We start from the raw sequence: 121,472 nt of genomic DNA, 5'->3' as shown, positions 1-121,472 counted from the left end.
CATATTGTCTTATATTTTGGCATTGCACAAGCTGTTGAAGGTCTTACGTTTTTCAGACTGTTTTGACATCTTTAATCTAAATCTGTTGGATGTGTCAGGACTCATGACTGATATGTATTCTGGGAGAACGTATCATTCAGTGATTTATTATAAGCTTTAATTGCTTTTAGGCTGTAGCATCAAGTAACTCTGAATAATCTTATTTCAGTGCTTTTTGTCAATTGTTTTAATGGTTTCACGCCATTATTCAGACAGCCCATTAGTCCGACATCCCATTGGACCGACAACCCATTAGTCCGACAACCCATTGCTCCGACAGCCCAATACTCCGACAACCCACAAGTCCAACACTTATCAAGTCAAGTACCAGGGTATCAGGGTAAAATAAATTTTGTCTGTCTGTATTATTACGTTTAGATATGTAATAACATATTTTAAGAAATAACTCCGTATATATAACATAAGGTTACGGTTGTTGGAATACTTTCTATATACTCATTATATACTCAATTCGAAATCTGTATATATAGAATAAAACAGAAAATAATATGTCATTTTCCAAATTAAAGGATCTTTAAAGAGCATATATTAATTAAGAACAACCATTGATGGTATTACTAATACGAGCTACTGATGATAACATAACGCCCAAACATTTCGGTAGACAGGAAGTGTTTGAGTTGTGAATCTAAAAAAGCATCACACAGTATTACTGAGAAAACTGTGACGACAATTTTCCGCTTGGCTGTCATGTAATGAGTAATCGGAATTTGAAAACGCATCACACGACATAGCCGACTTCAATAAACCTTTCAGAAATCCTTGTAATGTCGTTCATGAAAATGATGCAAAGAAAATATTTATGGGACGGACGGACGAACTGATGGATGGACGGTTAGACGGACGGACAGACAGAGATAAAACAGTATACCCCCACTTTTTCAAAGCGGCGGTCTAATGATTGGTTCAACATTTGTGACATTAAGACATTATAATACTATGATGATTTTCTTTATAGCCCTATAAGCCTCAGTCACCAAGACAAAATACAAAAAAACCAACTAAAACATTGATATCAATTAACAGTCGGTATCAAGACATGTGCTACATAATTCAAAAGAACTAACAATTTAATCATCATTCCCTTCCCTCCCCCCTAAGTAGTAAAGTTTTTTGTGTTAACATCAAAAATTAATCTTATTTATCTTACTTTTTAAAGTTCTTACATGTGCTCCAAATATGGTGAAAGAGTTCCTCCCTCAAATTATTATGAAGTGAGCATCCTCAACTCTATCAGCTGTACAATACGATTTTATTAGTATCTATCATTTTCAATGAACCACCTTTCTGAAAAATCATTTATGGTTAAATATTTTTCTTCTTCTTGAAAACAATCTTTAAATGAAAAATAAGTGTCAAGTTTCAAACAAAACACATAATGTACTGCGTTTTTAAAATTAGACAATTTGACAAAGACATGCACAAGCAGGACAAAAATGTCACACATTGTCTTAGATTTTTTACTAGTTTGTTATTGGTTTTCATACTGCACTCATTCTATTTGAACAGTCAAAATGCGTTGACTGTATATTTCTGCGACAAAATTAATTTAAATAAAACTCAGATGAGTGATACAAGGAGAGATTGTGTTGCGACCAAAGAGAGCGGGTAGTGTCATCCAACTCCGATACATTTATTCATGTATTTATTAGTGTGGGCGGGGAAACCTCACTCTCCTGATACGCGAAAAGGGGGGACCCGAAGCTCTAGTTTTTTTTATTTGTTGTTAGTGGCTTTGAACTAGCTTTCAGATAACTGCGAGTTCTCGCAATTCTGTTCCTATTGTCTCTTTGTTCACGGGATGTGTAAGGACCCGGCCACGCCCGTGTGTATTTTTGTCAAAGCCTTTTTCAACTGATTTTTATAGTTTGTTCTTGGCCCTTTGTTCTTATGTTGTACTGTTATACCACTGTCGCAGGTTAGGGGAGGGTTGGGATCCCGCTAACATGTTCAACCCCGCCTCATTATTTATGTATGTGACTGTCCCAAGTCTGGGGCCTGTAATTTAGTGGTTGGCGTTTGTTTATGTGTTACATATTTGTTTTTCGTTCATATATTTATACAAAAAAGGCCGTAATATGTGATGTTGGTCTTTTGTGGATAGTTGTGTCATTGGCAATCATACTACATCTTCATTTTAATAAGAAGTTAGGATCAAGACACACATGCAAAAAATAGCGAAAAAGAACAGCACAGACTGATATTGTACACATAAACAACGAAATATAAAGATAGGTAAAGTACCTTGACACGTAAAACGAATATTGGACAAGGGTAAGGACTTATCAGTTGCTAGAGGCATGTGTATCAACTCCAATTTACTGAGACAAATATCCCGCATGAAAAGAATAATTGTTATCAAGATGGACAACCACACATATATAGAACGGAGTTGGTCTTTTTAGAGAAAATTTACACATAAAAAAACCGCATTGTGGGAATAATAGGCTGTCGGAGTAATGGGTGTCGGAATAATGGACTGTCAGAGTAATGGGCTGTCGGAATAGTGGGCTGTCGGACTAATGGGATGTCACCGTTTTAATCTTAGTTAGTTTTTGGGGAAAGACGGCTTCAAGCCGTCAATCCCCTATGGGGTTGACCAGAGTGACACTCCCTCACATCATTCATTTTGTTTTTATACATGTTATAATGTGGAAAAAACCCCAACAAACCTTACTTAGATTGAAGAGAAGGAGACCCAGAAATGAATAGTTTGACTTTAAACACTTTTTTACACATTTCCCTTCTGTTTCTCACGAAACTATCGTATCTTGAACTCTTCTTTACACTATTTACGTTTATTTTACAATCCGGAAAAATTAGTATGACGAGATATTCTAAATATATCCAACCTACATTGTATTTTATAGTGACGTCATTCTTGGAAGAAGCAGGGATATCCTTCACAAGTTCACTGGTTATTTAAATCAATCTTAGAGATCGTGCACTAATAACAAATTGGTATTTGTTAAATCTAAACATAATATTGCTTACTGTAGATGATTTAAACATCAACATGCAATACTTTAATTTGTAGGTCAATAACTTTCAAAATAAACAAAGATCGTGTGGTTACATGAGACAGGGGAAAGAAACGATTTTATTACTTTTTTCGGGTCTCACTAATTAGAGACAAAAAGCGTCAAGAAGCGACAAGAAGCGTCAAAAAGACTATTTAGCGACAAGAAAAAAATATTCTTATTGTCGCTTCTTGTCGCTAATTAGTGAGACCACTTTTTCTGTAAAAATTCTGAGAATCTTCCTCCAATTCAGGAGCACCTCAATTGATGAGTTATCCACTAAAATAAAAGTTAATGTTTTTAAACACTTCAAATGTGACATTTCATTGGATAAGTAGTCTTCTATTAAAACTAAATGTTTGTGTACCTACATAATCATTGTAATGGTAAAAAAATAAATAATAAAAATTAGCATTTTGTAGTTTTAACATATTTATTATTTACAAATATTTCAAAATTAAGATTTGGAAACAAGCTTCACACAGTTTACATCACTCTTAATGTTGTTTTTTTTATTAGTACCTGTTTCCCTGTGATGAGAGTTGTAACTCGGAATTTTAACAATGGAAATTTAAAACTGAATAGATTTTTCAGTCCACACTTTCTAAAGAAAAAACTTAAAAATCCAAGAGTACTGTCACAAAAAATGGAAAATGGCCTTAGCCTGCAGTTCAGTGATACACAATCAAGATTTCAAAAAATATTGTAGTTGTTGTGAAATGACAGAATTCAGTTGAGTTTTAGATAATTAGCTATCAACGTTAATCAAATGTTTAGATTTAGAAGATGCAAATCTCTTTCATTGGTCCAAATTGAATCCTAAACTAAGGAAATGAAATTACATAAACAACAATTGATTTCAATATTGTCAACCTTTCTACATGTTCTAGCTGTTCTATTTTTCATTCTTCATATGAAAACTATCAAAAGATAACCCCCCCCCCCCTCAGAGCTATTCAGCTCTTTGATTGTTCCTCGTACCAATCTTGAGTTAATACCATTGTTACTTATTTTTGCATTTTATTCTTGTGTTGTACTGTTAGTCTGTCAAAAGTCTGGCTAATGCATACTGAACATTTTCATTCTACACTTTACCTTTTAGAAGTAAGAAACTCAAATTATACAATGTCTGTCATGCTTCAGGTGAAAAACAGTATTTTACTCTTGCGATGATTATATTCTTGTCCAATCTTGTTGTTGTCGGAAGCATGTGAGTTTGTTTCAACATGTTGTCCTTAAATGTGATTTCATTGTCGTCCATAATTGTTACATTTCCATGAAAAAGAGGAACAAAAGATATCAAAGGGACAGTCAAACTCGTAAATCTAAAACAAACTGACAACGCCATGGCTAAAAATGAAAAAGACAAACAGAAAAACAATAGTACACATGACACAACATAGAAAACTAAAGAATAAACAACACGAACCCCACCAAAAACTAGGGGTGATCTCAGGTGCTCCGGAAGGGTAAGCAGATCCTGCTCCGCATGCGGCACCTGTCGTGTTGCTTATGTGATTACAAATCCGGTAAAAAGTCTAATTCTGTAGGTTTAATTCATGAAAGGGAAGGGGATTGTAGATACGACGTAAGAAACATATCCGGTATCATTTGTGAAACGGTTATTCCATAACGGTCAACCAACTCGTGATGGCGTACGTAAAATTTATGAAGGGATGATTTCAACTTCACCATTTGGAACTCTTGGTTTAATAGCTTCCTTGTGAGCAGTGACCCTCTATCAAGAAAATCATGATAGGAAATGCAAGCACGGGAATATCACATCAATTGGGAGATATATACCCCGTATGCAGGTGCTGCTGGAATGTAGCTACTTAGAAATGGAAAGTTAACAATTGGAAAGCTGAAATCATGTAACCGTAGCCAGTGCCTTAATATAATGCTACAGTAGAATGAAATATTAGAGATGGAATCTCGCCATTATGTTCAACCTCGCATGCTTCTGTGTGTATGTGCCTGTCCCAAATCAGGAGCATGAAATTTAGTGGTATTGGTTGTTGTTTTTTTACTGTTTATCATATTTGTTTTTTGTTCATTTTTTGGCACATAAATCAGTTAGTTTTCTCGTTTGAATTGTTTTACATATATCACTTCGGCTTTGTTCATTAGTGAATGCCATATCATGACTTTAGTTGGTAATTACAAAGCCATTTGATCACTGATGAATAGTTGTCTCATTGGCATTCATACCACATCTTCTTTTTTGTATATACCATTCTACCAATCTAATAGAGTTAAAACGACCCCATAAACATTATAAGTTTAGTTTGATACAACCATTGTCTTTATCTGGATCATTCAACCTAATATTGAGGTTGGACAATTCTCACACGTGCATACAACAATTGATTTTTCTTTTTTTTCATTAAATTTTAAGTCCACCAGAAAAAACTATAGCACAAGAGCATTCCTAGAATGGTTGGTTTATAACACCTGTTGACTTATTATCAGAGCACTATAGCATTCCATAAAGTTTTTTTTCCATATCATGTGTGAGTAACTCTTACGTACATGATCTATGTGTTAATGCTAAAAAAGGAGAAAAAATATCTTAACACAAATGGTTAACAGTTATTGTTGTCTTTTGTGGATAGTTGTCTCATTGGCAATCATACCACATCTTCTTTTTTATATTTAATGATTATTTAAGTAAGTCTTGACCCTTGTTATTTATATTTAGGAGTAGATATATAACATTATACATGTATAATGGAAAAGAAAGCATGTGTTATTGAATTAATATTTTGATAATACTGATACTAAATGTATCCAAGATTTACTTAGGCAATAACGTTCATCACCAAATTTATGGACTTTTGTTATTGTATGTATTAGGAGTGATCGTGGGGTTGAGACTGTATCTGCTTATATCGAAATACTAAATTGAAAATAAAACTTGAATTGGAAGCTATATGTATGTACTGGAACAAAGATAGGAAACTGGTAATTTATGAATAGCAATCTGATAAAAAAAAAATGTGACCATACTTCACTAATAAGTGTTGTAGTGTTTATATATAACATTCAAAAACTTTGCCAATTATTTTTTTTGGAACAGAAATGGGTCAAAGCAAACACTATTATAACATTTCTTTTTGTTGCATCTTCAATAAGTATGTAAGAAGTTAAATGGTTGGCTTGATGTATGAATCATGTCTCTATATCTAGCTTGATATGTCTTCCTGAAGATTTGTTAACCCAGCATGATGGTCTAGTACAAGGAAGATATTAAATAGACTCATTCCCATGTTAACAACCAGAATATGTGCAGGCTATTTTCCATCCTTTAAAAATCCCAATAATAGATGCAGGCAAATATTTCTGAGTTAACAGTATCTAAATTATACCTTTTATAGGTAAGACCACTTTATTAGATACAGCTCCATTTCAATAGCTTTTCCAAGAAAATAAAGGAATACACAAGATTTGAATGTAAATTTATGAAAGAAATATCATTATAACTGTATAAATTAAGAATAGTTAAGATGCACTGATCTCTTAAATGGCGAATTATCCAATGAAATATACTGGTCACTATCAGTCCTTTCAACCAATCTTCCTCTTTATATCCACTGGCATTCATCTGACATGCAGTCACTGTTCTGTCAACAACATTCATTGTACCGTTACAAGTACACAGATGAAAACATTTAAACTGTTTTGACTTATAAGTGACAAATGATAAAAGCTTTTTAAGCCATTTAAAGACGATATATTTATCCATATTATTCAGCTCTGTCATGATTGTCTTATGTGGTTTTGGCCCGTATTGCAGCTCTCTTTCCTGTGACGGCCTGGAAACCAGATTTGATGCTAGCGACAGAGCATCGAGATCCACATGTTTCACACTGTAGAAAGAAAATTCTAGTATCTTTTTGAAGCAACGTGTCAGGTGACCTACAGGTATGACAGGTAACATACTCTTCTGCAAATAAAAATATAGTATTGTTAAATATAGATCATACTTTTAAATAGGCAAACTTTTTTTAAATACTATGAAAGTACTTTTATTCGTGGGGTATTAATGTTCGTGGTTTTCGTGGATGACTTTATCAACGAATTTAAGTGTCCAACAAAATTAAAACGACCATTGTCCAAATCAAGACATGGAAGGATCCCTATCGGTAGGTTTGAGTACTGATATGAACATATTGAATATAGCGACAAGTCTGAGCATAATTTAATAGCAGTCACAGAACTACAACCGCATGCAGGATTATACCTATTTAATCTTTGAGAACCTAAAATGTACAACTTTTGTTTTTAATTGATGAAAGTCAGATTTGCAGTATTGATATGCTAGTATGATAAAGTGTTCATTTTATATCCTAATAGTTCTCTTTCATATGAAAAATAATAATTTCATGCCGGTCTTGATTTTGATAAGAATTATTTGACAATTACATATACATTTATAGCATTTGTATATGTTACTGTATTCTTTAGGTAACATGTTTATAGCCTAATAAACACATTTGATGGTCTCAAATCTGTTGATCACTTTATCATCGGTTAATTAGTGTTATCACTATGATTTTACACGAGTCAATATTTACTTTGCAATTTCCTTCAATCCAGACTATTTGTAACCTTCGTTTCTAAAGGCTTCAATTTTTCATTTGTTTTTTAGAAAACTTAAATCCACGAATTTAAAAACCCAAGAACATGTAAATATTGCTCAAACCACGAAAATTGATACCCACAAAAATAAAGTACTTTCACAGTATGATAAATAAGCTTTGTCTGTTGATGTAAATATGATTTTAAATGAAACTTTTTTGGAAAAGGTAAAACTCATTTCTATTTTTAACAATATTTCTCCCAATAGAAACAATAACTCTGGATAAACAGAACATGATCAAAGAATGTTGACATCAAAATTGCAAGGGCCTTTGATTTGAAAATTTCAAACATGGTCATTATGTGTAAGAATATACATATATCAGTATGACTAAAGTTGTTGGGCAATTCTTTGTATGCCTGTACTCAAATCAGGAGGTTGTTGTTGGTTTATGTCTGTCATGTTTGTTTATTTCTAAATCGTATTGATATAATTAAGGGCGTTAGTTTTCTTGTTTGAATTGTTTCACATTCTTCATGTCAGGGTCTTTTATAGCTGTTTATACAGTATAGGTTCTTTTTATTGTTAAAGGTTGTATGGTGACCTATAATTACTTATATCCACATCATTTGAACCCTCTGTGAACAATAGTCTCATTGGCATTCAATTCACAACTCCTTATTTATAAGATTAATCTGAAAATGCATTACATTGTATACATTCTATCCCATTCTTTTATTTGATAATTGTGATAATCTATACTTACTAATATATCTTCTAAGGACATTTTCTATCTGTTTCTGGTTATATTTGCCTTTGATAATCAACTGATTATTACCATCAACAGAACCACTGCAAGATAAAATAGTATGTCAATGATGGAAATACTTTAACAGTAGAAAAAGAGACGACAGTTAAATCTTTTGACTGACCATTCACAATGAAGCAATATGTAAATCAATCAGATAGTTTTAACTAGCTGCACATGAAGATTTGAAAGATAATCATTTCTTTTTATGCTATAGTAATATACAATATTGGGAATTGATAATTATCTAAAACCAGAAATTTATTTACCGGTATATTGCATTTGTCTTAAGGCTATTCCAGAAAAAAATGTATTGGGGGGGGGGTTGGAAGGCACGTTGTATTAATAATACATGGGTGATTGGTATCAGAGCAACTTTTCACACTATAATGCACTATAATTCGCAATTACAATTGTCTGGGCGGTGGGTGCTGACAAAAACTGACTTCAAACCCCCCCACTACATTTTTTTCTGGAATAGCCCTTACCAAACTTAAAGTTTTATTGATGTCTAATATATAATCTATGTCAAGGCCTTATCAAGAAAGTTGCTTGAAATCTCCTCTATGGTGTGGTTCTAAGTATTATATATTTCAGAATAGTCATCACATATGGAGCACATGTACATGTCTACAGAAAGCAACCCAACAACTCAAATAATAAAAGACGAAGGGGAATAAAATAATAACATCACTCAACAAAGCCCAAAACAGAAAAATATAGATTGTACTTTAAACTTTTTATAGTTATAACTAGATTGAAAAGCATTTCATGACAAGACATCATTAATAAACACTTCTCACTGGCCTATATTGAAAGTTGTACTATATTACTTGAACATCTTGCCTTTCAAAGACAAAGCAAGCTTGAACACAGATCTTTCCTAACAAATTGTCCTAAATTTTAAGTTGTCAAAATTCCTATTTTTATCAAGAAAGTGATTTTCTAAGAACTGGAAAACAACTTCATGTTAAATACTATCTTACCTTGTTCCCAATTCTGCCAACAGGAAAGCTAACACATGTTTAGGCTGTCGATGTAACCTACAAGATAGACAATAAAATCATAATAATTGTTTTATATACAAATAAAAGGGGAATGAGTCTAAGGGAAACAGAATATGCCCTGCTTGTATATGAAGTTATAAAGGAAAACGACTCAAAACCAGCAACATGCTTGTGAAATTCTACTTGATCTTTTGCTGTGATAAGCCTACAATTTAATAACATTTGGTTGAAGCAAACTAAAGTTAGAGAATGGAAATGAAAAATTTAGCATCTTTTCCATTTGTAAAGGGGCACAACTCTAGAAAGGTGAAAGTGACACAACCCAAATTTGTGAAATTGTCATCAAATATAATCTTCTACGATCTATAAAACATTTATAGCAAGACAAATTTTGATATGTTGTCAAATATATACACTTCAAAAGTTACTGATGATATCGTCCTCAAAAAACTTAAATACCAACCCCCCTGCAAAGTATATTCCTCTTTATCCATGTAATCACAAGAGTGCAAGCACTGAAATGTCTTGCCTTCTTTACTTATCATTGATATAATGTTGATAGACCTAAATATAAAGCTTTATTACAACTCTCATATAAATTCAACATTAACCAAGAAAACAAAACATTGATCAATGAACCATGAAAATGAGGTCAAGGTCAGATGAACCTTGCAAGGGAGACATGTACAGCTAACAATTCTTCAATTCAACAAATATAGGTGACTTATTGCTTATAAATTAAGAAAAATCAGACCAAAACACAAACACTTAACACATAGCAATGGACTGTGAAAATGAGGTCAAGGTCAAATAAAACCTGTGTAACAGATGTATAGATCATAAAATATTTCCATACACCAAATATAGTTGACCTTATTCATAAAGTATTAGAAAAATAGACCAAAACTCAAAAACTTAACTTTGACCACTGAACCATGAAAGTGAGGTCAAGGTCAGATGACACCTGTCAGCTAGACATGTACACCTTACAATCATTCCATAATCCATACACCAAATATAGTGGACCTATTGCATATAGTATAAGAAAAACAGACCAAAACACAAAAACTTAATTATAACCACTGAACCATGAAAATGAGGTCAAGGTCAGATGACTACTGCCAGTTGGACATGTACACCTTACAGTCCTTCCATACACCAAATATAAAAGACCAATTGCTTATAGTATCTGAGATATGGACTTGACCACAAAAACTTAACCTTGGTCACTGATCCATGAAATGTGGTCGAGGTCAAGTGAAAACTGTCTGACGTGCATGAAGACCATGCAAGGTATGCACATACCAAACATGAGGCATCTATATACAAAGTATGAAGCCTCCAAGTCTTCTTTCTCTTTTAAAATATAAGCTTTTAAAAAGTAACACCGCTGCTGCCACCGCCGAATCACTATCCCTATGTCGAGCTTTCTGCAACAAAAGTTGCATGCTCGACAAAAAGAATATTAGATTGACTCCAGATTTATTGAGAAGGACTATGAAACGTATGATAAAGGCAATAATTCATATTCCATTTTACCTTGCACAATTAAGAACAGATAAATCATATGGTTCACAAAACCTAATCTTCTCATGAATGTGCACCTTATGTCAGGTGACATATTGCTTGTTTTACTAAAAGAAGAAAAAATAAACAGCAATTGTATACACTTACAATCTACAAATATCTGCAAAATTTGCAAAAGAAGATTTTCTTGTACCAACTTTTAGCACTTGAGGAGGTCTCATAACAAATTTCTTCTTTTCACCAGTCACCATATCTGGATTTTTCTCTCTAATTATATCAAACACACGAGACAGTAACTGAAAAACATTGAAACACATTTTACTGTACATGTAATTATTCACATATTTTACCTCAAACAATACATTTATGGAAAGTACTGGTACTTGCAATTTGGGAATGAAAAGTATAATTTTCCAAATAAATCTTAAAATGATCTTTTTTTTAAATCAACACATTTGCTAGTGTTTATAGAAAAGTGTAACAAAATAAAACATTTATATAGCTGTCCATCATATTTGTTAACTTTACAATACAGTTTTTTGTTTGTTTGGTACAAACAGAAATCTAACTCAACAATAAAAATTGAGAAAGGAATGGGGAATGTGTCACAATCAAATCATTACAAGAATGCATTTGTCTTGCTTAACATACCAACACACATCATTGAAATTATCAATGAAGTAGTGGTCTAACAGAACTTGAGAGTGCACAGATGATACAACACTAGCAAGCTGCTGACAAAATATGAGATCTTTCTGTTCCAAAGTAGTTGAGAAAAGTTCGGAATTTTTTTATATATCTATTCAACACATTGAATATTAGTCCAGTCAATCTAGCATAAATTTTACTTTAACCCGAAAGTAATTGCAACAGAAGATTTTTAAGTTTTAATCTTTAGCATTATACCCCGAATATACACAGAAAAAAGTCCCATAAAATCTAACTTGGGGAAGACTAAAAAAAATCACCCTTTAAAATTCCTATGGAGATTTGCATTGAAAAGGGAGACAACTTTTGCAAAAAAAAACAGAAATATCAATAAAAATTGATACAAAATTATAACTTCATCAGAGTGTATTGATTCTAGATTTTTTAGTGGTCTTTAAAGTATAACAAACAACTCTAATTTAGCTGTTTTCATATATTTTATCGAGCTATAATCTAGATTTCGTAATTCATTAGTGGACCATTTATTGAATTTTTCAACATGTCAAGGTAGAGAATCTCAAATTTAATAAAAGTAACTAAGCATGTATTCTTCTTTTTGTGGTTTAAAGTTTCTTTAGATAAGTAAGTTGCTGAAAAAATATAATCAAAGAGCTGATAGCTCTGAAGTGGAAGAAGGTGAATAAAAAGTAACTTGAATTACCATAAAAGCAGCCCCACTTACCCAGGCTGCTTTGTTCCGTTATTGTTAAAATGTATTTTTTTCTTCAAACAAGAAAAGGTTATAAGTACATGGATTTCCCATCCGTACAATCATTTTCTATGTTCAGTTGACTATGAAAATTAGGTAAAATCTTTAATTTGGCAGTAAAATTAAGAAGATCATACCAAGAGGAACACATGTGTACTAAGTTTCAAGTTGATTGGATTTCAACTTCATCAAAAACTACCTCGACCATAAACTTTATAACCAGAAGCAGGACGGACGGACAGACTAGAAAACATATTGCCCATAAATGGAGCATAAAAATAGTAAGACTTGTAACATACCCGCCAACTTTTGAAAGTTCCCATATCGGTTTTTACTGCACCACAACAATTTTAAAGGTTACAATTTTAGCGACGAATTTTGCAAGATCTGGTCATTGTCTAGAAAAAGTGTCATATTTGTATGATGAACTTACATGCCTTTTCCTTAAGTCTGTTTGCATGATTCTAGTTACTAGTATATATTAAATCGGTAGAAAATATAAACATGAAGCTAGCAGACCAGGGTTTATTTTCCAGATTAAGAATATTAGATGCTTGTTGAAATTTCCAATTTTGAATAATGCACAAAGATGGACCTTTAACAGGTTGGGAACAACACTCCAAATGAGGGTAACCTAACTGGAAGATCATCACAACCCACTGCAAAAAATGAGCACAAAAAAAAATCATTTATATTCATATTATTTGATGAAACTTTTCCCCAAGAACTATGCATCTATTAAGTACTGAATGGTCAAAACATCATGTGTTTTTATCGACATAAATTTTGTCGTAAATGTAACCAAATGATGTAGAAATTGTGTTTTTTCTTCAAATTTCCATCAAATTGTAATGTTTATAGTTCCCTTATTGCCTCTCTATTTGAATAACATAAAATAATAAGAAGAATCTGTTTCTTGTTTTGTTTTGTTTTTGACAAATGATTGTTCACTGCTTGCAAATGAATCATTATATTTATATATCTTATCTGTATATATTTTTGTTCATGTCTCCATCTCCTTATCATTTGTAAATGTTTAGACAAATAAGAAAGAAATAAGCTCCACATGTATATTTGCAACATCGTAAATTAATTAAAAAAATAACACACTAACATTAGTACTGCATGGATTTTAAGCATTATGAAAGTCATATTTGTAGAAAGCTTAAAAAGACTTAAAAACAGTGTAAAATGTCTTGCTATTTCTTAGCTTACACATTAAAATCTAATATATAAATTTATATACTAACATTTACAAATTTAAATTTCAAGATTTTACTAGGAATTAATCTAACTACTAGACCTTTTATTAGTCTTTTTTTTTTATCTTTATTCAATTCTTCAACATATATATCAGGGACTAAACTTAACTGTTTTTCTCTAGGGGCCAGCTGGGCCCCTAAGATATTTTTTTCAGGGGCCCGCTTAAAATTTTAGGAGCCCACTAATATTTATACTAAAATAAAACAAAACTGAAAATTACTTAGTATATACTTACTAACAGTGTTCCAGCTTAAATCTCAGGGCAGAAGGGTGCTAGTTTTCTGAAAGGGCACTTTAGCGCAATAACCGGGATTGTAAGGATACTTTATATAAATTACCTTGAATATTTCAAGCTATAGGCTCAGCTGGAGAACATTAGTTGTATTTAAACCTTATTCAGAAATTTATATGTTCTTGATGTTGGTTCCAGTCAGATTTTTTTTATCAAATTATCATACCATGAAGCAAAGCAAATCATTTTGATGTTTATGTTAACAAACTTGTACATTTGTTAAGTGCTCCCACGTAAGAAGGATCATTCATACAAGAAGTAAAACAGGAAGAAGTCTTCATATATATATGTTCAAATACAAACTTCTTTGATTCTTCTTTAAATGTATGTTCATGGTATGAAACAAAACAGTCTTTCTTTGGACATTAAATATTATCTCAATCCAAGCCATCCTCTAATAGTGTTGATCAAAATATATTTTTCAATAAGTTTTTAATGAAGATTGGAAATCAAACTAGATTTTGGGATTTTTATTTACAAGATTTTAAATTTCGTTTTTTATTAAATATTTTTGTAAAAAGCGATTCAGGAACAAGTTACCGTCTAACACAGACTTGTAATGACTCACAGGACAATAAGAAAACATCCCTTTCACGATGATTATTGAACAGTAAAATAGAAAACACTGTTCAATAATGAAATTATCGTAGAACTAAGAAAACATGCGGAAAGAAGAAGGTATATATATATGCAACATCGTGACTCCGGATTGAAAACATAGCAATATGAATGGGTTCAGTTATTACAAATAACCTACTGGTTTTCGGAAATACTCATTTCTATATCGCTTTGATAAGACAAACAGGTTTCTTTTTGGGAACAGTCTTTGTTAATATCGCGGGGGAAAGGGTACAAATGGGATTTACTTCAATTTTTTTAGTCGCCAGCTTGGCGACCATGATGACTAAATATATTCGCCAAGCCGAAAATCTGGTCGCCTCGGGCGCCCGGGCGAGCGTTAAGTTTAGTCCCTGTATATACAACAGATATATTACATATTACACACAAATATCACAAGGCAGTGTTTAAAAGTATCAGTCTAGCTGCTCATATTGTATGTTGACTTCTAAACAGTAAGAAACAAATTTATCATATAAACTTCAATGTAATCCTTGAAAGGAGGTCTAGATTGCTTCAATAATTTATAAATTTTAATTTTTTTATTTGTCCAAAATCATTTAAATTCATTTAATCAACATCATTTTATGATTATTTGATTAAAATATTAATCATTTATAGTCTTTTTACAATTTACATTTTTAAAAGCAAAATAACTGAAAACAGGCTAAAACAAAGGGAAGTAACAAAAAAGTATTTCAATATTCCCAATACACATCGTTTTGATAACACAACGGCAGTTAGCCGGAGGTAAACATCGTTGATTACCAGTATGTTTGACACCCAAGCTGTCAAGTGAAGCCATATAATTATACATCTTCTTTGATGTTCAGGTAAAATTTAACACAGGTGTCAATTAAATCCGTGCAGTAGTAAGAAATGATCAAATATGGCGTCTGAAAATTTTCATTCATGAAATATTTCATAAACAGGAGTTTTTTCTCCTAAACGGGAGGACGGGATGAGACCCCTGAAAACGGGAATTTTGTTCTCCCGCCGGGAGGTTCACATGTATGTTACGAAGGGCATCTAATTCACATGACAAAGGAAAACCATGAATAAAGTCAACACTTTATATATCCTTTTTATTTATATAAAAACAAAATCTTCTTGTCTGCAGGATTGCAAATTCGTAACTTCAAGGGCGAACTTGTAAACAGGGCGAGTTGTCCCGATACCAAATTCACGCATGCGTAATACAAATATCTACAGTTAAAACATCCTGTTACAAGTAAACAAATAACGTTCATGTGGATGAGATGAAATCTAATAATTTACATAAATAAAAGGGTCATATTTACGATAGTGATTGTTATACAATCATAATTTACAAATTAAATGATTCAGATGCCTAATCATGTGTAAAAATTGGTGTCAGGTATCTAAGTTGTTTTGAAATTGTAATACACGAAATGAATGCGGCATACGGAGACTCAATGCCAATGGTCAGCCCCTTAAGTCTTCAGAAGACTTGACGTCTTCTTCCACTAATATACAGATATAAACAATACTAAATGTTCACATTATTTTTTCAAAATGGTTACAGAGCTTCAAATTTGCAATTTCTTTAATGAAAAATGCATGAAAAAAAATATAACTACCCATAACACTTCTGTTTTGTGCATTTCATGCACAGATTATATAATTTAGTCATACACAAAATTATAACCCCATCAAAGTATCATACTTAACATAAATTTCAAGAAAAAGAACCAAAAACTGACCAAAAAAGACTTTTTTTACTAGAGTTATCTCCCCTTCCAATGTTAATTTCCATAGGAAATTAAAAATGCTGATTTTTGAGTTTTCCTCAAGTTAGATTTTATAGAACTTTTTTCTGTGTATATAAAGGGCATAATGCTATAGATTAGAAGTAAAACATTTTCTGTTGCAATTAGTTTGAGGTTAAATCTTAGTTTGACTGGACTATATACATGATATAGGAATAAGGTGTCCATCATACAGCAATAAGATGTCTGACCGAACTGTAAAGGGCAAACTCATTACAAAATATCACTCTTAAGATGCTGACCAAATATGAAGTCTTTCTGTTCTAAGTAGTAAATGAGAAAAGTGTGAAGAAGGACACCGAGATAGACTAGGTAAATTCAATATAGACCCCAATGCTAGAGTTGGGGTATAATTTCCCAGAACTACAACTAGAAATATACCTCATCATATGTGTAATCCCTGTCAGAGTCCAACCAAGATTTCCCAGAACTACCTCCTGTTAATCTCTCTTCCTTCTTGGCTTCTTCTGCTTCATCAACTGTTAAATCAAAATGAAAATTGTTGACACAGAGTGAAATTTTGACTGTATGTAATTTTGATAATTTTGATAGTAAAATGAAAGCAAATATTGAAATTGAAATGGCAATACTTTAAAATGTTAACTTTACAAAAATTACCATGACTAAAGGACTTAAACCCAATTATCTCCATGGAAATGAGATTTGCCTTGGTTACATCAGCTGCAAACAAATATCAACATAAGTAAGTGGTTCCCCCTTAAACAGACATAATCAAAATCTTTAACTTATTGTTGACAACATCCCCCTTTCTGCCTTTTCTTTTTCTTGCCAGAGTGCTGTCAGTTTGTTTGACATGCATTTTGATTGTACCTTTGATGTCTTAGCATCTTTTTTAAATATACTTCCAGTCAGAACACGCTGAAAATTAAGTCCAACCATGTGCACCATTCAAAAGTTTTTATCAACAACTGTGCCAGTGAGTATATGGAAATATCTGGATAATATTATTTTGTTATCTATAAGTTCCTAAAATAGTTATTTCTACCTTCATCCATCATTGGTTCCTCTGATTCCAGTGCATCAAAGTCAACCTTCTTCTTCTTTTTCTTTTTCTTTGTTGGAAGAGCTAAATTAAAATCTTCATCTCCTGGGGCTTCATCATCAGCTCCACCATCTTGGTCCTCTGGGGCCTCATTAGATTCTGAAGCTTGTGATTCCTATAAAATACAAGGTTTTTTATGGACAAGTCATAAGAACTAAATAAAATTTTGATGAAACCAATGCTGCAGTTCCAAATAAATTTATAAATAACATCAACATGCTATTCCTACAAATTCTGCCAGGTCTGCTTTGACAAGAATATGTTACATGTACTTAATTTGTTGTCTAGTGTTACTTACAATGCTCCATTTTTTATTTTAATAGCTGTTAAATTTTTCTTAAGGTGGTACCTAACACTTTAACTAAAATTATTTGTGGCTCGTTTAATTTTCTTAAAATTTTGAAAAAGTATTTACTTTGACCCTTTGACAAAAATATAAAAATTTCAAAAAATTTGAACCAACCGTTTAATCAGAAAAATTACACTGGTTATATAGCAGTTTGACAAACACCAATTTTGATCATTGAGAAGCTAAATATTCCCTTATGAACACAACGTCATTAAAACGTTCTGCTGATTTTACAGAGTTATCTCCCTGTACTGTTAGGTACCACTTTAAATCATTTATATGTTGCATTTTTAAAATAATCATGAATTGATTGTTGATTGTTGACTACAGCACTTTGAATGACGGTTGAAACAAGATCTAATCTTTATACTAAATACTTACAGGCAAAGCATCTCCCAGGTCATCAAGTTCAAATGCTTTCTTTTTCTTTTTCTTCTTCTTCATTCCAAGACTAAATTCTAATGACATATCTGAAAATATTCAAACAATTTGTTTTTATACATCACATTGCTGAATCAGAGTGAATCTAAAATAAAATGATAATCTGGGAAATAAACACTTTCTTGTCAATGTATTTAAGAATTGGTAACACAAATGCTCCAGCCTACAGCCTAAATAAATGTACATTTTAGGGAATGTTTATACCATGTATACACAATGGTGAAGTCAAATTAATAGAGTACCAGGGACCAATACAGGGAACATTGTGGTCATTGGTTTACAGTGTGGCTATTATAACTGATTGTGAAATTTGAATTCATTAATTGGAGAAGTCAACCAGATTGACAAATGAGCTGTGTTGGAAAGAAATCGACCTGGTGCATGAATATCAAGAGTCATCTAAATTAGACTTTCTCTTCTCTCTATCCTCAGAAAAAGGTGTCCTATGACCATGATGACTTATACCTTTCTGAGTAGGAAGTCATACTAAATGACTCACTTGACTTAAAGCAGAGTAGTAAGAACCCTTGTTATTATTGCTTTAACAGATGAAATATTCTTTGTATCAACATGATCAATGTAGCTTTGTGTATTCATCTGTTTGTCTTAAGTATATGTTCAGTTTTATTTATCATATGGACATATATAGAATATCAATAATATTTATTGTCTTACGCAGGATGTATTTTATTAACATTTTAAGAACCTTAGTGAGCACGCACACATACCATATGTCCCCACATTGTCACTGGAGAATTAAAATAACTATAAGAAAAAATTGTATAAGAAAACAAATTTGAATAATAATTTCCTGTCAATACACAGGTCTACATAGTATGTCCATATTATCTAAATAGGTTTTCATTAAATTCTGTTGTGTGGTTGGATGGGAGTTGCAATGACAAGAAACAGGACTGACAGGTCAAAAACATTATACCCTCCAAAATTTGTTGCGTGGGGTATAATTAATGACATTTAATATACATGTACATGTAATTTCTGACTGATTTTGTTTGTATTTACATACACCAATGACCATGTTCACTTCACATGTATTTAATAATACACCATGAATGGCCATGTACACTTCACATGTATTTAATAATTATTTCCCCATTATTTATTACCATCGTCTACTTTCTCCCTTTGATTTTCAGATTTGCTTTCCTCTGGTTCCTCTGTGATTTCCGTTGTTTCAGGGGTTGGTGCCCCATCTGTTGCTCCTTCTGGATCCCCCATAGCTGCATCTAAATCAAATGGAACCTTCTTCTTCTTCTTTTTCTTTTTCATCATATTAGGATCAAAGGGTGTCTGTAAAGTTAGATTATATTACTTTATGGAAATAAAGAAAATTACACTCATATTATATACAAAGGAAATGTATGAAAATATTAGTTGACAATCCAGATACATACATGTCATTTTGGTCTCTTGTGGACAGTTGTCTCATTGGCAATCATACCACGTAGATCTTCTTTGTTATATGTAGACATGTCACCCTTTTTATTTAAAATAATATAATATTTTTTCCAGATTAGACCAAATCCTACTCATTTACCTAAATTTCCAAATGACCTGAAATGTGTAAATCTTTCACAATATTCTTTTTAAAGGGATCAATGAATCAAACAACAGGAACATATCTTACTTTACCTGAAAAACTTAATATTGATAAGAAGTTGCATCATCTACACTTAAGTCTCATTTCATGATTAGGTATTTCATCATAAAAATATATAAATCTTATTTTGAATTATGGAACGAAATTAAAACCTGTGTTAGAGATTTTCCTCACTTTTTTTGTACATGTTGTACATTGGTTTACATCTTTGATCAATATTAATTTTCATTGACACTTTAATAAATGTGAATTTTCACAAAATACAAAGTTTCTAGAAACTCACCTTTTCTCTATCATAAACCATAATTTTATTTCTGCAGATCTAGAAAAGCTATGAATTATTGATTTTTTTTCACTACTCCAAACTTATCAAAATATTCTTGAATAGAAGAGGCTTAGAGCTATATCTTTTTTTATATATTTCCTTTGCTATCTAAAAGATAAATGTTTCAATTTATATTGCAGACTTTATTTTATACCAAAACATGTCTGATGCAATAATGATTTGTATAATGTATATTTATAGCCTAGCAGATAAAAGGGAATTTTATCTCTTTATTTTTTTACTTGGTTGGTAGGTTGTTTAATTTATTTTTATAAAGTTTTTATAAATGCAAAAATTCTCAATTCAGAGGGATATAGGATAATTTAAAAAAAAGTTGAAGTACAAGGTACATGTTCCTCACTTAATAAAAAGGGCCTAATAAAAATCCTGTGATCGACACTCTAAACTAAACCCAATCTTGATATCACAGCACTAACATGGGTGTTATCAACACACTGCTTCCAAGTGAAGGTACTTCTTGCAATGCATATACATATATAATTCACAGTCAACATGTTGAGTACACTGATAATTCTTTTTACTTGTCTATTCTAATTTTATTATAAGTTTATATACATGCTATATGTGAAATAATTTATTTGTATGAAAGTGGGGGAAGTCTCTTTGTTTAAATGGTAATAAAATTTATTAGTAAGTGATAAAATTGTCTATATAAATGTGATAAATGATTTAATCTAAAAAGAAGGTACAAAGTACTGTGGACAGTACAATTTCAGAGGGTTGTTTATGGTAACAGTAACAAACTTGTGTTCGTGGTACATTGTAAATGCTGAAAGTGTGTGTCTATTTGGACAAAATTTCAGGGATCTCTCTGCAAATGATGTAGTTTAGTCATAGCCTAGGGATTATCAGCATTTCATGCCAGGTTGTAGTCGAAGTGGGTACCCAAATCAAAACACCAAAAATGATCAGCACGGTTGAACATATATAAATATCAACACAGACATATAAATACATTTAGTATACATGTCTCTGATATAAACGATCGAACCTATCCAGATACAAGATAAGTTATTTCGTGAGATATAGTTTATATGCAGGCCAAATTTGCCAATCTTCTGTAATATATAACAATTTATATTTACAAACGGGCGTTGGAGCGAGAAATAGATGCAAAAATGTGACAATATCATAACCAATATGCTGATCGCGAATAATTTACTACACGTGTGAACTTGGATGGAAGTCGCCATATTTTTCTCATATTCCCGGCTCAAAATATCCTTTCATCATTTATTATTAATCCTCTTACCAACTCGTCGTCCTCCATTCTTGAAATTAAAGATCAACAATAAAGTTGCTGATTTTATCACAGATAAATTAAATAACAGCTCGAGTTTCCTTGATTTTTTCAGTTTTTCATCGTTCAAATTATTGCATCAGTCTGAGAACACTTGAGGTCAAGGACACTGAAAACTTCGGCGTATGGGAGATAATCCGAAAAAAACAAGAGGCCCAGTGTCGTAACAAGTGCTTTGTGGAATCATAAATGATCCCCGGGAAATGATCATAAATCAATGTCACTTTTTTGTTAAGATTATATCAATTTTATTAAACAACTCTGGGCCCCGAGGGTCATAGATATTATACCAAAAAAAATCCATTAAATGACAGAATAAATATCAAATAACAGACACACAAAAAAAAACAATATATCAGAAGTTGATCAGTACTAGTCTAGACTAAACTAGTAATTTATTTCTAAATATATTTACATACATTTTGTAACTGCAGATACATTTTCAGATGTTGCAGCTGGGACTAGTAGCAGTACCAGGTAACAGCAGGGGAAAATACACCAAAAAGAAATTCAGTTCAATATAAATCAAGAAGATTGAGAATGGAAATTGGGAATCTCGGTGTCAAAGAGACAACAACCCGATCATAGAGCAGACAACAAACAAAGGCCACCGATGGGTCTCCAATGCTGCGAGAAGAATATGATATCTATGTATCTATAATACTAAAATTACGACGGGTCCAATTTGTCAGCCGTCATTACGTCAAAAAAGACGAATCAAAGAATTCAACTTTATACATAACTAATATAGTACAAAGGTGTAGATTAAAAATTACACCACTCCAGGCCCTTTTGTTTTCCACGTAATTAATATTGCCAATAATTAAGAAGTTCCGGGTCGAGTTCCATACCGATACCAATAGTATATTCACCTGTTACCTATTACCTTAATTGTCTGTACGTTCCGCATCTGACAGGCACACCACCAAACGGTGTATTCAATATGCTATATACACGAGTCATAATCACGGGGTTGACACTACTAAATTGTCAAATTGTAACCTATTGTAGTATTTTAATCAGTAAGACTTTCTAAGATAACAATACGAATACTAAAAATCTGGACTAAAAAAAAGGCGTATAGGTACAGTTTTCAATTTGTTAGTGGGCATGACGTAAAACAAAGAATCAAAGAATTCAAATTTATTTATAACTAATACTAGGACAATGCTGTTGATTAAAAAAATACTCCATGACAGGACCTTTTGTTTTCCAAATAATTAATATTACCGATTCGACGGGTTAAAACAGAAAGATTTGAAAGCAGAGAAAACTGTGTATCTTATAATCGGCATGACGTATTTATCAGATGACAATACTACATGTTATACTAAAATAAGGCTTGCGCATAGTTATATTTTTTAATTCAGTCACGGACCCGCGATATCACGGTTGTATTCTAGTATATATATATTTATCATATATTTAGTACAAAATACAGCTATTTTGTATATCTAATAAAGGTTCTTTTTTCCAGTCTGTATCACCTACCCTGTATCGCATACCCCGTATCGCATGGCTAAACCCGTATCGCATGGTAAAACCCGTATCGCATACCTTTTTTTTTTTTTTAAGTCAGTTTTTTAGGTTTTTTTTTGCTTAAGATTTTTTTTTCTAAAAATAGGTATTTTTTTGGAATGACGTCATTGTTTGGTATGTAACGTCACGTACATAAAGTTTTCATATTATTTGTGACGTCACGAACATCAAGTTTTTACAACATATCTTTTGGCACACTCAATGCAACTATAAAAATACAAAACACTTAAATATATATAATAAAAAACAAAATATTTTCAAAACAACAGATTGTAAGGTTACCTAGGTGCTTCGTATAAATAATTGAGCAGTTATTTTAAAGCTTTGAAACAAGACAAAAGCAGAACTGAAGGTAACCCAGTGCTATGGATCAGAAAACAGTTCATATACTATAATACTCCTCTGTTGAAATATATGTTAAAGCGTATAATACATGGCAAAATCCGTATCACATGTCGTATCACCCTCGACCAATATCATCCCTCGGGCTGATATTGATGTCTCGGGATGATTCGACATATGAAACGGATTTCGCCATGTATTATTCTCTATGTATACGAGTCTAAATTGAAAACTACGTTTGTCAAATAAAATTGATCACAAGATGTAACAAAATGGATCTTAATATAAATTTAATACGTCACAGAAAAAAAAATTGTTAACTTGTGGACAGGATGTTGTGCCACAAACATTCGGTGTCAATATTTCTTTAGTACACCATATCCGGATTTCGACAATAAATGTCTCTTCAGTGATGTTAGGGATCGAAACGGTATTTGGAAGGCCATATAAAAAGTACCCTCACTTTTAGAGAAAGTACCCTCATTTTTAGATTAACTCTTAAATTCTAAGAGTCAATATATAGGATGAACGGATCATATAAACCGGAGGGAAAATATGATACATGCCCAAACAAAAAATATATTAAACGAGTCTAAATTGAAAACTACGTTCAAACCTATGACTGCGTTGGATAAAAACCGCTATTTTTATACGTGTGCATGTCAAACAAATTTCGTTGTAGAAGGGTCTAAAAACAGCACAAACAACATTTTCCAAAAGACCAAAAGAGTGATACATTGTGATATGTATATTTAAACAAAACGCATTTGACTAACAGGTCGAACAACTGATGTTCTTTAACCCTGCTGACTGCCATTGGCGATTGCCAAATAAAATTGATCACAAGATGTAACAAAATGGATCTTAATATAAATTTAATACGTCACAGAAAAAAAAATTGTTAACTTGTGGTTTGTTCAATTCAATTCAATTCAATTCAATTCAATTCTCAATTCAATTCAATATTGAAAAAGAGCACAATAGAGGCATGATGCAAATACAGACAATAATTAAGGTTTTTTTTAACACATGACAACTTGTCAGTTTTTTGTTTCAAAGCTCTTTGTTAGAAATGACCGCCATTTTATGTTGGATGTGTACGAATTGATAGTTTAGTCTTAGATGCATGATTTATTTATTAGTTGTTAGTGGCTTTGAACTAGCTGTCAGATAACTGCGAGTACTCTCAGATCTGTTCATTGTGTCTTTTTGAGTCGGGATGTATAAGTACCCGGCCACGTCCACTTGTATTTTTGTCCATCTGATGAGTTAAGCCTTTTTCAACTGATTTTTATAGTTCGTCCTTATGTTGTACTGTTATACCACTGTCCCCGGTTAGGGGGATGTTCACCAGTAACGTTGGGATCCCGCTAACATGTTTAACCTCGCCACATTATTTATGTATGTGCCTGTCCCCAATAGGGAGCCTGCAATTTCAGTGGTTGCCGTTTGATTATGTGTTACATATTTGTTTTTCGTTCATTTTTCGTTCATTTTTTTTTACATAAATAAGGCCGTTAGTTTTCTTGTTTGGATTGTTCTACATTGTCTTATCGGGGTCTTCTATAACTGACTATGCGGTATGGGCTTTGCTCATTGATGAAGGCCGTACGGTGACCTATAGTTGTTAATGTCTGTGTCATTTTGGTCTTTTGTGGATAGTTGTCTCATTGGCAATCATACCACATCTTCTTTTTTATAATTTGTTAAAAATGTGTCTATCTTCGCTTGTCATTAACCACAGACAGTTTTCTTTTATATAAATCCGTGCAGACAAATTCTTATAAGACATAATAATTACTTTGAATAATAATTGTCTATCGATGTTATATAAGTTTATTCATTACAGTCTATAGTCTAGTAGTATTATATAAATATCAATTTCCAATGATTAAAAAAAAATAAAAAAAAAATGATTTTTTTTCAACATGTAAATCGTTTAAGTGTGACGGTAACTTTTCATGTCTAGTGCTATATCTGAAGATATCTATATGTCATTTTAATTTATTGTTTCTGAAAAATTCAGGCCTCCGTTTTTTCTCAGTTGAATATTAATGGAATTGATGAACTGTCCCGTCGATGGTCACTTGTTAACATCGGCTTTACGACAGCCATCTGTTATCTTCTTTCTTAATTTATTTTCGGATACTTTTTTCAAGGTATCAATTGCATAGTATTCATGGTAAAAGCAGATACATTATTTGTATTTCATTATACAATGATTGTATTAACATCTGTTACACCATAATACACCCGACGCATGCAGGACATTATCGCAGAATAGATCTTCAAAAAAATGAGTGACACTTTAAAGACAGATCTGTTTTAAAAGAGGGACGAAAGATACCAAAGGGACAGTCAAACTCATAAATCTAAAACAAACTTATTTTAAGTATGTACAAACACATTCCATATAACGTAAAGGACCGAATAAACAAGGAAGTATAAGGTATATGGTCAAAAAGAAATACAGACACAACAGGCTAAACCAAGGATTTATATAGTATTAAAGTCTTACTATACAAATCATTGGATAAACGATTAAAAGTGAACGAATTACAGACAGTCGAAAAAAAAGAGTAAATCGGCACGTCAGGAAAGTAGATACTCTTGCACCGATGATATATACATGAAAGGCCTTGAAACAAAAACCAAGCGATTCTGAAATTAAGTATATAAAATCCAGGAAAACAGCTGATGAGATTCACGGGAGTATCATCTTTTTAAATAATCAAAATGAAGCCATAAGATCAATAGGATACAATACGAAAGTTTTATTTTTGATTCTGTTCAAATATAACTATATATACAAACTATGTGTGTGTCTGTCCCAAGTCGGGAGCCTGTAATTCAGTGGTTGTCGTTTGTTTATGTGTTGCATATTTGTTTTTCGTTCATTTTTCGCTCACATGGCCCGAAGTGCCAAGTGAGCTTTTCTCGTCACTTGGCATGAGTCGTCCGTCGTGCGTCGTGCGTCGTGCGTCGTGCGTCGTCGTCGTCGTTAACATTTAACATTTTGATTTTCTCCTAGAGAACCACTGAATGGAATGAAACCAAACATGGCATGAATGTTCCTTATGAGGTACTGACAATGGTTGTTACTTTCTAGACGATCCATCATCCAAGATGGCCGCTAGCGGGGAACATAGTTTAACATAGAAGACACTATGGGAAATGCATACAAATGACTTCTTTTAGAGAATCACTAAATGGAATGAAACCAAACAGAGCATTAATATTCCTTATGAGGTGCTGACCAAATGTTGTTACTTTGTAGCTGATCTATCATACAAGATGGTCACCAGCGTGGAACTTAGATTAACATAGGACCGGCCTATGGGAAATACATACAAATGTCTTCTTTTAGAGAACCACTGAATGGAATGAAACTAAACAGCATGAATGTTCCTTATGAGGTGCTGACAAAGTGTTGTTACTATGTAGCTGATCTATCATCCAAGATGGCCACCAGCGTACGTGGAACTTAGTTTAACATAGGACCGGCCTATGGAAAATACATTTAAATGACTTCTTTTAGTGAACCACTGAATGGAATGAAACAAAACATAGCATGAATGTTCCTAATGAGATGCTGACCAAGTTTTGGTACTTTGTCGCCGAGCAAACATCCAAGATAGCCGCCAGTGGGGGTACTTAATTTAAGATAGGACCCTATGGGAAATAAATTCAATTTTCTTCTTCAGGAGAACTACTGAATGGAATGAAATCAAACATAGCATAAATGTTTCTTATGAGATGCTGTCCAAGTGTTGTTACTTTGTAGCCGATCCATCGCCAAAGATAGCCGCCAGCGTGGGACTTAGTTTATCATAGGACCCGGCCTATGGGAAATGCATACAAAAGTCTTCTTTTAGAGAACCACTGAATAGAATGAAACCCAACATAGCATGAATGTTTCTTATGAAGCGCTGACCAAGTTTTGTAACTTTGTAGCCAAATTTTAACTTTTTTTATATGATTTTAAAAAAACCCAAGTAGAGTCAGGTAAGCGATACAGGCTCTTGAGAGACTCTAGTTTTACGTATATAAATAAGGCCGTTAGTTTTCTCGTTTGAATTGTTTTACATGGTCATATCGGGGCCTTTTATAGCCGACTATGGGGTATGGGCTTTGCTCATTGTTGAAGGCCGTATGATGACCTATAGTTGTTAAAGTCTGTGTCATTTTGGTCTCTTGTGGTAATTCATCTCATTGGCAATCATACCACATCTTCTTTTTTATATGAAGTTCATCAAAGCTTTTTACCGAATATAAATAACACATACAGAACATTAAAACACAGATCCTATATTACACTCCAATGTAAGTTTAAGTTGCTGTTTGGAATAAATAATTAAAACTTCATTGTATTTTATTCACCAGCACCAGGTCTCGAAAGAAAAAGTGTCCGAGATGAGGGACACGCCAGCAGACGGCATTACATAGACCAGAAATGAGTGACTGCTAGTATTCCCCAGATCACCGAGAGAAGATATTATCCCAGTCTTCCAGATTTTAGAAAGATGTTGAAATCCTAAAATGGAAAAAAGTGAGAAAATTTCCCAAGCGAAAAAAACGTTTTGGAGGGAAAGGGGAGACAACTCGTCAGCGCAGCAATCTCTCCCCCTTTTCCTGCTGATGTTTTAAAATCATGTTGTTTTCTTATTTAGATATTTTTTAAACCCTGCTTTATTTAAAACTCTGTTGTACTTTGTGGTGCGGATAAAGTCAACTTGAATTGTTGTTTTAATTTAAAGAATTCATGAATCTTTTTTTTTAACCCCCATAATTCGAATTCAGGATAATTATGATTATCCATGAATCATTTATGACCTCCTAAAAATCGAATTACCGAAATATTTCAAGAAATCCTTTTGCACTATGTAAAAAACATTCTAGTTCAAACAGAACAGAAAGTTCTTAGGATTTAAAACCTTCAAAAGTTAGGTGGACGGTCAATGTGTATTGACAAAGTACCTGTGTCACGTTTGGTGGACGTCGGACAAGCATATTCCTTCACATTCGTATCGGTCTCAGTTTCCATGCAAATTTTTTAAAGAAAATACAAAGAACATAACATTTACTTTTATCTTAATATTTCTCTTTAAAGATTATGTTTTTTACTGTACATTTTTTTTTTACCATATCGATCTACTTGAAGTTAGGAATACTAGTAGAACAGACTACATTATGCCGCGACTGCCTTATATAACAATTGGCGATATAAGATTGAGTTGAGCACTGAACTTCTTTCTCTGACTTTTTATGACTTCTTTACATGCACTTACTCCATTTGATGTTGGTTGATTGGGTCTCAGGTGCATGATTGTCTTTATTAGTTGTTATTGGCTTGACCTAACTGTCAGTAGTTGTATGTACTGTCAGATCTGTACTAAGTGTCTTTGTGTTGTTAGGATGTAAAAGTACCCATCCCCTTCCACTCTGTGTTTTGTTTATCTGTATCGATTTGATAAGTGAGGCCTTATTCAACTGATTTGTATAGTTTGTTCTTATGTTGTCCTGTTACACCACTGCCCCATGTTAGGTGAGCGTTGGGCGCCCGCTAATATGTTTAACCCCGCCTCATTCTGTATATTCCTGTCCCAAGTCAGCTAGGAGTATGTAATTCAGTGAATGCTACCTTTATTTGTTTTTCGTTCATCATTTTGTACATAAGTCAGGAGTCTGTAATTCAGTGGATGCTACCTTTATTTGTTTTTTGTTCATCATTTTGTACAAAAATCATGCAGGCTGTTAGTTTTCTTTGTGACATACAGTTTTTATTTTCTGTGTCATTTTGTGTTTTTGTGAAGATTTGTCTCATTGGCAATCATACCACATCTTTTTTTATTTGAAGACGAAAAACATAGCAGCACCCACATATATATGTACATTATCATAGTGGACAATTTCATTGAAAGATAATTGTAAATGCTGGCAATAACGCTGCATGCTGAAGCGATGTCTCTTCAGAAGCGGATACTGGGGATGTCCGGGGGTAGGAACCCCCTTTTTTGGACGATCAATGCATTTCAATAGGTACATGTAGTTGAACACCCTTTTTTGTCCTGGCTTCGAACCCCTTTTTAAAATGGCTGGATGCGCCCCAGGCCTGCTCTTAATGGTATTTGGTTTATAGTTTACAGTTTTCCCTTAATTTGCTTGGAATAAAATAGGCGCCACCATGATTTGTTTCTGTTGTTTGTTGAATGATACTCGGTAAAATATCTTTTAACCAAAAACAATAATTTTGCAACATGTCCAGAAGGGTTGCTCCGAAAAAGACTGGATCTGTCTTTAATAGCGATATGTAATATTTGTTTAAAAATGACAACAATTGTCATTGGCAACTCGACGGTTGTTACCCCGGTCCAGTTTTTTGGTGGGGTTCGTGTTGATAGTCTTTAATATTCTATGTTGAGTAATTTGTACTACTGTACCTCTGATATCTTTGGCCCCTCTTGTCACTAACTGAACAAAAATTGCTTCCTTCCACAGTACCAGCTGAGACCACTACCGTTCATAAGTCACATGTTCGTGTTGTTAAGACTTTGTATTAACGTAGTGCTCTGTGAACGATTGTTACTATTTTCGTATTTTTTTTTACATAGCTTTATTCTCACATCAATTACTTTTGATTCGATCCTCCCATTGTATCTTTTTTCTCGATTTTTAATCTTTGTTAGCAGTGTTTCTTGACTGAGGTAGAGCCTGGTGACATTCTTTTTCTAATAATGTGCTTAATATAATGATGATAACCAACTAATCTTCAAATATCCCAGTAACAATAGTCTGATTGATTATGAAGTCAATCATGTTTTGAAAAGTATTTTAATTTATCCACAAAAATTCACGGCAAATGATCAAAGTTATTAACGTCGGTTCAAACATTATGACGTCGCTGATAAGTCCGGGTCAAAGTTATTAAGGCCGGGTCAACGTATTTGACGTCACAAAGACATGATACGGAATAATATTAAGAGCTGAACAGAGTGATATAGACAGATGGACGACCGATAAACAGATTAATTGGTTATCCGTCTGACTAGTCTACTCTAAGGTGAGGGTAGTTTACCTAACTTAACAATGACTTCACGGTTCAGCTAGCAATCAAGCTAACCAAAGAAATGACCATTAGCTACATACTCATTGAAATCGGCTGTAATTAAAAAGAAGCTGTCTGTATTAATTTTTTTTACACTGCCGGACTGATTGATAATTTTATAATTCAATATGAATAAAACATATATATATATATATATAGTCGTACTTTTTTTTGTTATATGATTTTTTTTAATTGTTGACAACCTCTGCGGTCTTTTGGTACTGCGATCGCCTACAACGAGAGAGGTCGTGGTTTCAAACCCCGGACGGGTCAAACCAAAGACCGTTGATGCTTCTCCGCTAGTCAGGTGGTATTTCTTCTGCTTCAAGTTAATTTGTATAAATTTACGGAATGGAAATGGGGAATTTGTCAAGAGAAACAACAAACCGACCAAAGAGTAAAGGCACAGTAAAATACAACAGAAGGCCACCAATTGATCTTCAACACATCGAGAAAATCCAGCATCAAGAGGCGGTTTTTTTTTAATGATAACTGAAGATATGCTGCATCTAAAGGTTTCAACTGAAGTACATCTTTTTGCATCGTATTTTTATTTCCTGCTTATGTCAGAAACATATACCGTTGTATACTATATATACAGACATATACATGTATTCTCTGATTATCATCACAGCTGCATGGCCCGGGAACACTGTATATCTATCAAAATATATGTCCCTGATCACAGGGACTCTAGCTGTGAGCAACGTTTTTTAATTTTTTTTTTTGTATTTCCCGTCTATTTGTATTTCATTATTAGAGATTTTAACGTTGACATATTTTTTTTGTGGGTTTTCCACCAGTGTGCGGTTTAACTTATTCCTTTCCGTATACTGACTTGAAAATAGGATTTAAGTTCAGTTTACGGATATATGGAAAGTAATTAGCCAGGCTGCATCCCTGTGAAGATTGTTTTTGACTTCTTCGTGCTGTAAAAACCCTATAGTCATTGTACAATTTACTGTTTTGTTACCGCTTAAGAATATTGTGGACGCTCTTTCAAAATATCTATTTGGGAGCTTTCATGAGGGAAATCCCCCACAAATAGTGACAGTTGGCAGGCATGTGAATTTAGAAATAATTTCATTATTGTTTATGTTCTGGTAAACTCGCTGGGTGGAAACATATATGCTGGGGTTTTTAATACGGCCTTAAATAAAGATCGTTGTAGTAAGTTGCGTGTCTAATGTAGTTTTCGGTACCGTGATTTATTTCAATTTGGCGCCAAACTTTGTCAACGAAAATGTTGACGTACACTGGTATCCTGCCAAGAGGTCATGCTTCTTTCTCAGCACGATAACAACCATTACCAGTCAAGGTTGTTTTTGAAGAAAAATTACGCTTTTTGGAATTTGTCCTTGGGGTATTATGGAGTCGCCTTCGGAAGAATCAACCGAACTGCCCACACAACAAGATAACACACAAGATTCGAACGGTGATGTCAGAAATAAAAAGACAAAAGTTAAGGTAAACTATAGAAATGAAATGTGATATATGTATATAATACCATATGATCAAAAAAATTGACTTGGTAGATATTATAACCTGCATATAAGAAAAGACTATCTATAGGCTAGCTTAGGAAAGAATTTAGACTGAACATCAATCATTTTAGACCCCAAAAAAATTGCTGCTAAGTTCTATAGTATGCAGCTAATCATCTTATTCTAATATATATGCCATATATATGGAATGGACAGACTATTTATAAATTATTACAATAATTATTTATAAACTCATTTGAAAGTCTGTTAAAATGTTGAGCAACTTTTTATTAAAGGTTTCACTGCAAGAAAGGTTGTAGTAAATAATGACTTTGTTTAAAAAAAGCCAATTTTTGACAGAAAATCCGCAGATGTTATTAGAGAGATTTTTGTGTTAGCATTTTAAACATATCAAACATTAATTACTCGTACATTGTATGTTTGTTCATGTTGTGCTAGCATTTATTTATGATTTACCAAAAGTACTAAACAATATTAACAAGTTATAAAAACTCATGCTGAGTTACTGAAGTCAAGTGCAGTCTAAGAGGTGTGCTTGAATTGTTTGATAATTGTACTTATTTTAACAATTTTTTTTTATTCTAGAACTTGTAATATGGAAATCAGTGTTAGCATCCCCAATATTTTAAATACTCATTTGTTTTTCCCTTATAATTATTTGGAACTGCAGCAGCCATCTTAAGAATTGTTACATCAAATAAGCCAAATTTTAGAGAGCAATGTTAACCAAATTCATATTATTTAGTTTGCTAAAAAATTGAAATGATTGACCACAATATAGGATTTTTACCTATAACATATATATATATATATATATATATACAACTCGTCTACACATCAACCCAACAATGTTAGATCTGTAAATTTGCTTTTGCAAATTTTTGATTTTTCCCTCGCCGGGATTCGAACCCATGCTACTGTGATATCGTGACACCAAATCGCCTGCACTGCAGCCGTCCTGCTAGACCACACGACCACCTGGGCTCTACTTAAAAGAGCTTTCGCTGTCCATGTGTTACCTTTCCACGTCAGTGTTAATCTAGCGACGTACTACAGTACATGATATATAAGGCATGAAGATGTTATTGTTACAGATCACCTTAATTATCTATAGTAAAGGATCCTACAAATTAATGTAAGATACAGTCACAGAAAATAAATATATATATATATATACATAAGTACGTCTGAGTCAGTGACAACTCTACAATATAAGTACGTCTGAGTCAGTGACAACAAACTGACGTGGAAAGGTAAAACATGCCCACCGAAAGCTCTTTTTTTTAAAAGCCCAGGTGGTCATGTGGTCTAGCGGGACGGCAGCAGTTTTTTGGAATTTGTCCTTGGGGTATTATGGAGTCCCCTTCGGAAGAATCAACCGAACTGCCCACACAACAAGATAACACACAAGATTCGAACGGTGATGTCAGAAATAAAAAGACAAAAGTTAAGGTAAACTATAGAAATGAAATGTGATATATGTATATAATACCATATGATTAAAAAAATTGACTTGGTAGATATTATAACCTGCATATAAGAAAAGACTATCTATAGGCTAGCTTAGGAAAGAATTTAGACTGAACATCAATCATTTTAGACCCCAAAAAAATTGCTGCTAAGTTCTATAGTATGCAGCTAATCATCTTATTCTAATATATATGCCATATATATGGAATGGACAGACTATTTATAAATTATTACAATAATTATTTATAAACTCATTTGAAAGTCTGTTAAAATGTTGAGCAACTTTTTATTAAAGGTTTCACTGCAAGAAAGGTTGTAGTAAATAATGACTTTGTTTAAAAAAAGCCAATTTTTGACAGAAAATCCGCAGATGTTATTAGAGAGATTTTTGTGTTAGCATTTTAAACATATCAAACAATAATTACTCGTACATTGTATGTTTGTTCATGTTGTGCTAGCATTTATTTATGATTTACCAAAAGTACTAAACAATATTAACAAGTTATAAAAACTCATGCTGAGTTACTGAAGTCAAGTGCAGTCTAAGAGGTGTGCTTGAATTGTTTGATAATTGTACTTATTTTAACAATTTTTTTTTATTCTAGAACTTGTAATATGGAAATCAGTGTTAGCATCCCCAATATTTTAAATACTCATTTGTTTTTCCCTTATAATTATTTGGAACTGCAGCAGCCATCTTAAGAATTGTTACATCAAATAAGCCAAATTTTAGAGAGCAATGTTAACCAAATTCATATTATTTAGTTTGCTAAAAAATTGAAATGATTGACCACAATATAGGATTTTTACCTATAACATATATATATATATATATACAACTCGTCTACACATCAACCCAACAATGTTAGATCTGTAAATTTGCTTTTGCAAATTTTTGATTTTTCCCTCGCCGGGATTCGAACCCATGCTACTGTGATATCGTGACACCAAATCGCCTGCACTGCAGCCGTCCTGCTAGACCACACGACCACCTGGGCTCTACTTAAAAGAGCTTTCGCTGGCCATGTGTTACCTTTCCACGGCAGTGTTAATCTAGCGACGTACTACAGTACATGATATATAAGGCATGAAGATGTTATTGTTACAGATCACCTTAATTATCTATAGTAAAGGATCCTACAAATTAATGTAAGATACAGTCACAGAAAATAAATATATATATATATATACATAAGTACGTCTGAGTCAGTGACAACTCTACAATATAAGTACGTCTGAGTCAGTGACAACAAACTGACGTGGAAAGGTAACACATGCCCACCGAAAGCTCTTTTTTTTAAAAGCCCAGGTGGTCGTGTGGTCTAGCGGGACGGCAGCAGTGCAGGCGATTTGGTGTCACGATATCACAGAAGCATGGGTTGGAATCCTGGCGAGGGAAGAACCAAAAATTTGTGAAAACAAATTTACAGATCTAACATTGTTGGGTTGATGTTTAGACGAGTTGTATATATATTTTTTGGTTCTTCCCTCGCCGGGATTCGAACCCATGCTACTGTGATATCGTGACATATGTATATATATAATATATTAAGAGGAATGATTTAGGACTATTAAAGTGTTATTTCAACTAACAAAAGCACACATTTTACCTAAAAAAAAATATTTGCAGTAAATAATTCTTGTTATCATCATTCATGTAATTTCTTTTGTAACAATATGGTGGCTGTAATTGTCAGGATCTCTTTGACTCGTATCTAAACTATCAAAAGTAGAACTGAAAGACAAGTTTATTTTGTTATTGTTTTTTTTTTATCTTTATTTATGATAAATTCATTTCAAGAGCAAATATTATCTAAACAATAATTAAAAAGCATGACCCTGTACAACTAGTCCGCAGCCACTCTGTCATTTTGTCTGTCTGACTATTATCACTTCTATGCTTGTCATTGTAGTTGCCTAAAATATATTAATGAGTCAACATTTTTATAAATGCCATTGAACATGTTGAAGGAAGGATTTCTACAAATTCGATACATAAGCAAAAAGAGTATAAAATGCTATTCCAAGTTGATTTTTTATTAAATAAGATATGCAAATGGATGGTGCTTTCAGATAATTATGAGATGAAAAAAAAAGAAAAGAGACTGGGGACTAAAATAAAGCTATTTTAAAAAAAGGAATGGAGAATAATAACATAAAATTGACAAAAATTTAAAGAAGAGAGAAAATTTCAATATGAGCACATATAGTTATGTTTGAGTAACTTCCCTTTAGTCATATATATGAAATGCCATGATCATTGATCTAGTATAATCAATAGTTATTGTACTTAAGACAAAGTTACAGAAAATGACAGCCAAAAATAGCCTTCAGACAATGGCAGAGAGCGTCAAACTCTCCACCATCAGGCAGCAGCTGAACTATGAAGGCCCCACATTAAATGTTTGAAATATTCAATATTTTATCTAGACTACATGTAACTCTCAATGATCTATGGGCAAGTATATATACAAGTTCACATAGATAGACACAGAAAAAAAGCATTCTAGACATTCTGACTTTATGTAGTTGTTTCCATTTTACTTTTCCTTAGTCATGTTAGTATGAGACAACACAGTTGATTTTATGTTCATACATCTATATTTCTTTCTATGGTATTATATTATACATGTATTTACTGTTTCTCATAATTTATATAGATTAGACTGTTGGTTTTCCTACTTACATGTAAATTGTTTCACACTAGTCATAAACATGCAGTTATTAGAAAGATGAAAACATGAAAAAGAAATACTGAAAAAAGACAAAAAATATCTTAGCGAAAACAGTTTAAAAAATATTAGTATTGTACATGTACATAAATATTTGTCTCATACATCATATTTATATTAATGTATTTCTTCAATAGCAAGTCCAAATAGTGTGTGTTAAGGATCGTCAGGTAAGAAAACCAGTCCCTGGTATACAGTATAAACTGCATGCAATACTTGTATTAATAGAGCATGTTTGCACTGCTGATAAAATAATCTGAATTTAAATGATAGACTAATTAAATGAATGAGGATATTCTTTGATGTTTTTCTTGTACATTATGTTTTATACAATTCCTACATAATTCAGGGTTTTCATGAGGGATTTATGTAGACAAGTCAAGGGACTCACCATTTTCAGCTTTGATGAGTCCAACTTTGCATGATTATAACAACAAATTAGGATTAATTTTTGAATTTGGTTTTAAATGTTATTTATCTCGACTCTGCAAATACAGCATACATTCTTGTTACATCTATCATGTCTATGAACTCACCAGTTTAGAAAATGGTGAGTCAAAGTCAAAATTTCTGTAGTTCAGAATTCATGTACATGTATTTATCTAAGTGAGAACCCTCAGATCTCCATAGTCTCTTCAAGTATAATATAGGCCTTGTGTCATGATATAGAAAATCAGAACCAGAATTGAGAGTCTTAATCACTTGATATTCTTTATTCATGAATAACATTAGCTTTTTTATTAAGTTGCATTGGGGTATTTACCCTTTTCACAATACAAATCATATAAACAGATAAATTCATGCAATTCTGGAATCTATTAGAAATTTGTAACAGAACTTAAATTAGTTAAGTTTACAATGTATGAAATTGGGATATATATATATATCTAACAACTATTTTCATGCAACTGAATGCCATATACCTATGTCATGTATGTCAATTTGTTATAATATGTGAGTGGATTTATGGAAATTATATCCCAAATAGGAATTTTTGACAGTGAAAATTACATTGTACGGTAATTTGTACCACACCTAATTGTTTTATTTTTGGCCTCATATTGTGATAATAGTACAACCTGATATAAGTAAGATGATCGCATGACCTTGAAGATGATTGCATGACCTTGCTATGCTTTTGATGTTGTCAAGTAGCAAATTTTCATTAAAGTACATTTTGTCCAGATGTAACACATGCATGTTAATATATATTCATTCTGTAGTATCATGTGCATTGACATCTATATATTGTATGCAAAAAATCGTGCATGATTAAAAATAACAACTCTGCATGCTTTATATAAATAATAAAAATATAGAGTTTATTAATTGATGTCAGTTTGATATTATGAGTTTGTGCTTTGATATACTGTATTCTTATTATTAGTGATTTAAATCTAAATTGTTTCTATTTATATAGATAAAATTTTCATATGTATCTTTCTTCGGGTTTGAAATCCAAAAATTATTTAGGATACATTTATGCCCGCTTACAATGACTTAAGGCATTTTGTTTCTAGGTCTGTGCCGTGTTTGTTCGTCTGTTCATTTGTTTGTCAGTCTGTCCTGCCTCCGGTTAAGTTTTTGGTCAGGATAGTTTTTGATGAAGTTGAACTTATTACACATGTTCTCTATGTGATCTTTCTAAATTTTAATGCCAAATTAGTTTTTACCCAAACTGCACAGTGCAGTCCACTAAACATAGAAAATGATAGTGTAAGTGGAGCATCCATGTACTGGACACATGCTTGTTTGTTAATTGATTCAGTCATACAAGAATATTTTTCAGTCCTTTTAAATTATAACTGAGTGTTTTACCTTTATATTTATTTTGCAGATATCTTTAGAATGTTTCTGCTATAGAGTTAATCTTTTGCTGTATTTGTTACTCAGTGTTTACTAATCTATTTAGAATATTTATGTGAAAAATGTTTTTGTTATAGGATAAACTTTTCGATAGGAATAAACAAGAATCATAAATTTCCCCAATTTCCCCAAGGTGGACGGGTTTAAACAGAAAGATTTTTGAAAGCAGAGAAAACTGTGCATCTTATAAACGGCATGACTTTATCAGATGACAATACCAATACTAAAATAAGGCATACGCATAGTTATACACGGACCCGCGATAATACGGGTGTATTCTAGTTTTTATTAAGATAGAAATAAAATTGATGATGACACTGACTTGCACTTACATTATAAGACTATAATACTACTAAAAGCTTTTTTTTTTAATTTTCAAATTCAGAAGTCTGTCACAAGCAGAAAAAATACTGAAAAAGATTTTTATGACTTAATTATAGAAATGTTATATGTATGGTACATGTATCAAAAATAATTAGCCATCTTAAGTTTAAGGACTATATTAATTGTAAAAAGAAATATTTTAATTTTCTAAAATCTGGCATACATGTATGCATATATATAATAATCTTTTTTGATTAAGAAAAGGACATTTTTGTTTATACATAAAAGATAAACACTTACAAAGTTAATTTCGATAACTCTTGAAAGGAAACCAGTAAATTCTTGGCTTATCAAATGATATCAAAAACTTTATTAGGCGCGAGACCTTTAGAATGTCGCTTTGATATATAGTGAGAAGGTGATAAAATGTATGATAATTTCCCGGGTAAATATACAGTCTGTCATTCGGGACAAAAATTGGCATTTGGAAGTGAGAAAATATAAGATTAATTCTTACTGTTACAAATGGATGGCGCAAAAGTAAGTGAACAAAGTTTTAAATTTTTTATATATTATCCAAACATCGGTGAGAAATTGATCTGTTTTTATGTAGTTAGTTTGAATAAGAAGTTTGTAGGTATCATTTTATTATTCTTTTTAACGTCAGAATTGCCAATAGTATTTGTTTGAAATAAAAAGTAATGATTGATCTATAAGAGCAGTACCCAAGTGTTATACATTGTATTATGTTCCTTCAGTCACAGAAACAATTGAGAGTAAACTTTGAAATAGAACTTACAGAAAAGGTAATGTATTTCAACGCTCAGACTTTATTGTGTGAAAATTGCTAGTGTTCATTATTTAAATGGAAAACAGAATGAATTCTTTGTGTATGGATTTAAGAAAGTGCCAATTAATTGGATAAAGATTGGAGTTTGTTAAAGTTAGGAGGTTGAATTGTTGCTTTATATTGTGATTATGAAAAAGGAAAATATTAAAAAGTATGGAATATTTAAATTTACCATTATTATTTGGAACTAAAGGAGCTGCTTTCAAAAATTTCTAACACAACTCAGTAAAGGATTGAACTTTAAAAGATATATTATGCAAATATAGTATATTGTTTGGCCAATTATATTCTGATCATATTTAATACTATGTTGGGCTACATAATTCTATGTTAGAATAAGAACTTTATACACTGTTGTGCTTGCTGAAAAAAATATTATTGAATTAATTTAACTGTGCTTTATCTTGTAAATAGAACATATATTTGTGGTTTTTTTCAATGCTGATGGAATATTTGAAGGCAAAGATTTCTAATTTGTATTTCATTAAAGATGAAATGATTGAAACATTAGCAATCATTTAAATTTTACAGTACTAACATATGGAAAAGCATTGTAAATTCTTTAAGCTGTGTTTATATTAGAGAAGATAGGCAAATAACAGATATTGTGGAAAAAGTGCAGGTTATTGGATGTGTAAATAAAAACCTTTCTTTTTCCTCTGAAGAAGATTTAGATTTATCTTTAAGGAATATGTGATATGTATGTAAAAACAAAAAGTATAATCTGACATAATGTGCCAGTTTTGATCCATTTGGAAAATTATCAAGATTTAGAATAGAAATTGCAGTATTTGTGCTAAATGATTAAAAATTATAACTTCAATCAAGGATTATATTTGAAACAATTGTATAAACTTATTTAAGATACTGATGAACTTTTCAGAAAAAAATTATAACTTCAATCTAGGATATTGGAAAAAATTGTATAAACTTGTTTAAGATACTGATGAACTTTTCAGAAAAAAAATAATTGCATTGAAGTACAGTGACTTTGGAGGAGGATTGTGGTAAATTGTCATGGATTGTGGTAAATTGTCATGGTATTCATGTGTGTGATGATAGATTGTGTTTAGTAACATGACAAATTGTTTGAATCATGGATTTTAACAAAAATTTTACAAAACTAGTAGAAGAGACTCAATTGGTATGTGTTTTATTTTTTACATAGTAGGACTGTCATTTTTTTCATCAGTATGCCTTTCTTCTTTCTTTTCACCATTCATTTAGTACTTAGTGTAGAAATTTATACACAGAGCTTTAAAGTGTAGACATTTTCTAAAGTAGATAGTTAGGTTTTTATAATAAAAGAGGAATTAAAGCTGGGAAATTTTATGTAAAATAAAGTATTTAACCATTATAAAAATGAAAATGTTATGAGAAAATTGTATTTTTTGTAAGCTAGGTTAGTCTCCCAAGCTTAACTACCACCAAACATGATAACAGTTAGTTATTAATGTTTATACATGTATTAAGTTTAAGAAGAAATATTCCATGGTGTAATTTCATTTGTCTTTTCCTTTGCTTATTTAAACAACTAGCATCCAAATATTATCCTTCATATGGTTTTGATTATTTTATTCTTTCCAAAGTAGCAAATAATTTACTACGGGTACAGATCTACAAAATCCAATTCATATTCAGTTATAAGAAAATATCTCTCTCTCTTCTTGAATAATGAATGAGATATTTGCCACTGAACATCAATGAAGCAGCAATCAGTCTTACTGATTTGTTCTCTTGTAGTAAATATGTATGAAATTTTTGAAATTGAACATTATTTAAGCAATAATCAGTCAGACAAACATATTTGTTTTCTTTTTGAATTATGATGTTCAATGCATGATAAAATTGTCACTTTAATCATTATTAAGCAAAATCAGTTAGTCAAACTTTTCTTCCTGAATATGCATCACATATTTGCCACTGAACATCAATGAAGAAGTCATGATAAATTTAATGAGTCAATTGACAACTGATTCGTTTTCTTTCTTGAGCTTTCTTTTTTTTTGCTATTTGACATTTATGAAGCAGCAATCAGGAAGTCAAGCTGACTTTTTTTCCTCCATGATATGCATGAAATAGTTGCCACTGAACATAAATTAAGCAGCAATTAGTCAGTCAAAAATTGGCCTGTTTTCTTCCTGAATATGCATGAAATATTTGGCACAGGGCATATATCAAACAAGAATCAGGTGGTCAAATTGAATGTTATATTCCTCAATATGCTTGAAATATTTGTGACTGAAGATTAATGAAGCAACAATCAGTCAGTCAATCTGATATGTTTTCTTCCTACATATGCATGTCAGAATTAGTGGAAATTAATGAAACAAAATCACACAGTCAAATTGAGTTGCTTTTTTTCCTAAATAAGCACGAAGTATTTGTTACTGGACATTAATCAAGCAACAATCAGTCAGACTTTGTATGAATTGTCCTCTTTCTTAATATTAATGAGGGATATTTCACTAAATATTGAGCATGCCAAATCAATCAGCCAGACAGATTTGTCTAATAGACATACAATAATGTACTGGAGGGACTGTTTTCAGGTATTTTTCATTTTGAAGGATTGGGCTCATGTAGATCGAGTAATAGGTAATATCAAATTTGAAAGGACAGGAAAAAATTATTGCAAGGGGGTAAAAAATGTGGAATAATGTGTAATAAATTCAGGGCAAATAAGTCCTACCTCTTTGAGATATTCAGAGCAAATAGGACATTGATTGTCCTTAAATGAAACTTTTTATCTCACAAGAAAAAAAGTTTTGTTTGCTTCTTGTAGTACCACATGTTCAAATCAAATCTAAAGATTGATTTGATTGTTGGTTGCTTAAATGTCCAGTGGCAAATTTATCATGCATGTTCAGGACGAGAGTAAGTTAACAATAAAACAATAGATAGGTCTTAACTTATGTGTCATAATAGAGGTCATTCAGTTGGGGAAATTTGGACTGTCACTAGAAAATGAGGTTAAATTGGATAGGGACAGAAATTTTGCCTTGCAACAGGCCATCTACGGACCCCTCAAAGAGTTGTTGCAAGGGTTCTTAATGTGCAAAGAGCGTTGCACTCTCTTTACATGAGGCATCCGATTTAACATCCCCATTCTGACTGGACCTGACTGTGAAATTGATACATCCCGCACAGCCAAATGGACACCCCACTTCGGCAAGCGTTTTACTGCCACCAAGTGACCATATTTTGTTACCCCAGTCACCCTTGGGGAAATCTAAAGGGCAAATTATTAGCATTTCTTTCAAGCTTAAAACAATTTTATGGATCCATGAAATTTAGGTTTCAGGCTGACATTATGTCTTTTTCTAGGCATTTAAGCTGTTCATTATTTTTATATATTTACTTCTATGCTTCCTGTTTGATTTAAGATTTGAATGAAGGTCACAATTCACCAAAATGATGGAATTTAATTGAACCTTCTTCAAGATTAATTAGAAGTTAAATACTAAGCTCAGTTGATTTTAAAAAAAGAGAAAAAATCAACTTCAAAGTTATTTAACAAGGTATTTTAAAGTGAATTACCGGTAACTTATAAGAACATTAACCTTGTCAAACTTGTTTCAGGCAGTTAGATCGGGAGCAAACATTGAATTGTATAAGTTCAGTGACAAAAAAATAAACATTAAAAATGAAAAGTGATGATGTTCATTAGAAACTAAAACCATTGATTGAAATTGATACAGCCAACTGATTTGAAAGTGATGTAGTTATAAAAACAAAACAAAAACACAATACACACCTAGCTCCTTGTTGATCTGTTGTTATAATGTATAAACTAATAAAATATCAACTATGAATAATCTCATTATGTATTAAAAGCTCAAAAGATTAAAATTTATTCACATATTAGGATAAATAATAAACTTTTAATCAGGAGTGCATTTAATAAATAAAGAAAACTTTTTAATTTGTTAAATGACGAAATTGCAACGGAAAAAGGAAGTAACGTTTTGTAGAACAGATTCTAATATTACGGTAGGTTTTAAATAATTCTGTCTTTGACTTGGGAAAAGTTATATAAAGTTCTCAGAGAAATTTTGATACATTTTGTAAAGAAATTATAATAAAATTTTAAGTCCAAATGGACTTGAAAGAATAAAACAAATTAAAAAAACAAGAGGACATATATTTACTTTAAAACAAATATAACAATCCATATTTTGCATGCCTATTGTATTTGATTTTTTGTTTAGAATTTTCTTTTTTTTCTTTAAATTTTTTTTGAATTAAATGTGAATATATGTTTAAGTAGATATAGGAAGATGTGGTAATGAGTGCCGATGAGACAACTCTCCATCCAAATAACAATTTATAAAAGTAAACCATTATAGGTCAATGGACATCTTGCATATATCATCCTTTACTAAAAGATTACATTGCTAAAAGACCAGCCCACACCCTCCTTATTTATCAAAATCTCTCTTTTCGCTGTAAGCATGATACATTGGTCATGTTGGTGTTATAATTAGATATACCCTTTCAGACTAACACCTCATAGATGTATCATATCTTGACAGTATGTAAAAATAAAGCATGTTGAATGAAAGTGTAGAAAGTTGTAGTAACAATGAATTTGTATGCTGATTTGAGATAAAAAGTATGGGAAGTTCATAAGGTGATCGTAGCAATGAAACTGCTGAGTTGGGATGAAAAGTAGAGAATGATCGTAGCATTATGAAAAGTACAGAAAGTTCTAAAGGGGTCGAAACAATAAAAAGTATTACCAATGTTAAAGATCATTTGTTTGACATTTAGATACTGTTAATGTTTCTATATAATATATTTTATTAAACAAGTTATATAGAATATCATGTTAGATAAGGAATATAATCAATAAATAATTAGGCCAGATGATAGGAGTTGGTTAATTTTACATCACAATGTCTCTGGGGCTTTTGTTTTGCTGATTTTATAGTAAACCTTTCTCAGTAAATTGCACACTCATCAATATTTCTGTAAGAATTAGCTTCATTATGTTCTATGGGTATGGGGAAAGGTCTGGATTAATTTGTTTAATTTTGTTAGGAATGCCATGATTTATTTATTTTGCAACATGTGTAGATGTTTTGATGTGTAGATAATTATCTGATTTCTCAAGGTTTAAATTGGTCGAAAACAGCTTCATGCCAAGTAATAGTATCAAATGTAGTCTAATTCAGATAGTTTTAAATTGCATCAAACTGAATTATAAATAGTCTGCTGATTAAAATAAAAAAAGAAATTTATTTATGAAAGAGTGTAATTGAAGTTCGATCAACATGGCGTTTGTTTGAGATAAGATAAATCCCAACATCTATGTTTTTGGTAAAGTATTTTGGTTTTGTTTATAATCTGAACTTTGTTACCATAAACATTAAAATGTATTGTACAAGGCTTTGTGAGCAAGAAGAACTACCGGTAACTGTCCTTCCAAAACCATTCAACAAGAAGATGATTAATGTAACCAGATTAAAAGAGAAGAAATTTGTATAATATGCTTGAATAATATTTTATCAGAAAATGAGAGAAGAGATTTTGTTACTCTACAAAATCCTTATTTTAAATCAAAATAGTAAATAAACAGGGTATAATGTAATCTGAGTTAACTCCCTTATTTAAGCTAAATAATATAAGTTATCTCCCTTGTTAAAGAAAAGTTTTAGAATTTTGGTGTGAACAGGATTTTAAAAGTATTTTGTTAAATAGAATTAGAATAAAGATCACTGTGTAGTTTTATACATTGTCTAGTATGTCTTTTTTTCTAGTAGAAAAATGAGAATGAAGTTTCTTTCATTTTTGGGGCCAATTTTCAAAAATTGAAGGGGGGAAAAATGTGATTCAAAAAGTAAAATTTTTTGCCCAAATTATCTAAATACATTACAGTCTATGTAATGTTTACTTTTTTAAACATTTGAATTTGTGGTTAGATATACATGTACTCTTTGGTCGTGCTTAAAAAAACTAAAAAGATGAAAAGTCAAATATTTGATAAATGAAAATAATTCAGTTGGAAATTATATATTATGGTTGTAATTTTTATTCTATTTATCCTTCTGTTTGTGTGGCATATATACATAAACAGAAGAATAAATAGAATAAAAAATTGGCTTACAAAATCTTAATTTGGGTACAGATTCATGAATGTTGATATCTATAGTGAATGACTGATGACTTATATATAATCAGATATTTGTGTTGTATTTGTTTCTGTGAATGCAGTGAGTGTTAAAACATTGATTTTATTGTAAAGTGTCATTGAATGTAGGCTGCTAATGGTTGTGATTATTTTGTTTGTAGAGCCATTTGTCATTTATGTTTTATCTACAAAGTGCCAAACTTAATGATAATGTTTTTGGTTTTCATTTTTTTAAGCATTTTAAATTAATTTTGTTGTATTTTTTGTACTTATGTATATGAAGTAAGTGTTAAAGATCAATGTCCTTTTTTTCTCTAACTTGAACAGTATACAAATGTTTATAGAATTGGTTAACAATGTTTAATTCAGGGGAATGGTATATATACTATATCACCCTCTCTGATCTATGTTCTATTGATCTGTACATAACAATTGAATGGAGAGCTATTTCGATTTTTTGTTTAAATAAACTTTAACCAAACATATTTTCTGATACCAAATGTTGAAATCTCAATCCTGTGAGATTTTTTTTCTGTCTTAAAAACCATAAAAATAGGAATAAGTTGTTAAAATTGTGATAAATTAGCCTTTATAGCATTATTTTTTATTTATTTCTGTCCATTCCATGAATATTTCCCTTCACATTTTAGCTCACCTGGTCCGAAGGGGCCAAGTGAGCTTTTCTCACCACTTGCCGTCTGGCTACGTCTTCCAGCGTCGTTGTCCGGCGTCGTCGTTAACTTTTTACATTTAGAACTTCTTCTAGAGAACCACTGAGTGGAATGAAACCAAACATGGCATGAATGTTCCCTATGAGGTGCTGACCAAGTGTTGTTACTTTGTAGCTGATCCATCATCCAAGATGGCCGCCAGCGTGGAACTTAGTTTAACATAAGCCCTTAGGGAAATGCATACAAATGACTTCTTTTAGAGAACCACTAAATTGAATGAAACCAAACATGGCATGAATGTTCCCTATGAGGTGCTGACCAAGTGTTGTTACTTTGTAGCCGATCCATCATCCAAGATGGCCGCCAGCAGGGACCTTAGTTTAACATAGGACTCTATATGAAATGCATACAAATGACTTCTTTTAGAGAACCACTGAATGGAATGAAACCAAGCATGGCATGAATGTTCCCTTTGAAGTGCTGACCAAGTGTTGTTACTTTGTAGCCAATCCATCATCCAAGATGGCTGCCAACGGGGAACTTAGTTTAACATAGGATCCTATGGGAAATGCATACAAATGACTTCTTTTAGAGAACCACTGAATGGAATGAAACCAAACATAGCATGAATGTTCCTTATGAAGTGCTGGCCAAGTGTTGTTACTTTGTAGCCGATCCATCATCCAAGATGGCCGCCAGCGGGGGACTTAGTTTAAAATAGGACCCTATGGGAAATGCATACAAATGACTTCTTTTAGAGAACCACAGCATGGAATAAAACCGAACATGGCATGAATGTTCCCTATGAGGTGCTTACCATGGGTTGTTACTTTGTGGCTGATCCATCATCCAAGTTGACCCCCAGCGGGGGACTTTGTTTAACATAGGACCCTATGGGAAATGCATACAAATGACTTCTTTTAGAGAACTGCTGAATGGAATAATACCGAACATGGCATGAATGTTCCCTCTAAGGTGCTAACCATGGGTTGTTACTTTGTGGCTGATCCATCATCCAAGTTGACCCCCAGCGGGGGACTTAGTTTAACATAGGACCCTAAGGGAGATGCATACAAATGACTTCTTTTAGAGAACCACTGAATGGAATAAAACCAAACATGGCATGAATGTTCCCTCTAAGGTGCTAACCATGGGTTGTTACTTTATGGCTGATCCATCATCTAAGTTGACCCCCAGCGGGGGACTTAGTTTAACATAGGACCCTATGGGAGATGCATACAAATGACTTCTTTTAGAGAACCGCTGAATGGAATAAAACCAAACATGGTATGAATGTTCCCTATGAGGTGCTGACCAAGTGTTGTTACTTTGTGGCTGATCCATTATCCAAGATGGGTCAGCAGGGGACTTAGTTTAACATAGGACCCTATGGGAAATGCATACAAATGACTTCTTTTAGAGAACCACTGAATTGAATGAAAGCAAACTTAGCATAAATGTTCCTTTCTTAATGAGGTGCATGCCAAGTGTTGTTACTTTTTATCCAAATTTTATATTTTTATATGATTTCAAAAACCCAAGTAGAATCAGGTGAGTGATACAGGCTCTTGAGAGCCTCTAGTTTTCAGAAACTACAATTCAAGGATTTATGAAATTTGGTTTTAGGGTTTATATAACTTATAAGTCAGCTATTCCTAATGATGTGTTTTCAGGTTCATCACTCAACTACTTCCTGTTTACCGAACACTTGCATCATTTTACATATGAAAGCAAAGGGGTATTTGTTTAGTCATTTTCAATATATACCATACATAACAAGCATGACAAGTACATTCTTTTGTATAAAAAAATTGTCAGAAATACATGCATACAACTTTTTGGTAATGGTAATTTGTAATGGTAATAGGCCAAAATGTTCCTTTTGAAATTGTCATGAGATAATTATGAGGCAGGTTCAAAAGGAAGTCTTTCCAAATTTTCAGGTTGTAAATTGTATGAAGCAAACTCAGTGTTATAGAAAATATTCTAACATATTTCTCAATTTGAAGATTGTCTTTTTGTATACATACATATTAATACTTATAAATAACCTTTTCATGGATTTTATTTTCTAGTTTACAGTGACACCTGTTGCTGATTCCTACCATGACGCTCTCGATGAACTCCCCTGTGATGAAACAACCATTCTACAGTTTGAGAATGAGCTTAAAGGACAAATGGCCGACACAAGTGACACACTTACGCACAACAGTATTACAGCATTATTATCCTCAAAGTTCAGAGTAAGTAGTTATAACTTGGTATATGGGAGATTGGTAGGCTTATCAGCTTATTTAATTATTTATGAAACCAAGAACCAACCTAAAGATTTTTTTATTGTATTTAATTTTTTATAGTGTTTGTTTGATCCTTTCAAATATGAAAATCATTATTTTTGAATGCTTGTAGTAAATATATATTATATTCTGCTGCTCTTTAAATTAATTTTGGGTAAACACTCTTTGTGTCTATCAACAATGAATGTATTTTGGCATACCACTCTCTGCGTTCTTGATCTAGTGGTACCCTAGGCTCGACTTAAGAGTTGGAAATCATTGAGATGGTGGAAAAGTGCATTAAAAAAAGCAAAATTAGTCGGCTGGGAATTGGAATACTGGTAATGTTAGTTTGTGACATGCTTTTCTTGTAGACTGTTACCTTGTCAACTAGCTTGTTCAAAATCCAGCTCATGGTGTTGTTTTGTTGAAAGGAAGGCTTATCCTCATGTCACATTAATTAGTTTTTGACCTGGACATCAATTCACTCCCATAACAAAAGTAGGCAAACATTTTACTTGTAATTGGTGTTATATTACAATGTTAAACTTTATTCTAAATTACCATTAATTATTATTACAGGACATACAAAAAAGACTGAAGCAGTATGGGATTGAAGCACCAAAGTTCAGAAAGAGGCTAGTTTCAAAATGGGAGGTCAGTAAACAGAGATTGGTAGCACATATTAGATTTTGTTCCAAACAAATATTAAATGAATTTCCTTAATTTTTTTTTTTTTTTTAACAACATAAATAAATATTTATTTCAAATATTGGCTTGTTACAATATCATTCAAGAGTCCAAGCTGCTCCTGATGTTCCCTGTTACAATCCACTAATCACTCAGGGTAGTGATTAGTTGCAAAATACATATTACATTTTTTACATCATATATATATATATATATTAGATAATATCGATTAATCACGTAATATGTTTTCTAATAGTTGCTAAAACATTACTTTTAACCTTCAAACATACTCTTCTATTGAACTCATTGCGAAAAATTGAGTAAACATTGACATTTTTTGTCTTTTGATCAGATATGTAGTAGGCTTTATAAATTGAAAAGCCCACAATTGTTAAAAAATAGTTTAAGTCAAAATATTCTTCTTCAGAAGTTTTATATCCAAATACTAAGTGTCTTAGTTTTACTTTAAAAGTTATTTTACTGTTATTTAAAACTTCATTTATTTTATTCCAAAAAAGTTTTAAATACGGACACAGTATAAAGAAGTGATCATAATCTTCTTCTTGTGTACAAAAATTACAAGAACTATTGTTTACAATTTTCCACCTGCATAAAAGTTTCTTTGTAGGTAGAATATGTTGTAGTAATTTCCATCTAAAAATTCTAAGTTTATTTTCTTTTAAATATTTGAATAAAAATTTATATAGATAGTTTTGATATAACACATCATCTATATCAAATATACGCAGCCATTTTTTGGGTGGTTCAATTTTTTTATTTATCAGAGACTTATATACAAGTTTATTTGTTAATGCTTCTAATTTTATAGGTAAACCATTCAATATAAATTGGTTTCTTTTTATATTAACAATACTTTTTATAGAATTTTCCGATTTTAAAATTGCTGCCCAGTCTTTTGGTATAGATTTCTTAACTAAATTAATTTCAGCCATCCAGTTTGATTTATTTTTTAGTTTATTTAAAATTATGTCTTGAGAAATACAACCTTTTTCATCTATGATATCATTTACATAAATAATCCAATATTTTAAAAATATAGCTTTATTTTCAAATTTAATAAATTTATTGTTCCATAATATTTGTTTTCTTATATCTGTAAATGTTTCTGGTTTTTTTGTTAGACCTCCCCCAGTTAATTTCCAACATTTAATAATATCTTTATAAAATTCTGGGATGTTTTCAATGCTTTCGTCTGTCTTATCCCCACTGTTTGTTTGAAACACTAACCAGTTTGACCCAAAATTATAAAAATAGTGTTGAGGTATAATTGTCCAACTTCCTTCACAATCATTTACTAATCTTTTTACCCACATAGCTTTTAGAGCGGTGAAATAACTTCTGATATCTATCATATTCAAACCCCCCTTTTCATATGGACTAATAATTGAATTTCTTTTTACTTTATCTGGTTTATTATCCCAAATAAATTTAAAACAACTTTTTTCTATTTCTTTTAAAAATTTCTCTGGAACTCTGCAAGCAGATCCCACAAAAGTAAAAATGGGCACAATTAATGTTTTAATTATCAAAATTTTTCCAAAAATAGTAAGATTTCTTTTTTGCCAAGAATAAAATAATTTATTCATCTTTTCAATCTTATTTTCCCAATTTAGTTTATCACATTCCTCCGTACAATGCCCAAAGTAAATGCCAAGAGTCTTAACTGGTCCATTGCTCCAGTTGATTCCCTCAATTTTGTCTTTACAAGATTTAAGTTTTCCTACCCATAACCCCTCTGTTTTTGTTTCTATTTAATTTCAGCCCTGAATAAGAACCAAAAATTTCAATTTCATTCATAGCTACTTGAACATCATATTTAGAACAACAAAATAAAGTAGTATCATCTGCCAGTTGCGAAATTTTTATAGTATGATTTTTGCAATCTAATTTGACTCTGATACCTTTAAAATCAGTATTGCTTCTTAATCTGGAAGCCATAATTTCCACAGATAAAACAAATAATAATGCAGATAAAGGACACCCTTGACGTATACCTCTTGTGTTTTTAAAGACCTCAGATATCCAACCATTATTCATTACACATGTTTGAATATCACTATATAAAGTCTTAACCCATCTTATAAAAGATTCATTAAATCCAAAATGTTTTAAAACTGAAAACATAAAATTCCATTCTAGAGAGTCAAATGCTTTAGAAAAATCAACAAAGACTATAGCCCCCTCAATTTTGTATAAATCAGTAAAATCTATAATATCTTGTATCTGTCTAAGATTAAAACCAATAAATCTATTTTTAACATATCCAGTCTGATCTTCTTTAATCAGTTTTGGTAAGATTTTTTTCAATCGTTGTGCTAGAGCGTACGATAGAAGTTTCATGTCAATATTTAAAAGAGAAATAGGACGGTAATTATCTAGTGACAATGGATCACCTTTTTAGCTCACCTGACCTGAAAGGTCAAGTGAGCTTTTCTCATCACTTGGCGTCCGTCGTCCGTCGTCCTGCGTCCGTCGTCCGTCGTCCGTCGTCCGTCGTCCGTAAACTTTTACAAAAATCTTCTCCTCTGAAACTACTGGGCCAAATCTAACCAAACTTGGCCACAATCATCCTTGGGGTATCTAGTTTAAAAAATGTGTCCGGTGACCTCGCCATCCAACCAAGATGGCCGCCATGGCTAAAAATAGAACACAGGGGGAAAATGTATATTTTGGCTTATATCTTTGAAACCATAACATTTAGAGCAAATCTGACATGGGATAAAATTGTTGATCAGGTCAAGATCTATCTGCCCTGAAATTTTCAGATGAATCAGAAAACCTGTTGTTGGGTTGCTGCCCCTGAATTGGATATTTTAAGGAAATTTTGCAGTTTTTGGTTATTATCTTGAATACTATAATAGATAGATATAAACTGTAAACAGCAATAATGTTCAGCAAAGTAAGACCTACAAATAAGTCAACATGACCAAAATTGTCAGTCAACCCCTTAAGGAGTTATTGCCCTTAATAGTCAATTTTTAACAACTTTTCGTCATGTTTTTGTAACTTGTACAAAAATCTTCTTCTCTGAAACTGCATGGCCAAATATAACCAAACTTGGCCACAATTATCATTGTGGTATATAGTTTAGAAAATGTGTCTGATGACCCCGCCTTCCAAACAAAATGGCCGACATGGCTAAAATTAGAACATAGTGGTAAAATGTAGTTTTTGATTTATATCTTTGAAACCAAGACATTTTAGGGCAAATCTTTAAAGATTTAAATGTCCATTAGAATAAGATCTATTCCCTCACAAATTATCCGATGAATCCGACAACTTGTTGTTGGGTTGCTGCCCTAAAATTGGTAATTTTAAGGAAATTTTGCAGTTTTTGGTTATTATCTTGAATACTATAATAGATAGAGATAAACTGTAAACAGCAATAATGTTCAGCAAAGTAAGACCTACAAATAAGTCAACATGACCGAAATTGTCAGTCGACACCTTAAGGAGTTATTGCCCTTAATAGTCAATTTCTAACAACTTTTCGTCATTTTTTGTAACTTGTACAAAAATCTTCTTTTCTTAAACTATTGTCCAAATTAAACCAAACTTGGCCACAATCATAACTAGGGTGTCTAATGACCTGCCAACCAAGATGACCGACATCAGTAAATACAGTAACAGGTGAGCGACACAGGCTCTTGAGAGCCTCTAGTTTAAATAATAGCGTTAATACACTGGTACGCTGTGAATATGTAAGTGTTTGATCTTTGTATCCAATATTAAGAATGTTTACTACTATGAACTTTAAGTTATCCCAAAATTTTCTATAAAATTCCACGGTTAAACCGTCTAATCCAGGGGATTTATTAAGTTTCATTTTATAAATAGCATCTGAGCATTCTTCTACTGTAATATCCCCATCGCAAATTGATTTATCATTTTTATCCATTTCTTTATCGAGTTTTGTCTCAAATATATATTTGTCGCTTGATGTTATATCAGGGTTTTGCGTCGAATATAACTTTTTATAGTATTCTCTAATATTACTAAGTATATCACTTTGATCCGTTAAAATCTCACCATTTTCCCCTTTTAATTTATTGATTGACTTTTTTACCTGTCTCTGTTTTTCTAAACCTAAAAAGTACGAGTTATTTTTTTCGCCAAATTCAACCCATTTCTCTCGTGATCTTATTTGAGCACCTTTAGCCTTTTGTTCATAAATTTTGGCCATATTATTTTCAAGTTCTTCAATATCTTTATCTAAAACGTTATTCTCAGATTCTTGTTCATCTCTTATTTTCAATTTTTTTTCTAATTTTTTTTCAAGAGTTCGTAAGTTTTCTCTTTTAAATTTTGCTTTAGATTTACAATAAGCTATAGTTGCCTCCCTTATCTTTATTTTAAATATATCCCATGCTAAACCAAGGTTTTTTAAATTACGATTACCCATAAAGCAGCTTTCCATTTCTTGATTAACTAATTGTATGTAGTCATTATCTTCTAATATAGAATTATTTATTTTCCAGTACCCCCTACCCTTTTCTGATGCACCTGTTCTAAACTTCATAAAAACACTTTGATGATCCGTAGAATCAATAACTGCAGGTTTAATTTTACAACATTCTACTAGTGGTATGAAATCTGAACCTATCAGAATCATATCAATCCTACTTGCCTGTGATTTATCTTTTCTTCGCCAAGTATATTGTTGTTTATTTTTATTTGAATATCTCCAAAGGTCTGTTAAATTATTTGTTTTTATTAAAGATTTTAAATTATTTACTGATTGGATATTTTTTACCTCTGAACGAGCATTTTCCCTGTCTATCGCTTTCATCGTATCATTGAAATCTCCCCCCATTATCGTAATTCCTATCCCTTGTTCTTTTAATGTATTATTTACTTTTTTGAAAAATATATTTCTATTACTTTTACAATTAGGTGCATATATACACATTAGTGTAAAAACGCTTTCATCAATTTCTACATTTAAAAGAATTAATCGTCCATCTACATCGTTATGTTTATTTATCAACTTATAATTCAGTGACTTTTTAATGAGAATAGCCACACCCCTACTAGAGGTCGTTCCGTGACTGCAAAATATATCAAAATTTGAATTATTTCTTATTTCTGTTTCTATGTTTTCATTAAAATGAGTTTCTTGTAGAAAACAGATAGAAGTATTTTGACATTTAATCCATTCAATTACTCTGTCTCTTTTAACTTTATTTTTAGTACCATTTACATTTAAACTACTTAAGTTTATTAGAAATTTAGATGCCATTTCAAAGTATATTTTCATATAATTTTATTACTTCCTCACAAAACTGTCCTTGCCTGCAAACAATACAATTAAAACACATGTTTATAACAATCATATAGAAATCAACAATGCATATCACTCTACTTCTATAAACATAAAAAGTACAATTCATCAAGCTTAATTTCCTTAATTTAGTTCATGGGCCTAATCTCTGTAGTAATTCTTTAAGATTAAAGAATTTGACAAATTTCGGTTTTTGAAATTGTTACATTTTATATAATGTCAATAGTTTGGAACTTTTTCTGCTTCCTCTAACCCAAATAATTCAGTTCTTATTTTCTACTAATCTACAATTACTACATTATACATAAGAAAAAACTGATGGCATAGGCAATGGAAAATTGTCAACCAATCATTTGGAATAAGCTTGGGATTTATCTATCCCAATCAAACTGCTCTCCAACAGCACACCAAAATCCTGGATTTTTTAAGAGTTTTTTTGCATGTTAGGAATTCAAACCCTCACAAGTAGGAGAGATTATAAAGTGGAGAGACTGAATCAATAGCCTTATGCTCCCTCAGTCATGGTCCATACTCTCAATGATAAATACATGCACAATTTTTTGAATGTACACTGCTGTAAAAAAGAACTGTTATAAATATAATGAAACTTGCATATGTATATTTAAGAAATCTTTTCCTTAATCGCATTCATAGTGGTTTTCAATTTATACAATTTTTTCTATATTTTTTTTCAGAGTCTGAATTACGACATCTGTGAAAATGTCCTCTACATTAAGAACAGGGACCAGTACAGATCTAAGGTATGGTGACATATGATCAACAAAAAACTTAATTTATTTATTCACTAATTATTGTTATTACAATGTATTAAAAGCAATATTTTTCACTCACATTTTGGATGTTATTAAACAAATAATGAAATTGTCTTTTTTTTACCCAAAATAGCAGAGGGGGCATATGGTTTTACCCATGTCTGTATGTACGTCCATACTTTAGTTTGCCTTATCCAAATACTATGAAACTTATTCACATTGCTTATAACCTTAAATTACAGATCCAGTAAAACTTTGGGGTGTCACTTTTATTGTTCTAGAGTTATGGCCCTTCACAAATGGAAAAATAGCTGAATATTTTGTTTCCATTTACTTACTTTAGTTTGCCTCAACCAAATTCTATGAAACTTATACAAAATGCTTATTACAACAAAATACAGATCATTTATGAATTTATGTGGTGTTGCTATAACCGTTTTAGAGTTAAGCCCCTTTACAAATGGAAAAATTGGTAAAGTTTGTTTCCATTCTCTTACTTGAGTTACCTCAACCAATATGTAATGCGACTTATAGATAATTGCCACAAAACTCAGATTAAGTACAATTTTGGATTGCTTCACTAATTTACTGTTCCCCATTTATTTATTGATAATCTGCAAGATTTTTCATGCAACTATTTAAAATAAATTGTTTTTAACTAGCTGGCATTTTATGCCTGGAGAAATTTAGAAATGACATTCTTTTTTAGATACATCATGAATTTGGTGGAAGAGGTGTAAAAGTAAAATATTCTTTGTTTGTTTGTTTTGTTTAACTTGATTTTTTGTTACATATATTTTTCATTTGTAGTATTTTTGTATTTGTGTTCATGTAACCTAAAATGGAAGTGTGAGCTATTGCTATCACTAATGTATCCATTATCATTCCATCATGGATGTTACTCAGTTGTGGATCCAAAGGAGGAGGAGTGTTTCAGGTATTGGAACCCCTCCCCCTTATCTATACTTACTATAAATCCAATGCTTTTGAATGGAGACATATGGCTGGAACCTCCCTTATAAAAATGATTGGATCTGCCCCTGCTACTCCAGGGTGAAACAAAATAATACACCCTGTTATTGATCAACAATTTCTACAAAGTATAAAAATTAAGAGTTTAAATATTATTGCTAATTAGACAACACCCTTCAAGAACTGAAGTGCAATAATGTGAACAGCTACACATTAGCTGTATTTGGCAAAACTTTTAGGAATTTTGGTTCTCAATGCTCTTCAACTTTGTACTTTATTTGGCCATTTGAATTTTTTGGATTCAAGTGTCACTGATAAGTCTTTTGTAGACAAAACAAGCATCTGGCGTATACAAGAAATTTAGTCCTGATATCTATGATGAGTTTATCTACAGGCAGGGGCGGGTCCAGGTAAGGGCGTAATGGGCGTACGCCCCCCCTTTAAAAAAAAAATAAAAAAAATATCGTTATAATCTGCTTGTATTGTATTGAATAATGGCAATTTATCATATTTATTAATTAAACACATACTCTGATTTCTTTTTATACTGATTCCCCAATCTGATGGGTCATCATCAACCGTAAAATTTCGTTTCTCGGAGTCTGTCGTGTTCGACTATGCAGGCAAGAGATGAGACTCTGGAAGTCGTTTTGGGAAAATCAACCGGACAAACCAGAGTCAATAACATCAACCTTAACTGATGTAAGGCATGCTCGACTTTATTTCCAAACATCATGAAAGTTCTCTTCTTACTTGCTTTGACGAGCGTCACGTCAAGCTCCACCGAAAGAGCTAACTCATCCCTTAAGTTGATCAAGAATGATTTGAGAAGCACCATGAAGGAGGATCGCCTAAATGCTCTGCTTCTTTTATATGTTCACAGAGACATTAAACTTGATTTTGATAAAATTATTGACGATTACGCCATGAGAAATCCACGTAAAATGGTTCTAATGAATCCACTCTAGTAATTGAAAATGAGAGTCCGTCAGTATTTTTCTGTGTTCATTTTAGGTTTTGCGTCAAGGTACATGTATACTAGAAATATGTATATTTCCACATTAAAGCAATACTCAGAACGAAAGAACTTTTTTATTTGTCTTGTATCATGTGTGTCGTTCAGCGAAACCCGAACTTAATCAAAAATAGAGGGATTACTTCATAATTTGATGCTAAATTGTTGAAATTCAGGAGCTTCTGAGCTTCCCCATGGACCCTCAACCGTAATCACGCCTCTTCTTCATAAAATCCTGGCCTAGGAATTGAAATGTTAAGTAACTCCTTATACCCTTGAGTTTGGAGTTTCTCGTTATTTGTCTACTGCTGTAAAGATCCATCTAATCATTTTAATATACCATAGACAATTAATGGAGAGAACTAGGCATAAAAAATGTCACGTGGGGCACCCGGACATTTTAACTATAAAATATACATGCTCCAAGTCAGGAACAGTTACATAAAGTGCAACTCTCTATTATTTTATGTTTTTAAGCCAAAAAAAGGTCAAAAAAATATTTTATTCTACGCCTCCCCTTTCAAATATCCTGGACACGCCCCTGTCTACAGGTGCAGGTCATGGTATGGCCTTCAACAATTAGCAAATAATTATAGAATGTCCTCTCCAGATGTCAAATTATTTGGAAAACATTGATAACAAAATGTATTACCATTCAAAATGAGAAAATTGATGACCTGACTTGAACCTAAAACACAAGTCATTGTGAGTATATTGGTGCACAAGTAAAATAATAGGGACGACATCAAAAGATCGATGTAGGATAAAAACTTAAATCACATAGTTTGGGGGAGGCGGAAAAAATTCTGCAAGTTTTGTATATCTAAAATTGATTGTTACATTTATCCCTATTGGTAAATTATTTTTACCCAAATTAAGTCGAGAGGATCGGGGTGTGGGGGTCACTGAAAAAACTATGTATTAAGTTTTTTTTTATCCTACATTGAACTTTTGATTTAACATTTGTCAATTAGTATTAACAAGAAACTAATTATTTGTAAGCTCATTGTTCACTTTTGCTGTTACATTTTACAATATTGAGGAAAAGACCCTCATTCAGTTCAACTGGAGGAAGCTAAACTATGCAACCGGGCCCGTCTTCAACCCATTCTTTTGGAAAGGTTGCTTTGTGTTTCAGATCATTCAGCTTATATTTATTGGTACCCCTATATTAAGATTGACATGTCTGTATGTATAGTGTTTTATTCGCTTTTAAATCTTTTCAATTTAATGGTTTATAAAATACCTCAAATAATGGTTTGAATAACATTTGTTAGCCAAGTTAAAGATTATGTACGTAACATCAGTGATAAGAATAACAAAATTTGTGGTAGCCCTGGCAATCATTTTTGTGGCAAAGTGTTATTTGATCTAATACAGATTGAGAAAAATTGGTAGCACACCTCAAATTTTCTGGGCCATCCATGGGCTGCTTGAGCCTTGACCCTGCAAATTACCATCCTAGTATTACATATATTTTTTGATGAATGGGTAATATTTAATGTATATGTTACATGTGTTTACAGAGATTAGTGTTTTTTGGTTGGCTCATGAGTCATGAGTAATTTAAAAATGTATGATAATGTTACATGTATTTTTGTTTACAGAGATTAGTGTTTTTTGGTTGGCTCATGAGTAAATGTATGATAATGTTACATGTATTTTGTTTAGAGATAGGTGAAGTTTGATTGGCTTAGTAAATGTATTATGATATAACATGTATTTCTGTTTACAGAGATGGGTGACTTTTGGTTTGCTGAGTTAATGTATAATTATGTTACATGTATTTCTGTTTACAGAGATGGGTGACGTTTGGTTGGCTCAGTAAATGTATGATTATGTTACATGTATTTCTGTTTACAGAGATGGGTGACGTTTGGTTGGCTCAGTAAATGTATGATTATGTTACATGTATTTCTGTTTACAGAGATGGGTGACGTTTGGTTGGCTCAGTAAATGGGTGATTATGTTACATGTATTTCTGTTTACAGAGATGGGTTACATTTGGTTGGCTGAGTAAATGGGTGATTATGTTACATGTATTTCTGTTTACAGAGATGGGTTACATTTGGTTGGCTGAGTAAATGGGTGATTATGTTACATGTATTTCTGTTTACAGAGATGGGTTACATTTGGTTGGCTGAGTAAATGGGTGATTATGTTACATGTATTTCTATTTACAGAGATGGGTTACATTTGGTTGGCTGAGTAAATGGGTGATTATGTTACATGTATTTCTGTTTACAGAGATGGGTTACATTTGGTTGGCTGAGTAAATGGGTGATTATGTTACATGTATTTCTGTTTACAGAGATGGGTTACATTTGGTTGGCTGAGTAAATGGGTGATTATGTTACATGTATTTCTGTTTACAGAGATGGGTTACATTTGGTTGGCTGAGTAAATGGGTGATTATGTTACATGTATTTCTGTTTACAGAGATGGGTTACATTTGGTTGGCTGAGTAAATGGGTGATTATGTTACATGTATTTCTGTTTACAGAGATGGGTTACATTTGGTTGGCTGAGTAAATGGGTGATTATGTTACATGTATTTCTGTTTACAGAGATGGGTGACGTTTGGTTGGCTCAGTAAATGGATGATTATGTTACATGTATTTCTGTTTACAGAGATGGGTTACATTTGGTTGGCTGAGTAAATGGGTGATTATGTTACATGTATTTCTGTTTACAGAGATGGGTTACATTTGGTTGGCTGAGTAAATGGGTGATTATGTTACATGTATTTCTGTTTACAGAGATGGGTGACGTTTGGTTGGCTCAGTAAATGGATGATTATGTTACATGTATTTCTGTTTACAGAGATGGGTGACGTTTGGTTGGCTGAGTAAATGGGTGATTATGTTACATGTATTTCTGTTTACAGAGATGGGTGACGTTTGGTTGGCTCAGTAAATGGATGATTATGTTACATGTATTTCTGTTTACAGAGATGGGTGACGTTTGGTTGGCTCAGTAAATGGATGATTATGTTAGGGATTGGGTTATTAACAGCTCTATTAGCAGCAGCCATTCATGGCATCGTGGAAGAAGTAGCTCATATCAAATTTAAATATCTCAGTGATTGTATCCTTTTGAAACCAAAAGCATTTTGAGGACACTATACAAAGAAAACAGAATTTTACGACACTCCAGAAATTTAAGATATAAAAACAAATACAAAAATTCTAGAATTATACCACTGTGGATTCATTATTATTCCTTGAATACCACTTTTCGTGGGTTTTGTGGGTACAGATGAATCAAGTATTCAAATGTCCAACAAATAACATTTTTTCCCTGTTTTCCTCAATTTAAGAAAATTGATACTCATGAAAATGAATAAATCCACAGGGTAATTCAGTAATTTCAATTATCAATTTCAATTATTTTCAAACCTTTAATAATTCTGCAGTAAGAATTTTCTATTTTATAGTGCATTTATTACTATTAACCTTAACATTATATACCAGATTTTGATCAGTGTGCAAAGGATGATTGTTTATATTTACCTGTGTTTATGTGGATGGGCATGAATCTAGTCATTACATGTTTAGCCTCCTTACTTGTTACATTCCTACAGGTAAGTTTACAGAAAATAGTTCAGTAATATTTTAATTTGCAGTTTATAGATAAAAATCATTATTTTCCAAAATGTCAATGGCAGTGTGGTCATGCAGATAACAGTGCTGAAAGATTCCTTCCAATAGAAAACGACCAACAGTATTTTAATATGTTAAATGATGTATAATTCAAAGTCATAAGGCCAGGATTTTTTAATTTGTTGGTTTACGGATCCGCCGACCCGATTTTGCCGATTCCTAGAATAAAAATAAAATTGACTTTTCATGCTTTTTTATTCCAGCCGACCCAAACAAATGCATTATCCCTGAAAAATAATTAAATTTTTCTTTTTTTATGAAATGAAATGCATGAATCACTAACAAGATTGATAACACTCTCTGTTGTGAAAAAATAAACCTTCCAGTTTACGTTTCTAAAAATAGACAAATCAATTATAACTGACCTTGAAATGTCGTTTACGCAAATAATTTTGCGGAACAAAATCTGTGTTTAAAACCAATAACACAATAAGTTCGTTTCCCTTATATGTCATCAGTCTGTAAGATGCATAATGTCATAGAAATAGACTTGTCCAAATGTGGACAGGTGGAAAGTACCTTGGAAGTAAAAGTTCTGAATATCAACAAGTCATTTAGAATTTTCTTGTTTCATGGATAATAAAAAAAAAATATCGTCCATTTGGATAAAAAACGGGAATGGACACCAGCCAGATAACCCGATATTCTCGTTTTTTTCCGCTGACGAGTCTATTACGTTTTTGACACGTGTGTTGAAACTTATTTTCGTACGACGTTTTAAACATTTGTTTCTTTATCAGTTTTCGTTTTTGAAGATCATTACTTACCAAGTTTTATGGAATTGATTAAGAGCTACGCGAATTTGTTTTCTTGTTAGTGAAATGACGATTTAATTTCATCTTTGTCTGTGAACACCCCCCTTTTTTACGGCAAATCATCAGACAATGTCATTCGATATTTATGACAGTTGAGCAAGAATATTTCATCAAACTAAAATTTGAAATGATGACAAAATAGCATAAAAAACATTTTGTTAGAAAGGTGAAATGTATATTAATTTTGCATTTTTTTTCTGTCTTGAAAGATATTTTTTTCTTTTTTTCCGACCGACCGACCGGACTTTTTCATGGGGAAAATCCGTAAACCAACAAATTAAAAAACCGTGGCCTAAGTTGAAAATAAACTGACAATACAAAAAAGAAAAAGACAAGCAAATGAGGAATAGTACACAAAACACAACAAAGAAAACTAAAGTCTGAAAAACACGAATCCAAAAACTGGGGATGATCTAAAGTGCTAAGGAAGGGTAAGCAGATCCTGCTCGATTTGTTGCACCTCAGAGGTGTATATCCATAACTTCTGGTATACAAATTTTAAAAAGTATTCTGAGTAATAATGCTCAGCACAAAAATGTGTCCAATATCTTGTTTTAATTGTATCTAACTGCTAAAAGTTGGAAAACCAAGAAAATAGAAAATGCTGTGTATGTCAGTTAGAATGAGAGGTTAAGCTAGTCATAAAACCCAATTTAATTCACAATTTTCTACTTAAGGAAATGCTTGTACGAAGACAAGAATATGACAGTTGTTTCCTGTTCATATGATTTCTTCAGCAAAAGTCAACTGTGTTTGCTCTGTATGATCAGTAATTTATTTTTATTTTTTTCAGCAAAAAGCAGCCGGGAGTGGTATTCCATTAATCAAGGCTTATTTAAATGGTGTCAAGATACCAGGACTGTTGTCATTTAAATGTTTTATAGCAAAATCTGTTGGAGTTGTTCTTTCTATCCTAGGTGGTCTATTTTGTGGAAAGGTAAGATTGAATACTAGATAGTTGACTTTCGTTCTAGTTTGTTTGCAGTTATTAATTCAACATTAACAGCAGTTTTAAGTGTGCTGTGTATTTTGCTTGAGATTTGATTTTAGCCTGCTAAAACTTTTTATTTACATTTATATATTTATAACAGGTTAATTGGTTTGGCTACTATTGGTTGGCAGATATGTCTGACTTTTTTTTTCTTTTTTTTTTTTTAACAAATTGAATAAAAATGCAGTGCAAACAGTCAGCACCATTGGTCAATATAAGTCTGATGCCTAGGCTAGTAAAATTTAAATGATGAGTAAGTTTTTGCAAAATTTTGTTTAGACTCAAAAGAAAAATATTTAAAATTTGGCCTTCACACATGTAAGACATGTAACTAGAAAAGATTTTAGTGCAGACTGGCAAATCAGACCCATATTGTATAATTTGTTTTTGAAATAATTAATAGTAGTTTACAAATGCTGTTTTGGATTTTGTTTATATTATTTTAAAACAAATAATTGATATACTTCAATCTTTCCTAATTTTTCATATTCACTCTTGTCTAGCATTCAATACAAAACTATGTGTTTGCCAAGACTGTTTGACTGTCCACATCACATGAAGAAAATAAAAAGTTGTGGAACTGCAACAGAGAGTAATTCATAACAAGTATTGAAAAAATTAAATGTATGGATTCATATATATTCATTTCAGAATTTTTACCATTCAAAACTACTACTAGTGTTTGTAGCAAACTAATTAAATCATCTAGAGTAAAATCATGTTGAAAGTTTATGCCTGTTTTAGGAGCCCTCATTTTGGTTTTAAGTTACACTGTTTTAGGAGCCCTCATTTTGTTTTTAAGTTACATAATGAACTGTTTGATATTGCAGGCATGGATATTCACATTTTGCAGCATGTAGATGTTTATGTATGTTGCAGTTATTTCCAGAAGTAGGTCACAAAATATGTCAAAATTTGTATTCCCTTCTCTGCATGTGCTTCTTCAATGGAATTACACTGTACACATACATTGCCATTTTTTTCACCCTGAAGTATATTAGACGCTAGATTCCTCAGAAAGAATAAAAAATTTTGCATGTAACTTTTGTTTCGTAATTCTTAGGTTAATCATGTGCTAGGGGTCATCTACGAAAAAACAGGTTCCTTTTACCTTAGAACCCATCATAGTACAATCTTGTCTAATATGTGTCTTGCTGATAACTTTTGTACCTTAAAACTTAGCTTAACAAAGCTTAACAAAACTGAAGTGTGTAATGACATCAGGCTTGGGATGTTTCAAATACCAGTCAGGTCACCCTGACCTTTGACACCTATTTTAAGGTATAATAAAACATTGTATTGTGTTCTGTGCATAACTTTTATACTATAACATTGGTATGCTGATTCATCATAGAATATTGGGATGGGTTAGGGTGTCATATATATCAAAGGGAAGTGATTTTGACCTTGAATTTGACATTTGACCCTATGATATTAAAATGTCATCTGATTTTAGTTTTGTGCATTGCTTTTGTACTTCAGAACTGACAAAACTTTGTAGACGCATCATACTGACCTTGAGATTGACCTTTAGTTTCTGAATTAACAATATACTGACACCAGACTTTGTTCCTGGGCCAGTATAATTGAGAGATAACTGTATTGTATTTGAAGCTTTAAGGACGTCCATCAGTATTTTTACTGTCGCAAATTTAGTTTACCTGGCGAGGCATTATGGAGCTTTCAGAGTAAAATCTACATTAATGATAATTGTGCGAAATGATGTTATCTTCTTTGGTCCCAACACTAGGTGAAGTCATAGGTATGCTTCCGGCTTACAAAACATAAACACTGGGCATTTTCTGGCTTCTCTGCCACTTGCAGAATGTAATAAAATTTGATAAAAAGAAGATCTTTAGGTGCAACATGTGAGTTTTTTGGCTTATTATTGTAGAAATAACATGTCAATACATTCAGCAATTCAAAATGTCGGCTTCCTTAGTTACATCCAATCAGAACCATTGATACAAAATAATTGCATAAGAATTCTTTCTAAATGACCTATCAGTTACCATGTGTTAATCAAACTAAGAGCCAATGATTATATGAAATGAATAGCTGCAAACCAATCTCTCAAAATGTTAATGCTCAATACTGAATTTCTTAATTTCAAAGGAGCAACCAAAAGGTGCTGGGGTTATTGTGCGAAAAGATATTTTTTCACAAAACACTGCAATAAACATTGTTATGAACTTTGGCAAATGTAGTGATGTTTGCAAAAGTTTTAGGGAGTCTAGGGACATTCTGGTATCTCTTTTAGGACAGTCCCAGGTCTTTCTTTTAGCATGTTTAGGACATGGTCTTTATTTAAGGACATTCTGGTCTCTTATTTTGAGACATTTTGGACTCTAATTACAAGCCATCTTATTGATGTCAAACCCATATCTCCCTTCGTTCCTATTTCTACGTGTGAAGGAACATGTTAATTTCATTTTTTCATAGTTATTTATCATTAGTTTCTTATTTTTCTTATTCATTATCAGTTTTTTTTATGCACATAACTTATTTTTAGACTGCCATTGAATTTTACCTGAGGTATGTTAGTTTTATGTTATTTACAGGTAATTACCATATCTATGTACAGTTTATCAAGAACTTCTATAATTGCCAAAGTCATGAGGTTTTCTTGATATCAAGCCATGTTGTATATGTAGGATGCATCTTTTTTTTCATCAAGGGTTTTTAACATAATAAATACCGGTATGAAATTTAAGTAAACTTATAATATTGTGAAAAGTGTTTTTGAAATTAATCACTTAAGTGTACATTCACTATTTTTTCTATGAAATTAAGAAATACTAATTTCTTATTGTGGCAGTTGATGTTGCATGTTATAATCATTCTATGAAGAAGTAAATATTGGTGGTGGTAGTTGCATGTTGGGAAGAAAGGTTAATAATCAGTCCCTTTCAATTTAGATCAAGATTTACAGTCAAGAAAGAAAACTAAAATTAAAGTTTCTATGCACTCAGAGATCATCACACATTATTCAAATTGAATCAATAAAATTTATACATTTTAATATCTATATTAGAATTAAAGTAACATTTCATTTACTGGTTTCACAAAACAAAAGAATAAACATTTCAACAGCTAAAAGATGAATAACTTGAAGTTATTTAACTTAAGGATTCCTTAATTTACCATTGGAATGAGATAAACTACATTACTATTTTATAATAACGAATATAATAATATAAGATTTAATTTTTAAGTTTGCACTACTCTTACATTTTCACCATCATCATTCTCATATGTTAGTAAATAAAACTACGATATCCTGCATGGCTTTTTTTTATTCAGTCACATATATTAGCTTACTATTGGACAACAATTTATTTACAGATCCTAGCTGACTATAACCCAGCATGCTTTAGGCTAGAAACACATGTGTTATAGTGTATAATTTTATTTGATGAAAAAATTGGAAAATTTTATTTATTTCATAGATATGGGAAGATGTTGTGTGAGTGCCAAAACACTCTCCATCCAAATAACAATTTAAAAAAAGTAAATAGCTTGATAAAACATTCTTTGGTTAAATTTTATACATTTTAAGACAAAAAATTAACTTGATACTCTTGGATGATCACTTATCAAGTTCTTACATTTATTTAGTTTTAATATATACCGTCTACATATCTCATGCTATCATGTTGACATTTAGTCCTCCTAATTTATTTATTTTCATTGATATTTGATTTTTTTTTAAGATTAAATAATGCATATGATAGATGCATTGTTTTGATGGTTATATATAATGTTGTCTGTACAATGTACCCAGACTCCTGATTCTAAGGCCACTGTTAATTGTAACTAATCTTGATATTTATTTGTGACATTTTAGATTAAAAATACTAAAAAAATCTTTGCAATGTAACTATTATGTATATTTTGGCTGTTATCAGCTCTTTGGTCGGCTTGTTGTCTCTTTGACGCATTCCCAATTTCCATTCTCAATTTGAATAATATTTTTTTAAGAATTCTAAGGAGATGCAGTAAGCCTTCACACTAAATTGTCATAATAGATGCAGTCAGGGATTTATTAGGCGTTCTTAAAATGCAATATAGTAAAAAGATCATAAATGTAAATTTACCACCAATCCATTGACCCCTTTATATACATTATACATGAGTTCCAACTGAATGTTTAAATCTAGCCTTTTCAAAATCTCACGAGCAATATATCCTATAATGGCAGCTAATGTGACAATAACAATTATCCTTGTCAGTGATTAGGTCCATTTATAATTGAATGTAGTTTGGTTTACAATTACATTAGTATTTTCAAATTCAATTTCCATGAAGATAACATTGTCTTTGATAGTTTGGAAAACTTTGCAGGTATTTTTTTTGCCACAGTCGCATTAAAGTATCAAAAAGAAAAAAATAAAAAAATAACCAAACTCAAAGAAAAATTCAAAATGAAAATTACATACAGGCGAGACCAATTGGGTGAACATATCTTTGTGATAACTTATATAAAGTTTTTAATTAATGATTTCATGAATCAGCTGTTTAGGATGTGGTCAGTTTACAGACCAATCAAAATGTTACCTTTAATTAACAGACCAATGAAAATGTTACCTTTAATTACAGGAAGGTCCTATGGCTCACTCAGGTGGCATCATAGCAGCAGGATTAGGTAAAGGAAGAATTAGATTATGTAAAGGCAAAGGTATTTCGGTAAGATATACTACTACATGTATAAGAATATACTGATATAAAATACTGTTGAAGTACTCAGGAATTTTATCATCATGCAAATGAAATAGAAAAGATAGGCTGTACATGTATTAGATCTCGACACATATTCATGGGGTGACGGTGTCTTAAAGAAATTAAAGGTCAAGAACTTTCACTACTGTTCTTCATCTCAGAGTAAAAGAGCAACAGTTCCAACCTCAATTCAAATTCAATATAAAAAAGAAGATGTGGTAGGATTGCCAATGAGACAACTATCCACAAAAGACCAAAATGACACAAACATTAACAAGTATAGGTCACCATACGGCCTTCAACAATGAGCAAAGCCCATACCACATAGTCAGCTATAAAAGGCCCCGATAAGACAATGTAAAACAATTCAAACAAGAACACTAACGGCCTTATTTATGTAAAAAAAATGAACGAAAAACAAATATGTAACACATAAACAAACAACAGTAAATCAAGGTGATTTCTTAGCAATGTTTGCTTGGTTACTGCTGAATTTTACCAGTAAAACAGCTATATCATTAGTTTGATGATTTGAACTATGCTAGTTTAAAGGCAAATTAACACCAGAAAGATTTGTTATTACAACTTTATATTTTTTTTTAAAGCAAAGTTAGCAGGGGGTTAGGGAAATGTGTATCATTAAATTTCAGTAAGGAGATATCAGTTAAGTTTATTACTGTTATATTATACAGGTATAACCATAATAAAGGCAAATTGTAATTTTGTTTGTAACTGTTATTTTGATTGGATAAAACCACATATCATCAGCTTACCTTTCTGTGCATCTAAAACTTCACAGAACAGGCACAATTAAGAAATTATGTTTGAATATAAACTGTATTGTATTTTGATATTTGACGATAAGATTGAGGAAAATATCAAAATATCAAATTCAAATCTATGTCTATTTATCCAGATATTAGTTAATGTACTTCATACAAATAAATTTCAGTTGTATGATGGATTCAGGAATGATCATGAGATCAGGGATTTTGTAGCAGGTGGGGCTGCAGCAGGGGTATCAGCTGCCTTTGGGGCTCCAGTGGGAGGAACACTGTTTAGTTTAGAAGAGGCTGCCAGCTTTTGGAACCAGGACTTAACATGGAGAGTTGTAAGTTTATTTTTACAACAGAATTATATACATCATAGTCAACCAGATTTCTGTTAGGACATTGTATATTAAGAACCATTTTAAACCTTAAGTTTCAATATTTCCCCACAAGGTAAATTTGATACTTTTAACTATTTTCTTGAACCATGTAATACTAACAATATCCACTGCATAATATATTGATACTCTTGCTTGTCAACGCACTGGCTTGAAGAATCCATTTTCATGTTTTTGATATGAACTTGACTGAGTGAAATATTTTTTATCACGCTGTTTTTTCCTCTATGTAAGCTATTCTCTTTTGATTTTTTCCTACATCATCAAGTTTGTCATATGGATTATTTATAGATATAGGAAGGTATGGTATGAATGCCAATGTTATATATCTTTTAAACAGACATTGTATACACAATGAAACACAAACTCTTTGATGGTTTTCTTTTACTGGGACATAATGTACTGTTAGGATAGTAGTCCCAGCTTTTATAGAATATATTTATAAAAATAACAAAATTTCTTTGTAAAAATAATAGAATTTGACCAAATCACTTTTTTAGTTTTTTGGTGCTATGATATCAACATTCTTCACCAACTTTTTGTTGGGTGCCTTCCATGGACATGCCACAGAGTTATCTTCTCCTGGATTAGTTAGATTTAATGTCTTTGATAATGTAAGTATTAGTTTTATTTCAGTTTATTTTATTTTGAAAGAATATTGCAAAAGATACCAAAAATATGTCTAGCAAAAGATACACAAATATGTCTAGCAATGCATACCAAAATATGTATAGGATTGGATATAAAGAACTAAAACAGAAAGGGTTGAAGACATAAAGTTAGAAAAAAATCATAAATAGAAGTAATATTTTATGCAGTTAGGTGTGGTTTATTTTGTGTTGTGGTCCTGGTATTCTGAGAAAAAACAATCATATAACAATTTGAACTGTTCTTTTGTGCATAGTAGCCAAAATTATTGAGAACTTATACAATGTTTTTTTCAGGATTTAAAGTTTGATTTGATAGAAATTCCAGTCTTTGTAGTAATGGCAGTTGTAGGTTAGTATACTGATGAGACTTAATAAAATACTACAGTTTGAAGTTGGATAATTCTATAAAAGATTGAGTCTTATCAAGCTTACCATGCTTAAATTTTCTGAAGTTATCTATGCAAATTCTGAAAAAAACACCAACTCAATTACCCCCCTCCCCCTCCCCAAAAAAGATATATCTTGAATTACCAGTCACCTGGAAACAAAAGATCCACAAATTCAAACTCTGGATGAGAGTATGTACCTTCAAAAAAGGGTGTTTAGGTAGGTGGGGTTTGCTGTGTTGCTAAATTGCTTGATTTTTTTTACAAAGATTGAAAAATTTAAGTAACCACAAGTCACTAGAGAAGGATAGTTCTCTAGCAAACAGGAGTTTTACATTCAAATAGTTTAAATAAAAAGAATAATATGATCAACATTTTTTTCATCAAAGTTCAGGGTTAAAACTTTTAAAGTTCTGAAGAAAATGTTGGTGGCTGAAAGGGTCATATTGGATGCTCAATGTCCAGTGGCAAGCCAAAGACAGAAAATTTGCAGCTAAATGGCACTTTTAAAATATGTTTTAATATTTGCAGGTTTAAAATTCCAATTTTTACCTACTCTCTATGTATATCATACTTGTTTCTTCTATTTCTAACTAGATATATGTCAATATATTTTTACAGGTGGAGTACTTGGAGCCTCTTTTGTTGTTCTTAATTACAAACTAACAGTATTTAGACAAAGGTAAGATACATTATATTTTCCTAGCTTTGCTTTAGTGACAAAATAAACTTTCAAATAACAATACTTTTATTCTTATTCCTGTTTACTTGGTAATTTTCCTCTGGAGCTTCTTGAACTTCAATTGTTTGTTTGTAGCCTGTTTGTTCTATTGATTTGCCTTGTATTTGGTTAAAGTTTTTGGTTACTGAGGAAACTGTAGTCACATCAACTTGAAACTAAGTGCCATTGTCTAGTTTTGGAAACCTGAATGATCTGCTAAATGTTATTTTCCAATGTCATTGACATATGACTTATGAGGTCATCCACTTTTACACTACTTGCTGTAGAAAAGTGATTTCAAAAGATTAATGGAAAATTTTAGAAATTATTTAGGAATACTTATTATGAAATTTCTTTTGAACAGAATTGTAAACATTTATATAAAAGGCATCTTTGTTAACAAATGAATCAAGGAAACACAACACCTACATTGTTTTTTTTCTTCTATTTAATGAAATTGCAATGGACAGATTTACTTTAAAAGTTGATCAATCAGTCTTAAGGGGGCTCGAGGGTCTAAATCAATTTTTTTTATTTAATATAGGATTTCTCTGTATTTTTCTATAAATGAACTTTATCTTATACTTAATAGAAAAATGAAATAAAAAAAATGGATCACCGTTCATTTACCCTCACAATCTGCCTTCGAAAGAAGCATACATTTTTGTGTATGTCCTTTTTTTCTGTTGAACTAATAGAAGAAATAGCGGTAATATCGAAATAAAAAAAGAACTAAATTACAGAAATCGCTTAAATTTACCAATCATTTAGATTGTGTAAAGCTTATTCGAAAACAACAATAAAAAATTTAGGTCAGCGATGAGTTAAACAAAGATATTTCAATTTCAATGCCTCAAAAAATGCATTTTTGCATTAAAGGGTGATAATTTGAAGCTTTTTCAATGATATCTACATTTTAAAAGTCACCTTGGGCCAAAACGAATTAATTTTTTGGAATGATTTTTGTACCATATGATAAAGTAACAACTACTTAAGGTAATAAATGCAATTTGTAATGAAAAATTAATGTTTATTTTTCTTCTGAAAATCTTATACCCGCCAGCCTCCTTAAGATTTTAAAGATTTTCCACGATATAGCTGCAGAACTATTTCAGCAATTTTCAGGAATTTTTTTAAAGATTTTAACTTTCCATACTTAAGTATGACTGATGTAAATATATTTTCTCACCAGGTTTTTAAGAAAGAATTGGTTGAAGGTGATAGAAGCAGGTGTTGTGGCTATGGTATCTGCATTATTGGCCTTTATATTGATGGTGGGCGTAGATGATTGTACAGCTACTAAACCATTCGGAAATAACACTGTTACAGCAAGGGTATATATCAGAACAGACTATTGTAATTTTGTATTTAAAATGTTTATGTATCTTTATCTGTTGCTTATTTCATGACACTATTATGACAGTAGTACATGATTTGAATCACCTGAGTACTGTTTCTGAAAAAGTTATCTTGGGAAAATAAAAAAAAACAAAAAAGAAAGGAGAACGTACATTACGGACTGAAGTGTCCCACATTGAGTATAAAGAGAGGTGTAGTTTTCACTAAGTCTGTTTATAACTTTTTGTCAACATAAAACCTTAAGAGATATGGATATGACATGAATGAAATCTGATATTGCAGTTAAATTTAGTGTCTGTAAAAAAAAATTAAAATTAAGAAATATCTTTTTCATGCTCTGACAGTTTTCAAGGATATTGATGTTTTTAGGTATAATATGCGTATCCAAATTTATTCCTTGAGTACAAACTGTGTAATTTCCTTGCACACCAATAAGCAAGAAATTTCTTGTTGACATGTTAGTTAAACTTTGGTTTGAAAATTGACCAAAAATTCTGATATATTTGTGTTTTCTGCATGTTTTTATTTTAATAAGAGACCAATGCATTGTGTTTTCTTTTTAGATGCACTGTAAACCAGGTCAACACCATGGGTTATCTAACCTGTTTCTTAACACACCAGAAGGCTGTCTGAAATCACTGCTTCATGATCCATATGGTAAGTCAATGACATGAAGTAGATTGTTAGAATAGAAATGCTAGATATTCTCCTTTCCGTCCCCTTATGTTACTGATGAGGATTTATTATCAGATCTGTACCTTGTGTCAGTCAATATTGCTGATACAATATGCGATAAAGGGACAGAAAGTCACAGGACAAAAAGTCACATATAATTTGTTGACAATTTTTTGAATATATAAGAGAAGATCTTGAAATATTTTCTTTTTATTACATATATATTCATAGGAAATATAATTTTAGGAAAGTGTTCATAGGCCTTGATAAATCTAAATCAAAATTTATTAAATTTTGATGATGCAAAGGATATATTTCTTAGCACAATAAAGCCATTTAAGTACCAAGCCCCTATTACATTTTGTTTTCATTACAATTATTTGATTGTTATTGATATTTATTGAAAAAAGTTAATTGCAAGGTTGTTTTCATATAAAATACTTCAATAAAAATCAAAAAAAATATTTTTATAGTTAGTAATAAAAAAATATTTTTATAGTTAAGTGTTTTCTTGTTCAAAGAAAAATAAAGTACATACTGGATTGTGACTATTTGTCCTGTGACTTTTTGTACAGTGACTCCCTGTCCTACAGTCCAATATGCATGGTATATTACAAGATTTTATTAGTGTTGAAAATCTGAATCATTACTGCAGAATTACTGGCCTAATCTCTCGTGTAGATAAAAAATATGTACTAATAATTGCATGAATTGGTTTTGGAATTTGCTGAAAGAGCATATCATGTGCTGTTGAAGTTAGAGGTCAAAGGTCAAGCTGTAATCACCATTCCAAGTCAAAATATTGTCTTTATTATGTATATACTGTAGATTTCACCTTTAAGTATATTTCCATCAAATTTTTAAGTATGATTGATGATGAAACATTGTTGAATATGAAGTCTTGGTATCAACATAAGATTGGTTAACTTCAACTGAAGAGAGAATACATTCCCCATGATTGTATTTTTTTGGAATTTCTTATATTTACATTTCAGAGTCCCACAGTCCAGCCAGTTTAGCAGTATTCACTGTAGTTTTATATTTCCTGAGTGTTTGGACCTATGGTCTAAGTGTATCTAGTGGTGTTTTCATTCCTTCCTTAGCAACAGGTGCTGCCTGGGGGAGACTAGTTGGTATGGGTGTAGTTGATTTGCTCCCTGGATTAACTCATTTGGTAAATATATTTATGACCTGCTAATGGTAACAGAATTGTATTATTTTACTTTAAAATTCGTATTTGTATTCTTGTTATTTTAATTTCTTCGTTGAGCTTAAGATCATGGGAATATTTTTTACAGCAAATTTAACAGTTCTTAAAAGTGCCAAGCATGATACATGCATGAAGGCCAATTGGTAGAATGGTAAAATGGATTTGTAGGATAATTTAGCAAAACAAAATGCTGTTGTTATTTATATAGAAAATTAAATGAATCATATAAATTGTTATCTACTTAATTTGAGTATAAAGATAAATAACACTTTAATAAAATTAAAGCAAATGTGAACTTTAAACCCTTGGTCCTAAATTAATTTTGTATTTTGGTTACTGCAACAGCCATGTTCTGTTACATTTGACTTTGTCAATAATTTATGTATGGTATGTGTTAGATAAGTGTTTATGTATTCCAAGCATTCATCTAATGGCTGGGAGGTAAGCTCTAATTCCTTAGACAGTATGATCTGAGTATGTTTTTGAATGCTGTTAACTATGACATAATATTCTGATAGATTAAAAGATTATGTAGATTTAAAGAAAAAAAATAGGGATTAATTATTGTGTCCTAGAACTTTTCTTATTTTATAATGTATAGAATATTCAATAAGCTGGATATTGGTTGTAACTGCAACTTAATATTTAATAAAATCAGACTTCTGATAAAACATCCTTTAAGTTTAAATTGATGTCATTAAACCAGATATTAAAATGAATAACAGTAATCAGGGATGAAGAAGAGTATAGCTTATAGTCATGTGATTTTGTAGTTTATAGCTACTAACAGGCTATTATTTGAACTTGGAATTATTTTTAATTATGGAATTTGCTTGATTTCTTGTGTTTAAAATTTATAATACATTTCATGTTTATTTGGTATTATAATCTTTTGAGTGGTTAATAAAACTTTCCATACAATGTATTTTGGTTAGATAGTGTTGTGCGCGGCACAGTACATTCTATTGAAAATATACTATTTTCTTTGTAATAGAAAGTGTTGTGCGCAACACTGAACATTTCAGTACAGAATAAACATGGAATTTATTAAAAATTCAATAATAAGAAATCAAGCAAATTCCATAATTAAAAATAATTCCAAGTTCAAATAATAGCCTGTTTACTGTAGATCTACTTTGTTGTTTATAAGAAATCTTTGTTTTTGAAAACTATCTACTATTGATTCATTTATTTTTGTGGATACCAATTTTTCTCAGATTGAGGAAACATAGACATTTTATTTTATGGTTTTGCCAAAGTCTATACATCACTTTAGAAAAATGTACATTTAAATTTGTGGCTGGCCTTTACCAACAAAATCAATGAAAATTGGTATTCCATGAATAATAATGAATCAACAGTATTCTCAAGAAGTTAATATTACAACAGCATTGATTAGAATTTTATTATTGTTCTAGACCAAAGATGAAGTAAGTTATATGCCTTGTCTGTTTTCTCTGTTTTACTAGATGTGATTCCCTACATTTCTTACACTGTTAGTTTTCTATGCATCGTATATTGGGGAATTATTCTTACATTGTTTGTACTTTTGACTATAAAAAAAATGGCAAACTTTGATTTTTTTTAAGACACCAAATGAGTACCGGTATTTAAAAATACACCTGTTAACAAATAAAACAATACATTCAAAGTCAGTATACAGTACTCTTTTTCTATAATTGACACTTAAGGAATTATGGGGTTGTAAATGAAAAATGACACAATCGGCTAAAATGTAGTTTATTTAGAGTTATTTTCAACAAATTACTTAAGAGTGTAGTTCACAGCACTTGTTTTTAAGCTAGAGGTTGCAACCTTTAACAAGTTTTGTTATGGCTAGTCCGCATAGTGTCAACATATAAATTTTGTGTATCTTTGAATTTTGATTCTTTTATCTAGGATGAATAAAGTTCATGTCAAATTACACATTTATTATTAAAAGGCATTATTGGGAGAGTGAACAATAAGTTGAAAGGATAAAAGGCATTTACTTCTTTATCTATATTTTCTTACTACATGTATATCAAACCTATTTTTAAATTTTTATTTTGTATAGAAGAAGACAAATATCGTGAGTTCTCTTCTCTCATGAATGAAATCTCATTATTTTAATTTACTTTTTTAAAACTGCTTTGACTGCTCCACATTTTTTATTTTGTAAATTGACAAAGTTTTATGCCATTCTTGTGCTTGTATGGATTCATAGTTTCACAATTAAGTTTTAATATTTTGATTACACTGGATTCTTGAGGAGTTCTGACAGCACAACACTTTTAATTATAACTGTTTATTTTGTGTATGCACATTTCAATGCATCTCTTGTTTCTGTTCTAAAGAAAATGTTTAAGTATTAAATTTTTCAGGAATTGTTTGTTTGAAGCATGGAACTCTACTTTCACCTTACCATGTACTAATAACAACATTACATGATTCAAATTTAAATTTTTCAATGTATTTCACATCTTAGTAGTCTATATTATAATGAGGAGATGTGGTAAGATTGCCAACTAGAAAACTATCTGTGCACCAGAGATCAAAGGACATGCAGTTACAACTTTATGTCACTGAATGACCTTCAACAATGAGGAAAATCACATCTTAGTAGTCTATATTATAATGAGGAGATGTGGTAAGATTGCCAACTAAATAACTATCTGTGCACCAGAGATCAAAGGACATGCAGTTACAACTTTGTCACTGAATGACCTTCAACAATAAGGAAAAACCCAAACTGTGTAGTTATCTATAAAAGGGCATAGTTGGACAAAATGTGTAACAAATCAATAGATAAATTTACACTTCCATTGAAACAGCAGTAAACGAAATATGATCAACAATGACAACCACTGAATAGCAGGGTCCAGACTAGGGACACCCATAGATAATGGTGTGGTTGAACATGTTTGTAGCACTCAACCCCTAGGATGTTGGTGTAAAAACACAACATAAGAATAAATTATAAAAATCTGTCTGTTTTGTCTTCAATATCAGCACACTGTTTACCTGTAATTGCTTTATATTAACTTAAACGAAATAGGGCAACAAAGTCAGAATTAGCTTCCAAATATAATGCCTCAGAATTGTACAGTCAAATGATCTATCTAATACATATGTCAATACTAAATGTCTTGTTGTAGAAATTTTATACCACAAGCTCAGTAATTCAGATCATTTTGATTAAATTATTGAATTTTTTGAATTAGAATATTTGTATCATTATAGTCAGGAGATTTTGGGAAGTATGCCCTAATTGGAGCAGCATCTCAGATTGGAGGAAATCTCCGTACAACGATCAGTTTAACTGTGATTATTGTAGAATGTACAGGAGATATATCATTTGGACTGCCAATCATGATTGTACTTATGATCTCAAAATGGGTCGGGGATTTTATAACGACTGTAAGTAACAAAGATATGCATTAATTTGATTTAAAATTGTGATAAAGGTTTAATATGATTTCAAAGTGCTCAGAGATTATATTATGACAGTTAACATCAAAGAATGAGTTTTTTTGGACTTTCAATCATTATATTATGTTATACTTTTGTTTTAAAAGGAGATAATTGATTTCATAACAACAAAGAATATTATATTTAATTAGAAACTCATAATGTTTGAACTTCCACTTCTAACAATATTTAATTTGTGATTCTAAACTAGGTTTAAGATTTAGCAATGACAGTTATTGTCAGATAATTTCAATATTTATCTGGAAATGAGTAGGTCCAGTAAAACCCATTTTTGGCCCCAAAATATGGCAGTTTTACTAAATTGTTAAAATGTAAACTTTTAGTTATTTATTGGATAGTAGTATGGTTCTGCTACATAAATATGGGCATTATTTGACAATGCAATGCACATATATTAGGTACTAGCACCATTAAGTCATGCTAAATTACTGAAATCTTAACAATTCCAGCCTTTTACTTTAAAGTGGCCACATTCGTATTCATCCAAAATATTGAAATGGAAGTTGTATTTGATGATAATACATAACATATATAAAGATTTAGGCTGAACATGGATGCGGCCATGTTCGTTTTTGACAAAAACCATCTGAAAGTGACATTTTTTCGCATATTTGGTAGATTTTTCATATTTGAATCGAATCGTTTTTAATGACGAAATAAGTGAAAATCTTTCACATAAATTAATTGAATCGTATGAAATAGACACTTAAGTGTTTAAAAAGTGGTCAAAATCTGTTGTCACATGAAACTGAAATTTGAGGCCAAAATCGGTCCTTACCGGACCTACTCCTTTCATCTCTGACACAAGCAGCAAAAATAATTTCAAAATAGATCTGAGATTTTAAAATGATACAAAGAAGTTATAGGTATAATCTTATATATATATATATATATATATATATATTGTAGGGTCTCTATGATATGAATATAGAAGTATTGGGTATACCTATCATACCATTTGAAGCCCCACCACTGGTAGATGACATCAGAGCAAGGTTGGTATCTCTGTAAATGTATGACAATTCAATTGTTTGCCCTGCTGCCTTTCTCCTGAAAACAATAATAGACAAGAGAGAGAGAGAGAGAGAGAGAGAGAGAGAGAGAGAGAGAGAGAGATTTCAAAAATCACGGTGACAGCTTATATACCTTCAACCAGTATAATCACAGTTTATTGCTATTTTGTGCATTTTTCCTCTGTTCTTTTTTGTGATAATTTTCATATCATGCTGCTCGCCTGATATGGAAAATTATCGCTAGAAACTAAGCAGGCACGAGGCGTTGCTAACAAAATTGACATGAAATTGACAACGTCGTCAAAGGCCAGGATTTTTAATTTGTTGGTTTACGGATCCGCCGACCCGATTTTGCCGATTCCTAGAATAAAAATAAAATTGACTTTTCATGCTTTTTTATTCCAGCCGACCCAAACAAATGCGTTATCCCTGAAAAATAATTAAATTCTTCTTTTTTTATGAAATGAAATGCATGAATCACTAACAAGATTGATAACACTCTCTGTTGTGAAAAAATAAAACTTCCAGTTTACGTTTCTAAAAATAGACAAGTCAATTATAACTGACCTTGAAATGTAGTTTACACAAATAATTTTGCGGAACGAAATCTGTGTTAAAAACCAATAACACAATAAGTTCGTTTCCCTTATATGTCATCAGTCTGTAAGATGCATAATGTCATAGAAATAGACTTGTCCAAATGTGGACAGGTGGAAAGCACCTTGGAAGTAAAAGTTCTGAATATCTACAAGTCATTTAGAATTTTCTTGTTTTATGGATAATAAAAAAAACGGATAAAAAACGGGAATGGACACCAGATTTTCCGTGGACGAGTCTATTACGTTTTTGACACGTGTGTTGAAACTTATTTTCGTACGACGTTTTTAACATTTGTTTCTTTATCAGTTTTCGTTTTTGAAGATCATTACTCACCAAGTTTTCTGGAATTGATTAAGAGCTACGCGAATTTCTTTTCTTGTTTGTGAAATGACGAATGTCTGTGAACCCCCCCCCCCCCCCCCCCCCCCCCCCCCCCCCCTTTTTTTTTTACGGCAAATCATCAGACAATGTCATGCGATATTTATGACAGCTGAGCAAGAATATTTCATCGAACTAAAATTTGAAATGATGACAAAACAGCATAAAAAAACATTTTGTTAAAAAGGTGAAATGTATATTTATTTTGCATTTTTTTTCTGTCCGACAAGACTTTTTCATGGGGAAAATCCGTAAACCAACAAATTAAAAAACCGTGGCCTCAAAGGTAAAATAGCGATCAACAGATTATCATAGGTCATCTCAACTCCATTGCCTTTCTCGATTTTTGCCGTCCCGGCTCAAGCAAGAAAATCAATCTTGTTCATATGATCAACAATAAGCTATAAATATCTGCTCTTAGGTCAACCACATTTAAACTACACTTTTTCACCTCACACCCACATTACTTATACAACCAGGTGAAATCAATTTGTCACAATAACCAACATTTTACATAGGCTAAGCTTCAAATACAAAACAGTTATCTGCATTCTAATGCTAAATAGATAAATTATAAAATTGAGAATGGAAATGGGGAATGTATCAAAGAGACAACAACCAGACCAAAGAAAAAACAACAGCGGAAGGTCACCAACAGGTCTTCAATTAGTTCATTTTTATACGACTGCAAAATTTGAAATTTTTTTCGTCGTATATTGCTATCACGTAAGGGTCGTCGTCTGCGTCGTCATCGGATACTTTCAGTTTTCGCACTCTAACTTTAGTAAAAGTGAATAGAAATCGATGAAATTTTATGAGGTTTATGACCACAAAAGGAAGGTTGGTATTGATTTTGGGAGTTTTGGTCCCAACATTTTTTGGAATTAGGGGCCAAAAAGGGCCCAAATAAGCATTTTCTTGGTTTTTATCACTATAACTTTAGTTTAAGTTAATAGAAATCTATGAAATTTTGACACAAGGTTTATGACCATAAAAGAAAGGTTGGAATTGATTTTGGTAGTTTTGTCTCCAACAGTTTAGGAATAAGGGGCCAAAAAAGGGCCCAAAATAAGCATTATTCTTGGTTTTCGCACAATAACTTTAATTTAAGTGAATAGAAATCAATGAAATTTAAACACAATGTTTATAACCACAAAAGGAAGGTTTGTATTGATTTTGGGAGTTTAGGTCCCAACAGTTTAGGAATTAGGGGCCAAAAAGGGACCCAAATAAGCATTTTTCTTGGTTTTTGCACCATAACTTTAGTATTAAGTAAATAGAAATATATGAAATTTAAACACAAGGTTTATGACCATAAAAGGAAGGTTGGTATTGATTTTGGGAGTTTTGGTCCCAACAGTTTAGGAATAAGGGGCCCAAAGGGTCCAAAATTAAACTTTGTTTGATTTCATCAAAAATTGAATAATTGGGGTTCTTTGATATGCCGAATCTAACTGTGTATGTAGACTCTTAATTTTTGGCCTTGTTTTCAAATTGGTCTACATTAAGGTCCAAAGGGTCCAAAATTAAACTTAGTTTGATTTTGACAAAAATTGAATCGGTTGGGTTCTTTGATATGCTGAATCTAAAAATGTACTTAGATTTTTGATTATTGGCCTAGTTTTCAAGTTGGTCCAAATCCGTGTCCAAAATTAAACTTTGTTTGATTTCATCAAAAATTGAATAAATGGGGTTCTTTGATATGTCAAATCTAACTGTGTATGTAGATTCTTAATTTTTGGCCCTGTTTTCAAATTGGTAAACATTAAAGTCCAAAGGGTCCAAAATTTAACTTAGTTTGATTTTAACAAAAATTGAATTCTTGGGGTTCTTTGATATGCTGAATCCAAACATGTACCTAGATTTTTTATTATTGGCCCAGTTTTCAAGTTGGTCCAAATCAGGATTCAAAATTATTATATTAAGTATTGTGCAATAGCAAGAAATTTTCAATTGCACAGTACTCAGCAATAACAAGAAATCTTCAATTGCACAGTATTGTGCAATAGCAAGAAATTTTCAATTGCACAGTATTGCGCAATAGCAAGAAATATTCTATTGCACAGTATTGTGCAATAGCAAGTATTTTCAATTGCACAGTATTGCTCAATAGCAAGAAATATCTAATTGCACAATTTCAATTGGAGTTATCTTTCTTTGTCCAGTATAGTAGTTGAATCAACTTAAATCATTGATTTATACAATATACAATGTAAATTCACTTTTACTACCAACTGATAAATTAAAACAATCTTTACCATTCAGTGATAACAAGCACTTTTTTACATTTTAATATTTTATGATGTATTTAAATGAGTAATTATTGTTGCAAACTCCATTAGAAATTTGAATTGAGATCGGTTTTGGAATAAAGGAAAAGGGGATGTGAAAAAAAAATTGAGGAGGGGGGGGGGGGGTTCAATTTTTCTCATTTGAAATTTCATAAATAAAAAGAAAATTTCTTCAAACATTTTTTTGAGAAGATTAATATTCAACAGCATAGTGAATTGCTCAAAGGCAAAAAACAAAATTTAAGTTTATTAGACCACATTCATTCTGTGTCAGAAACCTATGCTGTGTCAACTATTTAATCACAATCCAAATTAAGACCCAAATCCAGCTTGAATGTTGTGTCCGTACTTGCCCCAACCGTTCAGGGTTCAACCTCTGCGGTCGTATAAAGCTGCGCCCTGCGGAGCATCTTGATTGTATTGGTAAAATTTCATAAAAAGAAAATTCCACCAAATGATGCACTTAGATTCATCTAGGTGAGCCTCTAGTTTTGTATATCCAGGGATGACCAGCTGTTCTGAAATATTGACACAGTGTTTGGATTTAGTTTTACCTTACATATAATGTATTGTATTTGTGGGGATTACTTTATAGACATGCTTGATTGTTATTTTTCAGTGAAGTAATGACATCACCATTAATTGGTTTTCGACCAAAAGAAAAAGTAGGCCAGATAATAGATATACTAAAGACAGAAAATATGTGTGGTTTCCCTATAACAGAAACGCCAGAAGATGTAAGTAATATTTGAGCTTTGAGGATAGAAATTGACCTTATGCAAGTGCATATAAACATGTACATGAAAAAGACTGATTGATTTTGGAACATTCAAAGACCAAATAAAAGATGAGTTTTGGACTGTTTTATAAAATCTTATTTCAACTAAATTTTCAAATTTTTAAGTGTTACAGACTTTTCATAGATATTTTTCAACTCAAGATATGATACATTGATATTTATTATGCATCAGATTTATTTCTATTTGACGTAGCTCATTTGTTTATCGAGAATCCTTATTTTTCCTTTTTTGTGAATGAAATTATGACTTAATTAACACATTTTGTTCTTCTATTGACTACCTCCTTTGAAGTAGAGAAGACACTAGTTTTGACCAGCTGTTTATAGGTCACAGGTTTATCTCAAGTTGATTGCTTTAATAAATTTAAAATTTAAAACATGCTTTTCTGTTATAAAACATTAGAATACCTCTTTTTGTACATGTTTAATTTTCTGTCATTTCATGTAAAAGAACAGAGGGGAGGGTAAACTGAGTACAGCAATGAACTTTTTAGCTCACCTGGCCTGAAGGGCCAAGTAAGCTTATCACCACTTGGCGTCCGTCGTCTGTCGTCGTCGTCCGTCGTCGTCGTCGTTAACTTTTTACATTTTGAACTTCTTCTAGAGAACCACTGAATGGAATGAAACCAAACATGGCATGAATGTTCCTTATGAGGTACTGAACAAGTGTTGTTACTTTGTAGCCGATCGATCATCCAAGATGGCCGCCAGCGGGGGACTTAGTTTAACAAAGGACCCTATTGGAAATACTTACAAATGACTTCTTTTAGAGAACCACTAAATGGAATGAAACCAAACATGGCATGAATGTTCCTTATGAGGTGCTGAACAAGTGTTGTTACTTTGTAGCCGATCCATCATCCAAGATGGCCGCCAGCGGGGGTCTTAGTTTAACATAGGACCCTATGGGAAATGCATACAAATGACTTCTTTTAGAGAACTACTGAATGGAATGAAATTAAACATGTCATGAATGTTTTTATGAGGTGCTGACCAAGTGTTGTTACTTTGTAGCCGATCGATCATCCAAGATGGCCGCCAGCAGGGGGACTTAGTTTAACATAGGACCCTATGGGAAATACATACAAATGTCTACTTTTAGAGAACCACTGAATGGAATGAAACCAAACATGGCATGAATGTTCCTTATGAGGTGCTGACCAAGTGTTGTTACTTTGTAGCCGATCCATTATCCAAGATGGCCGCCAGAGGGGGGACTTAGTTTAACATAGGACCCTATGGGAAATGCATACAAATGACTTCTTTTAGAGAACCACTGAATGGAATGAAACCAAACATGGCATGAATGTTCTTTTTGAGGTGCTGACCAAGTGTTGTTACTTTGTAGCCAATCCATCATTCCAGATGGCCGCCAGGGGGTTCTTGGTTTAACATAGGACCCTATGGGAAATGCACTCAAATGACTTCTTTAAGAGAACCACTGAATGGAATGAAACCAAACCTAGCATGAATGTTCCTAATATGAGGTGCTGACCAAGTGCTGTTACTTTGTAGCCAATACATCAACCAAGATGGCCTTTGGAATGAAATCAAACATAGCCTGAATGTTCCTTTACTTATGAGGTTGTGTTGTTACTTTTAGCCAAATTTTATATTATTTTATATGATTTCAAAAACCCAAGTAGAATCAGGTGAGTGATACAGGCTCTTGAGAGCCTCTAGTTTCTTATATTAAGAATTGTAAAATGACATAACTAATTCTTTTTAATTTTTTTCCAATAAATTGCTTCACAAATAATTGTCTATTTTATAGGAGCCTGGCAGAGTGAAGTTAAAAGGTTTGATCCTAAGGGAGCAGTTGATAGTTATATTGAAGAAAAAAGTAAGTATCATGATTATAAAATTTCAGTGCTAATATATAAGTTAGGTTTTTAAAAGTTAAACCTGTGTTGAAAGATAGATTATTAGATTAATTTGTCAAATGTCTAGATCTATTACTTGTACAAATGATTAATTGGTTGATTATTGTTTGCTTAACATCTAGTGGCAAATATTTTTGAGTAGTAAAGATGAGAAAAAATAAATAAATGAGGGTATGTTGGATAGGGACAAAACATATGCCTTGCAACAGGTCCCTTTAAATATGGACCCCTTAGAGAGTTGTTGCAAGAGCACTGGCAAAGAGAATTGAACTACCCCTTTATGAGGCTTAGATTTATTGTTTTAATTCCTACCAGATGTAGCTTCATATTGAATATATACATCCAAGTTCCAACACTGTCAAAAGGACTCTTCGGCCTTGGTTTTACTGCAGGGTTGAAGAAAATTAGGGATGACCATGTTTCTTGGGGTAGCTGTTGCAAATGAAAGATGTGAGGCAAAGATTACTTACTAGCTATTCTGTGATGATGGAATAGTTACTGACTTTAGAGGTAGGGTTAAGATGCTGGAATAGGTCTCTATTCATAATTATGTACTTTGATGTCAGCATCATTCTAGTTAGTAATTTAATGTTTGAAAAAGAGAGTACATGTATAAGCTAGGTCTATTTTTAGCTAAAGTTTATATGATAAGGCAACATATTTTGCAGATTTTTGCTCCAGAAGGGCTTCCACAACCAAAAAATATAACCATAGCAGATTTTAGAAATTTTTATCCACTGTATTTGAAAATAAAGGTAAGTTCTAAAGATAAAATCTTGAATTGTTGATTAATTATTTGTTACTCAGTTCAACCATCAGTTGGAGTTTGTTTGTTAATAAAAGTGGATTTGAAATATCTCTATAGAGCTTACTGAGCATCTTTAACATTAAGGTAATGTCAAGTAATTTTTTCTTGTTCTAAGACAACTTAAAACGTTGATGAAGGAGGCAGGGTATTTAATTTTTGTATTTAGATCTTATTAATCACACTTTATGTATATTCATGTAAAAGATTCGAATTAAAATTTCACAAAATAAAACCAAGAATAAGATACCATGGTGGGATGAAAATTTCACAAAATCAAAGCAAACAAAATGAGGAGAAGACAAATAAGTTCAAAAAGTCTGCAAAACTTTTCACAGAAAATTTAGTCCCTGAACAATACTAAAAGGCATACTGTGGATTCATTTTTGGATACCAATTTTTGTGGATTTCATGGGAACAGATGAACCAAGAAATTAAATGTTCAACGAATACCAAATTTTCTATAGGCTTGTATGCAGATTTCTCCAAAACCATGAAATTAAATATCCACAACATATAAGTTTTCTTCAATCTACGAAAAATTGGTATCCACGAAAATAAATGAATCCACAGTAACTGAGTGTGAATGTTTTCGCCCTCTAGATATATACAACTTGTTACAACTGGTTTATATATGAATTTATTTTGAAATTTATATTATAAAAATAATAACCCATCTATAATACTAAAATTACAAGGTGCAATTTATCAGCCGGCATCGGGTAAAAACGACAAATCAAAGAATTGAACTTTATATATAGCTAATATAGGACCATGGTGTAGATTAAAAATTACACAACTCCAGACCCTTTTGTTTTCCACATAATTAATATTGCCAATAATTAACAAGTTCCCGGTCGAATCCGATACCGATACCAATAGTATATTCACCTGTTACCTATAACCTTTCCTGTACGTTGCGCATCTGACAGGCGCACCACCAAACAGTGTATTTGATTTTGCTATATAATCACAAGGTTGACACAATTATATTCAATTATTGTAAAACTGTTTTCTATTGTAGTTTTTTAATTAGTAAGACTTTCTAAGATAACAATACGAATACTAAAAATTTGGACTTAAAATAAGGTGTATAGGTACAGTTTTCAATTTGTTAGCAGGCATGACGTGAAACAGCGAATCAAAGAATTGAACTTTATTGGACAATGCTGTTGATTAAAAAATACTCAATTCCAGCACCTGTCTATTGCCAATAATTGAAAAGTTCCAGGTCGACAGTTCAAACAGAAAGATTTGAAAGCAGAGAAAACTGTGTATCTTATAATCGGCACGACTTTATAAGATGACAATACCAATACTAAAATAAGGTTTACGCATAATTAAATACTTTAATTCAATCAAGGACCCGCGATATCACGGGTGTGTTCTAGTAGCATATTATTCTTATGCAATTCTTTAAATGTTGTATTAAACAGGTAATACATTTTAAAATGTTCTATTTAGGATATAGCTATTTCAGAAGAAGAAAGAGATTATATGATAGATCTCAGACCATTTTATAATCCAACACCTCACACCATTGAAAAGGTAAATAAAAAATAAGTCTACCATCTTAAAATTTTTACTGTATTGTTGAAGACTGTATACCGTATAGCGGGTTATTTTCGCGGGGTGCAAATTTTCGCTTATTTTCGCGGATAGAACAAAATCGCCAAAATAAGTTCCGCCAAATTAAAGGTGTACATACAAAGGTATGAATACAAGTTTTTAATCCGCCAAAATATTAACCGCCAAAATATTTCGTATACCTTGTTCAATGAAAATCGCGAAATTTTACACCTGCGAAAATAACCTGCTATACGGTATTACCCTCTAGTTTTGGTGGGGTTAGTTTTGTCATTGGATTACTTTCTCGTAGTAAAATTATGTTGCCAATTATTGATTTTTGTTTTTAGTATTAATGTTAATAAGTTATTTAAATAAAAATAAATCAACTAATATATTGTGATGCAATGACTAATTTTAAATATATGACAAAAACAAGAACGAACTGTCTAGATTTCTGACTTGATAATGACTTTTATTTTACAGACATTTTCTCTGCCTAAAGTATTCAATGTATTCAGAGGTCTAGGATTAAGACATTTAATTGTAACAGATGATAAGTTAACAGTGAGTATAATCATATAGGTTGGGGATATTCGCTACATTATTTTGAAGATAAATTTTTTTTTAATCTGAATACTAGATTACTTTGATCTTTTTGAACTCTACAAATATTTTTCAAACAAAATATTTAGACAAACCTTGAGGGATGCTAATCTAAAAAACATCATTAACTACTTGTATAAAATGACCAGATTCCTAAAGATGTGAATGAAAGCAACTACAGGTCACTGTACTGCCTTCAATAATGAACAAAACTCATACCATATAGTCTGTTTTAAAAAGTGTTGACATGGCAAAATTTGAAACCAATCAAAAGATAAAACCAACAGGCTGCTTTCTGATGAAACTTTAAACGGAATAAATAAGTATGACACACAGTAATCAACAACAACCACTGAGTTACAGGCTCTGGACTTTTGACAGGTAAAAGATCTGTCATATCTTGGATACAAATGCAACATGTTCGGAAGTTTCTTCCTGACATTTGTTTATTGTCCTTGAATTTCATTTTCTTGGATCAGCAGTTTCTTATATCAAGTGAATTCACTTATTTCCGGTTTAGATGTTGATCTCATTTCATTGATACATTATCAATGTTTTAGTTTTGATAGTCAAGTCTATTTCTTAGATTTTATAAGCAATAGGTCAAACCATATTAGGTATATGAAATGAAAGTAAGATGCACACATCTGTTTGATAAGAATTAGCTGACCTTGACTTCATTTTTATAGTTCATTGAAAAATGTAACATTTATCTACAATAGTTTCAACATCAAATTCAACCATGATCTATAAACAAAGCAAGACATTTTTGCATGTGCACTTGTGTTAAAATTCAGCAATCAAACTATTATTTCATTTTATTTCCAGCCCTTAGGGATGATTACAAGAAAAGATTTAGCCAAATTTAGAGCAGGTACAAAAAGAGGTCTGGTAAAAATAGAACATCTGAAGATTGAAGACAATTAAAGAAAAGTACAGCACATTACATTGTTTTATTGAGTTAATATTATAAGGCTATTGGGTTGTTGACATAAAACACTGCATGAAACATACACTTTAAAGATTTCCTATTTTCCTTTTTGTGTATACTAAACAGTAAAAGACAGTTTATGATTATTTAAAAAATATTTTTAAGAAGAAATTCTTCTACATAATTGACAAAAATTGTTTATAAGGGACAAGAGGGGAAAGTAATCAATACAATTTTCTGCATGTAAGCAGGCAAAATGTGAAAAATAATTGATTTAAATAGCAATTTAGCAATGTTGAATTTAAGGTGGTACCTAACACTACAGGGAGATAACTCTGTAAAATCAGCAGAAAGTTGTAATGACGTAGTGTTCATAAGGGAATATTAAGCTTCTCGATGATCAAAATGAGTGTTTGTCTAACTGCTATATAACCAGTGTAATTTTTCTGATAAAATGAAGTTTTTATATTTTTGTCAAAGGGTCAAAGTAAATACTTTGTCTAAATTTTATGAAAATTAAACGAGCCAAATTAATTTTAGTCAAGGTGTTAGGTACCACCTAAAATAACAATTTAGCAATGTTGAATTTAAGAAAAATATTTAGCCTTTTATACAATAAATAACCATTGAACAATTTATGTCAAAGGACACCCTTTATAATTGATTTACAATTTATTGCAACATAACTTATATTTTAAAGAAAAGTTTTCTTATCACAATTTTAGATGCCTACTCTTTTTAAATTAAGAGTAAACAGTAATGTGTTCTTAAGAAAGATAATTGCAAATAAATGTTTGTCTTAAGTAAAATATTGTCATGGTAACATATATGAAAATTGTAAATGTCATTTCAACAAATAAAGTGAATCTCTGTTCATTTAGATATTATTTCAGTCTTTTTTGGTTGTTATTTATCGTCGCTGTGCTTCCAAAATGTTGTAAATTACTAATTTTTCAAGAAAAAAATATCTCATGAACAGGCTTTGAAAATTTTGACAAAATGTATGTTTCCAAAATGTGGTATGTGAACTTGAACATTTTGCAAACAGCAGTGAAATAAAAACTTTGAAATTTCTGGATTAACCGTGAACTTAAAATATTTTCACAGAAAAAAAAATGTACAATTAATTCATTCCCAAAGTCCACTATACAACGATTTTCAAATTTTCATACAACATTTTGGAAGCAAAATTAACAAACAACTGATATTGGTAATTTTGTTACATGTAGTATTTCATAGGTTTTGATTGGTCTAAATGTATACTATTTTGTAATACCAAAGATTTCCTCCCACCAAAACCATTGGTGTCAAAAAGTATTTTTAGCCAAAAAAGTCATATACAACATTTTGGAAGCCCAGCGACGTTGTATTTTTTTTATGTGTCTGTTTGATGTACAGTGGATTTATTATTTTTCCTTGGATACCATTTTTTGGTGGATTTTGTAGTTATAAGGGAACCACAAATTTAAAAATGTTAATTTAATTATTATGAATGTTATTATATAAGTATATGAAGACTGCCAAAACTAAGAACATTTAGATTTAATTCGATCTACAAAAATTAGTACCAACGAAAATTCATTCACTCACTGTATAAGATTTTATTGCCATATTTTTAAGAATCTCCAAAGAGTTTATAGGTATGTTTAAGTACCAGTAGTTTTATAGTAAAATTTTGCACTAATTGATTAAGTTTATATTGATCATGTTGATCATAGATATATATTGAAATTTGATGATGTATTCATTGACACATTTAATTTATTTAGTGATATGATTTAGATCAACGTTTTTGGACTCATCGGTGTTTTCAAGTTTTTTAAATGACTGCATGCAAATTTGGGTCAATATGTTACATCATATGATAACTGAAGATTTTTGGAATATACCAATAAAACAACAATCCAACAGAAAAACAAAACACAGGTCTTCATAAGGCCCTCAATCATGTACAAAAAATTGGATGCCTTTCTTAAATTTCAAATCTAAAAAATTGAGGGTGAAAGAATATTAGATGGGTTAGAAAAGTAATTTTGTGTATATTTTACCAGAAAAAGAATACAGTAAATTGGCAGATAAGATTGGGATTACTGAATTAAATGGCAAACACTATATACATATCACTATTATATGTTTTTTCTCTTTGGTTTATATTTATATTGCATATTTTTTTTGATGACTTCAGTTTTTGTTAGCATGTAACACACCTTAACCAATGTTAGATTACAGATATTTTTTTGCTGCATTTTTTGTGTTCAAATCCAACATAACAAACCTTTTATTGACTTTGTATTTCATTTATGTTCATCAGACACTATTATTCACATGTTGTTCTCTTAAACTATGAGAAGTTATCTTCCTTTGATCAGCTACATTTAAGTTGAGAAAAGTTTTCTGAAATATTTTAACACTGTCTTGCTATTCCATAAGGGATTACATTAGAACATAGAAAGCGTCGGAGGAAGGAACTTCACAAAATAGGGTACCATCTATAGAGGAAATTATAGAACTTTTGTCATATTTTTACTGTTCAAAATAGTTTTTACCCATAGTAGAGATTTAGAAGTAGTTTTCTGGGCCCTTTGTATGTCTTGATGGAAACAGCCCGAATTTGTTGGGCAAATATATATATATTTATGTTGTGGAAATATATATATATTTTATATTGGGGAAATCTGCACTAAAGTGTTGTGCAAATGTAAAATATAAAACCGTAGTATATTTTGAATAACAACGAAGAGAATCTCCTAACACACTATATAGAAATACTAAGTGCTGACAATACATCAGATATTTGAATTTTTTGGGTACTATTTGTAGTTAAGTTAGAACTGCAAAATAAGAAAAAAGTTCCAACACAAGTATGCATTTATGAATGAAGATTTTAAAACATTTTTTCAAAGAATAAACTTGAAATACATAGCTATATAATAGTTGATATTAATTACCAGTAGTCAGATTAAAAATATGCATGAAACATACAATGAACCAACTTCTTGTAGTCAATGAACGTATAATCAGAAACGAAAATATATTGCTCAGAATAGTTATGACTAAATTTCACTATTGTAAATTTCTACTGAAACTATGCACATATTATGCATCTCAGGGTTTTAAGTAATTATTGTTTCCATTCATTAGTTATTCGTTTGAAATGTGTGTTCTTGTAACCTTTGACAATCAGTGTGTCCCAGGAATATCTATAGGTCAGGAAAAAATGACTTAAAAAGGAAAATCATTTCTAAATTGGAAAGAAATATTATTGTAAACAAAAAATTTAAAATGATTTTATTTAAAATCTTTGAAGATTAAAATTAGTTTTACTATTATGAAAACTTTTAGCAATAAATTCCTATATTCAAATGTGTATAAGTTAGTTTTGACAAAAACCTTCATACACGTAGCCAGGTGGGGTTTGGGGGGTTTGGATGACCCCCCCCCTTGAAAACAAAATAAGCACTGTTGAAGTCAATGTTCTGTTCGAATTGTGACTGTTAAAGTCGAGTTTGTGCGTCCAACAAACTGACCCCCCCTTGGAAATTCCTGGCTACGGGCCTGACCTTTAATTATTAAACCACTTGTTCACATTCCAATACAACTGTGCTTACCCACTTATTCCTGTCTATACAGACTGATTCTAATTAATGAACATTATTATTACTCATACATTGGACTACTATTAACAGACTTATCATTTACACCCTTTTCATGTTGAGTTCCTCCTAGCTAAGATTAGTAAGTGCCATATTTAGTCGCAAGTAAAAATTTCATTGCATGAAGGTGGTACCCAGCACTTTCACTAAAATAAATTTGGCTCGTTTAATTTTTGTAAAATTTTGACAAAGTATTTACTTTGACCCTTTAACAAAAATATAAAAATTTTAAAAATTTTGAACACACCATTTTGTCAGAAAAATTACACTAGTTATATAGCAGTTTGACAAACACCAATTTAGACATTGAGAAGCTTATTATTCCCTTTATAACACAACGTTATTAAAACGTTAAGCTGATTTTACAGTTATCTCCCTGTAGTGTTAGGTACCACCTTAAGATTAAAAAAATGTTTTATTTTGATGAAAGAAAGTGTAATAATATATTTTTTGGTCAAACCATTTCTTTGACACATTGCCATTCACCCTCCACCTGACCAAGTCTAGCCTTGGAAAACATAGAGCATAGGCTTGAACAAACTAAACATTGAAGTCAGTTATGCAAGTAAGCATAAAAACATATTTAAAAGGATATTTTGAAAATCAGTGGAATTTTATTAGTTTTCATTGAAATTTTGTTGAAAATCAGACCTTTTTTTTTTTTTTAGATGTCATGAAAATATTTAATACTGCCAAGTAAATTTTCACAGCACAAGATATTTTTTTTATTTTGCCTTTGTTTTAGGTATGATTCATTGTAATATTTGACTATAAATTCTAATTTTAAATTTTAACTAAAAATAGGGCTATTTAGGGTCTAATAGAATTTAATTTCTTGATTTTATTGTAATATTTTATTCATATTGCATATGATTTTTATCAACCCACATCAAACTATTACCGAAACTTTATGCAAAATTAATGTTATACATCAGTGATAAATATATTTATTTTACCTTTTCTGAATTCAGAAAGAAGAAGGTTTTACAAATCCAATATTTAAAAATTGTAAATATTACCAATTAAAAATTGTAACCAAAGTATGTGTATCACTGAATAATTTATTTTTATGTTTACTAGTTATTCTGGTCTATAACTTTGTTAAATTATTTTTTGTAATTATTTTGCTACATTATTTGATGAAGAAAAAAACAGTAATACGATATACAGATATTTTATAACTTATCTAAGCAAAAGTATTGTAAATCATATAAAGCTTTGTTGATCTCAGTCCAACATATTGCATATATTTTCTAAGTAAATGTCAAGGTTCTTCATTGATAACCTTCAAATGCAACACTGATTTCAAGATTGATTTCTATGGGTTAGATTGCAAAAAAATATCATCATGTGTGATTTCTAAATCTGCATACTTTTGCAAGAAATGGTACCATTGATATAATTCCTGTCTTTACATTTTATCTAGTTTAAGTGCACTTTCTTATTTCTTGTTTTACACCTTGTCTGTGATATTTGAAACAAGTAGTCATATGTCTTGTAAATCCTATATTTATCAGTCTCTTTTTTTAACTATTATCTGTGTAAATGTATTTCAGTGATGTCTATCAGAGGGCATTGATTGCTACTTTTATGTGATATATATTTGTTTGTTTGTTGAAACTTGATTTGAAATCAAATTATAAAACTTTTTTGTTGACATTAAATTATTATCCAATTCGTTTGTGTCCATTATATTTTAATTTCAGCAATAGTGACAATCATAGCTTGTTTTGAGAGAGATCCCATAGTCATGGCACCTACAAGTGGTCATATTCAGTTTAAATTGTGGTTTAATGGCATACGACACATGACATTTCTCTGTTTATTGTTCTTTTAAGTTTGATATGTACTATTAAAATATGGGGTAAGTCCCTACAACAAAGGTTAAATGGACCAAATACACCCTCCTTTTACAGTGCCAGTCCAAATTTTACTAATCATCATCACAGATGACCTCAATCATAAGACCTACATATTGCATTTAATGTCACCTTGTTCTTGTTCTGAACATGCATGAAATATTTGCCATTGGACGTTAAGCAACCAACAATCAATCAATTGTATGGACCAATTTGTTTGTGAAATATTACACTCACTGGTGATAAACTCTCCAATTCAGATGCATACATAAAAATGTACACGATTTTCTTGCAATTTTGATTTGCATACTTTAAGCAGTACAAGGTTAATTAAAAAGAAAACAATTGTAGTTTGAGTGGTACCTTTTTAAATAAATGAAAAAGTTAGATTTTGAAATGTCAGCTATGCAATTTCCTTTTTTGTTGTTCTTTATTGCAATACTGTACTGCAGATATTCTTTTGTACAGCAGTATTAAGACAAACTTGCATACCAAAATCTAAATAATTATCACAAAAAGATATTAAATTTTGAATAGTCGCTGATGCAAACCTTGTGTAGTTTATGGCATAGTTTCTGGCTCTCAAAGACAATCCTTCATTAATAGAGTGGTTAAAACAAGTTTTTCTTTCAATCGAATTCAGTTTTATAATTAGTCTTCTTTGTTCACTAACGACTGAGTGTACTAGCATTTTTTTGTTTTTTTTTGTTTTGGATTTATTGTGTGGCTGTCTTTAAGTTGAATCGAACGAAGAATAGTATTTTGTGACAAATCCATGAGGTTGCGTTCTGAGTTTGATTTCATTTTCCTTTTAGTCATCATTCAAAAATTTCTATGTTGTGGTTTGTGTACTAGTTTGTATCTTGGAACCTCTAGTTTTATTTGATATGACAAAAATTACAATAATCTTTGTTTATCTTTTTACAACATATCGCTTTTTATCAACCCCTTTCTTATAGTCTCCTCTCGTTCATACATTTCATTGGCACTCATACCACATCTTCTCATATCTAATTGACATCTGCAATATCATTTAAAATATTAAACAACATAACCATATACCACTGGCAAGACGATCTTTTGAGAGAATAACTTCCCTCAGCAACCAGAAGTATTATTCACATGTTTCATAAATATTTAAGACTTTTGACCCCAATTTCACGGTCCACTAAACATAGAAAATGAAAGTGGGAGTTTCAGGTTAAAGTTTTTGGTCTAGGTAGTTTTTGATAAAATTGAAGTCCAATCAACTTAAAACGTAGTGCATATGTTTCCTGTAGTATAATCTTTCTAATTTTAATGCCAAATTAGATTATTACCCAATTTTGCGGTCCATGGAACATGGTAAAGGATAGTGCGAGTGGGACATCCGTGTACTTAGGAAACATTCTTGTTTCTACAAAAAGTTAATATTATTTTTTATTATGCAAAAAAAACATCCCGTTGACCGACTTCTGAGGCCTGCTACTAATGATCCCGACAACAATGATAGTCGTGTCATATACCATTGTGTAGATAAATCAATTTAGATTTACGGCATATTAAGTTTAAGTAGGTTTGACAACCGAGAAATAAAAACATAACATGAATTTGGGATTAGGTGTCATTATTAAAAAAAAATAGTTAAGTACCTTGTGTTGTATTAAGGTATATAGGAATTTTTTTTTAAGACAAGTGCCTGTGCTTCGTCATTGCATTCTAAAAAACAACGTTTATCACATCCACATCAATTATCTAAGCGAGAAGGTTTCGTGCCTATTGTCATTACGTATTTACTAAACTAATTATCCAGTTATGATGATATCTAATAATGCTATCAAAAAGAAGCTTTTTGTTAACATTTTCTTATTAATTTTCCGTTTAGAAGTTTCCTCGGAGTGACATTTATATTAACGCAACGTTTTCGAGACTTCTATCAATAATAAGTAGAATTTAAACATTTCATGATGAAAGAAAAAAATATATTTGTAAAGTTCAAATGTAAAAGCATCACATATATATTTGCAATTTATAAGGCTTTTCGTTTTAATGAGCTACACAACTATCATTATTGAAAAACACAACAACAACAAACAATGAACTTGAGATTTCTTTCCGTTCTAAACGATAATATAGGATAAACAAATGTATCACAAAAATGACTTTAAAAATTTATAACGAAATAATCAAATTGTGGTGAAAAATGAAAATATTAAGATGTAATATGTTCGCAATGGATTACAAAAAAAAATAACAGACTACATACTATCATAATAAAAGTGAAAAAAGTGCGTATATTCCTACAAAATAAAGTGACATGGAATGTAAGCAAAATACGCTCATTTGCAGAGGCAAAATATGTTCATTTGCAGAGATGCAAAATGAAAGGCACATAATACATGTATATAAATATAGTTAGAAACAGCCATTTATTCTTATCATATATCAGACACTGGGTGTATCTTAAAAGTGCATTAATATCTAAACATAACGCTGAGTCTAAGTTCATCGTATGTGCGCAAGATGTGCCGTTTTGTTATCATTCTAATACATTATGGAACCATTCAACTCCCTCTCCCTAGAATATAATTTGGAATAATTGTTTTAATATGAAAGTTTTCGTTTCAAGTTAAATAATGTTTGAGAAAGATCATATAACATTTTCCATTCGTCTTTTCCTTCTCAATCCATCAACTAATTGTTCTTTAAATGTCAATTTCGCTTCCTCTGAATCCTCCCATGTAAGGAAGTCATGCCTTTCCATCTTGCGCCTCAGTAGCCTTGGCACATGTCTTGCGGTAAGTCCATCAACGTTGACAATCAGAATATCAGATATTTTACCTTTTTCTAGTAAATCAATAGACGTGATAATTTCAAACTTGTATCGCTCTTTCGCCATGAATTCTCTTGTGAGTATAATGAGCACAACTCGACTTGCTTCCATGTTCTCAATTATGTTATAAACTTCAGCTTTTCCTGGTTCTGCGTCTCTGTCTTCAAAATAAAGTTTAAATTCACCTCCGAACTTAACAGTTTCCAGATCCCCACAGTCTACCCCTGGAAAGATGTTTTTCAAAACCCACTGATAATTGTCACTGGCACTGCAAATGTAAGCATCGTATTTATTTACATAGCCATCTAGTTGCTGATAACCATCAGCTCCAGATCCACCAGATCTTCTCATTGATCGCTGAACCCTATACCATCGAAGTTTGATGTACCAACGTCTTTTGTAAACAACAGCAATAACTATAAGAAAAGCTAGAAAACCACAAACAGCTGCAACTATAATTTCTGTAGTTGTAAACCAGATACAATTTATTTTATGTCTGTCAAAAGAAAGAAGTTTCTTTCCATGCCATTCTGAAGGTGAATTGCAGAGATACGCTTCGATGTGCAAAATGAAAATAGTTGTTGTATTCATCCAATCACGGAACCATCGCAAGTCGCACGTGCAGGCAAACGGGTTCTGACGAAGATCAAGAGTCTTCATTTCTTTAAAGTCCTGAACAGATGACGAATTGACAAGCGCTATCATATTTTGACTCAGATCAAGATTTTCTAATTTGAGTGTTCGTTTGAATAAGTTATCTCCCCACGATGATATCTTGTTTGAACTGATTGTGAGGTTTTTGATATTGATCAGATCTTTGAAAATTGGAGCCGGAAGTTGTGTCAATTGATTGTTAGCCAAATTCAATACGATAAGTTTGTGCAATCCGGCAAACAAATGACCATTAGCGTCCTTCGAAATCAAGTTACCGAGTTGATTGTTTTCAAGGTGTAAATATCTTAGCGACGTAAGAACACGAAAAAGTCCCATAGAAAAAAATGCAAATGCATTATCGGCCATATTTAGATAATTTAATGATGACATGGAACCAAAAAGACTGTCACCGTTCGGAATCTGGTTTATATTGTTTTTATTAAGCTCCAGTGATTCTAAAACAACAAAAGATGCAAAAAGTTTTCCTGGTAAAGTGTGGATCTTATTATCTACCAAGTGAATTATTTTCAAACTAGTGAGACCCAAAAATGCATTCTGTTCAAGCTGATGAATTTTATTCCCTCCTAAATATAAATACTGTAGTTTAGACAACTTCATAAAAGAATTGTCTTTCAAAGCTGTGATTTGGTTGCCATTTAAGTATAACCATTGTAGTGATGGCGGCAGATTGTTTGGTATTCGGGATAACTGATTGCCATTTAGGAATAATCGTGTTAATGCATCCAATCCTTCAAAGGCACTGTCACTTATTTGAAAGATGTTCGCACAACTGAGAGTTAAAGTGATCAACTTCTTTAAATTTGCAAACCCTCTTTGGGGTATGTTGCTCATTTTGTTATTTTTCAAACTAAGAGTCGTTATTGATGTGTTCTGAAGTAACTGAAAAGTAGAAGAGGACAAAACTCCACCAAGAGTTATATTATCTATATTCAATGACACCAGACTCGATCCAACAAGACCATGGAAAGCCATCTCTAAGTCTGAACTGGTCAAAGGATTATAGCCTAGTTTAAGGGATGTTATATTTTTCATCCAGCTAAAAGCTCCTGTAGATATCTCATCAATCTTATTCCGTGACAATTCCAGTTTCCGTATATCTGAATTATGCAAATTTTTAAAGGTCGAATCATCGAGTTTCCTAATTGCGTTATTACTTAAACCAATTTCATTTAATTTCTTAAGTTGTCGGTACTCGTCCGGAAACGTTAGATCAGATAATTTGTTTGCCTGAATGTAAAGACTTTTAAGACTCCTTAATTTCCCGAGTCTTGGAATTCCTGACAAATAATTACTGCCCAAGTTTATCAATTGAACGAATGGAGTGTCTATAAAGGCATCGGGCTGAATTTCTTGAATTTCATTATTGGTTAGATAGACCTGGGTTAATGACGTTATATTTACAAAGGTTCTGCTTTCAATCACCGATATCTTATTGTTCCTTATATATAATTGATTAAGCTTAGGAACGATCCTGCCGTCAAATGTGTTAGCTTGTAATCCTGCGATTTTGTTATTATCTAACCAGATAATTCGCAGGTTTGGTAAGATGACATTTGCAGAAAAAATAACATGTACTATATCATTGTGTGCCATGTATAGCCTCTCAACTGATTTTGGAAGTTTTTTTGGAATGTTTAACAGGTTATGCCTTTCACAATTCACGGATGTCAATTCTTTGTTACATGCACATTTCTCAGGGCAAACATCTTCAGCCTTGATGCAAGTGACTAATGTAAAGACAAGAACTCGGTGAAGGAACATCTAAATAAATAAAAAAGTATTTCACTAGAAGAATATGAACTAAATTAAAATACAAGGGAAATTTTATCGTATTTAGGGTTAACTCGAATAATTTTGCGCCCTCTAGCGGCCTATAGCCTATCGAGGTTAATGTAGCAATTGGAGATTAGACGGAGATCAGCGGAATATAACGATGGACATTATTCGGGTTAATTTAGGGTAAGTGGGTTTAATTTGTAAATTAGTGAAAACGATCGCGTCTTTAATTTACCTATAATTTGGCTTTAGACCGGTCATGTAAATGACAGTTCTAACACTTAATTCTTTGGATGTGTACTGATTGATATGTTAGTCTGAGATACACGATTTGTTTTATTAGTTGTAATTGGCTTAGCTGATCACAAAATATTGAACTAGCTGTCAGTAACTGCGAGTATTCTCAGATCTGTACTGAAAGTATTTTCTGTTGCATGTTAAGAATAGGTATATACTTTGTCACGTACTGTTTATGATTGTTTGGTGTTTGTCTTTGTATTGATCTGATGAGTTACTCCTTTTTGACTGATTTATACAGTTTATTTTAATGCTGTGCTGTTACACCATTGTTCCCGGTTAGGGGGTGGTTGAGTGCTCACAAACGTGTTCAAGACCGACTCATTCTTCATTCATAAAAAAGAAGATATGGTATGATTGCCAATAAGACAACTCTTCACAAGAAACCAAATAATGCAGAAACTAACAACTATATGTCACCATACGACCCTCAGGAATGAACTAAGCACATACCATATAATCAGCTATGAAAGACCCCGAAATGACAAATGTAAAACAAATCAAAAGAGAAAAACGGCCTAGTTACTGTATAAAGCAAGAACGAATAGCATGTTCCTGTCTAATGCCACGAGCCTGTAATTAAGTGGATTTCGTTGGTTTATGTCTGTCATATTAGTTTTTTTTTATATTGTTTTGTTATAAATTATGGCGTTAGTTCTATTTATTGAGATGATTCATATCTTTCATGTCTGACTTTTTATGGCCGATAATACCGTATGGGTGTTCTAATTGTTAAAGGAAATACGGTTGCCTATGATTGCTAACATCCACTTCATTTGGTGGATAGATGGGATCATACCATATCTTTTTATTTTTATGCCAATAAAGTTCTAATTAATAAAAAAAAAAGTTGAAACAGATTTTAGGAAGATACTAACAAAGATAACCACCCAAAGCCGAGCGAACTGCAAGAATTCAGAATGGCGGAAAAATGGGTCCGGCAACAGTTTAAGCGTCTCGATCAGATATGCACAAACCACAATTCTAATTCATATAATTCACAATTAAAAAAATATTATAATCGGGATTGAGACACAGTGGGTAAAATTACAGATAATCCGACTTTTATCAAAGGTCTATAATTACTGCTTATTTGTAAAAAGATGATTGAAGATTTCAGAATTTTTCATAACTTTCATTTGATTTACTAGTACATTATTGGTTGAATATATATCTCACGCAATATTTATGAATGATATGTTTTTTGAAAAAACTCACATAAAATATGGTTCGAACTTTGTAAAGATGGTTATAACTTTGTAGAGATGGTTAGTCGAACATTTTGACGACCATACTATATCTAGCTCTTGAAAGGGCGAAGTTTGTGTATATGAGGAAAGGTCGTGTTTTTATGAAACTACATGTAAATCATTTGTGATTAAATACATATATTTACCTCTTTTGTATGGATATGATAAAAGCCACACTCAGAACTCAGTAATCGTAAATAGTGTCTCGATATATCATATGATGAATTTCTTTCTTTAAATTTTTTATCTAAAAAATCATATAAAATGTTGTTGCAAATATTTTCTAATGTTATTTTTTTTAGAAATTTGGAAAATAAAACCCAACAAAATCGACTTATAAATAGAAACTAACGGTTTTACCAATCCAAAAACCAGAAGCAAATGATTTAGTTTATAAATAGTAGCTAACATTCAATGATTGAGAATTTCCTGAAACCCTAAAATAAGCAAAACGTAAAAACATTTCTGCGTGGGTGGTTTTAAATGTACAAGTTCTAGTTCATTATATTAATGTCGATCAAGGATGCCAATTACAGGTAATTTTCTTACTACGAATGATTCAACGATTTGATTACATAACATGCATATTATATATGAAGTAAGAAATAGGCATGTATTAGAATCACAAATTGTTTCAGTTAACCATGCATCTTTTCCAAGATTTTGATATATATCAGCTTGTTTCACGGGTTTAGTTATACCCGGCCCGAACAATCAACTAAAATTATAATTTTATTAAGATTGGGAAACATTTTCTTAGTCACGGATTTTAAAACATTGGATTCAACCTTGAAAAAATAGTCAATATTTCTCTGAGTAGTAATTCTACTAAATATGCCTGTGTCGATTACAGGAAACGATAATTATTAAAGTATCTCATAAATCCTTGCACTCACAAATGTTAAGATAAGATAATATCTTCTAATATCATACCTGTTAGAATAGTCCTTGTGATAATACTTTGCAATACACATAAACACATGACTAGTATGCATCTCTCAATAGATAATTTACGGTGTAACATATATATTTTACACTCATTATTTATAACTAGTTATACTTCAGTTAGAATGTGTTTACGTTTTTGTCGTTGGCTTTAGGGATTTCAGAAAACGAAAGTTAACAAGTTATCATTAATGTTCTAATTTTAAACCTCACTCTCCACTGAAAGTTTCAAAAAGCACTAACCATAGTTGATGATATTACCCTAAATTGTGGAATACAAATGCAAAATATCAAAACTACCGACCTCCCAGGAAAATTCTTGATAATCGCTAAACAAATGGCAAAATCAAAAGTTTAATCTCAATCAAATTGAATAAAGGCATACAGTTCAGGAGTAATATCAAGTTATCTGTTTTTTTTATCACTATTATTGAAAATATTGTAAATAGATATAACAGTATTGCCACTTAACAAAATACATCGGTCTCATATTTTAATTTCTTAGGAGATATTAGGTGATAAACATCATAAAACTGAACATCATTTATATTTAAGAGTCAAATAATTTATCTTTTCCGTTATATATTATTTTAAGTTCGTTTGTCTGTAACATTTTGAAAATCAACTGATCGAGAGAAAAATAGAAAAGAATAGCAGGTGAGTGGGAAAACCCCTAGTTCAACCCTGTTCATGTGTCTGTCTTTTAAAAGTCAGTAACCTAGTCACCGTTTTCTACATAAAAGGCATGTACCAAGTCAGAAATTAGTTTGATGCGCTTAAGATTTTAATTTTGCGATTGGATAAGGAACTTTCTACAATGAATTTGCCTTGCAGTTCGGAATTCTGTTTTAACATCTCGTTATGAATCAGCAATGCATAACTTGCTGGTGAATTGATGGAAAATTGATGGAAAATAAATGAAAAAAATGGGTTTTGCATACTATTATGATTTGAAAAATCGTATCTTTGTTGTTCTTTACTCTCTTCACTCTTGATTTAAATTCCTGAACTAGAAATAAGGGGAAGGTCGTTGGTGTTCTCCGTTTTTCTTCATACATTTATAAAAAAGGAAATCACACTATAAAGGAACCTTTTTGTTTAACATTTAGTGCATCATAGTTTATAGGAAATCTCAGTAGTCAATGTAAATGCATACAAATATGCGAGAATGGGGGTTATATAGAGGGAAATAAACTTCTGCATTTTTCATTTGTTTAAAATAATTTAAAAAAATAATGTCTTTAAATATGTTTTCTTTTGAGCGTTCTTAGTATTGTGTTTATAATACAATCTAACCTAAATAGTTAGAAATGATTATATTCATATTTTATTATTGATAGTTTTTACTTACTATTGTGTAGCTGTACCAGTAGATCAATGAACACATGTTACATGCAGACAGAAATGTCCAAGTTTTTGTATACGGAAAATCCCATGTAGATAAATGTCAATTTAGGTCAAGTGTCATATCCGGAATCCCCGATAGCTAAATAGGTATTCACAATAACAAAATACGATGTAGAAATGAAATAAAAAAAAACTTCAAGTCGTAATGACATGTCTAGAAATTATACCACGTAACTAACTGACTCACCAACAATCTAGATTAATATATTAATAGCAGTAAACAAAAATTATAATGAATGCGTATTTTGAAAAATCAAAAAGGAAACTAAAAGTACTTGACCCAGAAACAAATATTTATATATATATCCTAATATAACACTGTGGGTATACATGCATATATAGCGACAAATGTCTGGATGTGGTGCACAGAAATATGTCGCTAAATACCATACTTAGTTTTCATTTTGGGTGAATTGAAAGTATGCATGGGCGCATTACAGTTGCGCGCATTTGGAAATTAATTTTATTTATAATTGCGCGCAATATTTTCACATATTAGGGCATTTTGGTTTTACAGATAAAACATGAAAAGATAAAAGTTTTGTGTTGAATATTGAGCAAATGTGGATTTTTTTTTCAAATTTAGGAACTATTATTCTTTCAATAACATTAAACGATCCGAAGAAGTCTTATGTGTCCCTCTACTTGCCGATTTATTTCTTTATTATTATGAGGCTGACTTCATGCAGGGACTTCTAAGGAAGAAAGATAAAGAAGTTAGCAATATCCTTTAACTCTACTTTCCGCCATATAGATGATGTTCTTTCACTAAATGATTCAAAATTTGGTTATTATGTGGAACGCATCTATCCCATTGAACTAGAGATAAAGGATACTACAGAAACAGTTAAGTCGGCTTTATATCTTGACTTACATCTAGACAAAGACAAAGAGTGTCGGTTGAAAACAAAACTTTGCGACAAAAAAGGTGATGATTTCAGCTTCCAAATTGTGAACTTTCCATTTCTAAGTAGCAACATTCAAGCAGCACATGCATACAGGGTATATATCTCCCAATTGATACGATATTCCCGTGCTTGCATTTCCTATCATGATTTTATTGATAGAGGGTTGCTGCTCAAAAGGAAGCTATTAAACCAAGAGTTTCAAATGGTGAAGTTGAAATCATCCTTTCGTAAATTTTAAGGACGCAATCACGAGTTGGTTGACCGTTATGGAATAACCGTTTCACAAATGATATCGGATATGTTCCTTACGTCGTAACTACAATCCCCTTCCCTTTCATGAATGTGACCTACCGAATTAGACTCCACCGGATTTAAGATCACATAAGCAACACGATGGGTGCCACATGTGGAGCAGGATCTGCTTACCCGTTCGGAGCACCTGAGATCACCCCTTATGTTTGGTGGGATTCGTGTTGTTTATTCTTTGGTTTTCTATGTTGTATCATGTGTACTACTGTTTGTCTGTTTGTCTTTTTCACTTTTAGCCATGGCGTTGTCAGTTTGTTTTAGATTTATGACTTTGACTGTCCCTATGGTATCTTTCGTCCCTCTTTTATATAGACGCAACGCACGCCTGGCGTATCAATTATAAGCTTGATGCCTTTGATAACTATTCACATCACTAGGTCGATGCCACTGCTGTCGGACGTTTTTGTCCTCTAGGGTTTGACCAACCATTAGCAATTCGATGTTGACATGAATATCAATTACATTGTCTTTTCGAATAAATTGACTGTTTGCAAAAGTATGAATTATTCTAAATACTTTGGATTTTCTTATCCAAAGTATAGACTACCTTAACCGTTTTTTGCAAAACGTTTTGAAATTAGGGTCCTCAATGCTCATCTACTTTGTACTTGTTTATTCTTCTAAATATTTTGATCTGAGCGTCACTGATGAGTCTTATGTAGGACGAAACGCGCATCATTGGTTTCAAATTATAAGCCTGGTACCATTTATAACAATTGCTACACTTGAATAGGCATTAATAGTTTTAACCTGTCTGCTTTAAATATAAATAGCTATCCGATAAATAGCCAATGTTTAAAAAAGCTACGCGCAAATGTATTTAGTAATGCATGCAAATGTGAGACACCGTGGAGTGTAGTATAGCAATTATATATAGTTTATTCCTTAATCATATGTGTAGCTCTAATATGTTGGTCAATGTACCCTGCCCCACCAACTAAATCTGACTCTTGTTAAATAGAAATACAAAGTTCAAAATAAGAATACTGAAATGATACTGTGTCGTAAAGTTTATTTCTCAATCAAAACATTTCGAAAAAAATCAGGATTTTCTTATCCCAGGAATAGAACACCGTAGCCGTATTTGGCACAATATTTTTTGAATATTTTGGGTCCTCAATGCTCTTCAACTTTGTACTTGTTTGTCTTTATAACTAATTTGGTCTGAGCGTCACTGATGATTCTCGCGTAGACGAACCGCGCATCAAGCCAGGTACCTTTGATAACCATCAACCATCAATGTCAAATTATATATGCATATCAAGATATGAATTAGACACAGCTGTGATCACTAGTAATTCGCTATTTCAAGCTTAATGTGAAAACATAGCCACGCTTGTGTGATGTTATAATTTATATTACTGAACGTAAAGACCGATGATTGTTTGTTACTCATTTCATTCTGCTTGAGAAGTCCTAAAATGAAGTCTGTATCAGAGGAATTGATGAATAAGTCGGTGAAAAGGGATAACAGTCTGTTCACATAGAAGACACAACAAGGGTGCCGGTATGTTTGAAATAAAGTCATCATAGATACAGGATTAAATTTGTAATTACGCCAGACGTCTACAAAAGACTCATCAGTGACGCTGGAATCAAATAAACAAATAAGTTGTCAACAACAATAGTAAGTATCTTGGTGATGTCAGTTTCAGAACATTGACTCTTTGGGCATGTCCCCTTCTTTTATGATGTTTTGAATTGTTTTGTCGATTGATTGTTGTAATTACCAGAAAATCCAGAAAAATCGTTTTATGCAGAAAGGCAATTCTTTATTACAGCAATTCTTATTAACATAGTTCAAACCTTCGATTTAATCTTAAAATTAAAACAGAGGATACACTGCTTCTTTATGATTGAAATTATCCAAACTGCTGTTTAATAGGATTAAGTCAGGAATATGCCAGTTATTATCCATTCGTTTAATGTGTTTGAGCTTTTGATTTTGCAATTTGAATCAGGACTTTCCTTTTTGAATTTTACTCGTAGTTCAGTATTTTTGTGATCTTACTTTTTATTTAGATTTGAATAGATACGAAAGTGGTATTTAGAAAAACTTAATGGAAGTTTGGATCATCAATGCTGTTGTACTTCATACTTTATTTGGCCTTTAAAGACTTTCATGCGTCACTGAGGATTTTTCTTTTGAATTTTTGTCTATTAAAACGATTCTGATTAACTGTGAGGAAAAGCATCAAAACTTGCGTATCATAGGGTTTGTAAGGGAGTATTTTTTTTTAACCCTGCAAACAGATAAAGAATATTTCAATTGATGTTAAAGAGCTGCAAGCAGTTTTTATTGAAAAAGCATTACGGTAAAGATTAATCAGGACTGGCATCTATAGGTTAAACCTAATTTTAAAACGACTATCGTCTAGAGGTCATCATATCTTTAAAATGAGTTTTTTTTTATAGTGCAAATAAATTTGAATTTTAAACATTGAAACACAGAGCTTAAAACAAGACTATTGGTTTCTCTACGTGGCCTGCTCATTACTCTTTCATATCAATGTATACCTATTTAGTTTGTTAGCTGAAGCGTGAAGTCATTCAAAAATGACAACACGAACCCCACCAAAAACTAGGGGTGATCTCAGGTGCACCGGAAGGGTCAGCAGATCCTGCTCCACATGTAGCACCCGTCGTGTTGCTTATATGATATAAAATCCGGTAAATAGTCTAATTCGGTAGGTCACATTCATGAAAGGGATTGGGACTGTAGTTACGAGGTAAGGATATTATTTTTGAAACGGTTTTTCTATTACGATCAACCAACTCGCGAGGGCGTCCGTAAAATTTACGAAGGGATGATTTCAACTTCACCATTTGAAACTCTTGGTTAATAGCTTCCTTGTGAGCAGCAACCCTCTTTCAAGAAAATCATGATAGGAAATGCAAGCACGGGAATATCGTATCAATTGGGAGATGTATACCCTGTATGCATGTGCTGCTTGAATATTGCTACTTAGAAATGGAAAGTTCACAATTTGAAAGCTGAAATCATCTCTTTTGTCGTAAAGTTTTGTTTTCAACCTACCCTCATTGTCTATTTCTAGATGTAAGTCAAGATATGAAGAAGACTTAATTGTATCTGTAGTATCCTTTATCTCTTGTTCAATGGGATAAATGCGTTCCACATAGTCACCAAATTTTGAATTATTTAGTGAAAGAACATAATCTTTTATATAGCGGAAAGTAGAGTTAAAGGATATTGCTAACTTCTTATCTTTCTTCATAAGAAGTTCCTACGTGAAGTCAGCCGCATAATAATAATGAAATAAGTCGGCAAGTAGAGGGGCACAGTTTGTTCCCATTGAAATGCCGACTGTCTGTTGAAAAACACGTCCTCCGAACGTAACAAATATGTTGTCAATCAAACAATCAAGCATCTTGATAATATCAGTTTCAGAGATTTTTTTGTTTGAATCAGAGTGATCATTTAAAAAGAAGGATATATTGTTTATCTATCGTACTAGTCTACTATTAAAGTAGGATAGTTTAACTTACCTACAAATGACTTCACGATTCAGCGTACATGCAAGCTACACAAAAATATTATCTTTAGCTACACACTCAATGAAATCGACTGTAACACGGAAATATCTTTTAAGATATATAGTTTATTTGATTATCAAAATGATTATCAAAGATATCGGAGGTGACAGTAGTTTACCGATGTTGCAATCTAGTTAATCCATTCAGGAGATATAAATCCAGGTTTAGAAAATGAGGGAATCCCATGACCCTTTAAAGGAGCGAGATCGGATTGTAGGCAATATGCATTTAATGCCATACATATCGGAATAATAAATTTAACACATATATAAATGCCATTCATATAGTTATAAAGTGCAATCTTTAATTATCCTCTGAAACAAAATTGACAACAAGATTGATGAACAAGCATTCGATTTTACAGAAAGGTGTTTTTTTACACTTCCAGAAAACAAAAAAAATATAAATTTTGAAATATTGCTGTTAAGGACATTGATTTCAACTTCAAGCTAAAGTTAGTCTCATGTGCCAAGGACACTTGAAACAAAAATAAAGTTATTTAAATCTTAAGGGTAATACAAATCTTGGCAATAAATCTTAAATTTAGTTATCTTTTCCATTTATTTATTTATAGATCGATATATAGTCTACCAAATACATTGCAAATATTTAAACCTTCTTTTTGTAAAAAGACTTGTTATTTTACTCTTAGTTCTTGACTTTTCAAAATGTTGGTCTGATGCGTTGTTAAATAGCAACATGTACACATGGAAATAATATCATATTTACGGTTTTGTATAACAATTTTATCTATTTTTAACAAATAAATAGAGTGTTGTCAATTTTTTTTAGGAGCACAGTATTTGAATATACTATCATAAAGTAAAATATCAGGATTTACTGCACCTGGCCCTGCTAGTGAAATTAACAAATTGTTTGGCGTTTTTTTTTATTGGAAAAATAATGGTCGGGATCAAATACTGTGTCTATTTTATGCACAGCTTTGACTTTTAAATTTGATAATCTTGTCAATTTACTATGTCTAGTTGTTCGAAAACTAGTATTTTCATTCGTCTTATTTTCTTATAATTGCAGGCATGTACTATTACAAATCAGTACTTCACTTTTGAACAATTTAAAAATAAGGGGATATGGCATGAGATAACCAATGTACCAATGGGACAACTATCTAACAACGGTCACATAAAGACAATAAGAAACGAAACATTGACTTTCATAGATGAATTGGGCACTTTTTTAGTTATAAAGCTATTCAAGAGGGACGAGAGATACCAGAGGGACAGTCAAACTCATAAATCGAAAATAAACGGACAACACCATGGCTAAAAATGAAAAGGACAAACAATAGAACACATGACACAACATAGAAAATTAAAGAATAAACAACACGAACCCCACCAAAAACTAGGGGTGATCTCAGGTGCTCCGGAAGAGTAAGCAGATCCTTCTCTACATGTGACACCCGTTGTGTTGCATATGAGATAACAAATCCGGTAAATAGTCTAATTTGGTAGGTCACATTCATGAAAGGAAAGAGGATTGTAGTTACGACGGAAGGAACATATCCGATATCATTTTTGAAACGGTTATTCCATAACGGTCAACCAACTCGTGATGGCGTCCGTAAAATTTACAAAGAGATGATTTCAACTTCATCATTTAGAACTCTTGATTTAATAACTTCCTTGTGAGCAACAACCCTCTATCAGGAAAATCATGATAGGAAATGCAAGCACGGGAATATCGTATCAATTGAGAGATATATACCCCGTATGCAGCTGCTGCTGGAATGTTGCTACTTATCAATGGAAAGTTCACAATTGGTAAGCTGAAATCATCTCTTTTGTCGTAAAGTTTTGTTTTCAATCGACCCTCATTGTCAATTTCTAGATGTAAGTCAAGTTAAGATGCCGACTTTACCGTATCTGTTGTATCTTTTTTCTCTGGTTCAATGGGATAGATGCGTTCGACATAGTCACCAAATTTTGCATTATTTAGTGAAAATACAATATCTTTATAGCGGAAAGTAGAGTTAAAAGATATTACCAACTTCTAATCTTTCTTCAGTCTCTAAACTGTTTCATTTCTTCCAGGTAAAATTAAGAAAAGCGCTTTCGACGCAATCAATCTATTAAATTTTGTTTGTTTATTTTTGGAGCCCAATAGAAAATGAATAGACTATAATATCTAAAGTACCTTTAACCGTTTTTTTTTTTTAATAAAAAAGTGATTTAAAAGCAATGAAACGTTTAATCGTAATGCGTTTCAAAACGACCGTTCCGGATAAATACCACAAGGGTAATTACTTTTTTCAATTGGATCGAACCGGAAATAACGAGTAAATACACATGATTCATACAAGTACATATACTTATATAAATTATAAAATTGGTCATCATAATTGCTAGTACATGTCTATAAGAAAAAAAAAAACACTTTTTTTTTTTTAAAGATGTTGTTTTATTAATTACATTATTGCAAAAGTGACTAAAGTAAGATTCTCACACAGATGCACATTATGGACGTCCTTTAGGTGATTTTTGTACGTAAAATTAGAATTTGATATTACCAATTTTTTCCACATTTTGTACCGTCAATCAAATAAGTTTTTATTTACCTTGTTTAATTACGATTTATCGATCAGAAAAAGGACAAATCAAAGCATCTTTTAATTGGAAAAAGTCAATTCAAGGGTTTAGTTTATAATGATACCACTGTTTTTAAATTTGATTTTCAAACTGATTCTTTTAAGGTTTCTTTCGTTCATTCAGTGAATATTACCTTCAATAAGTATAAATTTCAAATGTCTTGCTTTTAATTGCTGTAAATGCAAAATGCCTTCAATTAAAACTTGCATTCATAATTCTAAAAGTGATTCTCTCTTTATATTTTTTTAGTTTTGACAGAGGTCAAGGATTCGCAATGAAAAATGCAAACATTAACTTTGATTTGTTTTTCTATTATCGATTTATGTCTTTTGAACGCCGTATACTACTATGCGTTGCCTTTATCTATAAACTTAAATATTGTAATGCCGTGTATCGTTTTTAACTTTTTCTATTTTTTTCTCCTGTTTTCATTTCAAATTAACACAGCAAAAATATTATTACAAAAATGCTGAACTCCAAAAATCAAAAGGGAAAGTTCATAAACTGAAAATAACCTAACGCTTCGACTTTATCAACCAATGTATCGAACCAAAAACTAAATTGTTTATTCCTGCACTTTACTCGAGTGTAGTTCGTGGTGCATATCTTGGAAACATTGTTTCTATTGTCTGATGTTACAAAAATAAACCCAAGTTTTATCTGTCTACAGAATTTTGCGTGGCTTTTCACAAGTATTTGTTTTGCTGACAATATTCTATGATTAATAGTTATCAAAGGTCCCAGGCATATAATTTGATACACCTATCGTGCGTTTTGTCTGCACATGACTCATTAATGAATTAACTCATCATTGATAACAGGACTAAATTTGGTATATACGCTAGACGCGCATTTCATCTACAAAAGAATCATCAGTGACGCTCGAATCCACCAAAAAGTTAAAAAGTTAGAAGGCTAACATTGATTGTTCTTATTTATAGTGTCTTGATAGTAGTTTTTTTAGTTTTGTTAATCGCAATCTTTGGTGACAAAATTCAGTACACAATTAGTTTAGTTTATTGAAATGTGTTTGACACATTCCAAAAACCTGTTTATGTTCGATTCAATTATTTCAATTTTCAATTCAAAAGATTTAAATTAGCAGTGTAAAAGGAGATAACTGAAACATTTTTGTTTATAAAGGAATGTTAAAGAATTGATATTTTTTCTTGTTCTATTGCATATAGCGGTTTCTTTTGAAATTTACTGATGTTAGTCAAAATGTCTTAAGACTAGTTGGGTTTCTTTTATTTTAAAGGACAAATAGAAATAACAGAGGCGGCAGTGAATTACTGATGTTTTATTCTAGTAAATTTAATAAGTAGATACACATCAAGGAAAAAACAAAAACATAAGGAACCACATAACCACCAAAAGGAGAGATACAAGCTCATAGGCAATATGCATGTATACGGGTATCATGGCAATTCATTTCACAAAACGTTTAATTCATATAATTTTCATGATTGTGCTATTGAAAATTTCAAAATTGGCAACTAGACAAAAATAACAGCAATGTTGACGAACATACCAAACGATGATCTGTATTTCCGCGCATACAGAATAGTTTTTATATGTTTCTCAATATTTTTCAATATTTCTGTAATATTTTTTTATATATATTCATTCCAAAATATTGCTGTTGGATACAATGTTGATAAACTTATAGCAAACTCAACAAGTGTTTGGAACAGTTTGTTTTTTTATATTTTGGCTTTTGCAATTATGATTGCGTGGTATCTGAAGAGTCAGCGAAAAGATTCACATATGTGTGAAAATGTGGTATCTGATGACTCATAGAAAAGATTCACGTATGAATGGATATCACGTTAACGATTTATATCATCAAATTTAATGTCTACTAATGAACAGGTTGTTATCAAATCCTTAAAGTGCACGTAATTCTTGAATACTGAAAAAAAACCATCCTGTGGAATCCAGGACTAACTGCGCATAAAATATATAAGACGTGGTATGAGTACCAATGACACAACTCTTCGTCAAAGTTTTTGATACTGGAAATATTTATGCAATTGATTTTATAGTATGTTTATGGTGGGGTTCGTTTTGCTTAGTTTTTAAGTTTTTTTATGTTGTGTCTTGTGTAGTACTATTTGTCTGTTTGTCCTTTTTAGCTCCCCGGGCCCGAAGGGCCAAGTGAGCTTTTCTCATCACTTGGCGTCCGTCGTCCGTCGTCTGTCGTTAACTTTTACAAAAATCTTCTTCTCTGAAACTACTGGGCCAAATTAAACCAAACTTGGCCACAATCATCATTGATGTATCTAGTTTAAAAAAAAAAAATTTTTTTACCCGGCCAACTAACCAAGATGACCGCCATGGCTAAAAATAGAACAAAGGGGTAAAATGTAGTTTTTGGCTTATAACTCAAAAACTAAAGCATTTAGAGCAAATCTGACGGGATAAAATTGTTTATCAGGTCAAGATCTGTTTGACCTGAAAGTTTCAGATGAATCAGACAACCCATTGTTGGGTTGCTGCTCTTAAATTGGTAATTTTAAGGAAATTTTACTGTTTTTGGTTATTATCTTGAATATTATTATAGATGGAGATAAACTGTAAACAGCAATAATGTTCAGCAAAGTAAGATTTACAAATAAGTCAACATGACCAAAATGGTCAGTTGATCCCTTTAGGAGTTATTGCCCTTTATAGTCAATTTTTAACCATTTTTCGTAAATCTTAGTTAACTTTTACAAAAATCTTCTCCTCTGAAACTACTGGGCCAAATTTTACCAAATATAGCCAGAATCATTATTAGGCTTATTAGTTAAAAATTTGTGTTTTGTGACCGGGCAAACCAACCAAGATGGCCGCTACGGCTAAAAATAGAACATAGGGGTAAAATGCAGTTTTTGGCTTATAACTCAAAAACCAAAGCATTTAGAGCAAAACTGACATGGGGTGAAGTTGTTAATCAGGTCAAGATCTATCTGCCCTGAAATTTTCAGATGAATCGGACAACCCATTGTTGGGTTGCTGCCCCTAATTTGGTAATTTTAAGGAAATTTTACTGTTTTTGGTTATTATCTTGAATATTATTATAGATGGAGATAAACTGTAAACAGCAATAATGTACAGCAATTTAAGACTCAAAAATAAGTCAAAATGACCAAAATGGTCAATTGACCCCCTAAGAAGTTATTGTCCTTTTCACGTATACATCAGAATATGTTTTATCTGTTTCCCAATATCTCTAAATATTTCCGTAAAATACAATTATATCTTTTTTTCAAAAATGTTGCTGTTGGATACACTTTTGATATATAAAAAGTTTTCGCAACAGTTTGCCTTACATGGAATTACGGAAGCAATAACTGTGACCAGTCTTACTAAAAGCTTAAATTTAGTTTTGACTTCTTGTTTGATATTTTTGTGAATTAAGCGACCATGTTTGCTTGTTAAAAAAATCAATACTTGCATGCGTCTTATATTTTTTTATAATTTTTTAAGACGTGTATTTCGTTTTGATTCGTGTATTTGGTTTGATGTTTTATTTGTTATTCTCACATGTTTTGTCTAATACTTACTGTGTTTCTGTGTGTGTTACATTTTAATGTTGTGTCGTTGTCCTCCTATTGAATGCGTTTCCCTCAGTTTTAGTTTGTTACCCCGATTTTGTTTTTTGTCGATGGATTTATGAGTTTTGAACAGCGGTATATTACTGTTGCCTTTATTTACGTGCGTATTATGACAAACGTTTTGAATAATAAAGGATTTACATTTAAATGGATGTTTTATAACCAAATGTTTGATTATTTGAAAACATTGATGTCAAAGCAATAAAAATATAAATCATAATGAAGGCGTTTCTAAAGTTAAAACGAATCAAAATTAAAGTGCAAGGTATATTGTACAGTATATAACAGTGTTCTAAATAATTTAAAAAAAATATGTATAGTTATAAACGACGTTAAACGAGTCATAAAAACATCTTATTTTATAATAATTACTGTTGTACTTTTATTTTTTTTCATTTAAATCTAATCGAATATATGTAAATTACAGATATACTCGATAGAAGTACATACGGTTAGGTCAAAAAAGAATGCATTGAATAGAGTATAAAAAATCTACAAATTATTGTCATAACATCTAGGTGAACAAGTCGACGGGAAAGAAGAAAATATTATTACATAGAAAACATACTTTCTTTCAGATAAACTCCGGTCACAACAGATCGTACGATTTTTTTGTTGTGGGAGATCTATAAAATAGTTGTCGTGGAACTGTCGTGCAAAATGTAAAAAAAACATATGTCAAGTGGTCACATTAACTACGACATGTCCACAATGGTTCCACGTTGGGTACACGACAGATAAAAAAAATATATTGTGCTGTCGTGGGTTAGGTTTTTACGTCATGCGATGCGCATATATATATATTATAATTGTTCAGCAAATTTAAACCAGAATATCGCTGGTTCATATACTGTTCACGGGCTCTTATCGACGCTAACATGACCAAATTTTGCTATTGTTACAGTCTGGCTAGGTTCCTTTTCAGCAGGGCTAAGCGTATTTGTTCCGGAATAGCCATTCACGTCAAATGGCAGACGGTCTGTTTATCCAGACCTTCATTACATTTCTTTTAAATAAAACGAAATATGTTGCACATTTCGGGTCCTCTTATATCTGACTATACGGTATGGTCTTTTCACATTTTTGAAGGCCGTGCGGTGACCTATAGTTGTTTATTTCTGTGTCATTTTGGTCTCTTGTGGAGAGTTGTCGCATTGGCAATCATACCACATCTTCTTTTTTATATGCACGACGAAAGCACCACTGTTGTACGGCTTGAACGACAGACAATCATTGTTGTGCGAGCATCGTACGAAATTTGGTATTCGTGAAACAATCGTGCGACTGTATCACGAGTGTTTTTGGTCAGTCGTGAGATTGTCGTACGACAGTCGTGCGACAGTTGTATGATTGGTTTTATTAAAATTGTTTATGTTGTACCCACGAACAATGTGTTTATCGCGCGAAAGTCGACAATGACACGAACAATACAATCTTAGAGCAAAAAATGGCATGTTTAATTTTCGTTACACGTCACACGACGGCGCCACTATGCTCAAAATATCGTGCGAGTGTGTACAACAATCACAGATGACCCGCGATTTGACCAAACATTTCGTGGCGCACCATAGATGTGTCATGGGTTCGTTGTGACCAGGGCTTAAGGGACGAAAGATACCGGAGGGACAGTCAAACTCATAGATTGAAAATAAACTGACAACGCCATGGCTATATTTGATATTGTGTTTTTGCAATTGCACAAATGTAAAAGTAAAAATGCCACAACGATGCTGAATAAAGACCTCCTGATTTATATTTTTTCACGTACATTTTAAGTTTACTTTCCTTCTGTATTGTGTCAATTAGATATATTTTGTTATCTTGTTTATACAGAAGTTCTAAATCGAGAAAACAGAAAAGATTTTTTTTTATCGAAATCAAATCAAATTTGGGATTTTGTTTATGAAAATACATTTATACCACGTTTTTAATTTGATTTTAATAATGATTAAAAAGATAAATTTTGTTTATCTTCCGGCTAATTAGATTTATGTTTTCAATATTTGCTATGGAAAGCTTCACAATGATATGAACAAGTGTTCATCATAATCACTGAATACTCGCTTTGAAAAGATTCTTCAAATAGTTTAGACTGAATACTTCAATTGTTTTTAGCATAACCATTGGGAAAAGTTGCGCGTCTTATCACATCAAAAAAATATAGTATAAGTAAACATAAGGAGTAAAGTCAAAATGTTCTTTCTTGGTAAAGTTCAAAACGACTTCACGGTTAACTATTTTTCTAATTTTTATTGCCAGTTTTAATATAATTTCGATTCTCCCTTTTAATAATCTAAATATTTTGCTTGTAATATCCTTTCTCCGCCTTGTTTATTTTTTCCATTCTTCGCTCTTTCTAAATATTGTTTATCCCATCTTACTCTGTGCTTTATTATTTGTCCCATCATACTCTGTGCTTTATTGTTTGTCCCATCATCCTCTATGCTTTATTGTTTGTCCCATCATACTCTGCTTTATTTGTTTGTCCCATCATACTCTGTGCTCATTGTTTGTCCAATCTTACTCTGCTTTATTTGTTTGTCCCATCTTACTCTGCGTTATTTGTTTGTCCCATCTTACCCTGTGCTTTATTGTTTGTCCCATCTTACTCTGTGCTTTATTGTTTGTCCCATCTTACTCTGTGCTTTATTGTCTGTCTCATCTTACTCTGTGCTTTATTGTTTTTCCCATCATACTCTGTGCTTTATTGTTTGTCTCATCTTACTATGTGCCTTATTGTTTGTCCCATCTTACTCTGTGCTTCATTGTTTGTCCCATCAAACTTTGTGCTTTATTGTTTGTCCCATCATACTCTGTGCTTTATTGTTTGTCCCAGCATACTCAGTGCTTTATTTGTTTGACCTATCATACGTTATGCGTAATTGTTTGTCCCATCTTACTCTGTGTTTTATTGTTTGTCCCGTCATACTCTCTGCTTTATTGTTTGTCCCATCATACTCTGTGCTTTATTATTTGTCCCATCATACTCTGTGCTTTATTGTTTGTCTCATCGTACTCTGTGCTTTATTGTTTGTCGCATCTTACTCTGTGCTTCATTGTTTGTCCCATCATACTTTGTGCTTTATTGTTTGTCCCATCATACTCTGTGCTTTATTGTTTGTCCCATCATACTCTGTGCTTTATTGTTTGTCCCATCATACTCAGTGCTTTATTTGTTTGACCTATCATACGTTATGCTTTATTGTTTGTCCCATCTTACTCTGTGCTTTATTGTTTTTCCCATTATACTCTGTGCTTTTTTGTTTGTCCTATCTTACTCTGTGCTTTATTGTTTGTCTCATCGTACTCTGTGCTTTATTGTTTGTCCCATCTTACTGTGTGCTTTATTGTTTGTCCCATCTTACTCTGCTTTATTTGTTTGTCCCATCTCACTCTGCTTTATTGTTTGTCCCATCTTACTCTGTGCTTTATTAGTTGTCCCATCATACTCTGTGCTTTATTGTTTGTCCCATCTAACTCTGCTTTATTTGTTTGTCCCATCTAACTCTGCTTTATTGTCTGTCCCATCCTACTCTGCTTTATTGTTTTTCCCATCTTACTCTGTGCTTTATTATTTGTCCCATCATACTCTGTGCTTTATTGTTTGTCCCATCTTACTCTGTTTTATTTGTTTGTCCATCTAACTCTGCTTTATTGTTTGTCCCATCTTATTCTGATTTATTGTTTGTCCCATCTTACTCTGTGCTTTATTAATTGTCCCATCATACTCTGTGTTTTATTGTTTGTCCCATCTTACTCTGCTTTATTTGTTTGTCCCATCATACTCTGTGCTCTATTGTTTGTCCCATCTTACTCTGTGCTTTATTGTTTGTCCCATTTTACTCTGTGCTTTATTGTTTGTCCCATCTTACTCTGTGCTTTATTGTCTGTCTCATCTTACTCTGTGCTTTGCTTGTTTGTCAAATCATACTCTGTGCTTTATTGTTTGTCCCATCTTACTCTGTGCTTTATTGTCTGTCTCATCTTACTCTGTGCTTTATTGTTTGTCACATCATACTTTGTGCTTTATTGTTTGTCCCATCTTACTCTGTGCCTTATTGTTTGTCCCATCCTACTCTGTGCTTCATTGTTTGTCCCATCATACTCTGTGTTTTATTTGTTTGTCCCATCATACTCTGTGTGATATTTGTTTGGCCCATACTTCTCTCTGCTTTATATCTTTGGTCCTATATTTTCTCTGCTTTATTTATTAGGCCCGTCATTTTTGTTGCTTTATTTTTTTGATAAATTTTCTCTTTGCATATATAGAAAAAGATATGGTATGATTGATAATTACATATCTCTCCCCAAGATACCAAATTACACAGATATTAACAGCTATATGTCACTGTACGGCATCACAATTGAGGAAAGTCAATACCGCATAGTCAACTATAATAAAAGACCCCGAAATCACAGCAGACGAGAAAACTAACGGTCTTATTAATGTACAAACAATGAAAAAAAAACATGTAGCACAGCAACAAACGACAACCACTGAGTTATAGGATCCTGACTTGGGACAGGTCAAGTTTGTTTATTTGTTTTTCAAATAATTATATCTACTTGATTGGTTAAGCCAATTATTCTTTATGCTTTATTTGTTTGGTACATTATTATCTATGCGTCAATTCTTAAGCCTATTATTATCTCCACTTTATTCTTAATTTGCTTTCTTAAGTAAGTCCATTATTTCTTATGTTTTATTTGTTTGAACCAAGTTTATGTATATTTTAAATCCCATCCAGGCTATCCTTTAATTTAAAAATAGAATTCATAAGTATTATATATGTATATATGTACCTGCAATTCTTACCAAGGATGGCAAGCAACCAGAAATCAAGTATTTATATTAATGACTTTGGCATCCGGTATTTTATAATTTGTTTTTTTTCCAAACTCTGGATCATATATAATTAATATTCATTCGGTCAGCATCATAAAACGCCCAGCTGATGATACATAATGAAAAATTTAGCACGTTTTTGTCAACACCTGATTTTATCTTACCAATAATGGTGTATGTTCTATCGAAGGCGAAGTACTGTATACCAATGTCCGGGTACAATCTTTTTAAAGTTGTTTATTTACTTTTTTTAATCTTTTTAATTTTCTTCTTTAATTTTTTTTTCATCCTAACTTAAAATCGTGTGGTTTACTAAACAAGATCATTCATCTGAAACATGTTCAAAAATCAAATATATACTCAACATCTAAACTGCTGTACCATACAAAACATCTACACTACAGTGACAAATTTAGTTTCACTGACATAAATCATGGTCTTTCCCTTCCAAAACGTATTTGTATAAATTTGATCAATTTCATTGACGGACTTGTTATTCATTATATATTTTATATGAAAAAGAGGGAGAACCCGATGGTTTTTTTCTATCATTTCTCCTAACCTTCGTGAACTGTTGATATTAAAAAAGGAGAAGTCGTATGCTTGACAGTCAGACAAGTATCCTTCAAAGTTCAATAGAAGAGATTGTAAGCAATTATAGGCAACCTACGACATTCAACAATGCGGGGGGAGGGGGGGGGGGGGGGGGGTAGCACACCGGGTGTTAAGCACGCAGCAACCAATGAATCTAACAAAATAAATAATCACATTGTATTTTAAAGGAAATTACTTGCAAAATGTATATTAGTGAAATTGAGAAACATTTTTCTTTCATTTCAATTGATTATCACCTAACAATCGCAAGAACGTCAAACTGTGACATATCGGGAAAAGATGCATTTTCGACTGGTTTTTATCATTAAAACTGATTTAATTTGAAAACGAGTTCATGGACCCCTATTTTTCAAAACAGCAATTTGTTTCATTTTGCAGGGAGATTATGTGACCTAAATTTATAAAACTGTAAATAGAGGATTTTTTTTTTATTTTGATAAACATGCAGCAAAAAATGACGTATTTTCCTCAATTCATGAACATTTGATAAATATGAGTTATTTCTGAATTAAAAAATGCATAATTATGTAAGATATTTATAAAATATTGAAATTACCGATTATTTAACAAAAAGAAATTTGTGTTTTTCTTTTATAACAAAAAAAATATGTCTTTCTTTCGAAAAAGAGACTACGGCCACAAATCTGAATTTTGAGCTAATATACAAAATGTCGACCTCATTTTACTCAAAAAGTAGCACATGAAGGTATATTTTTTATCACATATTTGATTTAATCAGGTAAAAAATAGCCTATATGCCAATTTTCACGAACTTGTAAATACAGGATCAAAACTGTATCGTATGCCCTTTTTCATGTCAGAGCCTTTAACAAAAGACTCTTTGATGATCGAAATTCTCAGTATACGGTATGTAGCATCATTGACAGTTAAATCGACATTTATATTTACAAGGATGCTTTTTTGTTGTCGAGTATATGAACAGATATCTAACTAAATTTGAAAAAAATAAAAAATAATTAAAAGTCGTCCTATACGTACTTTGGTGCACTTTACGTGTTTATGGGTACTAAGGATACATAAAAAAAAACATGACTTCGCATTTGACTATACTAATAAATAAATAGTGATTGGTCAATTGCAAATGATGAAGTATATGATTGGTCTCTTCAAGAATGCTGTGTGTGATTTTTGGGCATATAAATAGACAAGTAACAACTAAGCCCAAATCATCTACTCTTAGACGCAACATGGGTTTATTACAAGCATTGGTCCTCACGGTTATGTTAGCTGGCAGTCAAGGTGCTCATTGTTTGTCCAATCTTACTCTGCTTTATTTGTTTGTCCCATCTTACTCTGCGTTATTTGTTTGTCCCATCTTACCCTGTGCTTTATTGTTTGTCCCATCTTACTCTGTGCTTTATTGTTTGTCCCATCTTACTCTGTGCTTTATTGTCTGTCTCATCTTACTCTGTGCTTTATTGTTTTTCCCATCATACTCTGTGCTTTATTGTTTGTCTCATCTTACTATGTGCCTTATTGTTTGTCCCATCTTACTCTGTGCTTCATTGTTTGTCCCATCAAACTTTGTGCTTTATTGTTTGTCCCATCATACTCTGTGCTTTATTGTTTGTCCCAGCATACTCAGTGCTTTATTTGTTTGACCTATCATACGTTATGCGTAATTGTTTGTCCCATCTTACTCTGTGTTTTATTGTTTGTCCCGTCATACTCTCTGCTTTATTGTTTGTCCCATCATACTCTGTGCTTTATTATTTGTCCCATCATACTCTGTGCTTTATTGTTTGTCTCATCGTACTCTGTGCTTTATTGTTTGTCGCATCTTACTCTGTGCTTCATTGTTTGTCCCATCATACTTTGTGCTTTATTGTTTGTCCCATCATACTCTGTGCTTTATTGTTTGTCCCATCATACTCTGTGCTTTATTGTTTGTCCCATCATACTCAGTGCTTTATTTGTTTGACCTATCATACGTTATGCTTTATTGTTTGTCCCATCTTACTCTGTGCTTTATTGTTTTTCCCATTATACTCTGTGCTTTTTTGTTTGTCCTATCTTACTCTGTGCTTTATTGTTTGTCTCATCGTACTCTGTGCTTTATTGTTTGTCCCATCTTACTGTGTGCTTTATTGTTTGTCCCATCTTACTCTGCTTTATTTGTTTGTCCCATCTCACTCTGCTTTATTGTTTGTCCCATCTTACTCTGTGCTTTATTAGTTGTCCCATCATACTCTGTGCTTTATTGTTTGTCCCATCTAACTCTGCTTTATTTGTTTGTCCCATCTAACTCTGCTTTATTGTCTGTCCCATCCTACTCTGCTTTATTGTTTTTCCCATCTTACTCTGTGCTTTATTATTTGTCCCATCATACTCTGTGCTTTATTGTTTGTCCCATCTTACTCTGTTTTATTTGTTTGTCCATCTAACTCTGCTTTATTGTTTGTCCCATCTTATTCTGATTTATTGTTTGTCCCATCTTACTCTGTGCTTTATTAATTGTCCCATCATACTCTGTGTTTTATTGTTTGTCCCATCTTACTCTGCTTTATTTGTTTGTCCCATCATACTCTGTGCTCTATTGTTTGTCCCATCTTACTCTGTGCTTTATTG

At 31.8% G+C, this 121,472-nt stretch overlaps 3 protein-coding genes across 6 annotated transcripts; 1 reads left to right on the top strand and 2 right to left on the bottom strand.

The window, feature by feature from the left end:
* Positions 1–6,526: 6,526 nt before the first annotated feature.
* LOC134721694 (eukaryotic translation initiation factor 2 subunit 2-like) lies at positions 6,527–21,640 on the bottom strand. Its single transcript, XM_063584861.1, has 9 exons — positions 21,457–21,640; positions 19,365–19,548; positions 18,178–18,266; positions 17,391–17,562; positions 16,766–16,863; positions 11,152–11,300; positions 9,457–9,513; positions 8,429–8,514; positions 6,527–7,026 (listed from the first exon to the last, which is right to left on the bottom strand). Exons 1-9 carry the CDS (start codon positions 21,472–21,474, stop codon positions 6,851–6,853), a joined length of 1,029 nt encoding a protein of 342 aa, XP_063440931.1. The 5' UTR covers positions 21,475–21,640; the 3' UTR covers positions 6,527–6,850.
* An 11,688-nt stretch (positions 21,641–33,328) lies between these two features.
* LOC134721693 (H(+)/Cl(-) exchange transporter 7-like) lies at positions 33,329–93,088 on the top strand. Of its 3 annotated transcripts, XM_063584858.1 has the most exons (25): positions 33,329–33,447; positions 36,335–36,367; positions 48,117–48,284; positions 48,900–48,974; positions 55,005–55,070; positions 55,792–55,824; positions 60,021–60,156; positions 60,543–60,652; positions 62,340–62,483; positions 67,137–67,223; positions 68,209–68,367; positions 68,925–69,038; positions 69,369–69,423; positions 70,082–70,142; positions 71,374–71,515; positions 72,104–72,197; positions 73,211–73,389; positions 76,648–76,824; positions 77,806–77,891; positions 81,798–81,915; positions 83,752–83,820; positions 84,529–84,615; positions 86,130–86,213; positions 86,718–86,798; positions 87,666–93,088. In XM_063584858.1, the coding sequence occupies exons 1-25, from the start codon at positions 33,349–33,351 to the stop codon at positions 87,762–87,764; spliced, it is 2,556 nt and encodes an 851-aa protein (XP_063440928.1). In that variant the 5' UTR covers positions 33,329–33,348; the 3' UTR covers positions 87,765–93,088. The 3 variants fall into 3 exon arrangements, with proteins under 3 accessions (XP_063440928.1, XP_063440930.1, XP_063440929.1); XM_063584860.1 differs by lacking the exon at positions 36,335–36,367; XM_063584859.1 differs by lacking the exon at positions 55,792–55,824.
* Positions 93,089–95,812: 2,724 nt separating this feature from the next.
* On the bottom strand, positions 95,813–102,478 carry LOC134721692 (toll-like receptor 3). Of its 2 annotated transcripts, XM_063584857.1 has the most exons (3): positions 102,387–102,461; positions 100,237–100,337; positions 95,813–98,528 (listed from the first exon to the last, which is right to left on the bottom strand). In XM_063584857.1, the coding sequence occupies exon 3, from the start codon at positions 98,526–98,528 to the stop codon at positions 95,910–95,912; it is 2,619 nt and encodes an 872-aa protein (XP_063440927.1). In that variant the 5' UTR covers positions 100,237–100,337; positions 102,387–102,461; the 3' UTR covers positions 95,813–95,909. The 2 variants fall into 2 exon arrangements, with proteins under 2 accessions (XP_063440927.1, XP_063440926.1); XM_063584856.1 differs by lacking the exon at positions 100,237–100,337 and having other exon boundaries at positions 102,387–102,478.
* Positions 102,479–121,472: the final 18,994 nt, after the last annotated feature.

Source organism: Mytilus trossulus, chromosome 6, assembly GCF_036588685.1.
Source record: "Mytilus trossulus isolate FHL-02 chromosome 6, PNRI_Mtr1.1.1.hap1, whole genome shotgun sequence".
NCBI classification, from domain to species: Eukaryota; Metazoa; Mollusca; class Bivalvia; order Mytilida; family Mytilidae; genus Mytilus; species Mytilus trossulus.
This window is presented reverse-complemented; position numbering and strand designations above follow the sequence as displayed.

Bases quoted from the DNA above. Each gene is read 5' to 3' on its own strand.
- LOC134721694 (XM_063584861.1), bottom strand. The intron at 18,267-19,364 runs GTAATAAATAAT...GAATATTTTCAG, and splicing joins AAGGGAGAAAGTAGACGATG to ATATGTCATTAGAATTTAGT. The intron at 9,514-11,151 runs GTAAGTGTATAC...TCTATCTTGTAG, and splicing joins TTTGCAGATATTTGTAGATT to GTTACATCGACAGCCTAAAC.
- LOC134721693 (XM_063584858.1), top strand. From the start codon at position 33,349: ATGGAGTCCCCTTCGGAAGAATCAACCGAACTGCCCACACAACAAGAT. The intron at 76,825-77,805 runs GTAAGTAACAAA...TATATATTGTAG, and splicing joins TCGGGGATTTTATAACGACT to GGTCTCTATGATATGAATAT. The intron at 83,821-84,528 runs GTAAGTATCATG...CATATTTTGCAG, and splicing joins TAGTTATATTGAAGAAAAAA to ATTTTTGCTCCAGAAGGGCT.
- LOC134721692 (XM_063584856.1), bottom strand. From the start codon at position 102,422: ATGTGTTCATTGATCTACTGGTACAGCTACACAATA. The intron at 98,529-102,386 runs GTAAGTAAAAAC...TTATTTATTTAG, and splicing joins ACTGGTACAGCTACACAATA to ATGTTCCTTCACCGAGTTCT.